General features: G+C 38.2%; 1 protein-coding gene and 2 non-coding genes across 4 annotated transcripts; 2 read left to right on the forward strand and 1 right to left on the reverse strand.

Annotated features, from left to right (window-relative positions):
- Window positions 1–21,747: 21,747 nt before the first annotated feature.
- LOC116894870 lies at window positions 21,748–21,852 on the forward strand. Its single transcript, XR_004387083.1, has one exon. It is a non-coding gene; the product is annotated as a U6 spliceosomal RNA (small nuclear RNA).
- A 15,804-nt stretch (window positions 21,853–37,656) lies between these two features.
- Window positions 37,657–90,781, forward strand: LOC116891144 (cytochrome P450 2C7). Of its 2 annotated transcripts, none has more exons than XM_032891893.1 (10): window positions 37,657–37,827; window positions 44,671–44,833; window positions 44,999–45,148; window positions 53,703–53,863; window positions 55,678–55,854; window positions 71,824–71,965; window positions 86,191–86,347; window positions 89,372–89,399; window positions 89,455–89,596; window positions 90,600–90,781. In XM_032891893.1, exons 1-10 carry the CDS (start codon window positions 37,660–37,662, stop codon window positions 90,779–90,781), a joined length of 1,470 nt encoding a protein of 489 aa, XP_032747784.1. In that variant the 5' UTR covers window positions 37,657–37,659. The 2 variants fall into 2 exon arrangements, with proteins under 2 accessions (XP_032747784.1, XP_032747783.1); XM_032891892.1 differs by lacking the exon at window positions 89,372–89,399 and adding an exon at window positions 86,389–86,412 and having other exon boundaries at window positions 37,660–37,827; window positions 86,191–86,321.
- A 27,974-nt stretch (window positions 90,782–118,755) lies between these two features.
- Window positions 118,756–118,858, reverse strand: LOC116894856. The gene has a single exon (XR_004387070.1). It is a non-coding gene; the product is annotated as a U6 spliceosomal RNA (small nuclear RNA).
- Between the last annotated feature and the right edge of the window lie 25,321 nt (window positions 118,859–144,179).

Here is a 144,179-nt window from a genome sequence, read left to right on the forward strand (position 1 = left end):
GGCCCAAATGCTTGAATTACCCTTGATGTACAGAATACATCAATCTCAAGAAGGATGATCAAAATGCAAATGCTTCACTCCTTCTTTAAAAGGGGACAAGAATACCTTGGGAGGGAATAGGGAGGCAAAGCTTAGAACAGAGGCAGAAGGAACACCCATTGAGAGCCTGCCCGACATGTGGCCCATACATATACAGTAACCAGTATAGATAAGATGGATGAAGCAAAGGAGTGCAGGCCGACAGGAACCGGACGTATATCTCTCTTGAGGGACACAGCGAGAATACAGCAAATACATGGGCAAATGCCATCAGCATACTACTGAACTGAGAACGGGACCCTGTTGAAGGAATCTTATAAAGGACTGAAAGAGCTTGAAGGGTCCAGTGACCCCATATGAACAACAATGCCAACCACCCAGAGCTTCCAGGGACTAAGCCACTACCCAAAGACTGTACATGGACTGACCCTGGACTCCAACTGCATACGTAGCCATGAATATCCTAGTAAGATCACCAGTTGAAGGGAAAACCCTTGGTCCTGCCAAGACTGAAGCCCCAGTGAACGTGATTGTTGGGGGGAGGGCAGTAATTGGGGGAGGATGGGGAGGGGAACACTCATAGAGAAGGGGAGGAACAGGGGTTAGGGCGGCGTTGGCCCGGTAATCGGAAAGGGGAATGACAATCGAAATGTAAATAAGAAATATTCAAGTTAATAAAGATTAAAAAAAAGAAAAATTAACTGAGATGTGTCCTGAAAGAAGTCTTGTGTAGAGGCTAGCACTGGACAAGCTTGTCAGCCTGTGGGAGACAGTCACGGCCTGGGTCTGTTACCATAATCGGTGACATCAAAATCAGACTCCCATTGCCATATCCTACTTTGTCTATTCTTTTAGGTTTGAGAGTTGGTTTGATCCTTGTGGGTAAAGCCATGGCCATAGGTTTCTTGAACTTTTTCTGCCAAATGGATGACCAAGAGAGTTTTGGACACAGGGGTCTAGGGCCTTCAGTGTTTCTCTGAGCACAAAACAGGATAACAGGAAGGCTCTGTCCAGCAGCTGCGGGGAAGTGTTCCTCTAGTCTCATGCTGGGGAGCTAGAAGGGAGAGGAAGCTGAGGCATGGAAATCTAGAAGGACATATACAAGGGAGGCTTTCCTGGTTCGCAAGTAAATCAAGGGCATGGGGATTATTCCATTTCAGCCTCACAAGGTTGACCCAAGGCTCTTTTAAGGCCCAATGTCTGCCCAGGTCTTTGGCCCCTTTATTTCAGGATCTTCCTCAACTCTGATTTTGTTGAGGCTGCTGCCCCAGGTTGGCCTCAAAGAAGCCCTTGTTTGGAGTAGGTGTGTCACTGTGGGCATGGGCTTTAAGACTCTCATGCTAGCTGCCTGGAAGTAAGTATTCTGCTAGCAGCCTTCAGATGAAGATGTAGAACTCAGTTCCTCCTGCACCATGTCTGCCTGGATGCTGCCATGTTCCTGCCTTGATGATAATGAAATGAACCTCTGTACCTGTAAGCCAGTTCCAATTAAATGTTGTCTTTTAAAGACTTGCCTTGGTCATGGTGTCTGTTCACAGCAGTAAAACCTGAACTGAGACTATGATTAAATAGGGTGAAGTAAAATGATTTAGACCAGACTCTAGAAATATTGGTCCAGCAAAAATTATAATTAAAAATCTATCTGAGCCAAGAAAAAAAGAAAGAGTAATTGTGGCTTCATAGAAGGAATTCGGTAGGGCTCCATCTGTTTCAATTTTGTGTAATAATTTAGGTAGTATTGGTATGAGGTCTTCTATGAAGGTCTGATAGAATTCTGCAGTCAACCAGCCTGGATCTGGGCTCTTTTTGTTTGGGAGACCTTTAATGACTGCTTCTATTTTGTTAGGAGTTATGGGGTTGTTTAAATGGTTTATCTGTTCCTGATTTATCTTCGGTAACTGGTATCTGTCTAGGAAATTGTCCATTTCCTGCAGATTTTCAAGTTTTGTTGAATATAGGCTTTTGTAGTAAGATCTGATGATTTTTTTGAATTTCCTCTGAATCTGTAGTTATGTCTCCCTTTTCATTTCTGATTTTGTTAATTTGTACACACTCTCTGTGTCCTCTCATTAGTCTGGCTAAGGGTTTATCTATCTTGTTGATTTTCTCAAAAAACCAACTTTTGGTTCTGTTGATTCTTTCTATGGTCCTTTTTGTTTCTACTTGGTTGATTTCAGCTCTGAGTTTGATTATTTCCTGCCTTCTGCTCCTCCTGGGTGTATTTGCTTCTTTTTGTTCTAGAGCTTTTAGGTGTGCTGGTTTACTACAGAGTTCTATAAGACCTTCATAGAAGACCTCATACCAATACTATCCAAACTATTTCACTAAATTGAAACGGATGGAGTACTACCGAATTCCTTCTATGAAGCCACAATTACTCTTATACATAAACCACACAAAGACCCAACAAAGAAAGAGCACTTCAGACCCATTTCCCTTATGAATATCGACGCAAAAATACTCAATAAAATTCTGGCAAACCGAATCCAAGAGCAAATCAAAAAAATCATCCACCATGATCAAGTAGGCTTCATTCCAGGCATGCAGGGATGGTTTAATATACGGAAAACCATCAACGTGAACCATTATATAAACAAACTGAAAGAACAAAACCACATGATCATTTCATTAGAAGCTGAGAAAGCATTTGACAAAATTCAACACTTCTTCATGATAAAAGTCCTGGAAAGAATAGGAATTCAAGGCCTATACATAAACATAGTAAAAGCTTTATACAGCAAACCAGTTGATAACATTAAACTAAATGGAGATAAACTTGAAGCAATCCCACTAAAATCAGGGACTAAACGAGGCTGCCCACTTTTTCCCCTACTTATTCAATATATTTCTTGAAGTTCTAGCCAGAGCAATCAGACAACAAAAGGAGATCAAGGGGATACAGTTTGGAAAACAAGAAGTCAACATATCACTATTTGCAGATGATATTATAGTATATTTAAGTGATCCCAAAAGTTCCACCAGAGAACTACTAAAGCTGATAAACAACTTCAGCAAAGTGGCTCGGTATAAAATTAACTCAAATAAATCAGTAGTCTTCCTCTACACAAAAGAGAAACAAGCTGAGAAAGAAATTAGGGAAATGACACCCTTTATAATAGATCCAAACATTATAAAGTACCTCGGTGTGATTTTAACCAAGCAAGTAAAAGATCTGTACAATAAGAACTTCAAGACTCTGAAAAAGAAATTGAAGAAGACCTCAGAAGATGGAAAGATCTCCTATGCTCATGGATTGGCAGGATTAATATAGTAAAAATGGCCATTTTACCAAAAGCGATCTACAGATTCAGTGCAATCCCCATCAAAATACCAATCCAATTCTTCAAAGAGTTAGACAGAACAATTTGCAAATTCATCTGGAATAACAAAAAACCCAGGATAGCTAAAACTATTCTCAACAATAAAAGGACTTCAGGGGGAATCACTATCCCTGAACTCAAGCAGTATTACAGAGCAATAGTGATAAAAACTGCATAGTATTGGTACAGAGACAGACAGATAGACCAATGCAACAGAATTGAAGACCCAGAAATGAACCCACACACCTGTGGGCACTTGATTTTTGACAAAGGAGCCAAAACCATCCAATGGAAAAAAGATAGCATTTTCAGCAAATGGTGCTGGTTCAACTGGAGGTCAACATGTACAAGAATGCAGATCGATCCATGCTTATCACCCTGTACAAAGCTTAAGTCCAATTGGATCAAGGACCTCCACATCAAACCAGATACACTCAAACTAATAGAAGAAAAACTAGGGCAGTATCTCGAACACATGGGCACTGGAAAAAATTTCCTGAGCAAAACACCAATAGCTTATGCTCTAAGATCAAGAATCGACAAATGGGATCTCATAAAACTGAAAAGCTTCTGTAAGGCAAAGGACACTGTGATTAGGACAAAACGGCAACCAACAGATTGGGAAAAGATCTTTACCAATCCTACAACAGATACAGGGCTTATATGCAAAATATACAAAGAACTCAAGAAGTTAGCCCGCAGGGAGACAAATTAAAACCCCTATTAAAAAATGGGGTTCAGAACTAAACAAAGAATTCACAGCTGAGGAATGCTGAATGGCTGAGAAACACCTAAAGAAATGTTCAACATCTTTAGTCATAAGGGAAATGCAAATCAAAACAACCCTGAGATTTCACCTCACACCAGTGAGAATGGCTAAGATCAAAAACTCAGGTGACAACAATTGCTGGCAAAAATGTGGAGAAAGAGGAACACTCCTCCATTGTTGGTGGGATTGCAGACTGGTACAACCATTCTTGAAATCAGTCTGGAGTTTCCTCAGAAAATTGGACATTGAACTACCTGAGGATGCAGCTATACCTCTCTTGGGCATATACCCAGAAGATGCCCCAACATATAAAAAAGACACGTGCTCCACTATATTCATAGCAGCCTTATTTATAATAGCCAAAAGCTGGAAAGAACCCTGATGCCCTTCAACAGAGGTATGGATATAGAAAATGTGGTACATCTACACAATGGAATATTACTCAGCTATCAAAAACAATGCCTTTATGAAATTCATAGGCAAATGGTTGGAACTGGAAAATATCATCCTGAGTGAGGTAACCCAATCACAGAAAAACACACATGTTATGCACTCATTGATAAGTGGCTATTAGCCCAAATGCTTGAATTACCCTAGATGCCTAGAACACATGAAACTCAAGATGGATGATCAAAATGTGAATGCTTCACTCCTTCTTTAAAAGGGGAACAACAATACCCTTGGCAGGGAATAGAGAGGCAAAGATTAAAACAGACACAGAAGGAACACCCATTCAGAGCCTGCCCCACATGTGGCCCATACATAGACAGCCACCCAATTAGAAAAGATGGATGAAGCAAAGAAGGGCAGGCCCACAGGAGCCGGATGTAGATCTCTCCTGAGAGACACAGCCAGAATACATCAAATACAGAGGCGAATGCCTGCAGCGAACCACTGAACTGGGAATAGGACCCCCATTGAAGGTATCAGAGAAAGAACTGGAAGAGCTTGAAGGGGTTCGAGACCCCTTATGGACAAGCAACCAGAGCTTCCAGGCATTAAGCCACTACATAAAGACAATACATGGACTGACCCTGGACTCTGACCTCATAGGTAGCAATGAATATCCTAGTAAGATCACCAGTGGAAGGGAAGCCTTGGTCCTGCTAAGACTGAACCCCCAGTGAACTGACTGTTTGGGGGGCAATGGGGGAGGCTGGGGAGGGGAACAGCCCATAAAGAAGGGAAGGGGGAGGGGTTAGGGGGATGTTGGTCGGTAAACCGGGAAAGGAATAACACTTGAAATATAAATAAGAAATAATCAAGTTAATAAAAAAAAGATAAATAATAATTTAGGTATAGATGTCTGAGATCACTAAGACAGGATAAATAACAGAGTATGTCTCCAAGTTTGAGAAATACATATAAACTGACCATTATGAATGTAATCTTACCTGAGAACTCTCATAAGTATTATTGTTGCTTGTAGTTTATTCTTGTAAGTGGAAAAAGCCTTTGATTGAAACAAAAGGGAGAACTGTAGAGAAAACCTCTTGTATGGTATAGAAGATTCACTTGTCAATAAAATCACTGTTGATTATTAGCTTAGGCAAGAAACAGGGAGGTGGGACTTCTGGCACATGAGAGGATTATGGCAGAGAGACAGACCAGGTAACCAAGCACATGGCAGAACTCAGAGAAGAATAACAGGGTGATTAATTTATCAGCTAGTCAGAGAACTATCCAAAGAATTTGTCCAAGACATTGTTAATATATGTAAATATAGTTGTTCTTCTGGGAGCTTGGGGCTGGGAAAAACATAAGTTAAGAGAAAATATGGAGTTGGGGATTTAGCTCAGTGGTAGAGGCCCTGGGTTTGGTCCCCAGCTCCGGAAAAAAAGAAAAAAGAAAAAATGAGAAAATACAATACAAATACTCCAATTGTTTTCTATTTTCAGGAAAACCTGGCTCATATCGAACTGTTTCTAATCTTGATCCTATTTTACAAGATTTTAAGCTGAAACCTTTCATTCTTCAGAAGGGATTGGATATAAAACCAGTGTCAGACAATTCAGTTCTTTCCCATCCTCACATTGGAGGGGAGATATACCCATAATAGAAGGCACCCTTTTCCTTTGGGACTCTGGGTTGTTGCCAAAAGACTCCACTGGGGTTTGTGTGGTAGCACAAACAATAAGATATAGGAGGGCAGTGCAGTGTATCTGGAATGAGATCTGAGAAGAAATAGCTTGACCTATCTGTTGTAGTGCCAAGATGGCCTGGGGGGTGAGGGTTCAGGGGGACAATGGATGAGAATCCCCTGAAAGAAGTTCATTGAGAGGGACTAGAGCCTCAGGGGGAATCTTTAGATGGGGGTGGATAAATTGGAGGTTTCCAAGTAATTGTTGAAAATCTTGTAAAGTTTTAAGGGATGAAGCTGGAGCTCAACGTTGGGGGTATGGATCTGTTCTAGTTTTAGTTCATACCCCAGGTAGGAAAAGGGGTCTTGTGTTTGAATCTCTTCAGGGGTGATTTTAAGCCCCTGGGAGCTGAGTGTCTCTCAAAGATGTTGAAAACATGAAAGGGCTTTCTGCTGGCCAGGAACTGCCAGTATCACATGATCCGTATAATAGAGGATATATATCTGTGGCCAAGCTCTCCTTATGGGCTGGATTACATGGGCTACATATTTTTGAGCCAACATAGCACTGCTGGCCATGCCCTGAGAAAGGACCCACCAATGAAAGCAGTCCATGGGCCACTGGAAATTAACTTGGGGAATTCTAAATGCAAAATGGTGACAATCTTCTGGGTGAAGAAATATGGTAATGAAGCAATCTTTTAAATTAATAACAATTTTAAAGGGCTTGACAGGAATGGTGGTGGGAGATGGAAGACCAGATTATAGTGCTCCTATGGGTATCATAATTTTATTTACCGCGTGGAGATCTTGTAAGAGTCTCCATTTGCCAGACATTTTCTTAATAACAAAGATTGGGGTGTTCCAGGGGGAGGAGGATGGCTCAATGTGGCTAGATGCTAATTGTTTCTGCACTAACTGTCTTGCAGCAGCCAATTTTTTCCTGAGTTAGCAGCAACTGATCAACCCAGACTGGGGTAGTATCTTTCCTAGAGATCTTTTCTGTGTGAGCCTGGGGAGCAGGCATGACTGCGGTCTCTAGGGAAAATGTGAAGACAAGAATCTTAAGCCTCTTCAATCTAGCCTTTGTGTCATTGCCAATGGTTCTTTGATACCCTGTGCCTGTTTTCCCAATCCTTGTCCAGGTAGGAGTCCCTGGGCTAGTGTCTGTTTTGTGACTTCCTCATTAGGGTTACACATGAAAACATTCATCTGGAAAAGAATGTCTCTCCCCAAGAGATTTATTGGCAAGTGAGGTATTACATAGGAGATCACAGTTCCTGAGTTTCCTTTTGGATGTGTCCACCTAATGGTCTGAGTGGTAATCTTAGGATTTTTAGAGTGTCCAATTCCTTGTGGGTGGATGGCTGAGTCAGGTAACATCCAGGCAGCTGGCCAGAACCTGTCAGAAATACCTGGCATCAGCCATTGAGTATAAGAGTCCTTGGAAGGTTTTTTCATTCAGAACTAAGGTAAGCATAGGCTGAGAGGAGGATATCTTTTGGGCCCAAAAATTCTCTGATATCCATCTCTCTCCTGGGGATCTGGCATCTTTATGATGTGGATTTTTGACTGGCATCTTGGGGAGTAACAACAACTGTGCAATGGCTTGTTGTGTGGGTATGAGTATCGGGCCACCTGTGATGCTGGCCAGGACCTGTATTTCTCCCTAGTGGTCAGGGTCTATAACCCCAGGTGTGATCTGGAGTCCCTTCAGGGAGAGGGAAGATCTTCCCAGAACCAAGCCAAGAGTATTTGGGGGTAGGGGGCCTGGAAACCTTCTTCAGGTGTTAATATTGTACTGGAGGAGGCACAGAGGTCCAATCCTGAGCTGTTCTTTGTGGTTTGCCAGAGATGGGCAATTGATTTGGTGAGTGGTGACTGGTTTGTTGAGGGACAAACCCTATTGCCCCGGGACCTGTCCTGAAAGTGGGGGCCAGAAGCTGTTCCTGTGGAGAGTTTCCCAACTGCCATGGGAGCAGGGGACATCTTTGGCTGTCGGTTTTGGATCTACAGTCACTAGCCCAATTTTGGCCTCTAAGGCATGGGGGCACAACGTAGTTGGTGGAGCCCATATTGGGGGAAGATTCTTCTGTCCCTCAATTGGAGGTTTTTTATTTTAGCAAGGGTGAGGGCATACTCTCATGAAATGACTGACCTGTTTGTAGTTGAAGCAGGTTTTTTTTTTTTGAGAATTATTTAACCCTGCCCTTTGAAGAGCAGCACCAATTGCTAGGCCAATTGCATGGCTTGTTCCCACCTGTGGGCAAGCTAATAAGTAGCATTTATTTGTCATCTCTGCTTCAATTCCTGCCTTCATATTCTTGTCCTGACTCCCCTGAATAATGGAGTGCTACCAGAAAGTCTAAACACAGGTAAACTTTTTCCTTCTCAAGGTTGTGATAGTCATGGTGTTTATTTTAGCAGTAGAAATAAAATTCCTAGAAAACATTAGTGTAATGACAGGAATTTCAGGAAAATTAGGTTTGAGAAAGACATGTTTGATATTCAGTTTACTAAGCCAGTTAGTACTGTGTTCATAATAGATTTAGAAAAAGATTTTTTTTTTACCTAGTAAGTACATTTAGAATATTACATGACTTTAGTGGTTCGTTGTGCACATGGTAGGTGAGATCGTTAATAGGGAAGGTCCTAACAGATCTGAATGAAATAAACCTGCATGCAAATTGTATTTCTAAACTGCAAAACCTATCAAAAGGGCACAACGAGGGCGAAGAAAGGGAAACAAAATAAAGGAGGAAATATCAAGACCTAATGTGGAGCAGTGACTGAAGGAAAGGCCATCCAGAAACTATCACACCTAGGGATCCATCCCACATACAGTCACCAAACCCAGACACTATTGCAGATGCCAAGAGGTGCATACTGTCAGGAGATTGATGTAGCTGTCTCCCGAGAGCCTCTACCAGAACCTGACAAATACAGAGGTAGATGCCCATAGCCAACCATTGGACTGAAAATAGGGTCCCCAATGAAAGAGTTAGAGAAAGGACTGAAGTAGCTGACGGGGTTTGCACCTCCATAGGAAGAGCAAAAATATCAACTGACCAGACTACCCAGAACTCCCGGAAAACAAACCATCAAACAAATAGTACACATGAAATAACCCATGGCTCTATCCACATAAATAGCAGAGGATGGCCATGTTGGGCATTAATGGAAGGGGATGTCCTTGGTCCTAGGAAGGCTAGATGCCCTAGTGTAGGGGAATGCCAGAGCAAGTAGGCAGGAAGGAGTGGGTAGTTGGGTTAGCACCCTAATAAAAGCAGGGGCTGGAATCGGGGGTTTCCAGGGGGCAGGAAAGGGGATAACATTTGAAATGGAAGTAAAGAAAATATTCAAATTAAAAATGGTATTCTCATAGTTTTAAATCATGGCATTAGCTAAATGGCATTATTTTACTAATAGAATCCAATTAATTCTTTCTATCTCATTCCCTTCTTAATTTGTTTATTTTAAAGAAGAATAAATATTAATGATCAGTGAGGTATCTCTGTAGAACCAGATACTAAAAACTGAGTATAGTATTAGGTTTTCCAAAACGATTTTCTTTCCTGAGTTTTTAAATTTTTTTTATTAGGTATATTTCTTTACATACATTTAAAAGGTTATTCCCCTTCCTGGTTTCCTGTCCATAAACCCCCATTCCCTCCCCTCTCCTTTCCCTCCCTCATACAAGTATTCCCCTTATACATCCCCATTATTGTCCCTCCATATTCCCCTGCACTGTGGGTCCAACCTCGGTGGGACCAAGGCCTTCCCCTTCTCCTAGTGGCCCAACAAGTCTATTCTTTGCTATATATGTAGTCGGAGCCCTGGGTCAGTCCATGTATAGTCTTTCAGTGGTGGTTTAGTCCCTGGAAGTTCTGGTAGGTTGGCATTGTTGTTTTTATGGTATTGCAAGCTCCTTCAACTCTTTCAATACTTCCTGAAATCCCCCCCTAGGGGTCCTATTCTCCGTTTGCTAGTTCAATGCTAGCATTGACTTCTGTGTTGGATATGCTCTGGATGAGTCTCTCAGGAGAGAGCTATATCCGGTCCTTTTCAGCATTCATTTTCTAGGTTCATCAATCTTATCTAGTTTTGGTGGATATAAATATATGGACCAAATGTGAGTCAGGCTCTGAATAGCCATTCTTTGAATCGCAGTTCTAAAGTTTGCTTCCATAACCCCTCCTATGGATATCTTCCCTCTTTTAAGAAGGAGTGGGAGCATCCTCATTTTGGTTATCCTTCTTGAGCTTCCTGTGTTCTAATGACTGCATCTTGAGTAATTTGAGCTTTTTGACTAATATCCACTTATCAATGAGTGCATACCAAGTGTGTTTCTCTGTGACTGAGTAACCATACTTAGGATATTTTCTAGTTCATTCCATTTGCCTATGAATTTCATGAAGTAATTGTTTTTGATAGATGATTAGTACTCCATTCAGTAGATGTACCGCATTTTTTGAATCCAGTCCTCCATTCAAGGGCATCTGGGTTCTTCCCAGATTCTTGCTATTATAAATAAGGCTGTTATGAACATAGTGGAGCATGTGTCTTTGTTATATATGTCTTGGGTATATGCCCAAGAGAGGTATAGCTGGGTCCTCAGGTAGTGCAATGTTCAATTTTCTGAGGAGCCTCCAGAGTAATTTCCAGAGTGGTTTTACCAGTTTGCAATCACACCAACAGTGGAAGAGTGTTCTTTCTCCACATCCTTGCCAACATCTGCTGTCACCTGTTTTATCTTAGCCATTCTGACTAGTATGAGGTGGAATCTCAGGGTTGTTTTGATTTGCATTTCCCTGATGAGTAAGGATGTTGAACATTTCTTTAGGTGCTTTTTGACCATAATCATAAGCAGAGAATGCTTTGTTTAGCTATGTACCCCATTTTAATAAGGTTATTTGGCTCACTGGAGTCTAACTTCTTGAGTTCTTTGTATATTTTGGATATTAGCCCTCTATCAGATGTAGGATTGTTAAAGATCTTTTCCCAATCTGTTGGTTGCTGTTTTATCCTAATGACATTTTTTTTTTGCTTTACAAAAGCTTTGCAGTTTTATGAGGTCCCATTTCATGATTCTTGATCTTAGAGCATAAGCCATTCATGTTTTGTTCAGGAAATTTTCCCCAGTGCCCATGTGTTTGAGACCCTTCCCCAGTTTTTCTTCTATTAGTTTGAGTGTATCTAGTTTGATGTGGAGGTCCTTGATACACTTGGACTTAAGCTTTGTACATAGTGATAAGAATAGATCAATTTGCATTCTTCTAAAGCACCATTTGTTCAAAATGCTATCTTTCTTCCATTGGATTGTTTTAGCTCCTGTGTTAAAGATCAAGTGACTCTAGGTGTGTGGGTTCATTTCTGGGTCTTCAATTCTGTTCCACTGATCTATCTGCCTGTCTCTGTACCAATACCATATAGATTTTTTGACTGTTGCTCTGAAATACTGCTTGAAGTCAGGTATGGTTATTCCCCCAGAATTTCTTTTATTGTTGAGTATAATTTTGCTGTCCTGTATTTTTTGTTATTCCAAATGAAATTGCAAATTGGTCTTTCTATCTCTACAAAGAATTGCGTCGGAATTTTAGTGGGGATTGCATTGAATCTGTAGATTGCTTTTGGCAAAATGGCCATTTTGACTTTTAATCTTGCCAATCCATGAGCACAGAAGGTCTTCTGATCTTCTGAGATCTTCCTCAATTTCTTTCTTCAGGGACTTTAAGTTCTTGTCATACACATCTTTCACTTGCTTGGTTAAAGTCATACCAAGATATTTTGTTATTTGGACGATTGTCAAGGATGTCATTTCCTCATTTCTTACTCAGCCTGTTTATCCTTTTAGTAGAGGAAGGCTACTGATTTGTTTGAGTAATTTTATACCCTGCCACTTTGCTGAGGTTGTTTATCAGGTTAAGTAGTTCTATGGTGGAACTTTTGGGGTTGCTTAAGTACACTATCATATCATCTGCAAATAGTGATATTTTATTTCTTCCCTTCCAATTTGTATCCCTTTGACCTTCTTTTGCTGTCTGATTGCTCTGGCTAGGACTTCAATTACTATATTGAATAAGTAAGGAGAGAGTGCACAACCTTGTCTAGTCCCTGATTTTAGAGGGAATTGCTTCAAGTTTCTGTCCATTTAGTTTGATTTTATCTACTCGTTTGCAGTATATTGCTTTTAGTATGTGTAGATATGGTCCTTGAATTCCTGGTCTTTCCAGGGCTTCTATCATGAAGCTGTGTTGAATTTTGTCAAATGCTTTCTCATCATCTAATGAAATGATCATGTGGTTCTTATTTTTGAGTTTGTGTATATAGTGGATTACATTGATGGACTTTCATATATTAAACCATCCCTGCATTCCTGGGATGAAGCCTACTTGATCATGATGGATGATTGTTTTGATGTGTTCTTGCATTCAGTTTGCAAGAATTTTATTGAATATTTTTGTGAAATATTCATAAGGAAAATTGGTCTGAAGTTCTCTTTCTTTGTTGGGTCTTTATGATTTTGGTATAAGAGTAATTGTGGCCTTATAGAAGGAATTTGGTAGTGCTTCCTCTCTTTTTATTTTGTGTAGTAGTTTGGACAGTATTGGTGTGAGGTCTTCTATGAAGGTCTGATAGAATTCTGTATTGAACTCATCTGGACCTAGGCTCTTTTTGGTTGGGAGATATTTAATAAGAGCTTCTATTTCTTTAGTATTTATGGGGTTGTTTAGATGGTTTATTTTTTCCTGATTTAATTTTGGTACCTGGTATCTGTCTAGAAAACTGTCCATTTCCTCCAGATTTTTCAGTTTTGTTGAATATAGACTTTTGTAGTCAGATCCGATTCTTTATTTTTTTTAAAATTTCCTTAGATTCCGTTGTTATATCTCACTTTTAATCTCTGATTTTGTTAATTTGGATACACTCTCTGCGACCTCTGGTTACTCTGGCTCAGGGTTTATCTATTTTGTTGATTTTCTCAAAGAACTAGCTCCAGGTTTTGTTTATTCTCTGTATAGTCCTTTTCGTTTCTAGTTGGTTGATTTCACTTCTGAGTTTGATTATTCTACTCCTTTTGGGTTTATTTATTTATTTTTTGTTCTAGAGCTTTTAGGTGTGCTGTCAAGCTTCTGACATATGTTCTCTCCTGTTTCTTTTTCAGGTACTCAGAGCTATGAGTTTTCCTCTTAGTAATGCTTTCATTGTGTCCCATAAGATTGGGAATATTATATCTTCATTTTATTAAATTCTAAGAAGTCTTTAATTTCTTTCTTTTTTCTTCTTTGCCCAAGTTTTCATTGAGTAGAGCATTATTCAACTGCCATGTATATGTGGGGTTTCTGTCATTGTTGTTGTTATTGAAGACCAGACTTAGGGTGTGTTGATCTGATAGGATGCATGGTATTATTTCTATCTTCCTTTATCTGTTTAGGCGTGTTTTGTGACCTCAACAAAGTTTTGTGATTATATGTACAGTTTTGGAGGAGGTTCCATGAGGTGCTGAGAAGAAGTTATATCCTTTTGTTTTAGGATGGAATGTTCTATAAATATCTATTAAATCCATGTGGTTCATAATGTCTGTTACTTTCTCTACGTCGCTGTTTAAGTTCTGTTTCCATGCTCTATCCAGTGATGAGAGTGGGGTGTTTCTATCTCCTACTATTATTGTGTGACTTGCAATGTGTGCTTTGAGCTTTAGTATGGTTTCTTTTATGAATGTAGGTGCCCTTGCATTTGGAGTATAGATATTTAGGATTGAGAGTTCATCTTGCTGGATTTTTTCCTATGATGATTAGGAAGTGTCCTTCCTTATTTTTTAAATCACTTTAGGTTGAAAGTCAATTTAATTTGTTATTAGAATGGCAACTCCAGCTTGTTTCTTCAGGACATAAGCTTGGAAAGTTGTTTTCCAGCCATTTACTCTGAGGTAGTGTCTGTCTTGGTCTCTGAGGTGTGTTTCCTGCATTCAGCAAAATGCTGGGTCCTCTTTAAGTATCCAGTCTGTTAATCTATGTCTTTTTAGTGTGGAATTGAGTCTGTTGATATTGAGAGATATTAAGGAAGAGTGATTGTCACTTCTTATTATATTCGTTGTTAGATGTGGCGTTATGTTTGTCTCTTTTGGTTTCATTGCAAGGAAATTCTATTCTTGCTTTCTGTACAGTGTAGTTTGTCTCCTTTGTTTGGAGTTTTCCATCTATTATCCTTTGTAGGGCTGGATTTGTAGAAAGATATTGCATAATTTTGGTTTTGTCATGGAATATCTTGTTTCCTCCATCTATGCTAATGGAAAGATTTGCTGTATACAGTAACTTGGGCTGCATTTGTGTTCTCTTAGGGTCTATATGACATCTGTCCAGGATCTTCTGGCTTTCATAGATCCTGGCGAGAAGTCTGGTGTAATTCTTATAGGTCTGCCTTTATATGTCACTTGACGTTTTTCCCTTACTGCTTTTAATATTCTTTCTTTGTTTTGTGTATTTGTTGTTTTAACTATTATGTGACAGGAGAACTTTCCCTTCTAGTCCAATATATTTAGTGTTCTGTAGGGTTCTTGTACATTTATGGGCATCTCTTTCTTCAGGTTAGGGAAGTTTTCTTCTATAATTTTGTTGAATATATTTACCGGCCCTTTAAGTAGGGAGTCTTCACTTTCTTCTGTACCTTATCCTCAGGTTTGATCTTCTCATTGTGTCCTAGATTTACTGTATGTTTTGGGCTAGGATCTTTTTGCGTTTTACATTGTTTTTGACAACATGTCTATGTTTTCTATGGTATCTTCTGCCCCTGAGATTCTCCCTTCTATCTCTTGTATTCTGTTGATGATGCTCGTATCTATGGCTCCTTGTCTCTTCCTTTGGTTTTCTATATCCAGGGTTGTCTCCCTTTGTGCTTTCTTTATTGTTTCTATTTCCATTTTCAATTTGTTCACCTGTTTGGTTGCATTTTCCTGTAATTCTTTTAGGGATTTTTGTGTTTCCTGTAAGGGCTTCTACTCATTTACTTGTGTTTTCCTGCATTTCTCTAAGGAATTATTTATGTCTTTCTTAAAGTCCTCCATCATTATAAAAAATGTGATTTTAAATCTAAATCTTGCTTTTTTGCTGTGCTTGGATAACTAGTATTTTCTTTGGTGGGAGTACTGGGCTCTGATGATGCCAAGTAGTCTTGGTTTCTGTTGCTTAGGTTCCTGTGTTTGCCTCTAGCCATTGGGTTGTCTCTGGTGTTTGCTTGTCTTGCTGTTTCTGGGAGCGACTTGAACCTGCTGTAGGCCGCTGTGTCAGCACTCCTGTAGAACTGTTTTCCTGCTTTCTTTCAGCCTTTCCTGAGTACAGGTGCTCTGATTTCAGGTGTGTTAGTGCTCCTGAAGACCGTCCTCTAGGCATGGGCAGGGATCAAAGGCTTCTGCCTGTAATTGCTCATGTAGGTCCTTGCACCCTTCGGTCATAGTTGGCACTATGGGATTCCCTCTTGGATCTGTACTGTGGGCAGAAGGTAGTCTCCTCTGACTTCTCAGTAGTATCCACATTCCTGAGGTTCCAGCTCTCTCCCCTACTGGATTTTGGTGCAGGCAGCTGTTTGGCCAGATCAGTTCAGTCCTGGGCACAGACCAGAACTGTGGGTACTGGTGGCTGTCTACTCCTATATCCCTGTGTCCAGAGTTACTGTGCAGTTTCCCATTGGAAAAGGCATGTGGGCCGATGTGTCCAGGGCTGTCCTGTGGCCTTGGGATGTCTGCACCCCTGGGTGGTCTGCTCTATTCCCCCTTCTTTTCCAATTAAAAGCCAATGTTGCATGTGTACTTTAAAGAACTTATTAGTTATTTTTACCTTTGTACATATAGCTCTTAATATATCCTAATAAATCAATGTAGTACTGTATTTTTAATGAGTCTGTCAAACATATCCCCTTGTATTGCTAATAAATAATTAAAAGCTGAAAAAAGGATGGTTCAGAGCAGATGAAAGGAGTACACTGGTTTTCCTTGAATGCAATGTCTCAGCACATGTGTTGAAACTGGTATATCTCAAGGGAAATTTGACAGAAAGTTGAGTGCTGTGGTATTGAGTATCTGGAAGCCTTTAAAAACTTTTCACCAGTACATTCAAGGCAAATATAATATAATAGCACAGATATACAAATATGAAGCTCCACCTAGGTCTGGGAAGTTATACACCTAGAGTAGACATTGTACATTTCTCTTCTCTATATATTCTGGTGTGAAGAGTGTTTTCCAAGTCACAAGCCTCTTAAACAGAAATCTATGTCCTGTGAGGTAGACAGATGAATCATGGAGAAATATTGTGCATTGTGGAGGACTCACTAAGGTAAAGGCCTAATGTACACTGCTTTGCCAAACAGTACTTTTTGACTAAATATTGGATAAAAATTATGAGAGATTTTTATTATGTGTTGGGGCTGTTAGTATTTCTTTTAAACAATCTCCTGACCAAGACCAATTGTATTTTCTTAGAAAGGATAGTAGTCGCTCTTCAGAAACACGGTATCTTTAACATAATGCTAAGCTTTGGGGTGCCTTGTAAATGTGAAATAACTTAGAACAGTAAAAATAGCAGTTTGAGGGTTTACACCTTGAACCTGCATGGGTTGAAGCAGAACTCTCAGGAACCATAAGGCTTTTAGGTCAGCAACAAGTGTTTCTTTCTTTTATCTCCTCAAGAATTATTGACTAAGGAAATCTACACATTTCTCCAGATCACAAGGTTCTTACTGCTATTGTTGGCTACATACTATATGGCAAGACCCTGTCCCAAAAAGCAACTCACATTTTGGATACAGGACATGGAGAAATTTGACTGAAAGTGAGCTGGAAGTTTTCTCATTTCCAAGTAGTTTTTATACTACTTGAAAGTAACATACCAGCTCTCATGGAAGGACTGTCACCAATAGTCCTACTTAGTTGAGGACCCTCATATGAGGGAAGATGTGTCAGTTGATATAATAATAAAGTTTCCAGGTAGAGTGTGAGAGCCAATATATAGGAAGGAATTTGCATTTGACTGTATAAGTCAGGGTTTTTCCCTTTGGCTAGGAAGGTTGGTGATAGGCTATATCGAATGAATACCATTTCAAAACGTCTGGCTCAGTACATTGCCTTGATTTTTTTAAATGTTGGTTGTAACATTGTACTGAGACTTGTGTAACTGGAGTTAGATGGATGTGTACAAATGTGGGCCTGTTACGGCTCAAGAACGCTTGACCTCTCAGTGATGTGAACTAAGGAGAGGACAGAAATTTGGATCAGGAACTGAGGTTCTAATGACCTTATACCTGCCAGTATTGGGGGATATGAAGACTGCAGAGGGCAGACTAGGGCCTCTGATTATATAGAGCCTTTACCTTGGGGATTCCTTAAACTAGAACATCAGTGAAATTTAATTATTTTAATATCAGGCATGATTACTATGAAGAGTTAATACCCCTCATCATAGTTTTAATCAGTTCTTACTTTATATGTTTGACACTATTATCTCAGCACACAAGAACACTGTACCTTGTGTTTAGGTTTGCAACAAGACAGGCCTTTACCATGGAGTATTTTTATATCAGCACTAGAATGTGATCTAATCCAATAACACAGGTGGTATATTTTCAACATGAACTGGATTATAGTGATAGAGTGGAGGGGCAGCTTGGGAACTAAGGCTGTATAGCAATACAAGAAAAAAACAGCAGGGGCTGACTTTTTTATTAACTGGCTGAAAATATGGTGTCTTCTTATGCAGCTGATGTCATGTGTCCCAGGTGGGCAGAACAAGATAGAGACAGTCCAAAGCCCAACGTCACAGGGCCTGGGCAGTCAGAACACCCCCAAGATTATCATGCCCAGTCCCATGAGGCTGAGTTGGGCAAAGCAAGTCTTAGAGGATCCCCAATCTGGTGCTATGTGGCATGGGTGTGGCAGAGAACTGCTGAGACAATCTTAGACACCCAGAAGCCCTGGGTATCACTAAGTTGAGCAAGTAATTGGTGGAGAGATAGAAGAGAAAGAGAAATAGAAGGATGTGTGCACAAGGAAGAGAGTTGGAATTGGACAATTGAGAGTAATGAGGAGCACCCTGATATGAATAGACAGCAACGCTGCCTAAGACCATTGTGAAGTCCTGGTCTATGCTGCCACCAAAGGCCATGTCCGGGTCCATGGCCCCAAGACACTAGGAGTCTGTTTTTGGCAAAGGATGTCCCTGGTCTGTTCTGCCATTTGGATCCATGTTGATGTCTGAGAACTGTGCAGAGATGGCCTCTTTCTTTGCCTGTGCCTTGTGCAAGAGCTGGCTCTACTGCTCTCCAGCTGCAACACTCTAAGAGCAGGTTCTGTACCTCATCCAGAAAGTACAGTAGAGCTGGTTCTGGTTGATTGTGTGTCAGCCCTGAATGTATGAGAGTAGGAAAGCTGCCCCTGCCATTTTCATACCATGAGGAAATGGAGTGTGTACTGGAGAGATACCTTCTCCATCTGCCATGGTTGGGGGTGATGGATGTATGATCACGGAAGAGCTAGCTCACCCCACCTTAGGTGCAGCACCGGGAGAGAGGCCTTTCATATTACCCTGGGCAGCACAGGAGAGCTGGCCCTGATGGCAATGACATGGATGAGCCAGCTTGTACATTAAGAGAGTGTGAGAGTTGGCCATGTCCCTTGTTGACTATACCATTGGGTGAGCTAGCTGGGACAATGCTGAAGATCTTGCCCTGGTGATGTGGTGTAGGAGATCTGGTGTGATGACCAATGTAGCTACCACCTAGTCCCAAATACTGGGCTTTGAATTGGCCCACCCAAATATCTACATTATCTATGAACTTTTGAAGTGAATGAAAAGCAGCCCCTGCAGATCGAAAGATATAGGCTCTCTATGAAAAATGACAAGAACAGGATATCTGAGAAGAGTTTCTGTGCATATCCACTATTGATGGTGTAGCAGAAGCCACAGGCTTTCAGCTAGACCAGTGCCCCACTGCAGTGAACATTAGCAAGTAAGGATGTGTGGAAAAAAAGGATGCACTGTGGGGCAATTGTGGGAAACTAGTTTCCATAGTAAGATTTTTTTTAATTTTAGTTTTTAATTTTTTATGTATTCACTTTACATTCAACTCACTTTCCCATTCCTTGTCACTCCTTCCCACAGGTCTTCTCCAATACCCTCTCTTCTGAGTGGGTAGGAGTTCCCTGGGTATGTACTCAACTGCCTTTTCAAGTCTCTGAGAGGATAGGTGCTTTCTTTCCCACTGAGGCCTGTCAAGGCAAGGCCAGCTATAAGTCTATATCCCAACTGCTGGCAACAGCTTTTGGGATAGGTTCCTTTCTAGTTGTTCGGGAACCACATGAAGACCAAGCTCTGCATCTGCTACACATGATGGAGGAGGCCTAGGTCCAGCCTGCATATATTCTTTAGTTGGTGGGGCCATCTCTGAGAACCCCAAGGGTCCAGATTAGTTGGTTCTGTTTGTCTTCCTTTGGAGTTCTAATCTGTTTAGGAGCTGCAATTCTGCCTCTTCTTCTTACATAAGAGTTCCCAAGCTCCATCCACTGTTTGGCTGTGGGTGTCTGTATCTGTCTGGGTCAGTTGGTGGATAGATCCTATCAGAGGACAGCCATGTTAGACTCCTGTCTGCAAGCATAACAGCATATCAGTAATAGTATCAGGATTTGGTGACCATCCATGCAATGGGGCTAAAATTTGACTGTTATTGATTGGCTGTTTCCTCGGTATATGCTCCTTTCACAATCTGTACATTTTTTGTAGATAGGATTTTTTTTTTTTTTTTTTTTGGTTCTTTTTTTTGGAGCTGGGGACCGAACCCAGGGCCTTGCGCTTCCTAGGTAAGCGCTCTACCGCTGAGCTAAATCCCCAGCCCGATAGGATAAGTTTTTAATCAAACATTTAGTGAGTTTATTGGTTCCCCTATCTCTCAACCTAGGTTACTGTCTGGCAACAGGAGGCAGACTCTTAAAGCTCAATATCCCCAAACCTGTGAGTCTCAGCTAAGGACACCTCCATTGATCCTTGGGTGCCTTCCCTATCTCAGGTCTTGCACAGACACAGAAACTATGATGGGACCAGTTATAATTTTAGTGGGCCCTCAGATATTAGCACAATTGACTTCATGGTGGATGTACCATTCAGACCATAAAACTCAGCACATAGTCAATACTACTTGCCAAAAGAGAACAAACAAACAAAGGAACAATAACAAATCCCACAAAAGCAAAAACAAAAAACAAGAAAACACAAAAAACCCAAAACCCCTATAAGTCCTTAGTAATTAAAGTATAGTTCCGATAAAGTCTCTACATGGATTAACCTTGCTTCTTTGGCTTCTGTTAGTTTTGGCTAACCATTGTTAACTGAAGTATGCCAACATAAAAATGTCTTTTTGTGTGTGTTCTTAAAGCACATTATGATAAAGGCACAGGGCTACACTGGTATCCTGAACACTTGTAGTACCAGCTCTCTAATAAACTCTCTATTGGCTTAACCATATGTCTAAGCAATCTTTGTTGGTGGGTACCCATCAAAAATAATCTTCTTTGTTACAACTTGTTATCCACTTCCCATATTCTCCTTTTCTCTAAAGACAATTACTGTTCATGGACCTTCCTTATATTGAGTGAGCAATAGTGTGGGCAGGCCTATGGAAACCAAGGCTGTATGTTGGACCCCATCCTAAACCCATAGCTCAGACAAGTTCTGAGACCAGCTCAGAAAAGAGGAAGGACCAAGGTCATACTGTTAATATACTGATACTTCTGAGGGTGCTGTGTAGCTCAAGATTTTATCAGCCACCCACAATGATTCTGGTGCGAAATAAAACAGGTTAGGAAATATGTCTCTAACTATTCCGTAGACTCTGTCCACTTCAACTAGTACTATAGGCATTGAGGCCCTTAGAATCTCACCAATGTAAGATTTGACTAACTTTAAATATTAGTCTAGCTTCTGTCTAATAAATGGAACTTGTTTCTTTTAGATTTTAGGTCAACATGAGCCAGGTAACAAATTCTGTTTACCTTGCAAAGACAGCAGGGCAAGATGACTTTGGATCACCGGATGTCTAAAGATAATTAAGGTCATACCCTTTCAATCTCTATGTCAGAAAATGATGAGCTAATCATTAACTGGTTTCAAAACATCATTAAGATCAAACTTTTCTAACCACTGTGTTAAATATGATGATGTAATTAGTAACTAAATTCATGTTTGTTTTGAATAGGACCGAATAAGGTTGATTTTGAATCAGAGTACACTGTCAGTAAAAGTTGGTGGATGCAATAGAACTGAATGTCTATATGGAGAAAAAAAGGGCAAGATAAGGATTCACACCCTGGCTCAGCTACCTATATTCTCTGTCTGCCTAGGCAAAGGACAAAATCTACAAGGCTCAGCTTAATGCCCAGTAGAAATAGTTTTGGCTTAGACAAAGAAAGTAGAGAAAATCAGAAGAAATACTGAATTGAGAATTTTAAGAAAATCCACTGAATTTATGTAATATCATTTAGGAAATACTGTATAACAGTCTTTTCTTGGCTGTACATATACAAAAATTGGAATGATATAGAGAAGATTAGCATGACCCCTGTGCGGGATGACATGCAAATTCGTGAGGAATTCCATATTTTTAACAAGTAGAAGCCCATAAAGAAGAAACACAAAAATCCCAAAAGAATTACAGGAAAACACAACCAAACAGGTGAAGGAATTGAACAAAACTGTCCAGGATTTAAAAATGGAATTAAAAAGAATAAAGAAAGCACAAAGGGAGACAACCCTGGAGATAGAAAACCTAAGGAAGAGACAAGGAGTCATAGATACGAGCATCTCCAATAGAATACAAGAGATAGAAGAGAGAATCTCAGGGGCAGAAGATACCATAGGAAACATTTGCACAACTATCAAAGAGAATGTAAAACACAAAAAACTCCTAGCCCAAAACATCCAGTCAATTCAGGATGTAATGAGAAGATCATTAGGATAATAGATATAGAAGAGAGTGAAGATTCCCAACTTAAAGGGCCTGTAAATATATTCAACAAAATTATAGAAGAAAACTTCCCTCATCTAAAGAAAGCGATGCCCAGAAACATACAGGAAGCCTACAGAACTCAGAATAAATTGGATCAGAAGAGAAATTACTCCCATCACATAATAGTTAAAACACCAAGTGCACAAAACAAAGAAAGAATATTAAAAGCGGCAAGGGAAAAATGTCGAGTGACGTATAAAGGCAGACCTATCAGAATTACATGAGACTTCTCACCAGAGACTATGAAATCCAAAAGATCCTGGGCAGATGTCATACAGACCCTAAGAGAACAAAAATGCCAGCCCAGGCTATTATATCCAGCAACATTCTCAATTAACATAGAAGGAGAAACCAAGATATTCCATGACAAAACCAAATTTACACAATATCTTCCTATAAAGGATATAAGATGGAAAACTCCAACGCAAGGAGAGAAACTACGCCATGCAGAAAGCAAGAATATAATCTCCTTGAAATGAAACTAAAAGAGAGACACACAAACATATTTCTACCTCTAACAACGAAAACAACAGGGAGCGACAATCACTATTTCTTAATATATGTCAACATCAATGGAATCAATTCCTCAATAAAACGTCATAGACTAACAGACTGCGTACATAGAGAGGACCCAGAATTTTGCTGCATACAGGAAATAAACCTCAGAGACCAAGGCAGACTCTACCTCTGAGTAAATGGCTGGAAAAAAATTTTCCAATCGTATGGCCTGAAGAAACAAGCTGGAGTTGCCATTCTAATATTGAATAAAATTGACTTTCAACTAAAAGTCATCTAAAAGATAAGGAAGGACACTTCATATTAATAAAAGTAAAAATTCACAAAGATGAATTCTCAATCATAAATATCTATGCTCCAAATGCAAGGGCACCTACATTCGTAAAAGAAACCTTACTAACGCTCAAATCACACATTGCACATCCTACAATAATAGGTTCAACGCTCCACTCTCATCAATGGACAGATCATGGAAACAGAAATTAAAAAGGGACATAGAGGAACTAACAGAAGTTATGAACCAAATGAATTTAACAGATATTTATAGAACGTTCCATCCTAAAACAAAAGGATATACCTTCTTCTCAGCACCTTATGGTACCTTTTCCAAAATTGACCATATAATTGGTCACAAACAGGCCTCAACAGATACAGGAAGATACAAAAACATCCATGAAGCCTATCAGATCATCACAGAACGAAGTTGGTCTTCAATAACAACAATAATGACAGAAAGCCCAACAGACACATGGAAGTTGAACAATGCTCTATTCAATGAAAACTTAGTCAAGTAAGAAATAAGGAAATTAAAGACTTCTTACAATTTAATGAAAATGAAGACACAACATACCAAATTTATGGGACATAATTAAAGCTGTGCTAAGAGGAAAACTCATACCTCTGAGTGCCTGAAAAGAAAAGGGAGAGAGCGTATGTCAGCAGCTTGATAGCACACCTAAAAGCTCTAGAACAAAAAAGTGAACCCAAGAGAAGTAGAAGGCAGGAAATAATCAAGCTCAGGGCCGAAATCAAACAAGTAGAAATGAAAATGGTTATACAAAGAATCAACAAAACCAGGAGTAGCTTCTTTGAGAAAATCAAAAAGATAGATAAATCCTTAACCAGACTAACCAGAGGTCACAAAGAGTGCATCTAAATTATCAAAATCAGAAATGAAAAGGGGGACACAACAACAGAATCTGAGGAAATTAAAGAAATCATCAGATCCTACTACAGAATCCTATATTCAAAAAAAAGTCTGGAGGAAATTCACAATTTTCTAGACACATACCAGGTACCAAAGTTAAATCAGTAACAAGTAAACCATCTAAACAACCCATAATTCCTAAATAGAAGCAGTTATTAAAAGTTTCCCAACCAAAAAGAGCCCAGGACCAGATGTGTTTAGTGCAGAATTCTATCAGACCTTCTTTGAAGACCTCCTACCAATACTATCCAAACTATTCCACAAAATAGAAACAGAAAGAGCAGTACCATATTTATTCTACGATGTCACAATTACTCTTATACCTAAACCACACAAAGACCCAACAAAGAAAGAGAACTTCAGACCAATTTTCCTTATGAATATTGATGCATAAATATTCAATAAAAATCTTGCAAACCGGATCCAAGAGCACATCAAAAGGATCAACCATCATGATCAAGTAGGCTTCATCCCAGGATGCAGGGATCATTTAATATATGAAAATCCATTAATATAATCCACTAAATAAACAAACCCAAAGATAAGAACCACATGATCATTTCATCAGAGGCTGAGAAAGTATTTGACAAAATTCAATACCCCTTCATGATAAAAGTCCTGGAAAGATTAGGAATTCAAGGCCCATATCTAAACATATTTAAAGCCATATACAGCAAACCAGTAGCTAACATCAAACTAAATGTAGAGAAACTTGAAGCAATCCCACTAGAATCAGGGACTAGACAAGGCTGCCCATCCTCTCCCTACTCATGTAATACAGTACTCAAGTCCTAACCAGAGCAATCAGACAACAAAAGGAGGTCAAAGGGATACAAATTGGAAGGGAAAAATCAAAATATCACTATATGTAGATGATATGATAGTAAACTTATGTGACCCCAAAATTTCATCCAGAGAACTACTTAACTTAATAAACAACTTAAGCAAATATTCAGGGTATAAAATTAACTCAAACAAACCCCTGGCCTTCCTCTACTCAAAGGATAAACAGGTTGGGAAAGAAATTAGAGTAATGACACTCTTCACAATAATCCCAAATATTATACAATATCTTGGTGTGACTTTAACCAAGCAAGTGAAAGACCTGTATGACAAGAACTTCAAGTCTCTGAAGAAAGAAACTGAAGAAATCAGAAGATGGATGGGTCTCCCATGATGATGGATTGGCAAGATTAGTGTAGTATAAATGGCCATTTTGCCGAAAGCAATCTACATATTTAATGCAAATCCCTTCAAATTACTTCTCAAATCTTCATAGAATTAGAAAGAGCAATTTGCAAATTCATTTGGAATAAAAAGAAAAACTGAGAATAGCAAAACTATATTCAAAAATAAAAGAACTTCTTTGGGAATTATCATACCTGACCTCAAGCTACATTACAGAACAATAGTCATAAAAACTGTATGGTATTGGTAGAGAGACAGGCAGATAGATCAGTGCAGTAGAATTGAAGACCCACAGATGAACCCAGACACCTGTGGTCACTTGATCTTTGACAAAACAGCTAAAACCATCCAATGGAAAAAAAGATAGCATTTTTCAACAAATGGTGCTGGTTCAACTTGAAGTCAGCATGTAGAAGAATGCAAACAGATCCATTCTTATCACCATGTACAAAGCATAAGTTCGAATGGATCAAGAACTTCCACATCAAACCAGATACACTCAAATTAATTGAAAAATTAAGTGTGTATGAGTATTGAACACATGGGCACTAGGGAAAATTTATTGAACGAAACATCAATGGCTTATGCTCTAAGATCAAGAATCAACAATGGGACGTCATAAAACTGCAAAACTTTTGTAATGCAAAAGACACTGTCATTAGGACAAAATAGCAACCAACAGATTGGGAAAAGATCTTTACCAATCCTTCATCTGATAGAGAACCTATGTCCAAAATATACAAAGAACTCAAGAAGTTAGATTCCAGAAAGCGAAATAACCCTATTAAAATGGTGTATAGAGGTAAATGAAACATTCTCAGCTGAGGAATATTGAATGGCTGAAAAGCACCTAAAGAAATGTTCAACATCCTTAGTCCTCAGGGAAATGCAAATCTAAACAACCCTGAGATTCTACCTCATACCAGTTAGTACAGCTAAGATGAAAACCTCAGGTGACAGCAGATGCTGGAGAGGATGTGTAGAAAGAGGAACACACCTTCACTGTTGATAGGATTGCAAACTGGTAAAGCCTCTCCAAAATTAGTCTGGAGGTTCCTCAGAAAATTGGACATTGCACTACCTGAAGAGCCATCTGTACCTCTCCTGGGCGTATAACCAAAAGATGCTAAAACATACAACAAAGACACATTCTCCACTATGTTCATAGCAGCCTTATTTATAATAGACAGAAGCTGGTAAGAACCCAGATGCCTTTCACAAAGGATTGAATTAAAAAATGTGGTACATCTACACAATGGAGTACTACTCAGCTATCAAAAACAATGACTTTCTGAAATTCATAGGTAAATGGAATGAACTCGAAAACATAATCCTGAGCAAGGTAACACAATCACAGAAAAACACACACGGTATTCAGTCATTAATAAGTGGATATTAGCCCAAGAGCTTGAATTACCCAAGATACAATCTAAAGGCCACAGGAAAATCAAGAAGAAGCATGATAGAAATTCAGATTCTCCCATCCCTTAATCAAAGGGGTAACAAAAACATCCATAGGAGGGGATACAGAGGCAAAGTTTAGAAGAGAGCCTGAATGAACAGCTATTCAGAGCCTACAACACATGTGGCATATATATATATATGTGTGTGTGTGTGTGTGTGTGTGTGTATACATATATATATATATATATGTGTGTGTGTATGTATGTATATATGTATGTATATATGTATATATGTGTGTATATATATGTATATATATATGTGTATACACACACACACACACACACACACACACACACACACACACACACCATTGAACACACACACACATACATAAGAGCAACAATGCCAACCAAGCAGAGCTTCCAGCAACTAAATCACTACCCAAAGTCTATACATGGACTGACCCAGGGCTCCAACTGCATATGTAGCAGAGAATAGCCTTGTTTGGGCACCAGTGGAAAGGGAAGACCTTGGCCCTGACAAGGTTTGACCCCTAGTGCAGGGGAATATTGGTGGGGGGCTGGTAGGGGAGTAGATGGAGCAGAACACACGTATGGTGGAGGGGGAGAGGATGGGTGCTTATGGACAGAAAATTTGGAAAAGGAACAACATTTGAAATGTAAATAAAGGAATATATTTAATAGAAATAAAATAAAATAATAAAAAATAAAGATTTTTTTTATTGTATATGAGTACCCTTTAGCTATTTTCAGACACACCAGAAGTAGGCATCAGATCGCATTATAGATAGTTTTGAGCCACCATGTCGTTGCTGGGAATTAACTCAGGACATCTGAAGGAGCAATTAGTGCTCTTAACCAATGAGTCATCTCCCTAGCCCCATAATATAGTCTTAAAAGGCAATTTTCTGTTGTAAGGGAGCTTAGCAATATCTGTTGTCAATTTAGAATATCAGGCCATCTCTACAAACCAAGCCTTTGCTTGTGCTTTGTCATTATAATTAGAATAACACATATCATTTTATTCTTATTTGATTCTTTATAGTATCTGTTTCTTCCCATCCCATTTTGAACAGTCTGGTCATTGTATACTATGAATTCTAACATCCCTAAGCAACAATGTTTTATTAAAGCCAAGAGTGATATGAAGGGGACAATCCCAATACTTTTCTTACATAGTCATATAGCTGCTAGCTATAGTGTTTTTGTGGAACTCCTAACAGGGGGAGTAGCTCTTTTGCCTGATCTTGAAACTCTTCCCCCTTATTGTGTTGTCTTTTTTAGCCTCAACATGAAGGCTCTTGTCTTGCCTTACTACTATCTCTTGATTTGTCCAATTTGACTGTCATCTCTTGGAGACCTGCAATTTTCTGAAGAGAAAAAGAGGGGGAGTAAATTTGGGAAAGAAGAGAGATGGGAGGAGCTAGAAGGAGTGGTGGAGGGAGGAGTGGCCTGGATGTATGGTATTAGACAAGAATAAATTTTCAATAAAAAATTGTAATAAAACGTCAGTGAGTAACTATGGCCATAAGAAAGTCTCATTGTATTAAACTTCTTTTTTCTATGAACTGTGTGATACTGACAGTACTTCTGTTTGTCTTTTCACCATTAGGACAAATTGATTTTATATGAATTGTGTCATATAGATGTCATGGACAAGATAATGCATCTTCTTTTATTCAAGATATCTGAGTAGCACTAGACACACCTTATTTACTTAGTTGTATTTGTCATAGTGTATTAAATTACACTTATTGAGAATGCTTGTGTAAATGTTTATGGTTACAAATATATATTTTAAATATATAGTTAAACCTGGGCATGGTCACTTCTAACCATGGGAAGGTAAAGAAGATTGGTAGATAGTCTGAGCTATAACATGAGACTTTTGTAAACATGAAGAACATATTTTTATTGATCACATTTTTGTAATTTTGTGTTTATCACTAGGATAATGTCCACATGAAAGACAGATTAAAGAGCATCAGCTAGCAGTTAGTCAATTATGAGGACATGTTGATTCTGAGCCACAGGATAAAAGTTCTGTGTTGTCTGATCAGAGCTGGTTCAGTAAGTAGGAACTCAATGGATCACACTACTGGTACTTATACGCTCTCTCTCATTCTCCTCTCACTCTGGAGACAGAGTTCTGGGAGAGGGAAGATTCCTCCTGGCCCCACCCCTCTTCCAATTATTGACAATTTACTCCAGCTAGATATAAAGATTGTCACTCAATATTTAGCCAATGTAAGTATGTATAAGTATACCTTATGCTCCTTTAGTACCTTGCAAAGAAAGATAAATTGGACTGTTCTCTTACATTTTTCTTTTTATTTTGAGATTATATTTACATTAGTATTATTTGATATTATAATATATTACACCTTCTCCTAACATGGTGGAAGATGTGACTTGTTCTTTACCAGAGACCTTTAGCAAATTTGTTGGAAATGATAGTAAGACAAAAATGGGAAGAAGTATACAAGCTTTTGCAATTTTGCAAGCTGTCCCATATACTTCTTGTTCTATTTAAAAATCCATGGCCTATTCTTTTTATTAAGTGTTATTACAGGTGTATATGTACCATATATATGTATATATACATATATATATATATAATTCCTAAATATAACCTCTGTAGTCTATATAATGTTATTTTGTTCATATTTTCAGAACTGGTCAAACCAATAATGTAATCACTGATTATCCTGTAAAGTTCCATTTCTTGTCCCCATCAGAAATCGAGGAAAAAGTGATTTCTACTGTAAATTAGAGAACTTTTGGGTCTTTGCATATTGTAATAACATTTGCAAACTTGCAGAAGTTGTGTATACGTCTTTTGATCTTCATTTTATTGCTGTTTAACATAGTTTTTTCTTAAGTGTCTGGTAAAGGGCACAATACCTCCAAGGGAGGCTGCACTTTAGAGATGCAGTTTTATTGGATGTAGCCTTTGAATAACTGATGCTCTCTGAATAACATGCTTTATTAAAAGAAAATATCTATAGATGTTGCATAATACAGGAAATAAGAGAACTAAACATATTGATCCTATCTAAATTGATTTTTATTCTGTGTCCAGGAACATGACTGCCCCAGTGTAAGAAACTGTTCTCTTGGCAGATACACATACTATTTGCAGCTTGTAGTAATGACAGAATGAACCTGGTGTTCTCACTACAGATTTCTTTTTCTCTTACTGGATATTTTATGTCTTTACATTTCAAATGTTATTTCCCGTCTGGGTTTCCCCTCTGCAAACCCCCTATCTAATCACCCTTCCAGTACTTCTATGAGGGTGCTCCCCCATCCCACCAACCCAATCCCACACCAGCGTCCTGACATTACACTGGGACATGGAGCCTCCACAGGACAAAGGGCCTCTCCTCCCATTGGTGCCAGATTAGGCCATCCTCTGCTACATATGTAGCTGAAGCCATGGGTCACTCCATGTGTACTCTTTGATTGGTGGTTTAGTCCGTAGAAGCTGTGGGAGGTCGGCCTTGTTAATACTGTTGTTCTTCCTCGGGGGTTTCAAATACATTTAGCTCATTCAATCCTTTTCCAAACTGTTCGACTGGGGTTGCTGTGCTCAGTGCAATGGTAGTCTACAGTCAGCCTCATCTGTATTTGTCAGGCTCTCATGAGAGAGATATATCAGGCTCCTGTCAGCAAGCACTTCTTGGCATCAGCAATAGTGTCTGGGTTTGGTGTCTGTATAAAAGGATGGATCCCAGGTAGGGCAGTCTCTGGATGGTCTTTCCTCAGTCTCATTATGGATTTCCACTCTTTTTCTAGGGGCTAAGCTCCACAAGAAAAGTTGTACAGGTGTTTCTGAAACCATCATCTGAGCATTGATACTTATTTTAGTATTGAGTCAAAATGGAATTAGATTGCCCAGGCCTCAAGTGTTAAAAGAGTACCAATGTTGAGGGTTTTTTAAATTGGATATTTTTTTATTTACATTCCAAATATTATTCACTTCCCCAGTTTCCCATCTATAATCCCCTATCCAAAACCCGCCCGCCCATTCTTCCATAAGGGTGTCCCAAACCATTCTTGCCTCCCTGACCTGACATTCCACAACATTGGGGGCAGGGTCCAGCCTTGGCAGGACCAAGGGCTTCTCCTCTCATTGGTGCTCAACCAGGCCATCCTCTGATACATATGCAGCTGAAGCCATGGGTCTGTTGGTGTGTAGATTTTGGGTTGTAGTTGAATCCCTGGGAGCTGTTGTTGGTTGGTATTATTGTTCTTATAGTGTTGCAAGCCCTGTCAGCTTCTTTAATCCTTTCTCTAACTATTCCAGTAGGAACTATGTTCTCAGCTCAATGTTAGCTGCTGGCATTTGGTTCTATATTTGTCATGCTCTGGCAGAGCCTCTCAGGAGACAGTTATATCTGTCTTATAAGACAGCATGCAATTCTTTTTTTTTCTTGTTCCATCTTTACTAACTTGGGTATTTCTTATTTACATTTCAATTGTTATTCCTTTTCCTGGTTTCCAGGCCAACATCCCCCTAACCCCTCTATATGGGTGTTCCCCTCCCCATCCTCCCCCATTACCACCCTCCCCCAAACAATCACATTCACTGAGCATTCAGTCTTGGCAGGACCAGGAGCTTCCCCTTCCACTGGTGCTCTTACTAGGTTGTTCATTGCTACCTATGCAGTTGGAGCCCAGGGTCAGTCCTGTATAATCTTTGGGTAGTGGCTTAGTCTCTGGAAACTGGTTTGTTGGCATTGTTGTTCATATGGGGTTGTCAGCCCCTTCAAGCTCTTTCAGTCCTTTCTCTGATTCCTTCAATGGGGGTACCGTTCGCAGTTCAGTGGTTTCTTGCTGGCATTGGCCAATGTATTTGACTCATTCTGGCTGTGTCTCTCAGGAGAGGTCTATATCCAGTTCCTGACAGCCTGAACTTCTTTGCTTCATCCATCTTATCTAGTTTGGTGGCTGTATGTGTACGGGCCACATGTGCAGCAGGCTCTGAATGGGTGTTTCTTCAGCCTCTGTTCTAAACTTTGCTGCCCAATTCCCTCCCAAGGGTATTCTTGTTCCCCTTTTAAAGAAGGAGTGAAGCATTAGCAATTTGGTCATCCTTCTTGAGTTTCATGTGTTCTGTGCATCTAAGGTAATTCAAGCATTTGGACTAATATCCACTTATCAATGAGTGCATACAATGTGTGTTTTTCTGTGATTATGTTACCTCACTCAGGATGATATTTTCAAGTTCTATCCATTTGCCTATGAATTTCATAAAGTCCTTGTTTTTGATAGCTGAGTAGTATTCCATTGTGTAGCTCTACCACATTTTCTGTGTCCATTTCTCTGTTGAAGGGCATCTGGGTTCTTTCCAGCTTCTGGCTATTATAAATAAGGCTGCTAAGAACATAGTGGAGCATGTGTCTTTTTTATATGTTGGGGCATCTTTTGGGTATATGCCCAAGAAAAGTATAGCTGGGTCCTCAGGTAGTTCAATGTCCAATTTTCTGAGGAACCTCCAGACTGATTTTCAGAATAGTTGTACCAGTCTGCAATCCCACCAACAATGGAGAAGTGTTCCTCTTTCTCCACATCCTCACCAGCATCTGTTGTCGCCGGAGTTTTTGATCTTAGCCATTATGACTGGTGTGAGGTGGAATCTCAGGGTTGTTTTGATTTGCATTTCCCTTATGACTAAAGATGTTGAACATTTCTTTAGGTGTTTCTCAGCCATTCAGCATTCCTCAGCTGTGAATTCTTTGTTTAGCTCTGAACACAATTTTTTAATAGGGTTATTTGTCTCCCTGCGATCTAACTTCTTGTGTTGTTTGTATATTTTGGATATAAGCCCTCTATCAGTTGTAGGATTGGTAAACATCTTTTTCCAACCTGTTGGTTGCCATTTTGTCCTAACCGCAGTGTCCTTTGCTTTACAGAAGCTTTGCAGTTTTATGAGATCCCATTTGCCTATTCTTGATCTTAGAGCATAAGCCATTGGTGTTTTGTTCAGGAAATTTTCTCCAGTGCCCATGTGTTCAAGATGCTTCCCCACTTTTTTCTATTAGTTTGAGTGTATCTGGTTTGATGTGGAGGTCCTTGATCCACTTGGACTTAAGCTTTGTACAGGTGATAAACATGGATCGATCTGCATTCTTCTACATGCTGGCCTCCAGTTGAACCAGCACTATTTGCTGAAAGTGCTATCTTTTTTCCATTGGATGGTTTTGGCTCCTTTGTCAAAAATCAAGTGATCATAGGTGTGTGGGTTCATTTCTGGGTCTTCAATTCTATTCCACTTGTCTATCTGTCTGTCTTTGTACCAATACCATGCAGTTTTTTTCACTATTGCTCTGTAATACTGCTTGAGTTCAAGGATACTGATTCCCCCACAAATCCTTTTATTGTTGAAGACAGTTTTAGCTATCCTGGGTTTTTTATTATTCCAGATGAATTTGCAAATTGTTCTGTCTAACTCTCTGAAGAATTGGATTGGTATTGGAGTGTTATTGGATTGGATTTGATGGGGATTGCATTGAATCTGTAGATTGCTTTATAAGACTTTCTTTGGCTGTGGTGTCTGTTCACAACAGTGAAACTTTAACTAAGACATTGTTGTTAATATCATTCTTATTAATTATCATTTTTATCATCATCATCATCATCATCATCATCATCATCATCATCATCATCATCATCATTATTCATTCACATCTGTAATGTTGCACTTCATCCACTCTTGCAGAGTTCTTTCCCCATCATCTCTCCCCTGTGGTTCTGAGCATGTACCTTCCAGGTATTTCCCCCTTCCTGACATATCAAATTTCTACAGGATTAGGAACATCCTCTTGAACTAAGGCAAGACAAGGCAATTCTCTGCTACATTTGTAGAAGGAGGGGCTTAAACCTTTCAGGACATGCTTTTAGGTTGGTGGCATAGACTTTGGGAGCCCCCAGGGGTCCAAGTTAGGTGACAGTGTTGGTCTTCCTATGGGGTCACTGTACCCTTCAGTTCCTTTAATCCTTCCCCTACTCTTTAGTAAGAAGTTCTCTGACCTCAGTCCAATGCTTGACTGTGAGTAACTGAATCTGTTTCAGTCAGTTCCTGGAAGAGCCTTTCAAAGGACAAACATGCTCAGCTCCTGTCTACAAGCACAATATAACACTGGTAACAGTGTCAACATTTGGTGTCCCACCCATGGGATAGTCTTTTATTCATGAGCAATTAAGTCCTAAAATGAATCTGGAAAACTCTTGCCTCAGTTATTTGTTGAACATGATCAAGAGACCTGTTGACTATTTTGAAGTGACACTTAACTGTAATCCAAATACCACCTGCCTGGGTCATCACAAGGTACATTGTGACATCATTTACCCAATATTTTGCTTTCCAAATTCCAGTTCTCAAAAGTGCATGGCCCTGTGCTCACTCTGTACTTTTGGATGAAGTCCAATGTGGTGTTGCATGTAGATGAAGCAGTGAACGAAGACTTGATTGATCATGGGGAGTAATTTGCTGTAAGAGGAAGCATCCCACTAGCTGAAAAATTAATAAAGGCCTTGCATGTTCATATGTTGGCTGGGTTCAGTGAGAAACAAGATAGAAAGCAAAAGCCAGACTTGATCCTATGGCTTATCCTTCGCCTCTCTATGATTATGTCTTCGCAGATGCCCTTTCTCTTTCTGGGATCACATTGTTGTTTCTGTTCTTATTTGTTTAGGAAAGTTTTTAGCCATGGAAGCAAGGGAAAGAGGCAAGACCTTCACACTCACGACCCTTTATAATTTAAGAATGGGGAAAGAATTGAGGACTATGTTCAAGAGTAAGCACAGTCCTCAGACACAAAACCTGCCTTCAGAGAGTTGGTATGCCAGGAACACTCTCCCTCCTAAACCAACAGCCCGGAGGTGGGACCTTACTTTCTCTCAACTGACTCCCATAAAGAGACCCACCATGAGTGGAAGGATTCAGAAGCCATCAGGTAGCCTGGAACAGGACACTTCTAGTCTCCATCTATGCCCAGACCTGGGGCTGTTCCACATCTCTCTGAACCAAAAGCTGCCAGCAGAGAGCAGGTCTCCCAGGAGCACTCTTATTTCAAAGATCACAGGCTCATGGGCTCATAGGCTCACAGGGTCACAGGCTTACAGTCCCACAGACCCAAATTAGAGACATGCTCCACTCAGAGACTGTAAGACCAGCTAACATCGGAAACAAGTGGATTGTGAGAGGCAAGAGCAAGAACCTAAGCACAAGAAACCAAGACTACTTGGCATAATCAGAACCCAGGTCTCCCAACACAGTAAATACTGGATATCCCAACATACCTGAAAAGTAAGATTTGGCTTTAAAATCACATCTCATGATGCTGTTAGAGGATTTAAAGAAGGACATAAATAACTATCTTAAAGAATTACAGGAAAACCCAACCAAAAGGGTGAAGGAATTAAACAAAGCCATCTAGGATCTAAAAATAGGAATAGAAACAATAAAGAATTTACAAAGCAGGATAACACTGGATATAGAAAACATAGGAAAGAGATCATGAGTCATAGCTGCATGCATCACCAATAGGATACAAGAGATTGAAGAGAGAATCTCAGGGACAAAAGATACCATAGAAAACATTGACATAATAGTCAAAGAAAATTCAAAAGCAAAAATCTCCTAACCCAAAACTTTCAGGAAATCCAGGCCACGGGGACCTGCATGAAGACCAAGATGCACATATGTTGCATATGTACAGGTGTACAGGTATGTTCAGCCCATACTTGCTCTTGGTTGGTGGTTCAATCTCTGGGAATCTCCAGGGGTCCAAGTTAGTTGATTCTGTTGGAGTGCCTATCTTCTTGTGGTCTCTCAATCCTTCCCCAACTCTTTCACTAGACTTTCCATGCTTTATTTAATGTTTGGCTTTGTGTATCTGTATCTGTTTCCATTGGCGTCTGGGTAGAGCCTCTCAGATGACTGTTATGCTAGGCTCTGGTCTGCAAGCATAATCCATTATGTCTAGTATCCTTAATAGTGTCCAGGATTGGATTTTGCTCATGGGATGGGTCTCAATTTGGTTGGCTATTCCTCCATCTTTGCTCCTTCTTTGTCTCTGCACATCTTGTAGGCAGACTACACTTTAGGTAGAAAGTTTTGTGGGTGAATTGGTGTCTTTATTTATCCAATTTGAGTCCTGCCTGGCTCCAGGCCATGGTCACTTCAGATGCCACATCCTGCACTGCTAGAAGTCTCAGGTAGAGTCACTCCCATAGATTCCCTGGGCCTCCCCTTTGAGATATTTATTAAACAAAGAGTGTAGTCTATAACATGGAAGGACATCTTAGAAGAGAAAGATTATTAGGATTCCTAATGTGGAAGAAACAACCTGGTAAAGAAAGTGTTTATAATTTCCAAGTCATTACATAATGACTTGATATTAATAAAATGGTATTATGAATTCTATTCAATTTTGTAATCAATATGCACTAATATTTTTTTCAAAATGACATAGAAATGCTTCAAAATATGTGTTGATGAGTGAAGATACATGCCAATAAATGAAATGATATGAAGAAAAGTGTCAAGAAAAAGTTTACACAAAATCTTTAATCTTAGATAGAGTTACAATGATTGCTGATATGCCATGCATCACTAACAGCTCCTTCCTCAAAAATCAAGCAAAATGTAGTCTACTTGAGCTCAGAGCCTCATCTCTCTCTAAGTATTCTGTAATTCTTATATTTCATAAAGGAAAAGTTGATCCAAAGGAACAAAATGACTTATAAGTTAGTGAAATTGTACCAGAATAAATATCTCTCCAGGCATAAAAAGATATCTGATTGTATGCATACATACAATCTATTTTTTGGGGGGATTTTAGAGTGATATAATATGATAACAACAAACTTCTTCTTTCTCTGCTGTAAATGATGAGAATAACCCTGACATTGGGCCACTGAAGTTCTGAACATTACAAAATAAACAAACCTTTTTGACTCTAAGGTTAAACAATATAATTATTAACTAGAGTCATGTTTACTTTTTGTGATAGTGGTTATCATCAATATATTTACATAATGAATAGTCAGGTAATTATGGATATAATAGTTCAGAATTGAGCTGTTGTTTATGTAGAAATGTCCTCCTTAGCCTCAGGCATTTGAACACTAGGTACCCAGTTGGTACTGCTGTTTGGGGAGACTTAGCTGGTATCAGTTATTGTTATTTTCTCTGTACAGAATCATGCTTAACCAGTTTCATATGTGCATTAGTGGAAAATGGAGAATCATGAAACTTTTCTTCAAGAATCTATAATAAAGTCAGGGTAATAAGCATGCTTGTTAGATATTCACAGTGGATTTTAAATTCTTCCAACTATGATCTGTGAGATACTGACAGTTCTTTTTGTTTCACCACCCTTAGAAAAAGAATAATGGTCTTTTATAATTGAGTAAAGATGTGGTACTGACATGTATGTTTTCTGTTCTTTGTTTTGTATTGGACAAGAGTAAAATATGGAGCTATAAAGCATATGTTATTGAACAAAATCTGTTGGAATGTTTAGTATAGAAAATAAACATTTTAAGTATGCATGATCTTTGTGGTATGTAAATATATTTCTGGTTATTGGGGCAATGTAGCAGAAGAGCTGTCAGTTAGAGACCTAACTATATAGTATGATTTTGTTAAAAATAAAATTTTGTTAAAAATAAACATATTTCATTGAGTATATAAATATCATAAGTAATATATGACTTAAGTCATATATGGAGGAGTTTTCTTGAATCTTAAAATTAATATATTAATTCTGAAGAATTACCACACATCAGAAAATATTTGTTTACTTTTATTATCAGTAATTGGGCACCAATCCTTGTATTAGCCAGAAATTCAAATGGGCACCGTATAGAGGTCAAAGGTAAATGATATCTTATTTTTATCTCTATCAAAGGGACAAAGATCACTTGATAGAGAGCAAGTGGGATTAAAGATTCCCTAATGGACTAATCAATGATGCTCAAAGAGGTGCATGTTGTTTCAGCATGTTATAAAATCTCTGTGCTGCCTGATCACAACTGCATCAGTACAGAGGGTCTCCATGGATCTGTTCACTTTCCTGGTACTTACTCTCTCCTCTCTCATTCTCCTCTCACTCTGGAGACAGAGCTCTAGGAGAAGGAAGCTCCCTCCTGGCCCCACTCCTCTCCCAATTATTGGTAATTTCCTCCAGATAGATGTGAAGAACATCAACCAATCCTTAAGCGAGGTAAGTATTGTCTGTAATCCTGTAATAACTTGATAAGGAAGATAAATTAGTACTTCTTTTAAATGAAAATATAGTACTGAAGACAGTAATGTTATAAATAATCATAAAGTCATACCTCTCACCAAGTATTGTGTAACTTATGCCTTTTACAGCTGGCACTTGTCAGGAATTGAATAATGAGCAAGGTTTCATGTTGAAGAAAGTTAGGTCATGGCATTAATTTATTAATTATTTTAGTAGCTCACATCCTGCCTGAAGCTTCTTCTCAGCTCTTCCTAATATTTGGTTGTGAGTTTCCATCTATTTCCAACTGCTGATTGGTGAAGCCTATCAGATGACAGTTATGCTAGTCTCATGTCTGTAAGTATAGCAGAATATCATTAACAGGGTCATGGATCGGCTTTTTCTTAAGGAATGTCTCTCAAGTTGGGCCAGGCATTGTTTGGTAATTTCTTCAAATTTTGCTCCAGCTTTATCCATGCACATCTTGTAGACATGAAAAATTGTGACTTGAAGGTTTTGTGGCTGGGATGGTGTCCCTGCCTGTCCACTAAAGTTTTGCCTGGTCTTAGCAGGTGGCCATTTTAGCATCTATATCCCCTACTGAAACAGTTATGGCTACAGTCACCCTCATAGATTACTGGAGTTTCTATTTTACTAGGTTCCTAGCTTGTTTAAGAAGGATTTTCTTTTCTTTTCTTTTCTTTTCTTTTTTCTTTTCTTTTTTTCTTTCCTTTCCCTTTCTTTCTTTCTTTCTTTCCTTCTTTTTTCCTTTCTTTCTTTCTTTCTTTCTTTCTTTCTTTCTTTCTTTCTTTCTTTCTTTCTTTCTTTCTGTCTTTCTTTCTTCTCCTTCCTTCCTTTCTGTCTGTCTTTCAATACACACCCCAGGGGATCAATGAGTTTGAGGCCCTTTCCATGTTCTCTCAGATACATTATCTAAACAGACCCATGAGCCCAAGGCAAGAGAAGCAGTCATTAGAAGTCTGCCAACCAAAGATTAAAACAGAGGCAGAAGGAACACCCATTCAGAGCCCGCCCCACATGTGGCCCATACATATACAGCCACCCAATTAGACAAGATGGATGAAGCAAAGAAGTGCAGGCTGACAGGAGCCGGATGTAGATCGCTCCTGAGAGCAACAGCCAGAATACAGCAAATACATAGGCGAATGCCAGCAGCAAACCACTGAACTGAGAACGGTACCCCCATTGAAGGATTCAGAGAAAGGTCTGGAAGAGCTTGAAGGGGCTCACAACCCCATATGAACAACAATGCCAACCAACCAGAGCTTCCAGGGACTAAGCCACTACCCAAAGACTATACATGGACTGACCCTGGGCTTCAACCTCATAGGTAGAAATGAATAGCCTAGTAAGAGCACCAGTGGAAGGGGAAGCCCTTGGTCCTGCCAGACTGAACCCACAGTGAACGTGATTGTTGGGGGTAGGGCGGTACTGGGGGAAGAATGTGGAAGGGAACACCCATAGAGAAAGGGCCGGGGAGGAGTTAGGGGGATGGTGGCCCAGAACCGGGAAATGGAATAACAATCGAAATGTAAATAAAAAATACCCAAATTAGTAAAGATGGAAAATAAAAGAATACTTAAAAAATATAAATGTTATTCCATTTCCCGGTTTACTGTCCATCAGCCCCCTAACCCCTCCTCCCTTTCTATAAGAGTGTTCCCCTTCCCATCCATCTCCCCCTAACCTCTGTAAACAATCCCCTAAACTGGGAGTCCAACCTTGGCAGGACCAAGGGCTTGCCCTTCCATTGGTGCCCCAACAAGGCTATTCACAGCTACATGTGTATTTGGAGCCCAAGGTCAGTCAGTCCATGTATTGACTTTGGGTAGTGGTTTAATTCCTGGAAGTGCTGGTTGGCTGTCATTGTTATTCTTTTGGGGTCGCAAGCCCCTTCAGCTCTTTCAATTCTTTCTCTAATTCCTCCAACAGGGGTCCCATTCTCAGTTCAGTGGTTTGCTGCTAGCATTTGCCTCTGTATTTGACATGTTCCGTTATGTCTCTTGGGAGAGATCTATATCTGGTTCCTGTCATCATTCACTTCTTTGCTTCATGCATCTTATCTGTTTTGCTGGATGGAGATATATATATATGGGCCACATGTGGTACCGGCTCTGAGTGGCCATTCCTTCAGTCTCTGCTCTAAACTTTGCCTCCATATCCCCTCCTTTGGATATTTTTTATTTTCCTTTTTAAGAAGGAATGAAGCATCCACATTTTGTTCATCTTTCCTGAGTTTCATGTGATTCATGTGTTGCATCTTGGGTAATTCGAGCATTTGGGCTAATATACACTTATCAATGAGTGAATACCATGTGTGTTTTTTTGTGATTGGGTTACTTCACTCAAAATGATATTTTCTAGTTCCTTTCATTTGCCTATGAATTTCATGAAGTCATTGTTTCCATAGCTCAGTAGTACTCTATTGTGAAGATGTAATACATTTTCTGTATCCATTCCTTGATTGAAGGGCATCTGGGTTCTCTCCAGCTTCTGGCTATTATAAATAAGGCTGCTATGAACATAGTGGAGCAAGTGCCTTTGTTGTATGACAGAGCATCTTTTCTTTTGAATATATGCCCAGGAGAGGTATAGTCCTCAGGTAGTGCAATGTCCAATTTTCTGAGGATCCTCCAGACTGATTTCCAGAGATGTTGTACCAGTTAGAAATCCCACCAACAATGGAGAAGTGTTCCTCTTTCTCCACATCCTCATCAGCATCTGCTGGTGCCTGAGTTTTTGATTTTAGCCATTCTGACTGATTTGAGGTGGAATCTCAGGATTGTTTTGATTTGCATTTCCCTGATGACTAAGGATGTTTAACATTTCTTTAGGAGCTTAGCAGCCGTTTCATATTCCTTAATTGTGAATTCTTTGTTTAGTGCAGTACCCCATTTCTTAATAGTGTTATTTGGCTCTCTGGATTCTAACTTCTTGAGTTCTTTGTATATTTTGGATATTAGCCCTCCATCGGATGTACAAGTGTTAGGGATATTTTCCAAATCTATTGGTTACGGTTTGTCCTAATGACAGTGTTCTTTGCCTTACGGAAGCTTTGCAGTTTTTTGAGGTTCCATTTGTCAATTCTTGATATTAGATTATAAGCCATTGGTGCTCTGTTCAGGAAAGTTTCCCCAGTGCCCATGTGTTCAAGACTCTTCCCTACTTTTTCTATTGCTTTGAGTGTATCTGGTTAGATGGGGAGAGAGTACTCTCCTCTTGTTTCTCAGAGTATCTAGCTCCCCCCACTGCAAGTGATTTGGGTATAGGGAACGGTTTGACTGGTTCAGTTCAGATCTGGGCACAGATCTGGATCTTGGGGCTCCAGCAGCTGACCGCTCCTATATTTCTATGCTCAGAGTCACTGTGCAGTTTCCTCTTGTGCCTGTGATGTAGGCAAATGTGGGCAGAAGTTGCAGTCTGTACTGCCATGCAGTCTCAGGATTGCCTGCACTTCTGAGTGTTCAGTTCTCTCTCCCATGGGTTTGGGAGCAGGGAGCTGTGGGCTGGGATCAGATATGTTCTGGCCACAGTCAGAAACCAGAAGTGCCCGGTCCCAGAGTACTTCTACCTTTGTGTGTCCTGAGTCCACCAGGCAGGTCACTTGGAGCAAAACAGTTGGCCTTACCTCTGCTCTCAGGCATGTAGTCGCTCCCGAAAGCTGGCTTTCAGCTCTTGGTGAGGGCAGGAACTGGAAGGGTCCTGCCTCTACTGCTCCTATTTCCCTGTTCCCAGGGCACAGATGGCACTAGGTATTTTCCTCTTTAGTCCAGAAGGTGGGTAGAGAGTAGTCTCCTCTCGTTTCTCAGGAGTGTCCACACTTCTGAGGGTCTAACTCTCCACCCCCACAGGATTTGGGTGCTGGGAGCTGTTTGACCTGTTCAGTTCAGATCTGGGCACAGATCTCCATCTTGCTCCTGCAGATGACTGCTCCTATATTCCTGTGTCCAGAGGCACTATGTAGTTTCCTTTTGGGCCAGGGATGAGGACAAAGGTAGGCAGAAGTGGCAGTCTGTTCTGCCCTGCAGTCTCAGGATTGCCCGCACCTCTTGTTGTTCAGCTCTCTCTCCCATGGGATTTGGGAGCATGGAACTGTGGGCCAGGATCAGAAAAGTTACAGCCACAGTAAGAAACTGCATTTTGATTGATATTAATAACCAATCATTATAAATTGCTGTTATTCTCATGATAATGTGATAATGGAGTGTGTGTGTGTGTGTGTGTGTGTGTGTGTGTGTGTGTACACATTCTTTTGATTTTGTTTGTGAGGAATTATTTTTTTCTTGCGTTTTCATGGGTATAGTCAATAACCTTGAGTTACAGTTTTCCTTCCAGTATCTTCTATAGGGTTAGATTGTTGAAAGATATTGTTTTAAATTTGGTTTTGTCACGGAATATCCTACTTTCTCCATCTATGGTGAATTTGAATTTTGCAGTGTATAGTAGTTTAGGTTGGTATTGGTGGTTTCACAGATTCTACAAGACATTTGTCTGGGATCATTTCATTTTTAGAGTCTCTATTAAGAATTCAGTATAATTCTGTTGGTCTCCCTTTGCATGTTACTTGGTATTTCTTCCTTGGATCTTTAAATATTCTTTGTTTGTTCTTTAGGTTTTATGTTTTCATTAATATACGGTGGAAATATTTTCTTTTCTGGCTCAATCTAGTTGGAATTTTGTAAGCTTTGCATACGTTTATAGGCAGTTTTTTCTTTAGCTTGGGGGAAATTTTCTTCTATGATTTGATTGAAAATACTTTCTGGGCATGTAGCTGGCAATCTTCTTCTACTCCTATCATTCTTTGTTTGGTCTTTCAAATCCCAGATTTTCTTTTTTTGTGTCAGAAACTTTTCTATTCTTTACAGTTGCTTGTGATTATTTTATCTTTTAATTTGTAAGCTTCTGTTCATATGTTTATAGGCAGTTTTTTCTTTAGCTTGGGGGAAATTTTCTTCTATGATTTGATTGAAAATACTTTCTGGGCATGTAGCTGGCAATCTTCTACTCCTATCATTCTTTGGTTTGGTCTTTCATACTGTCCCAGATTTTATTAATGTTTTGTGTCAGAAACTTTTTATATTTATCATATTCTTTACAGATGAAATGATTTATTCTATTATACCTTTTTATGCTTGTGATTATTTCTTTGATCTTTTAATTTGTAGCTTCTGTTCTCTTACCTAATTGTTTCATCTCCAGGATTTTTATATTTGTGTATTTTTTGTTTGTTTTTTTGTTGGTGTTTGGTATTTATTTGTTTGCTTACTTATTTACTTATTTATTGCTTTATTTCCATTTTGAGATCTTAAACTGTTTTATTCATTTCCTCTTAAAGTCCTCTATCACATTTACTGGATTTAAGGTCATTTTTTTCCTGTTTTAACTATGTTAGCATATATAAAGATTTTGAACTTTCTTTTTTTCCAGGTGTTTCTTGTCATATTTCCTCAAATCTGTTCCATTGGTCTTTGTTTGAATACCTAGGCTCTGGTGGTTTTTTGATATAAGGCCTCTATCTGTTGTAGGATTGGTAACATTTTTTGGTTGTCCAACCATGAGCAGTGTTTTTGTTTTTTGTTTTATGAGATCCCATTTGTTTGATTCTTTTTGATCTTAAGCTTGTTCAGGAAATTTTTTCCACCAAAGTGACTGTCCTAGTTACTGACTGTCCCATCATGTTATCTGCATTCTGCAAATAGTTGATGCCCTCCAGGAATGCAGGTTTCCCTGAGGTCTGTTATCTGTTTGTCTCTGTACCATCAGTTTTTTGAGCTGCACAATGGAACACAAGAGACCATGTGCAGCTTAGGACCCTTTTGTATGATTTAGAGGGTATTGGTTTGCAGGGAACTTGGAGGTGAGCATTTTTACCTGGTTTCCCCCACTGCATGAAGTCTCAGAGAATGGAGATACAGGGGCAAAATGGAACACAGGGGATAATGTTCAGTTTGCTTTTGCTTGGTGGCCCCTGGAGGCAAGCAGTCTGGGACTGGTTCTTACCAAATTATCCTTGGTACATGTAGGTCTCCAGAAAAGTAGGAAGATCTCAGGGGACAGGGCATAGCACATTGGTGATGGTCATATGAGACATGGAAGGCACACTTTGTGAGGGAGGGGTCCAAATGCTTATCCCTGGTGCTTTTAGGCCTCCAGGAATGCAACTGAGCTATAAGTTGTAAATGGAGCTCCAGCTCAAAACATTTTTAAATAAAAAATAAAAATCCACTCAAACTAGAAAATTTATGAATATTTGTTTTCTTTTTAAAAAACAGCTTTTCCCATTAGTTTTGTTTGGGGGTCAATAGTGAGTAACATTTTATTCAATAAGTCAGGTATACTTTTAGACATATACTTTATTGAGGTTATCTACTTGACACTGGACTCTAGAGGACTAATACCTAATTTATCTAAATACCAATGGACATGGAGTAACACAAGAAACGCAAAAATATCATTCTGCATATTTAGTGATATTCATATCCATTTTTGGTTCATGCAAGCCTAAATCTGGTGTTAAGAATACTGCCATATAAGGGACCAGTTTTTCAGGAAATACTGTATACCTGTGGTGTTCACACCTGCTTCTGCGGTGTTCATTCTCAGTGTTTGTGGTAGCAGTAAGCCAAATCTGGACTGATCAATAGAATCATTTGTGTTATCTTAAAAATTTACACTTCAAACATTAATTGGGCCTAATTTTGCTGATTTATGTCTGCATCATTAAAATACAAAGACAATGTTAGTGTGAATGAGGTTTACACTGTGTAGATTAAGATAACATATGTTTGCTAGTATTTGCATTTTCTTTCCTATTTCCAGTTTTCAAAAACCTATGGCCCTGTGTTCACTCTGTATTTGGGCTCACAGCCCACTGTCATATTGCATGGATATGAAGCAATAAAGGAAGCTCTGATTGATCACGGGGAGAACTTTTCTGGTAGAGGAAGCTATCCAATGATTGAAAATGTTTATAAAGGTTTTGGTAAGTAAGTGTACATATTCATGTGTGTGTTGTACCATGTTTATATTAAGATATAAGTTTGAAAGAAAGGGGTGGACTTCCTTCTTAAGCACAGTAGGACCCCTCTATGGCTTCCATTTTCATCTGTTCCTAGCATCTATTTCTAGTATCTTCTCATTTCTTTAGGCATTGTTTTTAGCAATGGAAACAGATGGAAAGAGATAAGACGATTCACAATCATGACCCTTCGGAATTTGGGAATGGGAAAAAGGAACATTGAGGACCGTGTTCAAGAGGAAGCACAGCGCCTAGTGGAAGAACTGAGGAAAACAAAGGGTAAATACAAATTTATACATTTACATCTTAGTTAGGGTATGCACGGCTAAGTTATGTTGATAATGTTCTATCTAAAACGATTTCATTGTTTTTAATGAGAAATAACAATATATGCTTCATGTAATTTTATGCTGAGTTGTGGAACTGTGTAGTCTTATTAGAATAGATGTGGTTTCCCCATTTTGTATCATTTCATCAAAGAATAAATGCTACGGATAAAGATGGCAGAAGATATTTGCTTACATTTTCTTGAACTACAGATATATTACACTGTATTAACTACAGATACATTCCAACATCAAACTAAATGGAGGGAAACTTGAAGAAATCCCACTAAAATTAGGGACTATCCAAGGTTGCCCACTCACTCTACATTTTCAATATAGTAGTTGAAGTCCTAGCAAGAACAATTAGACAATTAAAAGAGGTTAAAGGGATACAAATTGGAAAAGAAGATGTCAAAGTATCATTATGTGCAGATGATATGATAATACAAATTAAGTGACCCCAAAACTTCCTTGAGAGGAATGCAAAACTGATAAACAATTTCAGCAAAGGAGCTACATATAAAATTAACTTAAACAAATCAGTAATCTTCCTCTACTCAAAGGATAAACAGGCTGAGAAAGAAATTAGGGAAAAGACACCCTTTACAATATTCACAAATAATATAAAATACCTTGGTGTGACTCTAATCAAGGAAGTGAAACATCTGTATAACAAGAACTTCAAGTCTTTAAAGAAAAAAGTTGAAGATCTCAGAAAATGAAAACATATCTCATGTCCATGGATTGGCAGGGTTAATATAATGAAAATGGCCATTTTTCTGAAAGCAATCTACAGATTCCATTCAATCTCCAGCAAAATTCCAAGTCAATTCTTCATCCACCAAATCCAGTCACTACTGCTGATACCAAGAAATGCTTGCTGACAGGAGTCTGATAGAGAAGTCTCCTGAGAGGCTCTGCTATATCCTTACTAATACAGATGATGATGCTTGCAGCTAACCACTGGACTGAGCACAGGGACTCCAATGGAGGAGTTAGAGTAAACACTGAAGGAGTTGAAGTGGTTTGCAACCTGATAGGAAGAACAACAATATCAACTAACACTAACTAGACCTCTCAGAGCTTCAGGGACTAAACCACCAACCAAAGTGTTGGGAGACATTTAATGACTGCTTTGATTTCTCAGGGGTTACAGAACTATTTGGATTGTTTATCTGACCCTGATTAAACTTTGGTACCTGGTATCTGTCTATAGAATTGTCCATTTCATCCAGATTTTCCAGTTTTGTTGAGTATAGTCTTTGGTAGTAGGACCTGGTAAGTTTTTGAATTTCCTCAGTTTCTGTTATGTCTCCCTTTCCATTTCTGATTTTGTTAATTTGTATACACTGTCTGTTCCCTCTGGTTAGCCTGGCTAAGTATTTATCTATCTTGTTGATTTTCTCAAAGAACCAACTCGTGGCTTTGGTGATTCTTTGTATAATTCTTTTTGTTTCAACATGGTTGATTTCAGCACTGAGTTTGATATTTTCTACATTCAACTTCTCCTGGGTGTATTTGCTTCTTTTTTTCTAGAGTTTTCAGGTATGCTATCAGGCTTGTTGGATACATTATATATGATTTTACAACCAAACAGCTCTGCCAAGGGCCATGCAGGAGAAATGACAAATGACTTTAGAACTTATGTAATTCAGTCCATGGTTTACCATAGCACTATGGGAGGGCGTTTTTGTGTCACAGCCCTGAGACCTATGTGTCCCGTGGACATTATGCTGTTATGGAGTTCTGCTCTGTTTGTTGCACTCTTAGTTTAAGAGTTATATGAAAACTTGAAGCAGGCTTCCATTCCCTCACTGGGAAGTCTTGGTGGCATTCACAATATTAGTGCCTGATTTATTTTTGGCATTACTACTGGAACACCACCTTAGAGAAGAACTTAGAGATTTAGATTGTGAACAATGACTACCACCCTTAGAAAACTTTGGGAAAAATAAGTCAGTTAAGCTTGGTTGAGATAATTTTTACTACTGTCTCCGATGTAAAAATTCTTAGGGAACAGTGTGAAGTTCAGAAAGGTACACTTTTAGTTAAGCCAGGGACCTTTTATGGTCAGGGAACAAGAACAGTGTCATTATTCTCTGATGTCATTACATCTCATTGAGGATGGACTGGTGATAACTGATTTCATATATCATTTATTGCATTCAGCTTTCCGATATGATTTGTTAACTATTGTTGATGAGTAGATGTCCATTTTGAGGATTTAAGACAGATATGACTGTGAGTAAGAGAGCTGAACACCCAAAGTGCAGACCATCCTGAGACCTCAAAGCAGACTGCCACTTCTACCCACTTTTGCCAATATTGCTTGTTCAAGAGGAAACTTCATAGTGCCTCTGGACACAGGAATATAGGAACAGTCAGCTGCAGATACCTGCCATTCTGGTCTTTGCCCAGAATTGAACTGAACTGGACAAACAGTTTCCTGCACCCAATCCCTCAGGGGAGAGAGTTGGACCTACAGAGTGCAGACACTTCTGAGAAATAAGAGGAGACTACTCTCTGCCCACATTCCCCACCCAAGAGGGAATCACGTAGTGCCAGCTGTGCCTGCTGGATGCAGGGAACTAGGAGCAGTCAGGGACAGGACCCTTCTGATTCTTGCCTTCGTCGAGAGCTGAAAGACAGTAACCAGGAGCACCTACACACCTGAGAGCAGAGGTAAGACCTATTTTACTGCTCCAAGTGACCTGCCTGGTAGACTCGGGACACACAGAGGCAGAATTCCAAATCCAAACAACCCTGAGATTCCACCTCACACCAGTCAGTCTAAGATGAAAAACTCAGGTGATAGCAGATGCTGGCAAGAATGTGGAGAAAGAGGAATACTCCTCCATTTTTGGTGGGACTGCAATCTGGTTCAACCACTCTTGAAATTAGTCTGGAGGTTTCTCAGAAAATTGGACATGGCACTTCCCGAGGAGCCAGCTATAACTCTGCTGGGCATGTACCCAAAAGATGCTCCAACATACAACAAAGACACATGCTCCACTATGTTTATAACAGCCTTATTTCTAACAGAAGCTGGAAAGAACCCAGATGCCCTTCAAAGGAATGTATTAAGAAATTGTGGTACATCTACACAATGAAATATTACTCAGTAATCAAAATCAATGACTTCATGAAGTTCATAGGCAGATGGAATGAACTAGAAAATATCATCCTGAGTGAGGTAACCCAATCACAGAAAAACACGTATGGTATGCACTCAGTGATAAGTGGATACTAGCCAAAAATCTCGAATTACCCACAATGCAATCCACAGACCACAGGAAACTCAAGAAGAAGGATGACCAAAATGCAGATGCTATCACTCCTTCTTAAAAGGGGTAGCAAAAATGTCCATAGGGGGGAATATGAAGGCAAAGTTCACAGCAGTGACTGAAAAATGGCCATTCAGTGCCTGCCCCATATGTGACCCATATGTATACAGCCACCAAAGCTAGATAAGATTGATGAAGTTATGAAGTGCATGTTGAAAGTGACTGCATATACATCTCTCCTGAGATACACAACCAGAGTATTTCAATTACAGAGGTGAAGGCTAGCAACAAACCACTGAACTGAGAATGGTGCCCCCTTTGGGGGAATTAGAGGAAGGGTTGAAAGAGCTGAAGGGGCTTTCAAACCCATAAGTACAGCAATGCCAACCAACCAGCACTTCCAGGGATTAAACCACCATCCATATACTGATCCAGGGCTCTAACTGAATAAGTAGCAAAGAATAGCTTTGTTGTGGCACCAGTGGAAGGGGAAGCCCTTGGTCCTGCCAAGGGTGGACTCCCAGTTCAGCGGAATGTTGGGGGGCCTTTGGTGGAGAGAGAATGGGAGGGTGATTATGGACAGGAAACCGGGAAAGGGAATAACATTTGAAATGTAAATGAAGAAATATGTCTAATAAAAAAGATAGATATGACTGATTTTTATATAAAAGTTTAGATTTGTGATTATGATTTTACAGGATTACTTTTAAAGATAAATAGTATTGTAATACTTCTTTCTTTATAACAGCAAATTGCTGCCTTCCAGTAAGAGAAACAAACCGTGAGAAACTCTCTTGCTTGCTTACATTTTGTTAAACTATAGATGTTGCTTGTTTATGAATGCATATGATTTTTTAAGATTAATTTGATCTTTACCTGCGCTATGTAATATTATATTTCCTAAAGTTAGGAGAAAACATACTGTTTCTTCATAATCATTCACCAGAAGAAAAACTAACATGTAATCACATTATAATTATATACTGCTTGAAAGATTTTGCTGGGATATATAAGCTGTAGAAGAAAGAATAAACTAAGATAGGGTGTGGCTAGAACATTGTTTCTCTCATACATCAACTATGTGTATGTGAATGGTTTGGCTGGGACATTGCCTCTCACATCCATCAGCTGTAAGTGTGTGTATAGAGTTTGTGCAAATGGGACTTGGAACATTGTTCCTTCCATCCACCAGTTGTGTGTATGTATGTATGTATGTATGTGTATGTATGTATGTATGTATGTATGTAATACTTGGACTTTGCTTGCTTGAGCTTTTTTCTAACCATTCAATAGGTGAATATTTATGTGTCTGTCTGATCATCTGTATGCATGTGTGTATGTTTGTATGTATATATGCAAGCATATTTGTGTATATGAAGTTGGACTCTGCTTTTTGATTTGTCCATTCTCTCTGTGAGTGTGTGTGTGTGTGTGTGTGTGTGTGTGTGTGTGTGTATGAACTTTCTCTTTCATCCTCTTCCTCTCTGACCCCAAGGAGTTAAAAGAGTTCATAGGGTTTTTTTTTTGTTTGGCTGTTTTTTTGGGGGGTGGGGGGGGACTGGCAATATAGAGTGCCAGACCCAGTGAATTAAGCTCCCTTCCTTCAGCAAATATGTCTGCTGAGCAACTTCTCTAATCTGCCTTTAGCAGCAGCCCCTGTAGGTATCTGGATCAACCCTTGTCAGTGACTTTAAGCACTGACCCCCAATGGTTCAGTTTACCCACCATGTGGATGACAAAGCCAGTCACTGGCAATTAACAACTTATGAAACCAATAAGTGGGCTTATCATTACAGAGGTTAATTTTCCTCACCCCATCAGTCATATATAGCTCTCTGTCTAAGGGTAGCCTCTGAGCTTTTTATCTTCCCACATTAACACTCTTAATGATTCAGTCATTTTCTAATTATTTTTGCAGCCATTTCCAGGACAAAAGTTTTCACAATAGATTTCATGATATTCTTGTTCTTACAATTTTTCTGCCTCCTCTTCTGCATGTTCCCTGATCTACAAATGCAGAAGTTGAGACTTAGATGTGTTGGTTGAAGTTGATATCCCTACAATCTGTTGATATCTGCATTGTATCCAATTGTGCCTTTCTGTGATGGTCCCACATGTGCTGTAAGAAGAGATATCTTTAATAAGGTGCGGCAGCTATACTTTTAGAGGAATTTGACACTTCCTCTTCCAGAAGCTAATAATTGCAAATAATTCCTTCACTATGTACAGCACATCATGCCCAGCTACCGTTTTAGGATATTTTCTGACTTTGGCTTGCACAGGTCTTGCTCATCCTATTATATTTGCTGTGACTTCATATGTGCAGCTGTCCTGCTGTACCCAGAAGACATTTTTTCCTTGTGGTTATCCACCACCTTTCTGTTCCCTATTTCTCAATGGTCCCTGAATCTTTCAATGAAGTAGGATAATACATAAGTTATATTTAGGACTGAACATTTTGAAGTCTCTTATTCTTTGCTCTGTGTTCTCTTGTTGTCTCTGTGTTGGTCATCATCTACTATAAACAGAAGCTTCTCTGACAGTGGTTAAGAAATGTCATGTATGTGTAGCATTCTTCTGGAGTACAATTGACATATTATAGATGGCCATACTTTTAAAGAAAGTCAAATAATTCTGTCTTAAGAACTAAGAAGTGCCAGTAATTCTTGACTATTGGTGAAATTTTGTAGCCATCTCCCCTCTCCATCCTTTATGATCTAGTCATATTCATTCCAGAGATTCAGGGACATTTTAATTGATAAAAATCAAGAAATATAATCAATTTAATTATTTCTTCTTTTATATACTCAGAATTCTGACGTATGTTCTAATAAAATACATATGACATCCCAGATCTTTAAAAATGCACAGAGAAGCTGTGGAAATATTTTCAAACTAAATCATTTTTTAAATTAAATCTCAACTATTTCAACTAACTCTTCTGCCTGCCATTTCTACACAAGTTAACTCTTTGTGAGTGTTTGTCTGAAAAAAGATTTTTCGTTTTCTACTACAGTGGATGGTACTACTCAACAAGTTTCTGAAGGAAAAATTTGATTAGCCATTTGATTTCTAATGATTTTTAAGTTAGTCTTCCAAATAAAGAGAAAGGAAAGAACGAAAGATCAAATTTAACCTGTGAGTAGCATGTATACACTCATGAAAATTCCCAAATGTTTATCTTCCACTCCTTTTTGGTAAATTAAAACATTACTTGACAATGTAGAATATAATTATGTTTTAAAAGTCCAGTATACTAACAGCAATTGTAAGGATTTTATTTTATTTAAATGTTCATTAATTTATTCAGAAAAGTGGTAATTTAATGATCCCTATGTGAAGTCTACAGACTTAAATTAAGGATCACCTGGAAAATAAAGACTACTGATCATTTGATCAAAAAAATTCTCTATAGAAAGGATATCAGAAGAAACTTCCCTGAGAGATGGCTTATCACCTAGGAGAGTATGTTTCTCCAGAGGAGCAGCAATGGGTTCCCAGCAACTATATAAGGTAGCTCCATGACATATGACATGCTCTCCAGATCTCCCTAAGTATAAACACACACACACACACACACAAACACACACACACACACACACACACCACAACACACACACAGACACACACACACAACACAACACAACGCTTCTGTGATGTATTCACAGAACTAAAAAAAGAATTTTCTTATGAATTTTGAACCTGTAAGATTATTGACATCAATGTGATGCATAATTTTAAGCATTATATTTACATAGAAATTTGATGATGATGATTTTTGAAAATGTTTACAAAAGTATAAATCTCGTTTTTCCCCAGACATTTTGTGTAGAGTGTGATTGAACATGCTTGTTATTTAGTTCTCTTGTAAAAAAGATCAATACTAATAGTATATATAGTGCTGGTTTCATAAAGACCCTTATTGTAGTGTACCATGTGCTTTGAACATGCTCACACACCATCACCTTTCTGGAAATTCTATTTCAATTTTTCCTATTCCTTCCCTCTCCAGAATTGTTATACTTAAATATTTGTGTTTATTTTTAGTTTCTTTATATAAATGCTTACCTACAAATATATGAGTGCACCACTAGCATGCCTGGTGATCACAGAAGTAAGGAAAGTGTGTCTGGTGATCCCCCTAACTATGCAGTTTTGAAACCAATTCTCCATTCTTTCCAATGTCTTTCTGAGGGTTCTTGGGTATCTATATGCGATCCTTTCGGTTTATCTCTCAGAATCATGTCTACAATTGAGATAAAGACCTAATACTGACACTTCTCTTTTCCATAACTTGGGTACCATTAGCTAAAAATGTCTACCTATGGACTGTCTTATCTTCTAGCACCTTGTGTTGTTGAGTTCCTTTGTGAAATTTCTTAATCTTTGCCCTAAGCACCTTGAAACTTTGGCTTATGGTACAAAATTGTGAATGCAAGACGTGGCACTCAGCAAAATATATTGCTTTCAGGTGACAAAATGAATATAGAAGTCTCTATCAATTCTTTCATGTTTTTTCCCCTCCTAGAATATGTACGGTAAAATTTTTCATTTTATTTAGTCATATTAACAAATCCACAGAGAACTGGCTGTTCTTAGAGTTGCACCTTCTTCTTGTATAGCAAGGAGCAGTTCTCATCATGGTTTTTCCTCTCATATGGAAACCACCTGTAGTGTGGTCCTCTCCTCTTTTTTGGATCAATAGTTGCTTTATTGATTTATTGATTGTGGATACAGAACTTCCAGGTATACATTTTTCTATTTCCTTCTGAGTATCAAATAGCCTATAGGCAGTGCAGTAAGATAAAATTCTGCTCTGAATCTCTGAATACATGAAAATTTTATTATAACGTTTTTGTTTCCTTTCAGTACAGAAGAGAGTTAAAACTGTTGAATTGGTATAATAGATGTTCCTTAAGAGTTTTAAACCTGTAAGAGCATATACCTCAATATGATGCAAAATTGTAAGCACTATATCAGCACAGAAATTTGATGATATTGGAAAATATTTACAAACCTATAAATTTTGCTTCTCCCCAGAAAAATCACCTCAGGTTTAAGATCAAAGAGATATTTGAATTTTATTCTAATAAATGCTTAGCTATTAGGAAAATTGTAGGCAAGATATGATTTAAAACTCCTAAAGAATATTTACCTGTTAACAGAAACGTGTCTTATTTGTCTATTTTAATGGTATTTTTCTAATTTTTTCTAAATCTTCAGGCTCACCCTGTGACCCCTCCTTCATCCTGAACTGTGCTCCATGCAATGTCATCTGCTCCATTACTTTCCAGAATCATTTTGATTATAAAGATAAGGAAATTCTTACGTTCATGGAAAAAATGAATGAGAATCTCAAGATTATGAGCTCCCCATGGATGCAGGTGATGTCAATATTTTTTTACCTTGTGAGAACACAAATGATACTTTACTGGCACAGATCTAATTCAATATTGCCCAAAAAGTGATGTGATAAGACACCTTGGTTCTGACCAATGTATCATGTAAAGAATATTCATTGATCTTCCCATGAATGTACACAGAACTGTTGGTATAAAGCACAACATTTAATACACTTAAAGTGTGCCCAATAAATCGCAGGACATTATTCAATGCAACATTCTTGTTGTCTTTAAACTACTAAGCAATGCTCATCATATTTCTGGGCAGAAATACCTTAGTTTAGAATGAATATTCTCGTAAGGAGAAAGAATATCTGTGGCAATGAAATCTGCCTTGAAAGCATGAGTATTTTCAATGCTTTGATTTTTGAGCCACAATCCTAGTGATGAGGTGACAGGTAGAAATAGAATATGAATAGTTCAATGCTGTGTAGACCACAAATGTCCTTACATGGTTGTCCTAGCTCAAATTAGCATCTCCTGAATTCTGCATAATGACTTCGTGTTCATAAAAAATTCTTGTAAGTGGTATGATGTACATTTGCATTCAAGGCTCTTAGGAACCCCAACCACTTCTGAATATTCACTCTTTGCTGAGACTGGTTTTAGGAAGTTAAATATACCTTTTGTTCTGTAAATCAAGTCACTTAACACTTCCCTTCTGCTATCATCTGAATACTATAAATGGCAATAATTAACATATCATATTTCAAACTCAATAATGTGGAAACTTATGATCTTTGACCAATTGGTCAGGAATTTTTCACCCAATTCTTTCTACACTCACAGGGGATTACATTATTCCATGCCTGAAATGAAATACATTTCTTTATGTTAGACACCATTTTTATTCATGTCTGCATTCATAAACCCATGCTGGACATTGTATATATTTTAGATATGTGCATTTCTTCAAATCTATCCATTGAAAAGGATTCTTTGGCAGATGTATAATGAATATCATTTTTATCTGTGTAGTAAATTAGCACAGAGGGTGCTTTTCTTTATCTTAGCTAGTTCCCCAACAATGACACAGATAGGTCAAGACAGTTTCCAAGTTAAAACATAATATCTAGCATTAAAATTATATTCTAATTCTCTAATCAAATCTGTCTGTCTACCAGCAAAATCCCAAACCATTTGAATTTTTGGATTGGTCTATCTGGAATTCAAATGTATATTGCTTTTTATGTCTGTCTAGATCCCTTCCTCATGCTGAATCCTCTCTTCCTTTCTCTTCCTTATCCCCTGGCTGGTAAAAGTCCTGCCCTATACTTTCTATTGCCTAGTTATTTCCAGCTTTTATGGACAAGTCAGAGAATAAATGGTGAACCTTGTTTACACAAACCTCATACAAGAGTTTCTTAACATAAGCAGTATAATGCTGTCTCAGATTGAAACAAGAGAGTAGGATAGGGAAATCACCATTTGAGTGATAGAAGGATACATTTTACACAGTACACAATATATTATGCCTATAGTCAGGGACTGAATAGATGCATCAGTGCTTAAGGTTGTGTGTTACCTTCCAGAGGATCTGAGTCCAATCTTTAGTACCCATGCCAGGTGGTTCAAAACCACTAGTTTCAGAGTCTCTAATACATCTGGCCTTCAAAGGCACCCATCCACATATCATACACTTGCATGTGTATGTATAGACACACACAGATACACAAGCACAAACAATGACATACAGGCACACAAATACATACACATATTCACACACATACACGCACACATAAATAAAATTAAAGCAACCCATATTAACAAAATAAATTATTGGTCTGATTTTATAGATCTGCAATTGTTTTCCTTCACTCGTTGACTATGTTCCTGGAACTCATCACAAAATAGCAAAAAATATGAATTATATGAAAAGCTATTTGTTGAAGAAAATAGAAGAACACCAGGAATCATTGGATGTTACAAACCCTCGTGATTTTGTTGATTATTATCTGATTAAACAAAAACAGGTAAAATGTTAATGTAAGATTATTTTATTGTTCAAACATTTTCTGGTTTGTTGAACATTGAAACTTTTGTCAGAGATGTTTGACGTCAGTATACTTTGCAAAAGATTTCTGTATGTGTTATATGTTAGAATGTAGCATACAGATACTTGTGACATTAAGGGAATTTGTTAAGCAGAGCACATTAACTCCACTGTAGTTGAGGAGAAAACAAGCCAAAGGGCAGATAAGATTGGAAAAATGTAAAAAAAAGTGTGGATGCTGCAGTCCTACTCAGTAGGGGAAGAGAATAATCTCTGGGAAGTAGAGGGAGACAGGTATCTGGGAGGGAGAGAGGAGGGTGAGGGGAAAGTGAGGGCAGTTCAGGTATGGGAGGAGATTGGGAAGAAGTACAAAGAATCAAAATTTGAAGGTAAATGTGTAGAAATGGGGGAGGGGGAACTGGGGAGTAGCCACTTGAAAGTCCCACATGCCAGGGACACAAGAGGTTTCCAGGACCCTACAGGTAGGACATTAGCCAAAATACCCAACAAAGGGGAGATAGAACCTATAGAGACCATATCCAGTGGATAAGTATGGCCCCAGGTTGAGGGATGGGACCACCCACCCACCTCAAAAATATTAATCCAGAATTCCTCCTGTCAAAATGAATTGAAGGGACAAAGGGTGGAGCAGAAACTGAAGGGAAGGCCATCCAGAGACTGCCCTACCTTGGGATCCATCCCATTTGCTGACACCAAACCCAGACACTATTGCTGATGCCAAGAAATGCTTCCTGAGAGAAGCCTGTTTTAGCTGTCCCCTGAGAGGCTCTACAAGAACCAGACAAATACAGATGCAGATGTATACAGCCAAATATTAGACTACACATAGGGACCCAAATGGAGAAGTTAGGGCAAGGACTATAGGAGCTGAAGGGGTTTGTAACCTTATAAGAACAACAAGAATATCAACCAAACAACCCCACTAAGAGTTCCCAAGGACTAAAACACCAACCAAAGAGTATACAGGGGGTACCTATGACTCCAGATATGTAGCAGAGGATTGATTGATTTATCTGGCATCACTGGGAGGGTAACCTCTTGGCCCTCTAGAGGCCTGATGACTCATGGTGATGGAATGCTAGGGTGCTGAGGCAGGAGTAGGTGGGCAGGTGGGGGAGCACCCTTATGGAAGAAGGGAGGTGGGAGGACGTGATATGGGGCTTATGGAGGGGAAACAGAGAAGGGGGATAACATTTGCAATGTAGATAGGTAGAATAACAATAAAAATGAAAAAATTCTAATCAAGTAAAAAGCAACCAACTATCATGGAAGTATGCATATTGGCACCATAAATGCACATATTGTGTGGCTAGATTTCCTGCATGTCTAGCAGATTAAACTTTATCTAGCTATATTGTTTATTTTATAATGATAGGTATAGAAGCCAATTTCTGAACGACTGAATGGTATATGAAAAGGCATGTTGTGGGAAAAGAGTTAGTGTATCAAAGAGCAAGACTTTGAGTATAACCTCAAGTTAATATTCACCAGAAGTGATTGAAGAGTGGTATCTGTTGCTTATCCTGGCAGCATGGACTGTGTTCGCACCATACAGTTTGCGCAAAAGACGTTTCTCAACTGAATTTTCTTCAGACTCTGTAAAAATGTGTTGACAATAGATTTTTGGGGTTGTTTGTGCAACACTGCAAGTGCCAGTTTCTGCTGTTTGGAGAGCATCTTATCACTATGTAACCACTTATGAAAACCTCTGATGTCCTGTGATGTCTTGTAGATTTTATTTTATTTTTTATTTTGTTATTTTGCGTTTAGGTTCTTCTAAGTGTCTCTTGGCAGTAACTTCTGTGGCACAGTTCAGATTCCCCTGGGACAACTCTCAGCAACAGTCTTCTCTTCTACTCTCTGATCCTACTCTTTTGTCTCTTGGACTACTCTCCTGTTTAGTCCGCAATCTTCTATTTTTTATTTTTATTTTACTGGGTTTTTAATTTACATTTCAAATGTTATTCCTTTTCCTGGTTTCAGAGATATAAGCCCCCAATAGTATTCCCCTGCCCTTCTATGAGGGTGTTCCCGTCCCCATCCACTCCCTCCCTTCATGCAAGCCCCCACCACCCCATGATATTTCCCTACACCGGGGGTCAAGGGCTTGGCAGGATCAAGGGCTTCTCCTTCCACTGGTGCCCAACAAGGACATTCTCTGCTAAATATGCAGCTGGAGCCATGGGTCAATCCGGGTATGTTCTTTGGGTAGTGGTTTAGTCCCTGGAAATTCTAGTTGGTTAGCAGTGTTGTTCTTCTGGGGTTGCAAGTCCCTTCACCTCTTTCAATCCTTTCTCTAATTCCTCCAACGGGGGACCGATTCTCAGTTCAAAGGTTTACTGCTAGAATTTGCCTCTGTATTTGCCATGCACTTACTGTATCTCTCTGGAGACATCTATATCCAGTTCCTGTCAGCATGCACTTCTTAGCTTCATCAATCTTTTCTAGATTTGGTGGCTGTATATATATGGGCCACCAAACTTTGATTCCATATCCTCTCCTATGAATACTTTTGTTCCTCCTTTTAAGAAGGAGTGAAATATCCCTACTTTGGTAACCGTTCTTCTTGAGCTTCATATGGCCTGTGGATTGTATCTTGGATAATTTGAGCTTTTGGGCTAATATCCACTTACATAATGTGTATTTTTTTGGTTGGGTTACCTCACTCAGGATGATATTTTCAAGTTTAATCCATTTGCCTGTGAATTACTTGAAGCCATTGTTTTTGATAGCTGAATAGTACTCCATTGTGTAGATGTACCACGTTTTCTGTATCTATTCTTCTGTTTAATGGCATGTGGGTTCTTTCCAGCTTCTGGCTATTATAAATAAGGCTGCTATGAACATAATGGAACATGTGTTTGTTGTATAGTAGAGCATCTTTTGGGTATATTCTCAAGAGAGGTATAGCTGGCTCCTCAGGTAGTGCAATGTTCAATTTTCTGAGGAACTTCCAGACTGATTTCCCGAGTGGTTGTACCAGTTTGCAATACCACCAGTAGTGGAGGAGTGTTCCTCTTTCTCCACATCCTTCTCAGTGTCTGTTGTTGCTTGAGATTTTTATGTTAGCCATTCTGACTGGTGTGAGGTGGAATCTTAGGGTTGTTTTTTCTGCATTTCCTTGATGACAAAGGATGTTGAGTATTGCTTTAGGTACTTCTCAGCCATTAGATATTCCTCATCTGAGAATTCTTTGTTGAGCTATGTACCCCTTTTTTAAAATAGGGTGATTAGGCTCTCTGGAGTCTAATTTTTTGTGTTCTTTGTAGACTTTGGATATTTGCCCTATATAAAATGTAGGACTGGGAAAGATCTTTTTCCAATCTATTGGTTGCTGTTTTGTCATAACAGTATCCTTTGCCTTACAGAAGCATTGCAGTTTTATGAGGTTACATTTGTCAATTCTTGATTGACAATAAGAATTAGAGAATAAGCCATTGGTGTTTTGTTCAGGAAAATTTCCTCAGTGCCCATGTGATTGAGACTCTTCCCCTTTTTTCTTCTATTAGTTTGAATGTATCTGGTTTGATGTGGAGGTCCTTGATCCACGTGTACGTAACCTTTGTACAGAGCAATAAGAATGGATTGATTTGCATTCTTCTACATGCTGACTGTCAGTTGAACCAGCAACACTTGCTGAAAATGCTATCCCTTTTCCACTAGATAGTTTTAGCGCCTTTGTCAAAGATCAGGTGGCCATTGGTGTGTGAGGTCATTTCTGGGTCTTCAATTCTACTCCATTAATTTACCTGTCTCTCTCTGTAACAACATCATACATTTTTTAAAATCACTATTGCTTTGTAATAAAATTTGAAGTCAGGGATGTAGAATTCCCCCAGGAATTCTTTAATTGTTGAGTATAGTTTTCACTCTCCTGTTTTTTTGTTATTCCAAATGAATTTGCAATTTGTTCTTTCTAATTATATGAAGAATTGGTTTGGAATTTTGATGAGAATTGCATTGAATCTGTAGATTGCTTTTGTCAAAAGGGCCATTTTTACTATATTAATTCTGCAAATCCATGAGCATGGTAGGTCCTTCCATCTTCTGAGATCTTCTTCTATTTCTTTCTTCAGAGACTTGAAGGTCTTCTCATACAGTTCTTTCATTTCCTCGGTTGGAGTTCCTCTGAGGTATTATGTTATTTGGGACTATTGTGAAGGGTGTCAGTTCCCTAATTTCTTTCTCAGCCTGTTTATTCTTTGAGTAGAAGAAGGGTCCTGATTTGTTTGATTTAATGTTATACCTACCCACTTTTTTTTTCAGGATTAGTAGTTCTCTGGTGGAACTTTTGAGGTAGCTTAAGTATACTACCATATCATCTGCAAATAGTGATATTTTGACTTCTTTCTTTCCTATTTTTTATCCCTTTGACCTCATTTCGTTGATGTGCCTTGAATTCCTGAACTTCCCAGGTCTTTTATCATGAAGGGGTGTTGAATTTTGTCAAATGCTTTCTCAGCATCTAATGAAATGATCATGTGTTTTTTATCTTTGAGTTTGTTTATGTGGTGGATTACGTTGATGCATTTCCATATATTGAACTATCCCTGCATACCTTAGACGAAGCCTACTAGATTGTGATGAATGATAGTTTTGATGTTTTCTTGGATTTGGTTTGCAAGAATTTTATTGAGTATTTTTGTGTCAATATTCATAAGGAAAATTGGTCTGAAGTTCTCTTTCTTTGTTGGGTCTTCGTGTGATTTAGGCATAAATATAACTGTGCCTTCATAGAAAGAATTTGATAGTGTTCCGTCTGTTTCTATTTTCTGTAATAGTTTTGACAGTATTGGTATTAGGTCTTCTATGAGGTCTAATAGAAGTGTGCACTGAACCCATCTGGTCCTGGTCTCTTTTTGGTTGGGAGACTTTTGATAATTGCTTTTATTTCTTTAGGAGTTATGGGGGGTTTATCTGTTCCTAATTTAACTTTGGTCCCTGGTATCTGTCTAGAAAATTGTCCATTTCAGTCAAATTTTCCAGTTTTGTTGAATATAAGCTTTTGTAGTAGGATCTGATGGTTTTTTGGATTTCCTCCAATTCTGTTGTTTTTGTCTCCCTTTACATTTCTGATTTTGTTAATTTGGATATGCTATCTTTGCCTTCTGGTTAGTCTGGCTAAGGGTTTATCTATCTTGTTGATTTTCTCAAAGAATCAGCTCCTGGTTTTCTTGATTCTTTGTATAGTCCTTGTTTTCTGTTTGTTTGATTGCAGCCCTGAGTTTAAGTATTTCCTGTCTTCCTGGGTGTATTTGCTTCTTTTTGTTGTAGAGTTTTTGGTGTGCTTTCATTGTGTCTCAAAAGTTTGGGTATGTTGTGCCTTCATTTTTATTAAATTCTAAGAAGTCTTTAATTTCTTTCTTTATCTCTTCCTTGACCATGTTATCATTGAGTAGAGAGTTGTTCAACTGCCATGTACATGTGGGCTTTCTCTTGTTTTGTTGTTATTGAAGACCAGCCTTAGTCCATGGTGATCTCATAGGATGCATGGGATTATTTCTACCTTCTTGTATTTGTTAAAGACTGTTTTGTGGCCAATTATATGGTCAGTTTTGGAGAAGGTACCATGATATGCTGAGAAAATGGTATATCCATTTTTTTTAGGATGAAATGTTCTGTAAATATCTGTTAATTCCATTTGGTTAATAACTTCTGTTAGTTTCTCTATGTCACTGTTTAATTTTGTTTCCATGATTCCTCCATTGATGAGAGTGGTATGTTGAAATCTTCTAGTATTATTGTGTGAAGCATGATGTGTGATTTGAGAGTAAGCTTTCTTTTATGGATGTAGGTAATCTTGAATTTGGAGCATAAATATATAGGATTGAGAGTTTATCTTGGTGGATTTTTCCATTGAGGAATCTGAAGTGTCCTTCCTTAATTTTTTTGATATCTCTATTTCTTCATACAATTTTTATTGGAATTTTACCTCTTACTCTGAGGTACTGTCTGTCTTTGACTCTGAGATGTATTTCTTTTATGTAGCAAAATGCTGTGTCTTGTCTGTTAGTCTATATCTTTTTGTTGGGGAATTGAGTCCACTGATGTTACAAGATATTAAGGAATAGTGGTTGTTGCTTCCTGTTATTTTGTTGTTAGGGGAAAAATTATGTTTGTGTGTCTCTCTTATTTCAGTTTCATTGCAAGATTAATTTCTTATTTTTTCTAGGGTGTAGTTTTCCTCCTTGTATTGGGGTTTTGTGTCTATTATCTTTTGTAGGGCTGGATTTATAGAAAGATATTGTGTAAATCTATTTTTGTCATGTAATACTTTGTTTTTCCACCTACATTAATTGAGAGTATTGCTGGATATATTAGCCTAGCCTGGCATCTGTGTTTTCTTATGGTCTGTATGACTTCTGCCTAGGATTTTCTTGCTTTCATAGCCTCTGGCGAGAAGTCTGGTGTAATTCTTATAGGTTTGCCTCTATATGTTACTTGACCTTTTTCCCCTACTCCTTTTAATATTATTTCTTTGCTTTGTGCATTTTGTGTTTTAACTATTATGTGATGGGAGAAATTTCTCTTTTGTTTCAATCTATTTGGAGTTCTGTAGGCTTCTGGTATGTTTATTGGCATCTCATTCTTTAGGTTAGGGATGTTTTCTTCTATAATTTTGATGAAGATATTTACTGTCCCTTTAATTTGGGAGTCTTCACTCTCTTCTATACCTATTATTCTTAGGTTTGATGCTTTCATTGTGTCCTGGATTTCCTGGATGTTTTGGGATAGGAGCATTTTGCATTTTACATTATCTTTGATTTTCTTGCCAATGTTTTCTATAGTATTTTCTGCCCCTGAGATTCTCTCCTTTCTCTCTTGTATTCTATTGGTGATGCTTGCATCTATGACTCCTGATCTCTTCCCTAGGTTTTCTATCTCCAGTGATGTCTCCCTTTGTGCTTTTTTATTGTTCCTATTTCCATTTTTTAATCCTGGATGGTTTTGTTCAATTCCTTCACCCTTTTGGTTGTGCTTTCCTGTAATTCTTTAAGGTATTTTTGTGTTTCCTCTTTAATTCCTTCTACTTATTATTCGTCTTGCCCTGCATTTCTTTAGGGAGTTCTTTATGTCCTTCTTAAAGTCCTTTATTATCATCATAAAATTTAGTTTTAAATCTAAGTCTTGCTTTTCTGGTATGGTTGTATATCTACAATTAGCTTTGTTTGGAGTACTGTGCTCTGAAGATGCCTGGTAGTCTTAGATTCTGTTGCTTAAGTTCCTTTGCTTGCCTCTCGCCATCATTTTGTCCCTGGTGTTAGCTTGACTTGCTGTCTCTGACAGTGGCTTGACCTCCCTGTTGGCCTGTGTGTCAGCACTCCTGTAGACCTGTTTTCTTTCATCCTGATCTGGGAACATAGAGCTCTGCTCTCCATTGTATAAGTGCTCCTCATGACTGGCTTTCTACTCTCCATGCAGGCAGAATCCAAAAAGGTCCTGCCTCTGACTGCTCCCAGGTTCCTGTGCCCAGTGGGCACAGATGGCACTAGGCAATTTCCTCTTGGGTCAGAAATGTGGGCAGAAAGTACTTGTTTCCTCTGATTTCTCAGGAGTGTCCACACTTCTGAGGACCCTGCTCTCTCACCTAGGGAATTTGGGTGCAGTGAACTGTTAAGTTCAGTTCCTGGCACAGGCAGAAACCTCCATTCCTGCTGCTGACTGCACCTATATTCTTGTATCTAGAAGTACCATGCAGTTTCCTCTGGGTCCAGGTATGTGAACAGAAGTGTGCAGAAGTGGAGATCTGTTCTGAGGTCTCAGGATTATCTGTGCTTCTGGGGGTTCAGCTGTGGCATCTGTTCAGTTCAGTTCTGGAAACAGTCAGGAACTAGAAGTGCACTGTCCCAGAGTACCTCTGTCTTTGTGTGTCCTGAGTTTACCAGGCAGGTTGCTTGGACCAAAAAGTTGGTCTTACCTCTACTGTTGGGTGTTTAGGCGATCTTGGGAACAGGCAGAAACCTGAAGGGTCCTGCCCCGACTGCATCTAGGTCCCTTTGCCCGGAGGTCACTGATGGCACTAGGTGATTTCCTCTTGGGTAAGGAATGTGGGCAGAAAGTGGTTGTCTCCTCTGAGTTCTCAGGAGTGTCTACACTCTGAGGGCCCACTTTCTCCCCCACAGGATTTGGGTTCAGGGATCTGTGGGACCTGTTCAGTTTTCTAGTGTCCAATATTAGTAGTCAACTTTCAGACTCTGTTATGTTTTTATAACCTCTCCCATTCCCAGAATTCCAAGAGGCAACTGACACTAAAGGTCATAGTATGAAGCAGTTCTAGAGAATAATAATTCGAAAAAAGTTAGTTGACTAGCCATCTGTCATCCATTAAAGGGATAACTTTGCAAAATAAAGCACCTTCTATTTCCTGTCATTTGTTTTAGCTACTGATTATGCAGTTTTGAAGCTGCTTTTCCATTTTTCCCAATGTCCTTTCCAGGGTTCTTAGGTGTTTGATGTGATCTTTCTGTTGACCTTTCAGTATCCTATCCACAACTGAGATAAAAACCTAGCAGTGATGCTTTTCTTTTCTGTAACATGGATTCTGCTTCGTGAACCTTTTATATGTAGAGACTGTCTGATATTCTAGAATCTTCTATTCTGGAGTTCCTTGCTGCAGTGTTTTAGTCTGTGCCCACAGCTTTGTGAACCTTTGGGTTGTCTCAACTTGGTCATGCAAGATGTAGTATTCAGAAGAGTCTGTTTTAAAGTCCAACTCATAGTCCTATTGTTGCTCAGCATTGTGGATGGCTCTGTATTGCAGGAGATCAAAACCCTGCTCATAGGTCTGTCAGAAATACGTCGTAAATGTTTCTCATTCAGGCTTTTCCTACTTGCAGAAGAAGGCAGTGACTTGTTAGGCTCTGTTCTTTCCTCTTTTGGGATCAGTGGTCAAGGTTTCCAGAATATCTCCCATGCTTAACTCTGAGCTTTATTAGTCTTTTAGTATTCATAGTTTCTTTTTGGAAAAATATAAACAAGTCCACGTCCTTAACACAAAACATTCTCTGATGTTAACACATTCTTATAGTCCACAGGATGATTGAATTCCAGTTTTTTCTATAACCCCATGTATTTCAGCTGCTGTTCTTTTTTGTATGGTGTATAAACTTTAATTTTCTAGTTCTGCGAGATGAAACATGTCCATCTGCCAGTTTTCATTTGTTTTGGTACTCTTAAAGTTGATTCCAGCAGGTAGTGGAGTTGGGTTATACAAAGGACCAGTAGAACATTTTATTGTAATTACCTCAGTTTGTTTCCAGGTGATAGAAAAGTTTTTCTTTAAACATTTACTGTTAACCTGACATTAAATGTGATATTTTGGGGCTACCAATATATTTCCTACTAACAATTGATCAGCGTTTTCATTTCTTTTGTCAAAGTATTTTGCAAGCTTGTATATATGAGATAGAAGATGGTTAATACATGATGTATAGTTTCCATTTATGATTGCTTATTGTATTTGCTTAAATAACAAGGATAATTCTGAATTATCTATTAAAATTCATCTGTTCTATATTTAAAATAACTCTACATATTTAGAATCAGTAATTATATTCAGAGTTTCAGGAAAATCTAATAATTCAATGATAATTACATAACACTCTGATTTTTGAAGTGAATTATATGGGCCTTCTATCAGTTTCTGACTTATAACTAGGCATTCCCAAATTTTTACATCAGAATAGATTATAGGTGTTTAAAGAATTGATGTTCCTTTTCCAAAACACAGAATTCAATTAGTGCTTTTTATAAGCTAAAGATGCTTGCTTTTAAGATATTGTTGTTAATTTCTCCCAAATAGTTTCTATAAGCTCTTTGACAATTTTTAGTGATTACCCAAAACGTAGAATATTTTTACTTTGTGTACCAAGAAAATCTTTTCTAAAATACTTTCTTATATAATTGAAAACTCAGTCCCTGTTGTGTTCTGTTTGGATAAACTGCAAAGTATATGGTTGTTTTGGATGTTATTTTTCTGTAATTTCCCAAGGAGTATGTTCCATTTCACCCTTAATTTTAGGGACTGTATTTGGTATTGAGAGAATATTAATATGAGTTCCCCAGTGCTGTACTGAAAGTCATCGCTATAAGTCCAGGGCTTTGTCAGTCATATAAGGTTTTAACTTTCCTATTTAACCTTCTAGTCCCACACGTGTAAGGTATCACAAGTTTGTTTTATGTGAGATGACTTTCCAATACCTAGATATTTTTTTGAAGTGGCCATTATGAAACCAAAGGTTTGTGTGAAATAATAGTTACATTGGCTTCTGTATGCAATACATCTTCTATTTCAATATCATTCACTTGTGACTTTATTATTGGACTCTGGTGATTAATAACTGTTTGCAAGAATTCATGTTTTCCTGTAATTCCAAACTCTTCTGATCTTTCAACTGGAACAGCTTTATCCTTAACATAGAAAAATAATAACAGCTGAGCAATGTCATCATCTATGTTAATTGCATATTTTCTTTATTTTTTTTAAACTCCAGAATTTATCCCCCTCCCAGTCCATCCTCAGATTGTTTCACATACCAAATGTCCTCCCCTCCACTCCACAAGGATGTCTTCATTCCCCCACCCCAACATCCTGCTCCTCCCTGGGGCCTCCAATCCTTGAGCGTTAGGTGCATCTTTCCTGACTGAATATGGTCCTGGCAGTCCTCCACTTTACATGTGTTGGGGGCCTCATATCAACTGGTGTATGCTGCCTGGTTGGTGGGCTAGTGTCTGAGAGATCTTAGGGTGTCTAGGATAGTACACTTTCGAACCAATATCATTTGTATTCTTTTTTTTTTTTCTGTTCATCCTTGGGCACTTTCTATGATTTTAGTGGTGTAATAACTTTTCCACATTCTGAATTCCAATTATTGAATTTTAGGTTCTCTACCAACACCTTGATTCTGATTAGATATGTTTATGTTTACCACTGGGATCAATCTTTGTAAAAAGAAAAAAAAAACAGTGAATTTTTATCCTAAGCCTTATATAATTTTTGTAAACAAGTTAGAAATGTTTTTTATCTGGATTCTCAAATTTGTTCCAAGTTCTTAAAACTGCTAAATAACATAGTTCTGTGATTGCATCTTCAAATTATACCTGTTCTTGTATATTAGCATAATAACCTTCAGTTATATACTGATCCCTCACTACATTATTAATTTCCTTAGTCCTATTGAGTTGCGCCACATTTTTGGCTTCTTCTCTTAACCATGACAACCACTGCAATTCAGGGCCAGCATCTGGTACAGCTGTTACCAATCCCATCAGTCTTGGGGTATAATTCTATTTTGAGTAGCCCAATTATTTAGAGTTTGTTTCACATGGGATGAGTGCACATCATAAGAAATCATTGCCTCTTTTGATCTATCTATCTATCTATCTATCTATCTATCTATCTATCTATCTATCAATCTATCTCTATCTATTTATTTTAATAATCCATATTTTATTCCTCACCCAGTCTACCCCATAGAATTCCACATCCCATATCTCCTATCCACCCACCCTACACTCCCCCTTGCTATGTTTCCACAAGGATGTCCCTACTTCACCCACCCCACCAGACCTTTAAACATCCTGGGGCCTCCAGTCTCTTGAGGGTTTGCTGCAAAAACTCAGGATTTCCTCATTCTTTTATTTTCTTCTTCTTTTTTTCGGAGCTGGGGACTGAACCCAGGGCCTTGCATTTGCTAAGGATTTCCTCATTCTTAATAGTTGAGTAGTACTTCATTGTGTAAATGAACCACATTTTCTGTATTCATTGTTCTGTCGTGAGACATCTGGATTGTTGCCAGTTTCTGGCTATCACAAATAAGGCCACTAAAACAGAGTGGAACATGTGTCCCTATGTCATAGTGGTGCATATTTGGGGTATATTCCAAAGTGGGGTATTTCTGAGTCTTTAGGTCTATTTCCAATTTTTTGAGGAAACACTAAATTGATTTCCAGAGTTGTACCAGTTTGCAATTCCACTAGCAATTCCACATCCTTGCCAACATGTGTTGTCACCTGAGGTTTTGATCTTAGCCATTCTGACTGGTGTGAGGTGGAATCTCAGGGTTGTTTTGATTTGCATTTCTCTGACCATTAAGGACTTTGAACATTTCTTTAGGTGCTTCTCAGTCATTCGAGATTCCTCTATTGTATATTATCCATTGATGACAGTTGGGTGTTGAAATCACTTACTATTATCATGTGAGGTGCTATGTGTGCTTTGAGCTTAGGTAAGGCTTCTTTTATGAATGTAGGTGCCCTTCCATTTGGAACATAGATATTTAGGATTGAGAGTTCATCTTGGTGGATTTTTTCTTTGATGAATATGAAGTTTCCTCCTTATCTTCTTGAATGACTTTTGGTTGAAAGTCAATTTTATTTGATATTAGAATGAAACTCCTGCTTGTTTCTTTGGGCCATTTGATTGGAAAGGTGTTTTCCAGCCATTTACTCTGAGGTAGTGTCTGTCTTTGTCTCTGAGATGTGTTTCTTGCATGCAGCAAAATCCTGGGTCCTACTTACCTATCCAGTCTGTTAGTCTATGTCTTTTTATTAAGGAATTGAGTCCGTTGATGTTGAGAGATATTAAGGACTAGGGATTGTCACTTCCTGTTATTTTCATTGTTAGAGGTGGAATTGTGTTTGTTTATCTCTCTTTTGGTTTCATTGCAAGTAAATTATATTCTTGCTTTCTGTACAGTGTAATTTCTCTCCTTGTGTTGGAGTTTTCCATGCATTATCCTTTGTAGACCTGGATTTGTAGAAAGATATTGCATAAATTTGGTTTTGTCATGGAATATCTTAATTTCTGCATTTATGTTAATTGAGAGTTTTGCTGGATACAGTAACATGGGCTGGCATTTGTGTTCTCTTAGGGTCTGTATTATATCTGTCCAGAATCTTCTGGATTTCATAGTCTCTGGTGAGAAGTCTGGTATAATTTTTGTAGTTCCGCCTTTATATGTCACTTGACAATTTTTACTGCTTTTAATATTCTCTCTTTGTTTTGTGCATTTGGTGTTTTAACTATTATGTGATTGGAAGAAATTCTCTTCTGGTCTAATCTATTTGGAGTTGTGTAGGCTTCTTGTATATTTATGGGCATATCTTTCTTTAGGTTAGGAAAATTTTCCTCTATTATTTTGTTGAATATATTTACTGGCCCTTTGAGTTGGGAGTCTTCACTTTCTTCCATACCTACTATCCTTAGGTTTGCTCTTTGCATTGTGTCCTGGATTTCCTGTATGTTTTGGGCTAGGACCTTTTTGTGTTTTACATTATCTTTGGCAGTTGTGTCGATATTTTCTATGGTACTTTCTGCCCCTGAAATTCTCTCTTCTATCTCTTGTATTCTGTTGGTGATGCTTGTATCTATGGCTCCTTGTATCTTCCTTAGGTATCCTATATTCAGAGTTGCCTCCCTTTGTGCTTTCTTTATTGTTTCTATTTCCATTTTCAATTTGTTTACCTGTTTATTTGTGTTTTCCTGTAACTCTTCCAGGGATTTTTGTGATTCCTTTCTAAGGGCTTCTACTTGTTTACTTGTGTTCCTGTTTCTTTAAGAGAGTTGTTTATGTCTTTCTTAAAGTCCTCCATCATTTTAAAAAATGTGATTTTAAATCTAAATCTTATTTTTCTGGTGTGTTTGAATATTCAGTATTTTCTTTGTTTGGATAACTGAACTCTGATGATGCCAAGTAGTATTGGTTTCTGTTGCTTGTGTTGCTGTGCTTGCCTCTAGCCATTGGGTTGTCTCTGGTGTTTGCTTGTTTTGCTGTTTCTGAGAATGACTTGACCCTGCTGTAGGCCGCTGTGTCATCACTCCTCTTGAAATGTTTTCCTGTTTTCTTTTACCCTTTCCTAAGAACAGGTGTTCTGATTTCAGCTGTGGCAGTACTCCTGGAGACTGTCTTCCAGCTCTAGGCGTTGGCAGGAATCAAAGGGTCCAGTCCCTGCTTGCTCATAGGTCCTTGCACCCAGAGGGCACAGTTGGCACTATGCAATTACCTTTGGGTCTGGAGAGGGTATTCTCCTTTGACTTCTCAGGAGCATCCATACTTCTGAGGGTCCAGCTCCCTCCCCAATGGGATTTGGGTTCAGGGGGCTGTTTGGCCGTTTCACTTTGGTCCTGGGCACAGACCAGAACCACGGGTACTGGCGGCTGTGTGTTCCTATATCCCTTTGTCCAGAGGCATGTGCAGTTTCCCCTTGTACCAGGGATGTTGGCAGAGATGTGCAGAGGTGGCAGTCTGTCCTGCAATCTCAGGATGTCTGCACTCTTGGGTGGTCAGCTCTCTTTTATTAAGAACTTCAATTCTCTCCAGAAAGAAATCAAAGATCTCAGAAAATGGAGAGATCTCCCATGCTCATGGGTTGTCAGAATTATTATACTAAAAATGGCCATCATACCAAAGGCAATCTACAGATTCAGTGCAATACCAATCAAAATCCCAACACAATTCTTCAAATGCATGGAAAAATCAATTGTCAAATTCACATGGAAAGGCAAAAAAACCAGAATATTGAAAACACTTTTTCACAATAAAAGAATGGTGGGGAAATCACCATCCCTGACCTGAAGCTCTACTACAGAAAAATCGTGATAAAACTGCATGGAATTAGTTCACAGACAGACAGGTTGATCAATGGAATAGAATTGAAGACCCAGAAATAAAACCACTCATTTATACACGCTTGATCCTTGACAAAGAAGGCAAAAATATACAATGCAAAGAACAGAGCATCTTCAATAAATGGTGCTGGTCTAACTGGATGTTTCCCTGTATGCAGGAAAGTCAAAATAGACCCATATTTGTCACATCATTGTCTCTTTAAAATGCCTTAGGTCTGTCTTTTCTACAGCAAGCCATCCGATTTTATCAGAACCATGTAGATGAATAGTAGGCACAGGCTTTATAACTGCTAGGAATACTGTTGGTGATTCTGTGGCCCAGAACTGTTGTGGGGCTATTCTGATCATGCTCCTGTTTTTTTCATTTCTTTGACTTAAATACCTTTTATTTTATTCTATTTTTTTTTAACATGAGTATTTCTTATTTACATTTCAGAATGTTATTCCCTTTCCTGGTTTCCCAACCCCTTCCCCTCCCCTTCCTTATGGGTGTTCCTCTCCCCCCTCCCCATTGCCACCCTCTCCCCAACAATCACGTTCACTGGGGGTTCAGTCTTAGCGGGACCAAGGGCTTCCCCTTCCGCTGGTGATCTTACTAGGATATTCATTGCTACCTATGAGGTCAGAGTCCAGGGTCAGTCCATGTATAGTCTTTAGGTAGTGGCTTAGTCCCTGGAAGCTCTAGTTGCTTGGTATTGTTTAGTCCAAATGCATCAGTTCGACAAGTCAAAGCTTTGTTTATGTTTCTCTGTTTCTCTAATTACAACTGGCAAGGTTTTGAACGTGTAATGAGAAATAAACAGATATTTGCTAGTGTTTTGCTTCAATTCTGTTGCATTACATTGAAAGCTGATATTTATACTGTTCCCCTCAGAAGAAACCTCTTTAATAAAGTTGGAAAAAGAAAATTACACACACACACACACACACACACACACACACACACACATATTTCATAATCAAAAGGATATGTTTATTTCTCCTCTACTCTATATTCTAGGGTCTTTGTTACCATCACCATAAAACTTTAAAAACTATATAAGGTTTAGTATAAAGTAACCTTGTAAATGAATAAATATATCATGTGAAAAATTATACCCAAAATCTATTCAACTCGGTGAATTTCTATACAGTTGGAATAGCCATTGAACTATGTACTTTCTCTTGAATTTTAAAACTTCAATATCAACTATTCAACTGTACAAATTATACAAACATGCAAATGTACAACTATAGATTCACTGTAATAAGATGTGTTGGTAAGTAATTTACTAGATTTCCGCATCAAATTATTTATAGGCAAACCACATCAAACAATCAGAATATTCACTGGAAAATCTGGCATGCAGTATCATGGATCTCCTTGGTGCAGGGACAGAGACAATGAGCTCAACATTGAGATATGCTCTCCTGCTTCTGATGAAGTACCCACATGTCACAGGTAAGGGCACAGGTGGTGAACCAAAGTGGTCCCGTAAGATACTGGAAAGATGATACCAGGATTCAGCATGTTGTTTTAGTTAGAGCAGTCTCCGTTCTTCACTTTTTGGGCTACTGACTGTGATGAATAGCATGACTGAGATGAATGGATTCTCGCTGTAGGAAAAGCAATCAACTGCTGGTCAGTGTCTGGGTTCCCTGGGTAGAATATATTGCCTGACGGATACATATCCTTTCTTTTTTATTTTATTTTATTATTTTTACACTTTGGATTTTATTCCCCTCCCAGTACACCCTCCAACTATTCCACATCACAAACTTCATCCCCATACCCCTCATCCCTAATCTCTAGGAGAATGTCTGCCCCTGACACCCCACCCCATCAGACCTCTAAACTCTCTGGGGCCTCCAGTCTCTTTAGGGTTAAGTACATCTTCCCTGACTGAAGCCAGAGTATTCTTCTGTACGTATGTTGAGGGGCTCATATCAGCTGCTGTATGCTGCCTAGTTGGTGATCCAGTGTCTGAGAGATCTTGAGGTTCTAGGTTAAATTGAGACTCCTGTTCCTCCTACAGGATTTCCCTCCCCCTCAGATACCTCTAGATTTCCCTAATTCAAGAAAAGGGGTCAGCAGTGTCTATTTCTCAGTTGGGTGCAAATATCTACATTTTACTCATTCAGCTGCTTGGCCTTTCGGAGGGCAGCCACAATGGTCCAATTTTTTGTCAGAGTTCTATACCTTAGTAATGGTGTCAGGTCTTGGGGCCTCCACTTGAGATGGGTCCCACTTTGGGACTGTCATTGGCCCTTCTTTTCCTCAGGTTTTTCTCCATTTCCATCCTTACAGTTCTTTCAGACAGGAAGACTAATGGTTCGGGTTTTTGACTGTGAGATAGCAACCTCATCCCTCACTTGATGCCCTGCCTTTCTGCTGGAGGTGGGCTCTACAAGTTCCCTCTCCCCAGTGTAGGGCATTTCATCTAGTGGTCCCAATTTGAGTCCTGAGAGTTTCTCACCTCCCAGGTCTCTGATACATTCTGTAGGGTACACCCAACCTCCAACATCCCGAGGTTGCCTGTTTCCATTCTTTCTGCTGGCCCTCAGGGCTTCAATTCCCCACCCAATACCAGATCATGTTACCTTCTCCAGCCATCCCATTCCTTTTCTCTCCCAGTACCCTCCTTCCCTTCCCCCTTGTGGTTGCTTTCTTCAACCTATCTAGTAGTACAGAGGTGTTGTTACTTGGGACTTTTAGTTTGTTGACCTTTATGACTTCTGGGGACTGTATCATGGGTAGTTGGTACTTTTTTGGCTAATATCCACTTATTAGTAAGTACATAACATTCATGTCCTTTTGTAACTAGAAGATACATATTCTTTCATTCTTAAACTTCTTTAAATTTTCTTTAAAATCTCTGTAAGTCAGCTAAAATCTTATGGTCTCATGTCCTTATTTTTATGAATTTAATTTTAGCATAGAAAAAAGAAAACTTACTTCACTGAAGCATAACCTGAAAGTCAAGAACTTATTATGATTGAGATAATGTACCCACTGACAAGAAATCAAAATATTTAGATTATCTAGTGATGTGTTTCTATTCATGCAGAATATTTAGATAATCACACCACACTGTTAGTCCACTTCCTTAACCTTCTGTTGAACAATGGTGTTTTTCATCTCTACCAATGATGTTTTGTTTTAGAGTGTATTTTAAATCAGATCCAGTGCTTCAGCATAAATGAAACACACCTTCACTCCTTTGCCTAACATTTCCTACTCCAAAAAGTACAAATATGATCAAAATTAATATTTTTAATGTATGAGAAGATGACAATAAGGCTTCTCAAATTTACTAAAACAAAATATGATGTTTAAGAAAAAAAGAAAAAGATTATATTGAAATTTAAATGTTATAAGGATACACATGCATTAATCAAAACATGTTAAGGATGTATATCTACAGACCAGAAAAGACTAGTACTGTTCAACAGTCATAAAAGTTTAAGTAGAAAACAGGGTAATACAGAGCATGCTCATCTTGCTGAAAATGCCTTCCTACTCCCACTCATCAGAGGACTTACCTTCCAGATTCACTGAATTCTTAAATAAGGGTATAGGGTTGTCTAAGAGGTCTTTTTCCTGAGACATCAGTTGTTAACAGGGAATGAGCAATGAATAGGTATGAAAGGGGAGACGGGCAACATTTGATTCCTGAATTCTCCTTCTATCTGTGCCTCTTCCCTGATTTGTTCCATGAATGTAAGCTTTAGGCTCAATCCTCTAGACACAGTGTGTTAATACTGCTCCATATTTTACTATGCTAGTAGAAAAGACTTTCCAAGTATTCATCAGAATGGATTAAAAACATCCACCAAAGACACAGGTTCATAGTTTCATGAGTCTTCTCTTTATGTGGACTCATGAATAGAAGTGTGAAACCCTTCAGGGAGATCCCTGAGTCAAATGTAAACTATTCTCTTAGAGACTACATCAGAATTTTCAAGAGAAATGGATTTCTGGTAAGTTTATAAATTAAAATCCAAATGAGACCTCTGTTTGCTTCCCCCATTTTTCAGGTCTTCCTGAATCTGTGAGATTGTTTTTTATTATATGATCTAAAGCAATGTCACAGGAAGTCATGGATTCCAGGAGTCTGAATAACTCATCAAAGAGAATGAGGGTATCAATGAGGTTCCTGGGTCCCAGGTTTGCTAAGTCCCAAATTCAGTATTTATATTATTGGTGCTGCAGGTGTGAATGAAAAAGGAGATGAAAGGAAACATTCTGTAGCCTAAAGCTCCCATTACTCGAGTATAATTCCCAGCATCTTAAAAAATCTATCTCAATATTAAGTATAATTCTTTATCAAGGAATGCAAATTTACAAATAAAAATGTATCCAATTATCAAAATGTGCTAATGAAAGGTAATCATAATTTATTTTCATGACAATGAAAAATCTTTATTATCATGAATAACATTTTGTGATTAAAATTAATCTAACAATGAATATTGGTTTAACAAAGAATTATAATTTAATCTGCTGTTTTTTCTGTTAATTGAAAATTATTTTTTCTCACCTACTATATCATAATTATGGTTTCTCCTCCTTCTTCTCAATCCTATTTTTCCTCACCTTCCACAACCTGCAGATCTACTTCCTTTCTGCCTCTAATTAGAATACAATCAGGCAGCTAAGAGCCAGGACAGTTCCACAGCCCTCACACACAAACTTGCCCTCAGACAACTGGTCCATCAGTAGCACTATCCCTTCTAAATCCTTAGCCCACAGGTGAGACTCTACTATCTTCCTCATTGTCTATCCAAGGAGAGATCCAACAGAATGCACAGTGCTGAGGAGCCACAGTGCAGTCTAGGAATGGACCCTTCTAGTCTTCATCTGTGCCAGAGCTGGGTTTTTCCCACAGCATTATGGACAATAAAACTGTACACAGAGAGCTGGTCTGCAAGGAGCACTCTCCCTACTAAACCCACAGCCCACAGGAGATATCACACTTTCTCCCCACTGACTATCTAAGGAAACATACTCTGGGAGCACATGGGCACAGGAGACGTAGCACAGCCTAGGACAGGACCCTTTCAGTCTCCATCTAAGCCCAGAGCAGGGGTTGCCCCATAGCTCTCTGACCCAAAACATGCCCACAGAGAGCTGGTCTTCCAGGAACTCTCTCACTCCAAAGATCACAGGCTCAAAGGCTCACAGGTCCACAGGACAGAGAAGCTCCAGTCAGGAACCGCAAGACCAACTAACATAAGAGATAACCAGATAGCGAGAGGCAAGCACAGGAATCTTAGCAACAGAAATTTCTAAAGCTCAAAACATATATTACACTGCACACGATAATAGTAGGAGACTTCAACATACCACTTTCATCAATGGACAGATCACGGAAACAGAAAATAAATGTAGACACAGTGAAAATAACAGAAACTTGGAACCAAATGGATCTATAGAACATTTTATCCTAAAACAAAAGAATATACCTTCTTCTCAATACCTCATGATACCTTCTCTGAAATTGACTATATATTTGGTCACAAAACAGGCCTTAATAGATACAAGGATATTGACATAATCCCATGCATTCTATCAGATCACCATGGACTGAGGCTGGTCTTTAATAACAACAAAAACATGAGAAAGCCCACATACACGTGGAAGCTGAATATTGCTCTTCTCAATGACAACATGGTCAAGGAAGAAATAAAGAAATTAAAGTCTTTTTAGAATGTAATGAAAATGAAGACACAACATACCCAAACTTATGGGACACAGTGAAAGCTGTGCTAAGAGGAAAACTCATAGCTCTGAGTGCCTGCAGAAAGAAACAGGAGAGAGCATACATCAGCAGCTGGACAACATACCTAAAAGCTCTAGAATAAAAAGAAGCAAATACATCCAAGAAGAGTAGAAGGCAAGAAATAATCAAAACCATACAAAGAAAGAGAACTTCAGACCAATTTCCCTCATATATAGATACAAAAATACTCAATAAAATTTTCACAAACTGAATCCAAGAATACTTCAAACTGATCATTCACCATGATCATGTAGGATTCATCCCAGGGATGCAATGATGATTTAGTAGATGGAAATCCATCAACATAATCCACTAGAAAAGAAACTTAAAGGAAAGCTGACATGATATCCACAGATGCTGAGAAAGCTTTTGAAAATATTCAATACACAAAAAAGCACACTTGGTATGCACTCAGTGATAAGTGGATATTAGCCAAAAGGCCCAAATTACCCATGATGCAATCTACAGACCACAGAAAGTTCAAGAAAAAGGATGACCAAAGTGCAGATGCTCCCACTCCTTCTTAAAAGGGGAAAAATATTCATAGGAGAGGATATGGAATTAAAGTTTAGAGCAGTGACTCAAGGAATGGCCAATCAGAGTCTGACACACATGTGGCCCTTATATATACAGCCACCAAACTAGATAAGATTGATGAAGCTAAAAAATGCATGCAGAAAGGGACTGGATATAGTTCTCTCCTGAGAGACATATCCAGATCACGTCCAATACAGAGGTCAATGCTAGCAGCAGACCACCGAACTGAGAATAGGACCCTCTTGGGGGGGAATTAGAGGAAGTATTAAAACAGTTGAAGGAGTTTGCAACCCCATAAAAACAACAATGCTAACCAGCCAGAAGGTTACATGAACTAAACCACTACCAAAAGACTATACATGGACTGACCCAGGGCTCCAACTGTATATGTAGCAGAGAATAGCCTTGTTGGGGAACAGGTGGAAGGGAAAGCCCTTGTGCAGGGGAATACCCGTATGGGGGAGGGGTAGGGGAGGGAATGGGGGCTTATGGACAGTAAACCCAGAAGGGGACTAACATTTGAAATGTAAGTAAAGAAATATATAATAAAAAATTCAAAAAAAGAAAATTAAGTAAAGAAATATATAATAAAAAATTTTAAAAAAAGAAAATAGTAGCTTATTTGAATTTCCAGGTTTGGATTATATAGTGATACTTTTATTTTTTTATTTTCTTTCCATTTTTGATGTATTTATTCTTTGACCATCTCACACATATATATAATGAATTCCCATTGTTCTCTCCTCCATTATCCTTTGTCACATCACCACTCACCCCACTGAAAACCCTTCTACCCAGAATGCTCCCCAAAAACCCACTACTTTAATGTCTTCTTTGTCTATTCAACCCACACATTTCTTTCTCTTTATTAAAACATTTTTTGATATTTCTTTATGTACATTTCAAATGTTATTCCCTTTCCTGGTTTCCAGTTCATAAGCCACCTATCCCCTCCCCTCCCCTTCTTCTATCAGTGTGCTCCCTTCCATATCCAGCTCCCCCTTTTCCTCCCTCTAGACATTCACTTACACTGGGGGTCCAACTTTGGCAAGACCAAGGGATTCTCTTTCCACTGGTGTCCAAAAAGGCCAAGCTGTGCTACATATGTAGCTGGAGCTATAAATCAGTCCATGTAGTCTTTGGGAGTGGTTTAGTCCCTGGAAACTCGGGTTGGTTTGCATTGATGTTCTTTTTTTTTATTATTATTTTTAACTTGAGTATTTCTTATTTACATTTCGAATATTATTCCCCAACATCCCCCAACCCCTCCCCCTCCCCTTCTTTATGGGTGTTCCCCTCCCCATCTTCCCCCATTGCCGCCTCCCCCAACAATCTAGTTCACTGGGGGTTCAGTCTTAGCAGGACCCAGGGCTTCCCCTTCCACTGGTGCTCTTACTAGGATATTCATTGCTACCTATGAGGTCAGAGTCCAGGGTCAGTCCATGTATAGTCTTTAGGTAGTGGCTTAGTCCCTGGAAGCTCTGGTTGCTTGGCATTGTTGTTCATATGGGGTCTCAAGCCCCTTCAAGCTCTTCCAGTTCTTTCTCTGATTCCTTCAATGGGGGTCCTGTTCTCAGTTCAGTGGTTTGCTGCTGGCATTCGCCTCTGTATTTGCTGTATTCTGGCTGTGTCTCTCAGGAGAGATCTACATCCGGCTCCTGTCTGCCTGCACTTCTTTGCTTCATCCATCTTGTCTAATTGGGTGGCTGTATATGTATGGGCCACATGTGGGGCAGGCTCTGAATGGGTGTTCCTTCTGTGTCTGTTTTAATCTTTGCCTCTCTATTCCCTGCCAAGGGTATTCTTGTTCCCCTTTTAAAGAAGGAGTGAAACATTCACATTTTGATCATCTGTCTTGAGTTTCATTTGTTCTAGGCATCTAGGGTAATTCAAGCATTTGGGCTAATAGCCACTTATCAATGAGTGCATACCATGTGTGTTTTTCTGTGATTGGGTTACCTCATTCAGGATGATATTTTCCAGTTCCAATCATTTGCCTACGAATTTCATAAAGTCATTGTTTTTGATAGCTGAGTAATATTCCATTGTGTAGATGTACCACATTTTCTGTATCCATTCCCCTGTTGAAGGGCTTCTGGGTTCTTTCCAGCTTCTGGCTATTATAAATAAGTCTGCTATGAACATAGCACATGTCTTTTTTTGTTATATGTTGGGGCATCTTTTGGGTATATGCCCAAGAGAGGTATAGCTGGATCCTCAGGCAGTTCAATGTCCAATTTTCTGAGGAACCTCCAGACTGATTTCCAGAATGGTTGTACCAGTCTGCAATCCCACCAACAATGGAGGAGTGTTCCTTTTCTCCCATCCTCGCCAACATCTGCTGTCACCTGAGTTTTTGATCTTAGTCATTCTCACTGGTGTGAGGTGAAACCTCAGGGTTGTTTTGATTTGCACTTCCCTTATGACTAAAGATGTTGAACATTTCTTTAGGTGTTTCTCAGCCATTCGGCATTCCTCAGCTGTGAATTCTTTGTTTAGCTCTGAACTCCAATTTTTTTAATAGGGTTATTTGTCTCCCTGCGGTCTAACTTCTTGAGTTCTTTGTATATTTTGGATATAAGGCCTCTATCTGTTGTAGGATTGGTAAAGATCTTTTCCCAATCTGTTGGTTGCCATTTTGTCCTAACCACAGTGTCCTTTGCCTTACAGAAGCTTTGCAGTTTTATGAGATCCCATTTGTCGATTCTTGATCTTAGAGCATAAGCCATTGGTGTTTTGTTCAGGAAATTTTTTTCCAGTGCCCATGTGTTCCAGATGCTTCCCTAGTTTTTCTTCTATTAGTTTGAGTGTATCTGGTTTGATGTGGAGGTCCTTGATCCACTTGGACTTAAGCTTTGTACAGGGTGATAAGCATGGATCGATCTGCATTCTTCTACATGTTGACCTCCAGTTGAACCAGCACCATTTGCTGAAAATGCTATCTTTTTTCCATTGGATGGTTTTGGCTCCTTTGTCAAAAATCAATTGCCCATAGGTGTGTGGGTTCATTTCTGGGTCTTCAATTCTGTTCCATTGGTCTATCTGTCTGTCTCTGTACCAATACCATGCAGTTTTTATCACTATTGCTCTGTAATACTGCTTGAGTTCAGGGATAGTGATTCCCCCTGAAGTCCTTTTTATTGTTGAGGATATTTTTAGCTATCCTGGGTTTTTTGTTATTCCAGATGAATTTGAAAATTGTTCTGTCTAACTCTTTGAAGAAATGGATTGGTATTTTGATGGGGATTGCATTGAATCTGTAGATTGCTTTTGGTAAAATGGCCATTTTTACTATATTAATCCTGCCAATCCATGAGCATGGGACATCTTTCCATCTTCTGAGGTCTTCTTCAATTTTTTTCTTCAGAGTCTTGAAGTTCTTATTGTATAGATCTTTTACTTGCTTGGTTAAAGTCACACCTAGGTGCTTTATATTATTTGGGTATATTATGAATGGTGTCGTTTCCCTAATTTCTATCTCGGCTTATTTCTCCTTTGTGTAGAAGAAGGCTAGATTTATTTGAGTTATTTATTTGAGTTAATTGTATACCCAGCCACTTTGCTGAAGTTGTTTATCAGCTGTAGTAGTTCTCTGGTGGAACTTTTGGGATCACTTAAATATACTATCATATCATCTGCAAATAGTGATATTTTGACTTCTTCTTTTCCGATCTGTATCCCCTTGATCTCCTTTTGTTGTCTGATTGCTCTGGCTAGAACTTCAAGAACTATATTGAATAAGTAGGGAGAGAGTGGGCAGCCTTGTCTCGTCCCTGATTTTAGTGGGATTGCTTCAAGTTTCTCTCCATTTAGTTTAACGTTAGCAACTGGTTTGCTGTATATGGCTTTTACTATGTTTAGGTATGGGCCTTGAATTCCTATTCTTTCCAGGACTTTTATCATGAAGGGGTGTTGAATTTTGTCAAATGCTTTTTCAGCATCTAATGAAATGATCATGTGGTTTTGTTCTTTCAGTTTGTTTATATAATGGATCACGTTGATGGTTTTCCGTATATTAAACCATCCCTGCATGCCTGGGATGAAGCCTACTTGATCATGGTGGATGATTGTTTTGATGTGCTCTTGCATTCGGTTTGGCAGAATTTTATTGAGTATTTTTGGGTCAATATTCATAAGGGAGATTGGTCTGAAGTTCTCTTTCTTTGTTGTGTCTTTGTGTGGTTTAGGTATAAGAGTAATTGTGGCTTCATAGAAGGAATTCGGTAGTGCTCCATCTGTTTCCATTTTGTGGAATAGTTTGGATAGTATTGGTATGAGGTCTTCTATGAAGGTCTGATAGAATTCTGCACTAAACCCGTCTGGACCTGGGCTCTTTTTGGTGGGGAGACCTTTAATGACTTCTTCTATTTCGTTAGGAGTTATGGGGTTGTTTAAGTGGTTTATCTGTTCCTGATTTAACTTCGGTACCTGGTATCTGTCTAGCAAATTGTCCATTTCCTGCAGATTTTCAAGTTTTGTTGGATATAAGCTTTTATAGTAAGATCTGATGATTTTTTGAATTTCCTCTGAATCTGTAGTTATGTCTCCCTTTTCATTTTTGATTTTGTTAATTTGGACACACTCTCTGTGTCCTCTCGTTAGTCTGGCTAAGGTTTATCTATCTTGTTGATTTTCTCAAAGAACCAACTTTTGGTTCTGTTGATTCTTTCTATGGTCCTTTTTGTTTCTACTTGGTTGATTTCGGCTCTGTGTTTGATTATTTCCTGCCTTCTATTCCTCCTGGGTGTATTTGCTTCCTTTTGGTCTAGAGCTTTTAGGTGTGCTGTCAAGCTGATGATATATGCTCTTTTCTGTTTCTTTCTGCATGCACTCAGAGGTATGAGTTTTCCTCTTAGCACAGTTTTCATTGTGTCCCATAAGTTTGGGTATGTTGTACCTTCATTTTCATTAAATTCTTATGGTGCTGCAAGCCCCGTCAGTTTTTTCAATCCTTTCTCTAATTCCTCCAACGGGGGTCCTGTTTTCAGTTCGGTAGTTTGCTGCTAGCATTTGACATGCCCTGGATGTGTCTCTCAGGAGAAATCCATATCTGGTTCCTGTCAACATGCACTTCTTAGCTTCATCAATCTCATCTAGTTTTGGTGGCTGTATACATATGGGCCACATGTTGGGCAGGCTCTGAATGTCCATTCCTTCAGTCTCTGCTCTAAACTTTGATTCTGTATCCCCTACTATGAATATTTTTGTTCCCCTTTTTAGAAGGAGTGAACTATCTTCATTTTGGTCATCCCTCTTCCTGAGCTTCATGTGGTCCCTGGACTGCATCTTTTGTAATTTGAGTTTTTTGGCGAATATCCACTTATTAATAAGTGCATACCATTTGTTTTTTCTGTGATTGAGTAACCTCACTCATGATTTTATTTTCTAGTTCATTCTATTTGTCTATGAATTTCATGAAGTCATTTTTTTACAGCTGAGTAGTAGGCAATTGTGTAGATGTACCGGTGGGTCCTCAGGTAATGCAATATCCAATTTTCTGAGGGCCTTCCAGTCTGATATCCAAAGTGTTCGTCCCAGTTTGTAATCCACCAACAATGGAGGAGTGTTCCTCTTTCTCCACATCCTCGCCAGCATCTGCTGTCACCCGAGTTTTTATCATAGCCATTCTGACTGGTATGAGGTGGAATCTTAGGTTGTTTTGATTTGCATTTCCCTGATGATCAAGGATGTTGTGCATTTCTTTAGATACTTCTCAGGCATTCGCTATTCCTCAAGAGAGAATGTTTTGTTTAGCTCTGTGACCCATTTTTACTGGGGTTATTTGGCTGTCAGGATTCTAACTTCTTGAATTCTTTGTATATTTTAGATATTAGCCCTCTACCGAATATAGGATTGATAAAGGTCATTTCCCAATTTGTTGTTTGCTGTTTTGTCCTTATGACAGTGTGTTTTTCCTTACAGAAGATTTGCAGTATTATGAGGTCGCATTGTCAATTCTTCACCGTAGAGCATGGTAGTTTTTTTTTTCCAGAAAATTTTCCCCAGTGCCCATGTATTCAAAACTCTTCCTCACTTTTTCTTCTATAAATTTCAGTGTATCTTGTTTGACATGGAGGTCCTTGATCCACTTGAACTTAAGTTTTGTAAGGGCCATAAGAATGGATCGATTTGCTTTCTTCTACATGCTGACCTTCAGTTCAGCCAGCACCATTTGCTGAAAAAAATCTTTTCTTCAATTCTATTCCACAGATCTACCTGCCTGTTTCTATACTAATACCATACAGGTTTTATCACTATTGCTCTGTAATACTGCTTGCAGTCAGAGGTGGTGATTCCCCCAGAAGTTCTTTTATTGTTGAGCATAGTTTTCACTATCCTGGGTTTTTGTTATTCCAAATGAATTTGCAAATTGCTATTTCTATCTCTGTGAAGAATTGGGTTTGAATTTTGATGTGGATTGCATTGACTCTTTTGGTAAAATGGCTATTTTTACTATATTAATTCTGCCAATCCATGAGCGTGGGAGATCTTTCCATCTTCTGAGATATTCAATTTCTTTCTTCACAGACTTGAAGTTCTTGTCATACAAATCTTTCACTTACTTGCTTAAAGCCACACCGAGGTATTTTATATTATTTGTGACTCTTGTGAACGTTGTCATTTCCTTAATTTCTTTCTCAGCCTGTTTATCCTTTGAGTAGAAGAAGGCTACTGATTTTTTTGAGTTAAATTTATACCCAACCACTTTGCTGAAGTTGTTTTTCAGGCTTAGTAGTTCTCTGTTGGAACTTTTGAGTTCTCTTAAGTTTACTATCATATCACCTGCAAATAGTTATATTTTTACTTCTTCCTTTCCAATATGTATCCCTTTGACCTCCTTTCATTGTCTGATTGCTCTGGCTAAGACTTTGAATATTGAATAAGTAGGGAGAGAGTGTGCAGTCTTGTCTAGTTCCTGGTTTTAATGGGATTGCTTCATGTTTCTCTCCATTTTGTCTGATGTTATCTACTGGTTTGCTTTATATTGGTTTTACTATATTTAGGTATGGGCCTTGAATATCTGATCTTTACAGAACTTTTATCATGAAGGGGTGTTGAATTTTGTCAAATGCTTTCTTAGCATCTAATGAAAAGATCATGTGGTTTTTATCTTTGAGTTTCCTTATAGAGTGTATTAAGTTGGTGCATTTCTGTACATCGTTTCATCCCTGCATCCCTAGGATGAGGCCTACTTGATCCTGATGGATAATCATTTTGATGTGTTCTTGATTTGGTTTGAAGAATTTTCTTGAGTATTCTTGTCTCAACATTCATAAGAGAAATTGGTCTGTAGTTCTTTTTCTTTGTTGGGTGTTTTTGTGGTTTAGGTATAAACATAATTGTGGCTTCATAGAAGGAATTTGGTAGTGCTCTGTTTTTCTATTTTAGGGAGTAGTTTGGATAGTATTGGTATGAATGGAGGAATGTTCCTATTTCTCTACCAGCCTCCGTCCTGAGTTTTTTTTAATGGATAATTTTTATTTGCATTTCAAATGTTATGCTCTTCCCCAGTTTCCTGGCCAGAAACCCCCTATTCCATCCTTTACCCCTTCTTCTATGAAGATGTTCTCCCACCCATCAACCAACCACTTCCCATCTCCCCATTCTGATATTCCCCTACACTGGAGGGTCGAGCCTTGGCAGGACCAAGGGCTTTTCCTCCCATTGGTGCCCAACAAGGCCATCCTCTGCTAATTATGCAGCTGGAGTCATGCATCTGTCCATGTGTACTCTTTGGATGGTTGTTTAATCCCTGGGAGCTCTGGTTGGTTGGCATTGTTGTTCTTATGGGGCTGCAAAGCTCTTCAGCTCCTTCAATCCTTTCTCCAACTCCTCCAACTGGGACCCCTTTCTCAGTTCAATAGTTGTCTGTAAGCATCCTCCTCTGCATTTGTTAAGTTATGGCAGAGCCTCTCAGAAGACATATATCAGGTTACCGCCAGCATGCACTTCTTGAAATCAGCAATATTGTCTGGGTTTTGTGGCTGTATTTATATGGGCTGGATTCCTGTTGGGCACTTTCTAAATGGTCTTTCCTTTCAGTCTTTGCTCCAAACTTTGTCTCCATATTTACTCCTGTGAATATTTTTGTTCCCCCTTTTAGGAATGACTGAAGCATCTGCATTTTTTTAATGTTTTGGGTTAGGAGCTTTTTGCCCTTTGTATTTTCCTTGACTGTGTGTTGATATCTTCTATGGTATCTTCTATACCTGAGATTATCTCCTCTATCTCTTGTATCCTGCTGGTGATGCTTGCATCTGTAACTCCCACCCTTTCCTATGTTTTCCATCTCCAGGGCTGTCTCCCTTTATGTTGCCTTTAATGTTTCTATTTACATTTTTAGATCCTGGATGGTTTTGTTCAATTCCTTCACTTGTTTGATTGGCTTTTCCTCTATTTCTTTAAGGGTTTTTTTGTGCTCTCTCTTCATCGGTTTCTACTTGTTTACCTGTATTTCTTTTAATGGAGTTATTTATGTCCTTCAAGGCCTCTATCATCTCTATGTGATGAGAATTTAGATCTGAATCTTGCTTAATAGATGTATTGTGGTATCCAGGGCTTTCTGTAATGGGAGAAATGGGTTTTCATGCTGTGAGCAATATTGGTTTCTGTTGCTTATGTTCTTATGCTTGCCTCTTGCCATCTATTTATCTCTGGTGTTAACTGGCCTGTCTCTGGCCTGTTCTTCCAGTGAGCCTCTGAGCTTGTGATTCTGTGAAACTGAATGAGTCAGAATCCCTGGGGGTTTGAGCTTACTGGGGTGTGGTCCACGTGGATGGGGATCCAGAGCAGAGGCTATACTCCAGGTACAGGTTTAAACCTCAAGGAATGCAGGTCTCTCACTGGGCAGGGTATCTGCAATGCAGGGTCCATGGATCTCGTTCCACCAAGTATTGGGCTGGGGTTTGGGAGTCTCATCTGTGATTGTGGATGTGTCAGAACACCTGGTGATTGAAGTTGCAGGTTGTGTGTGGGTTGAGTTTGTTTGGATCCAGAGCAGAGCCTCTGATACTAGCACAGGGGCAAAAGGGAAATAGCACAGGTCTGGAATGAATTTTGGGTTTAAAACCTAACACTAATAACTTTAACCGAGGACTAAAATATGTTGACTAATTATACTGCTTTATTTGATATTTTAATTACTTATACTTTCTTTGTTCTCATGACTCCAAAATAATGAGTATATTCTGTTTGATATTTTAATTACTTATACTTTCTTTGTTCTCATGACTCCAAAATAATGAGTATATGCTGTTTTGTCTAAATATTTCTTTTGGCATACTTATATTGAACTCTGTATGTCCTGAAATTATGACAAACCTGTCACTTTCCCCACATTTTCCTGCTTTTTACTATGACCAACCAGTTAAAGTCCAGGAAGAGATTGACCGTGTGATTGGCAGACATCGCAGCCCCTGCATGCAGGATAGGAGCCACATGCCCTACACAGATGCCATGATTCATGAGGTACAGAATGTTTCATATTTTGTCAAATTTGTTCCGACCAACCTTTTATGCCCCATGTTTAAAACAAAATGAAATGACCTGTGATCATTAAATTCAGGAACTTTACCTCATCCCATTCAAGGTATTGGGATGTTAATTTTCTCTCGTTTCTTTTTGAGCCTCTGAGTTCTGATGCTTCTAGGTTCATAGTGTGGTACCAGTCCTCTGTGCCTGCCTTCATGATCCACAGGGCAGCTCTACTGCAGCCACAGATATATTTTGTATTGACATCGCCACATTCGCTTAGCCTTCCACATACTGTTTTGGAAAGATTAGGTATTTCTCTGTGAATGTTTCACTATTTTGTCAATTTTCCAAAAGTCTTTTCTGAAATTTTTATGACTGTGAGAAATAAATCTCCAAGTTTAAAAACAAAATGAAATGCTGAATTCTTCACTTGATCTTAGCCAAAAGTCCGAGAAATGCTGAATTCTTTAATTTATCAATGCCATTCATTTATGTATTGGGGATGTTAATTTTCTCTATGCCATGTTTCTTTTTCATAGAGCAGCCCATACATATCTACTTAGAGTTTTCATGAATGGTAAATATCCTTCTGTTATCATTTCTCTAAGTGCCTCTGACATTCTTTCTATCTGCTTAATTATTTATTCACTCTGTTGATTTTAAATTTATCCCAATGTAAATGTTTACTTATATTTATATGCATGTAAATGTATGTGGAATTTAAAGTGTTATGTGAGCTAATTCATTGTATGTACTTTTTGTATCCTGTGTTATTAGTTTCTCTTCGTTGTGACAAATTGATGTGCAGACCTGGTTCCCTTAGGCATGACTTGTATCATTTCTCATTAGGCTGAAGAATCATAATTTTAACATCTCCATATCAAATTTGATGTTTTAGAAATACACAGTCGTGTTGATCAGATGAACATTTTTTAAGTCTGTTCTGTTTAAAGGTATAAAGGACACTTTATTTTGGAACAAATTATGTATGAGTATGACCAAGAATACTTATCTATACTTTGGGATGACATGTTTCTATCCAAAGTCTCTATGTTATTTCCAAAATTTTTCTCAGCAACATTTTAATGATTCTATGCCCTGTTTACTTTTCTTTTAAACAATTGACTGTATATGTTAGAAACATGGATGTACATTGGATATTTTCTGCTTCACATTGCCTATGGCTTCTATCATAAGAAATCTCTGTTCTTATTTTTGCTTCCTCAAACTTGTTAGAATTTTGATACTAAAACTGAGATGGCTGCTTAAACCTAAGTTGAAAAATGTTCCCTGATGTGGTTCTGTTTTTATATATTTAATTTTTGTAGTTACTTAATGTTACTTTCAAGACACTGAAAAAATTCTGATTGAGGATATGGTATTACAGATGAAAAATGCCAAAGTTTTATATTGATAACTCCACTGAGAAAGAGTTCAATGCTATCTCTTGGGCAATTTCATATTTTTAGGGAGTTGAGCCAAAATAATACAGGTAGAGTTCCCACTACTCACATCATGTGGTGCTGATGGAACTAACTTTGCCAGGTGGCAATGGGCCCTGCTGTGTAATGCCAGGCTTGGTATAAGTGTTAGGATACCAGTTTGCTCTCTTTAGCCAAATGATATTTTTGAGATATTGTTTTCACTTATTAAAGTTGAGATATATTGCTAATTTTCAAAACTTGTTTATGTTGTATGACCTTAGACCCATCTAAATGGTAAATAGAATGAAAAACAAGATAGGAATGACTTATGTCATGATAGATTTCTTGAATTTAATGCCTAGCTTGAGGCTAGTGTTGCATCAGTTAAACTTACCACCCTTTATACTGCTGTTGGCTCATGATATGATTTGTCTCTGTACTCCAGTGGAGTAGAATATTCCATTATTTTCTTTTTCAAATTTACCTGGTTTAGAAATAAGCATCACTTCACAGCTGAAAAATGAGGTAAGTGATTTCTTTGATAAAACTTAAGCCACTGCTCTTAATAGAACTAATAGAATAAAGAAGAACCATTCATCTTTGCCATAATAAGCATAGTAGATTTCAGGCTTTCTTGACCATTAGGATTATGCTTCTTCTTCAGAAGTTCTGTCATGAGTAGCAGAGAAGCAATCACAGGCAGTGTGTAAACAAATGACTATGAATATAATATGTTCCATCCTTACTGAGACTTGGACTTAATTTTCACCCAACTTAAAAATGTATTCTTTCGGGATTTTAAATATTAAACATATTTATTTAAGCTGAATTTAAATACATGTGACAGGCTTGTCAGACCTGTGAAAAGAACATTCTTAGAACATTTGCAATGATATGAGGTTACTTTGTGCTTTAGTTAAAGAGAACTTTTCAGTACAAGTTCCCAAAATTTCTGTGAATCTTCAGAAGTTTTATGATTTAGCTTCCATCAGGTTATGGCTATTAAGACTTATACTGTGTCTTATTTTGTTTTATTTTATTTTCTTCTTCTCCAACTCCTTCTATTTCTTCCCTTACTTTTCCCACATATCCCTCATCCTGCTTTACAAACACACACACACATACACACAGACACACACAACACACACACATACACATATATATGTATATCTGAGAATTTGCATCTGCACATTAATATAGATCTAAATTATATATATATGATAGCACACCTCTACTCTGGCACATATCCCCGCATTTACATTTATATCATATAAATATATAGACAGATGGATGAATAAATAGAGTACATGAAGGGGAAATGTAGTATTTGTCTTTCTATACACTTCCTAATGTGCTTAATAAATTTAGAACTCTCAACGTATTATTCCTTTTGGAGTCTGATTCATGTGATGTGTATGGAGTCAGATGTGATGAGCTAGAACAGTGAGTGTTACGAGAAGCAAGAGTCCAATCTACAGGAAAGGGAGAAGAAACTCAGAAATTTTCATTCAAAACTCATGTGAAATGTCACTGGAAGGCACTTTGGCCACATCAGTATGTCTGGCCTCAGATAACTTTCCACCCCCTCCTCCAATACTTTGTGCATTAAAATGTCACTGCCATTCTTTGTATTCAACTCCTTCTATAGAGCAAAGGTGTGAATTATGTTATTTTCCTCGTAACTTTAGCCCTATGGTTTCTTTGTAACTTGATGCCTCTATGTATTGTTCTAGGGAACAAAGGTGTTAACATCACTGACATCAGTGCTGCACGACAGCAAGGAGTTCCCCAACCCAGAGATGTTTGACCCTGGCCACTTTCTAGATGAGAATGGAAACTTTAAGAAAAGTGACTACTTTTTGCCTTTCTCAGCAGGTAATAGAAACTCATTTTTATGGTTTCAGTGACATGAAGATCTGTGGAGACTTACACAGTGGCTCCCAATTCCTGAGTGACTTGCAATTTATGCACAATTGGAAGCATACTTATCCATGTCTCAGTGTCCATCCTAGAAGGCAAACTTCATTTACAATTTACTATCTCACCACAGAATTGAGTGAATCATAATTTAAATTCATATTTCTTGTGTCAGTCACTAACCTCCATGCTCAGTTAGCCAATATCAAGTATCAAAAATATAGAAAACCACAAGGGAGCCTCAAGTACACTCAGTATTCACATGAATGACTACTACTTTTTAAACGTCTGCTGGAGAGGATAATGAGAAAGTCTCCCAGATCTCTGGGTTTTTGAGAAGATAGCAAATTTCTTGCTCAAACCTTAAATTTTACAATTGCAAAACATATCACCATCTTAATAATTGACTTCTTAGTTGTTTCAGAATATGGGTAATGGAGAATTATAAGAAGAAACTGCATATCAATGAGGAAGCATTAGATCAGAACCTTCCTATGTGGGTCAAATAACAGAAACTTCAAGATTATTATGAGATGATGGAGACTTTGTATTTATGCCATGATTTCCCACAGTGATCACTGGGAACCTTGTTTTCCTCCATTCAAGCTGAGAGTTATGGATTTTGAGTCTAAACTTATTTTGTTGGGTCTGTCTTTTGATATGCAGTTTCTTTCCTTGGGTTTGATTTTTGATAGTAAACATAGAATACTTCTTCTTAAATATCCCAGACAGTTTGATTATAAATGTGAACTGTTACACTTTGCTAAAAATCTCTAGATTATGTTAGTTGAAAAACAAATTTGTTCTATCTTTGACTGTGTATCTAGTCCTTTCCCCTAATCACCCAGCTAACTACCAATACAATGACTCACCATTCATTCATAATCTTATGAGTCAGTTACAAGAATCGTGTATTGCACATTTAGGGACATTTAGTAATCTACTTCGACTTTTTTTCTAGGAAAACGAGCTTGTGTTGGAGAGGGCCTGGCCCGCATGGAGTTGTTTCTATTCTTGACAACCATTTTACAGAACTTTAAACTGAAATCTCTGGTTCACCCAAAGGACATTGATACGAGGCCAGTTCTGAAAGGTTTTCCCTCTCTGCCACCCACTTACCAGCTCTGCTTCATTCCTTCCTGAAGAGATCAGGCATTTTGGCTCCTACTGTGTTGCCTTCTGCAATCCCCTTCAGGTCTTTATCCACTCCCTTCCCTCTATCATCCATCCTGACTCTTGTCTTAAGATCCAGAAAGCACATGCAGTTTCTGGAGTTATAGCACAAATCCACTTGTATTATCTCTTTCATATAACAATTTATGATCCCTTGTGCCATTGTGTATCCATTCCTGAGTTAAAATAAAGCTTCACTATAAAATAATAATTATCATAATTCCTAGTTATTTTTTATTTTGCATATTTTCAATAATATTTATACTTGATTTGTGTACCTGTTCTAAGACTTGTTTAAAATTTATGTAATAAATTGGCAACTTAACACATCCTTCAGGTCTACATCAAAAGAAGCATAGAGAATGCAAGAGAAACTGTTAGGGAATATATATTGTTTTCTAAACTGCTTTCACCTGTATACAATCTCTAGCACACACACACACACACACACACACACACACACACAAGCACACGCACACACACACAAATGCACACACACACATGCACACACACACATGCACACACACACACACACACGTGTATATATTGACACAGAGACAGTCAGATATATCAGTGGATTAGAATTGAAGACCCAGAAATGAACCCACATACCTATGGTCACATGATCTTTGACAAAGGAGCTAAAACCATCCAATGGAAAAAAGATAGCTTTTTCAACAAATGGTGCTGTTTCAACTGGAGGTCAGCATGTAGAAGAATGCAAATAGATCTATTCTTAACAACCCTGTACAAATCTTAAGTCAAAGTAGATCAAGGACCTCCACATCAAACCAGATACTCTCAAACTAATAGAAGAAAAAGTGGGGAGGAGTCTCGATCATGTGGGTACTGCGGAAAATTTCCTCAACAAAACACAAATGGCTTAAGATTCAAAGATCCAGAATTGACAAATGGGACCTCATAAAAGTGCAAAGCTTCTGTATGTCTAAGGGCACTGTCATTAAGACAAAACAACAACCAACAGATTGGAAAATATCTTTGCCAATACTACATTTGATATAGGGCTAAAATCCAAAATATCCAAAGAATTCCAAAAGGTAGACTCCAGAAAGCCAAATAACACTATCAGAAACTGGGGTATAGATCTAAACGAAGAATCTTCAGCTGATGAATATCGAATGAAAAGTACCTAAAGAAATGCTCAACATGCTTAGCCATCTGGGAAATGCAAATCAAAACAACCCTGACATTTCACCTCATATGAGTCAGAATGGCTAAGATAAAAACCTCAGGTGACAGCAGAAAGGGGAAAACTCCTCCATTTTTGGTGGGATTGTAAACTGGTACAACTCTGGAAATCACTCTGTATGTTCCTCAGAAATTGAGACACTCCACTACCTGAGGACCCAGCTACACCTCTCCTGGGCATATACCCAAAAGATACTCCAGCATACAATAAAGACACATGCTCCACTCTGTTCATAGCAGTCTTATTTCTAATAGCCAAAAGCTGGAAAGAATCCAGATGCCCTTCAACAGAGGAGTGGATACAGAAAATATGGTAAAGTACGTCTACACAATAAAGACTCAGAATGCTCATATAATTTACAAAATCCAAACACATTCACCTTCAAAGGTATATAAGCAGGAAAAGTTGCTAGAGGTTATTTCTAATTGACTCAGCTTTTTGAAGTTGTTCCAAATGTCTATGAGTAAGACCTTAGCTATGGGCTTTTAAGACGTTCTAATAAATTCATTGATTCACTAAGAAAAAACAAGAAGAATTAGATGGAACTTCTCAACAGAGACACTAAAATCCAGAAAAACCTGGTTAAAGGTCATGCAAACTCTAAAAGAACACAAATACCAGCCAGGTTACTATACCCAGCATAACTCGCAAACAACATAGGTTAACAAACAAAAATATTCCTGGACAAAACCAAATTCAAACAGTACCTATCTGCAAATCAAGCCATACAGAGTACTCTAGAAGGAAAAATCCAACATAAAGAGGGTACTCACAACAAAGTCAAAATGAGAGAAACACATGCACATAATGCCATCTACAAAAAATAAATAAAAAAAATGACAGAAACTAACAACCATCTGCCTTATCATCTCTCGATGTTAATGGACTCATCTCACCTATAAAGAGACATAGGCTGGCAGACTGGATATGTAAACAGAGTCCAGATTTTTTCTGCATACACAAAGCACCTAAATAACAAAGACAAACATTACCTCAGAGTAAAAGGCTGGAAAAATATCTTCCAAGAAACTGGTCCCAAGAAACAAGCAGTACTTGCCATTCTAGTATTCAATAGAATAGACTTTCAACCAAAAGCTATCAAGAGGAATAAGAAAGGACACCTCATATTCATGAAAGAAAAAATTTACCACAAGGAAGTCCCAATTCAGAACACTATTCCCCAAATACAAGGCCAACAACATTCATAAAAGAAACTTCACTAAAGCTCAAAACGCACATTGATCCTCACACAACAATAGTAGAAGAGTTCAACAGTCACTCTCACTAAAGGTCATGTCATTGAAACAGAAACTAAGCAGAGACACAGTGAAATTAATAGAGGTTTTGAACCAAATAGATTTAGCAGATATCTACAGAACATTTCACTCTAAAACTCTTCTAACGACTGCCTGTATTTATGTGTTATATACTTGTTTATGTGCTATATAATTGTTTATCTGATCTTGTTTTTACTTCAGTATATTATATATATATCAGTAAATGATATATTTTTTATAAATTATATATATGTATATACATATAATTAATAAAGAAAAGTATCCATTTATTTATAGTTTTTTATTTTATGGAGAACATGTCTTTAAAGTATGAGTTGATGATTCATTGAATTTCCTTGCTGTCTGATGTTATGTCTCCCATTCCATTTCTGATTTTGTTAATTTGAACATTCATTTTCTCCTTTTTAGGTAGTTTGGATCAGGGTTTTTCTATGTTGATGATTTTCTCAAAGAACCTACTTTGTTTTATTACTTCTTTGTATTGCTATCTTGTTTTCATTTTATTAATTTCAGCCTTTATTCTCCTATTGCTATTATTTTTTTTTAGTCAACTAGAGTTGGTCTTTTCATAGTACTGCAGATTTCTTGGATGTTTTGTTTGAGAAAGCTTTTTTACATATAACCTTTTCTTTTACTGATGTATACATTTCTTCTATTATTTTGCAATTGGCTGAGGTTGGTATCTGTAACTTCTGTTTACATACCTAGATATTCCATTTTCAGAATTTTCTTTTTGTGTTTTATTCATTGCTTCTTTTTCCATTTTTCATCAACTGTCTGTTCATTTGTTTGTTTTTATTTTTCTTCTTGTTTGAGGAATTTATTTATTCCCTCCAATTTTTTGTTTGTCTTTTCCTCAATTTCTTTAAGGAATCTACTCACTTCATTAGGGTCTTCTGTCTTGTTCATAATGTTGATACTGAGGTCTTTTCCTTGTGCTTTTAACTGTGTTAGAGTATTCCAAGCTTCCTGCAGTAGCCTAGCTGTGTTGTAATAGTGAAATAATGCTTTGGTTATTGATTTTGTTCTTATCTTGACATCTAAGCACCTGGGTTTGGTGAGATTATACATCTAGGTGCTGATTTTCAGATTTTTCTTTGCTACATGTCTGTTTTGTTTCTTGCTTTATGTTTCTACTCTGGTCTTCTGGCCTGTATGATCAGGTTAAGTAAGAGGTCTCCACTGAGTTTGGAGGCTAGATAACTGGTGGCAAACAGAATCTTTTGTCAAACTGGGGGTCACTGTCAATTTAGGAACTGGTCTTCTAGTAGGCTGTAATGAAATGTTTAATGGAAGATAATAAAACTTGTGGCTATGGTTGGTGGTCATGATCTATGTGTAGCAACTAAAGAAACACAGTTCTGAAAACACATGAGATTTGAGGTAGTGGTTCTAGGCTCTCTTCAATTAATAATCAAAGTGAATTCATATTCATTTTAAATTTCTAATGGGTCCTCGTGCTCTTCAGAACTTTTACAAGATTGGATTTTGTGGTAATATATTAATTTAAATAACATATTTAAAATTTAAAAAACAAAAAGTTATTTTTGACATATGGAATTATTTGAAAATTAAATGCTAGTTTCAAAATTTTTGGAATATTGCTGTTCTCATTTATGTGCACATTGCCTACCACTGTTTTTCTACTATAGTTGCATATTTCAAAAGCAGCAGCAAATGTTTGTGAAGTAAAAAGTGTAAAGTGTTTTTCACAAAGCCATTTGTAAGCAAATTATTACTCTTGTCTTTACCTATTCTCTGAAGTGATATTAGTTGCCCCATCTGTTAAAGAAGTTATTATTTTCATGGTTAGCAAGAGTGTAAAGTCAGTTATAAAAATCATGATATTTCTTTACCAAGTAATTCCAGGAATGAAAAGAATATGATTCAGTTCATAAGACCCAAAGTGTACAAGCATATTATGCATTACAGGTTAGATGGAGGGTTATGAATATATCAAATGTGATAATTGATATAAAGCTTGACTTTAACTCATGCTGAGGGGATCTGTGTCATAAGACATCTCTCATTCTTCAGTCTCTTTAGCATTTATTTATCTATAATGATTTAACTTAAATGTTGCCACATTATACATAAACCCAATATTTAAAAACAAATAATATGTCAGAAAGTTCATTTGGCTACAACTTAATAAAAAAAAACCACTTTCCAAATCATCTAAATTCTTTTAATTTGACAGAGAAATGTTACAGTTATATTGATCAAAAATGACATGAACATGCCTATGTATTAGACGTACCTATTCTCTCGTCTTTACCTCATAATATTTATGCCAATCCCGTCAATTGTCTGGATGAATTATGAATTGATAGTATAATCGACATTTTGAGTTTCTGAAGATCTTTCCATTATTTGGGTTCACATATATTCCAAGTGTTCTGATATATTTCTATAAACATCTTATTTTCATGAATTTACAAATTAGCAGCAGTTCAAATTACTGATTAATGAAATTCATCATTTGGGTCAATAATAAGTTAAATGATAATGAAGTACAAACATATGAAAATAAATTTACAGATAAAATGTTCACCAGAGGTCACCTTTAATTTTGCATATAGTTTTAGAAGAAACATCTGTAACTAGCAAAATATATGAGATTAGGTAAGATAAGATCACATAATGATTAAATCATTTTGAAACAGTAGCTTTAAAAATAATAAGAAAAGAATATTCATTATTCAAGAAAACTCAAACTATTTACGAGTTATAGCATTAAAAGGAAATTATTGTGACTTATTATGACTGAAATACACCAAACATAAGTCAAAGTATGATATAGCCTTTTTCATAACTTGAAGAATTATGCATATAAACTACTTTGAATTATTCGTAGTTTTTTTTCAGTATTAAAAACTCCCAAACATCTTTTTTGTGTTCAACACAAATTGGAAAATATACCTGAAATTATAAACAACTAATTTTCATACAAAAATCTTTGGAAAACAAAGACAAAACAAATGTGGATATGCCCATGTCCTTGCTTTCTTGGAACTGCTTTCCCAATTGTGAACCTGCATAAGTAATAGGAAGCACAGTGTTATGGAGAGTACTTGAATCACACTGAAACTGGGAAGATCAAGAGCACAGAAGTGTAGCAGAGAGAAAGAAGCTTACTTTGGGTATGAAGTAGTTTCTGAATTTAGTGTCACAGGTCAATTCATACACTATATTGTTTGGGACAATGTCACTCTATCTCTGAACCTCATGCACCATGGCATTTGTGTAGGGCATGTGGCTCCTCTCCTGGGGTTTCTCCCAATCACATGGTCAATCTCTTCTTGGACTCTAACTGGATCTTAGCAATGAAAAATATTGTAAAATGAGAAATACAGCCTGTGTTTCCCATTAATGCATAACTACCTAGGCCATGAAGAAAGTGACCCAATAGCATTTTGAACTTACATTTCACACTGAGGAGTAAACTTAGATACATAGAATTATTTTAATACAGATTTATACTATTATTCTATCACATAAATAATATGATTCATTATTATATGCCAATTGTTTTTATTCATGGTTTCAAATAATATGATATGTAATTAAATATTGGTAATAATAAAACAAAATACAATTAATTTGACATTTATAGACAATATTAAAACATATCAGAAATAAGTTATAAAGTGCTGAATGAAGTACTGATTTTAAAATTATATATGTGAAGATCTTGTTTGTGTCATTTTATGTTCTTTTTTTAACTATTTGTGTGAAGGTTCATCACCAACAACTATGGAGAAATATATTTGTATTTTAAACAATAACTGTTTTTATGTACTCAGTCATATACAATATTTTATTAAAATATTGGTATCAAATGAGAATGTATCCATTATATCTATAGTTTATTTATAAATACACATCTACAAGTAGATAATGAACATATATACCATATACATGTAAATGTACACACATGCATCATTCTTAGATTACCATATTTGGTAATATAGACAAATTGGGGAAAGAGTTAGTTGTAGATATATAAATATGATTACCAATCTCCAGTATAAGAGTTAGTTTACATTATTGATATGTTTTTTGATTAATGTATGCTGTTCACTTTAGTTTCTAATTTTCCCATTCATGATTTAGAATTACTTCCAAGTATTCAAGTGGAAGGTTCAGCAGCTAGAAAAAATCTGCTTTTAATGAAGACATCCGAATATACATTACTTCTGTGTTGGTCCTCATTCTCGGTTCATTTCTGCAGCATCCACCAGGTGAATGCTACATCTGGGGCTTTCTAATTCTAGTGCCCAGCATATTCTCTGAAAGTGTTAATTTCTCTCATGGTCTCTACAGGTATCTGGAGTTAATTGCTTCCTGGAAAGTTACTTTAGACAATTGGAGGGAAATCCTCCTATCTACAGAGTTTCATAAAGATGAAACTGGTGTAGCGTCATTGAACCTGACCATCTTTGACTTTCATTGCATTGTTAACCTTCTGGTCTTTATTTTGTTATTTCTGGTGGGTGTTTGGAAATATTGTTAATGCAAAACACAGAGATGTTCATAGTGCATTAAAGTCTAGTGGTAGATCCAGCCGTTGCTATTCATGAAAGTGTGGAGAAAAGAGCTCTATTCAAGATTGCCAGCTCTCCATTTTCAGCCTCTCCATTATTCTTTCCCTATCCACCATTCAATGTTCTCTTATACATAGATTTCTGATAAATTTTAAAAGTAATTTTATGTCTTATGTTTTGGAAATTCTCACCTGGAGTATGAAATAATTAAGGGAAGAGTGGGCAGAGCAGCCTCTGGTTCCCAATTTGGTTTTCTATTTAAAATTGTGAGATATAAAGAGAAACCCTTAGGAACACAGGAGAGGCACAGTAATCTTTTCTTATTCTATTAGAATTCTTCAAGCATGCGTTCTGCCATCATCTTCCAGAATCTTCCCCGCCTCACTCTTAATTACTATTGTATTATAGTTATATTATGAAGGATTCCGTTGTTTACTGTTGTCTTCATATGCTAGCTTAAATGCACTAATTCTGTCTCAGAACTATGCTATATATTATCATTTCAGTGGTTATTGACACAGGATGAAAGGTGTGTTCATTAATATGGAACATCTGGTTCTTTTTTTAATTTTGCAATTAGATTTATATGTTAAATTCTCAATCCACAATTCATCCATACAATAAATTCACTGCCAATTAATAAAGATTTAAACTGCCCACCTAGACAAGATAAAACCCAGTTCACCTGGATCTGGATCTTCCTGCTCTGTTGTCTTCCTCTTGATTTCTCTTGCTTCTCCACCTCCTCCATCCTTCCTAGACTTTTCCCTGCCTGGTTCTTTTTAAAAATAAAATTTTACAATAATGTTATTTGTAAAATGACACTTTTTCTATATTTGGAAAAATATTGTTCATCAGAATTGTATGGAACATGATAAAAATCTTTATTCAATATATTTAACATCATAACCTTGACATCAAGGTCCATACATTTACAATGAAGTAAACAATTCATGTGCTTCCCAGAATAAAAAATTCCCAGGAAGACACATTAAATACTGGACTTTAGTTTATTTATTTGAGTAGCTGAATTTTCTTTTGTCTATATAAGAATTAGATTTATTCCAATGAAGAAAGTAAGTACAAGAATTCATCTGTTCTCAAGGCTGAATTAGAGGAAGAAAATATCATGCAACTTTGGTTCAAGGTGTTTACCACAGATCCTTGCCAGAGAACACAGATAAAGGACTAGCTTTGATGGCTTTTTCAACAGCTAAGATGTCTTCGTTTCACTCAGTCATCATTCTCATTAAAGCCAATTGGACAGAAAGTTAAATATTGATATTGTGAATAAAAACCTGCAGGACACAAGTGGCATCCTCACAGTATCTTTCAGGAATGCTGAGCTTCTTCCCTTATGTCCTTACCTGTGATGTGTGGGTGCTTCATCAAAAACAGGGGAGAAAATATCATCGTTGTTCTTATTGACTGTATCCCAGCAAAAAACAGATCAATCATCCTTGATCCCAGGTGTTCAAGTGATTAGTTCAATGGCTGGTGACAATTTTCCTAAGAATGGTTTGATACAATTATGTAATTAATATTGTCCTTGTACAATCAACTACAACTGAATGTACAATATTGAACAAGTCTGTATTGTTCATAACACAGAATCTAGAAAGTTCATGAGTGGCAAAACCTATTATAGCATTTGAAAAACTGTGGTATAGATGGTGTAAACTTCATTATTCACACTCACTTTTTCTGTTTGCCAAAACTGCATTACAATGATTACATGCTGGGGTGTGTGTGTGTGTGTGTGTGTGTGTGTGTGTGTGTGTGTGTGTGTGTATCTGTGTGGTATGTGAATGTACAATGCATTAGTGTAAGGAAATTATGAAAAGAAGATAGTTTTGTTTATTGTCTATTACTATAAAACCACATGTAAGGAAAGATTTAAGTTTTATCTTGTCTTAGCATAGGATGCATTTATTCAAAGAAAGCCTACACACTAAATGTAGTAAGAATATTGAAAGGCACTTGACTCTAATGCTTTACATCTTCATTATATTAATACTGGGTAACAATGAGTTTCTTTGTACCTGAGTTCCATATATATATATATATATATATATATATATATATATATTCCATATTTCATTCCCATCCTGATCTACTCTCCAACTGTTCCACATCCCATACCTCCTCAAACCCAACTCCACGAGGATATCCTATCCCACCCAACCCCAGAGACCTCATCCTGAAGCCTCCAGTCTCTTGAGGGTTAGGAGTATCTTCTCTGACTGAATCCAGACTTGGCAGGTATCTGCTGTGTATGTGTTGGGGTCCTCATATAAGATGGTGTATGCTCCCTGGTTAGTGATTCAATATCTGAGAGATCTCAGGTGTCTAGGTTAATTGAGAATTCTGGCCCTTCTACAGGGTGACTCTCCTCCTCAGCTTCCAGCTCAGCAGCTTCTGTGCATTGTTTGGGTGTAAATATCTGCATCTGACTCTTTCAGATGCTTGTTGAGTCTTTCAGTGGGCAGTCATGAGAAGTCCCTTTATGTGAGTGCTCCATAGCCTCAGTCAGTGTCAGGCCTTGGAACCTCCCCTTGAGCTGAATCCCAATTTGGCACTGTAAATGGACCTTATTTTCCTCACAGTCTTCTCTATTTCCATTCCTACAGTTAACTGAATCCCTGAGGGCCAGCAGAAAGAATGAAAACAGGCAACCTTGGGAGGTAGGAGGTACAGAGGACCCTCCAGAATATACCAGAGACCTGGGAGGTGGGAGAAGAGACTCTCAGGACTCAAATGGGGACCCTAGAAATGCCCTATATCAGGAGGAGGAAACTTGTAGACCCCACATCCAGCAGAAAGACAAATCACAAAGTGAGGCCTGGGATTTCTATCCCAATAGTCATAAAGTTCCTTATATTTTTAAGGCATCCATAGCTAGAATTCTGCTTATTTAGGAAGCACAATTTGATTTAGTACAGAAAGGAAAGCTGGAGCCATTATACCAGTTGCTTCAAGTCTATATAAATATTTTGCTTTAATTTTTTTCTCAAAGAATTTATGAACTAAAAACTAGCAGTTTGTACAGTACATACTGCACAATTTTTAAATTTTATAAAGAAAGTAATGAATCACTCTTAGCAAGATTAATTAGGTTCACAGTCAGTACAAACAGGCCCCACTCCATGTAAAAGTGAACTAGCAATATGATCTGTGTAATATGGAAGGGTTGATAATGTATGTGTAAATAAAATATGCTAAGTTGTGAAGACAGAACTTGCACAATTGTGACCTTCATGAGATGAAGCAGAGAAAAAGAGGAATGCAGGTGATTAATCTGAAAAGATGGTGTGCTACAGAATTCTCTGTGACAGATTACATGAAGCTCAAGAAGAAGGAAGACGAAAGTGAAAATGTTTCAGTCCTACTTAGAAGGGGAATTAAAATATTCACAGGAGAAATATGGAGACAAAATGTGGAGCAGAGACTGAAGAAAAGTTTACCCAGAGACAACCCCACCTGGGGGTCCATCCCATATGCAGCCCCCAAACCTACTCAATATTGCTTATGCCAAGATGTGGTTGCTAACAGGAGCCATATATAAGTGTCTCCTGAGAGGCTCTGCCAGAGCCCTACTGATATAGATAAGGATGATTGCATCAAGCCATTGGATAGCAAAAAGGGATCCTAACTGAGGAGTTAGAGAAAAGACTGAAGGGGCTGAAAATATTTGAAACTCCATAGGAAGAATATCAATATCAACTAACAAGATACCACCAGAGATTCCAAAAGCTAAAGCACCAACCAAGGAGTACACATGGAGGGACCCATCACTCCAGACACATGTGTAGCAGAGGATGGCATTGTCCAGCATCAAAAGGAGGAAAAACCTTTGGTCCTGTGAAAGCTTGTTTCTTCAATCTAAAGGAAAGCCAGTGTGTTGAAGTAGGAGTGGGTGGGTGGGAATGGGAATAGAAGCAAGGGGAGGGCCAGGGGATATGGGAGAGGAGGAAAAAGGGGAAAACTAGTTAAAATATAAATACATAAAATAGCCAGGAAAATATTTAAAAAACAGGAAATCTTGTTGAAATGGATACATTTCTACACTGATATATGATACCAAAGTTAAATCAAGACCAAATAAACTATCTAAACTGTCCCATAACCCCTAAAGAAACACAAGCATTTATTAAAAGCCTCCTAAACAAAAAAGACCCAGGACCAGATAGTTTTAATGCAGATTATAGCAGAACTTGAAAAAAGTCTTAATACCAATATTCTACCAGTATTCTTCAAACTCTTCTACAAAATAAAAACAGAAGGAATACTAAGCAACTTGTTCTATGAAGCCACAATTAAACTGAAACCTAAACCAGACAAAGAAACATTCAAAGACACAGAAGTTCAGACCAATTTCCCTCATGAATATTGATTCAGAAATACTTAATAAAATTCTTGTAAACTCAATCCACTGACACATCAAAGTCATTACCCACCATGATCAAATAGGCTTCATCCCAGGAATTCAGGGATGTTTCAATATAGGGAAATCCACTATATAAACAGACAGAAAGAAAACATAACACATGACCATCACATTAGATGTGGAGAAAATATTTGAAAAATATGAGTCCCATTCATGTTTAAAAGTCTTGGAATGACCAGAATTCAAGGAAGGTCCACACATAAACATAGTAAAAGCAATATACAGCAAATAAGTAGCAAACAGCAAACTAAATGGAGAGAAAATTGAAGCAATCCCACTAAAATCAGGGATGAGAGAAAGCTGCTCACTCTCTCCCTATCTATCTAATATAGTATTTGAATTTCTAGACAGAGCAATTAGGTAATAAATGGAGGTCAAATCGATGCAAACTGGAAAGGAAGAAGTAAAGATATCACTATTTACATATAATATGACAGTATACTTAAGTGATTCCAAATATTCCACCAGAGAACCACTTCAGCTGACAGACAACTTCAGCAAAGTGGCTGGAAATAAAATTGACTGAAATAAATCAGTAGCCTTCCTCCATAAAAATGATAAATGAGATGAGAAAGAAATTAGGGAAGCACCATCCTTCAAAATAGTCAAAAATAATACAAAATATATTTGAGTAACTCTAATTAAAGAACACAAGATTTGTATCATAAAAATTTCAAGCCATTAAATAAAGAAATTGAAGAAGGTCTCAGAAAATGGAGGGATTTCCCATGCTCATGGATTGGCAAAATTAACATAGTAAAAATGGCCATCACACAAAATGCAATCTTCAGAATTAACATGATCAGCATTCCACTCCTAGGCATATACCCAAAAGATGCTCCAACATATAACAAGGACCATGCTCCACTATGTTCCTATGAACCTTGTTAAAAATAGACAGAAGCTGTAAAGAACCCAGGTGTCCTTCAACAAAGGACTGGATACAGAAAATGGGGTAGATTTGCATAATAGAGTATGACTCAGCTTTTAAAAACAATGACCACATGAAATTCTTAGGCAAATGGATGGAACTAGAAAATATCCTGAGGGAGGTAACATAGTCACAAAAGAACACACATGGTATGCACTCACAGATAAGTGGATATTAGCCCAGATACTTGGAATACCTAAAAAAAAATTCACAGATCATATGAAGCTCAAGAAGAAGAAATACCAAAATGTGGATGTTTCATTCCTTCTTGGAAGGGAGAACAAAATACTCACAGGAGGAAATGCAGGGAAAAAGAGTGGAGTGGGACTGAAGAAAAGATTATCCAGAGATGGCCCCACCTAGAGATCCATGACATATGCAGACCCCAAACCCAGTCACTATTGCTGAGGCCAAGACAAGCTTGCCAACAGGAGTCAGATATGGATGTCTCTTGAAAGGCTTTGTCATAGCCTTACTGATACAGATGAGGATGGTTACAGTTAACCATTGGATGAGCAAGGTGACCCCAATGGAGGAGAGAGAGAAAAGACTGAAGGAGCTGAACAGGTTTGCAATGACATAGGAAGAACATCAATATCAACCCACCAGATACCACTAGAGTTTCCAGGACTAAACCACCATAAATTAGTACACATGGAGAGACCCATGACTCCAGCCTCATGTGTAGCAGACTGTAGCATTGTCCAGCATCAAAAACGAGGAAAATCCCTAGGACCTGTGAAGGTTAGTTTCCCAAATATAGGGGAATGCCAGGTCATTGAGATAGCAGTACTTGGGTGGGAGTAGGAGCATCCTTATAAAAGAAGGGGAAGATTGGAGGGGTGGAAAGGGAATAAAATTTCAAATGTAAATACATAAAAGAACCAAGAAAAATAAAATTTGAAAAAGTCCAACAAAATTCTTCAAAGAAATAAAAAGACCAATTCTGAAATTTATCTGGAAAATCAAAGAACCGAGAATAGTGACAATCTCCTTAGTAAAAGAACTTCTTGGGAAATCACCATCCATGATCTCAAGCTATACTAGAAAGCCACAGTGATATAAAGTATATGGTATTGTGTCCTCTTCGTCTCTGTCCCACAGAAAGGATCGATACCATGACGTTCTTCTCAAAGCAGTTTATTCAGGAACCTTTCTTTCTTTCTTCTTTTTTTAAATTTTAATTATTTTTTTATTTTTTTTATTAACTTGAATATTTCTTATTTACATTTCGAGTGTTATTCCCTTTCCCGGTTTCGGGGCAAACATCCCCCTAATCCCTCCCCCTCCCCTTCTTTATGGGTGTTCCCCTCCCCATTCTTCCCCCATTGCTGCCCTCCCCCCAACAATGTAGTTCACTGGGGGTTCAGTCTTAGCAGGACCTAGGGCTTCCCCTTCCACTGGTGCTCTTACTAGGATATTCATTGCTTCCTATGAGGTCAGAGTCCAGGGTCAGTCCATGTATAATCTTTAGGTAGTGGCTTAGTCACTGGAAGCTCTGGTTGCTTCACATTGTTGTTCATAAGGGGTCTCGAGCCCCTTCGAGCTCTTCCAGTTCTTTCTCTGATTCCTTCAATGGGGGTCCTATTCTCAGTTCAGTGGTTTGCTGCTGGCATTCGCCTCTGTATTTGCTGTATTCTGGCTGTGTCTCTCAGGAGAGATCTATATCCACTTCCTGTCAGCCTGCCCTTCTTTGCTTCATCCATCTTGTCTAATTGGATGGTTGTATATGTATGGGCCACATGTGGGGCAGGCTCTGAATGGGTGTTCCCTCTGTGTCTGTTTTAATCTTTGCCTCTCTATTCCCTGCCAAGTGTATTCTTGTTCCCCTTTTAAAGAAGGAGTGAAGCATTCACATTTTGATCATCCGTCTTGAGTTTCATTTGTTCTAGGCATCTAGGGTAATTCAAGCATTTGGGCTAATAGCCACTTATCAATTAATGCATACCATGTATGTTTTTCTGTGATTGGGTTACCTCACTCAGGATGATATTTTCCAGTTCCAACCATTTGCCGACGAATTTCATAAAGTCATTGTTTTTGATAGCTGAGTAATATTCCATTGTGTAGATGTACCATATTTTCTGTATCCATTCCTCTGTTGAAGGGCATCTGGGTTCTTTCCAGCTTCTGGCTATTATAAATAAGGCTGCTATGAACATAGTGGAGCACGTGTCTTTTTTATATGTTGGGGCATCTTTGGGTATATGCCCAAGAGAGGTATAGCTGGATCCTCAGGCAGTTGAATATCCAATTTTCTGAGGAACCTCCAGACTGATTTCCAGAATAGTTGTACCAGTCTGTAATCCCACCAACAATGGAGGAGTGTTCCTCTTTCCCCGCATCCTCGACAGCATTTGCTGTCACCTGAGTTTTTGATCTTAGCCATTCTCACTTGTGTGAGGTGAAATCTCAGGGTTGTTTTGATTTGCATTTCCCTTATGACTAAAGATGTTGAAGATTTCTTTAGGTGTTTCTCAGCCATTCGGCATTCCTCAGCTGTGAATTCTTTGTTTAGCTCTGAACCACATTTTTTAATAGGGTTATTTGTCTCCCTGCAGGCTAACTTCTTGAGTTCTTTGTATATTTTGGATATAAGCCCTCTATCTGTTGTAGGATTGGTAAAGATCTTTTCCCAATCTGTTGGTTGCCATTTTGTCCTAACCACAGTGTCCTTTGCCTTACAGAAGCTTTGCAGTTTTATGAGATCCCATTTGTCGATTCTTGATCTTAGAACATAAGCCATTGGTGTTTTGTTCAGGAAATTTTTTCCAGTGCCCATGTGTTCGAGATGCTGCCCTAGTTTTTCTTCTATTAGTTTGAGTGTAGCTGGTTTGATGTGGAGGTCCTTGATCCACTTGGACTTAAACATTGTACAGGGTGATAAGCATGGATTGATCTGCATTCGTCTACATGTTGACCTCCAGTTGAACCAGCATCATTTGCTGAAAATGCTATCTTTTTTCCATTGGATGGATTTGGCTCCTTTGTCAAAAATCAAGTGACCATAGGTGTGTGGATTCATTTCTGGGTCTTCAATTATGGAATATTTCTTTCTGTATGAAAGCAGCAATATCTTACCCCCAAGCACACTCCCTACTAAAAACCCTGTAACCATGCCCCATCAGTCCAGTCTACATAGTCTCAGTTCATAGGCCCACACCAAATGGCCTGATCTTGTGTCCTGGTGTGCCTACACAGGTGTCACCATAGGTGTGGCTTACTTTTGGGTGTATGAGGAAGTCAGGTGCTAGTCATAAGACTTGGCAGCAGTCCCGGGAACCATCTTGGGATTGCTGCCACACCCACTCCTCACAGTATTGTTACAGAGACAGACAGTTTGATCAATGGAATGTAATTGAAGACAGAGAAATAAAACCACACACTTACACACATTTAATTTTTGAAAAAGAATCAGAATATATACAACGGAAAAAAGAAAGCATCTTCAATAATTGTGCTGGTCTAACTGGGAGTCTGTACACACAAAAGTAAAAATAGATATATATTAGTCACCTTGCACAAAGCTTAAGTCCTAATGGATAAAGGACCTCAGCGTAAAACAAATACACTGAATATAACGGAAGAAAAAGCATGAAAGAGCCTTGGATTCATTGGCACTGTGGGAAATTTCCTAAACAGAACTCCACTGGCTCAAGCTCTAATATCAAGAATTTAAAAATGGGACCTCTTTAACTATAGACCAATTTAACTTATGATTATTAATGCAAAAATACTCAATAAAATTCTTGCAAACCAAAACGAAGAACACATCAAAATGATCATCCATCATGATCAAGTAGGCTTCATCCCAGGGATGCAGGGAGGTTTAATATACAAAAATCTATCAATGTAATCGACTATATAAACAAACTCAAAGATAAGAACCACATAGTCATTTCATTATATGCTTAGAAAACATTTGACAAAATTCAACACCCATTCATGATAAAATTCCTGGAAAGATCAGGAATTCAAGGCCCATATATAAACACAGTAAAAGCAATATACAGTAAATCAGTAGCTAACACCAAACTAAATGGAGAGAAACTTGAAGCAATCCCACTAAAATCAGGGACTAGACAAGGCTGCCCACTCTCTCCCTACTTATTCAATATAGTACTTGAAATCCTAGCCAGAGCAATAACACAGCAAAAGGAGGTCAAAGGGATACAAATTGGAAGGGAAGAAATCAAGATATCACTATTTTCAGATGATATGATAGTGTCTTGAGAGACCCCAAAAGTTCCGCCAGAGAACTCCTTAACATGATAAACTACTTCAGCAAAGTGTAGGGGTATAAAAGTAACTCAAACAAATCAGTAGCCTGCCCCTAATCAAAGGATAAACAGGCTGAGAAAGAAATGAAGGAAATGACACCCTTCACAATACTCCCCAATATTATAAAATATCTTGGTGTACCTTTAACCAAGAAAGTGAAAGATCTGTATGACAAGAACTTCAGGACTCTGAAGAGAGAAATTGAGGAATTTCTCAGAAGATGGAAAGACCTTCCATGCTCATGGATTGACAGGATTAATATAGTAATGATGGCCACTTTGCCAAAAGCAATCTACAGATTCAATGCAAACATTATCGAAATTCCTATTCAATTCATTATAGAGATAGAAAGAGCAATTTGCAAATCCATTTCGAATAACTAAAAACCCAGGAGAGTGAATACTATACTCAACAGTAAAAGAACTTCTAGGGGAGTAACCATCCCTGACTTCAAGCAGTATTACAGAGCAATAGTCACAAAAACTGTATGGTATTGGTACAGAGACAGGCAGATAGATTAGTAGAACAGAATTGAAGACACAGAAATGAACCCACACACCGATAATCACTTGATCTTTGACAAAGGAGCTAAAATCATCCAATGGAAGAAAGATAGCATTTTCTTTTTCTTTTTTTATTAACTTGAGTATTTCTTATTTACATTTCAAGTGTTATTCCCTTTCCCCCTCCCCTTCTTTATGGGTGTTCCCCTCCCCATCCTCCCCCCCTTGCCGCCCTCCCCCCCAACAATCTATTTCACTGGGGGTTCAGTCTTAGCAGGACCCAGGGCTTCCCCTTCCACTGGTGCTCTTACTAGGATATTCATTGCTACCTATGAGGTCAGAGTCAAGTCCATGTATAGACTTTAGGTAGTGGCTTATTCCCTGGAAGCTCTGGTTGGTTGGCATTGTTATTCATATGGGGTCTCGAGCCCCTTCAAGCTCTTTCAGTCCTTTCTCTTATTTCTTCAACGGGGGTCCTATTCCCAATTCAGTGGTTTGCTGCTGGCATACGCCTCTGTGTTTGCTGAATTCTGGCTGTGTCTCTCGGGAGAGATCTACATCCGGCTCCTGTTGGCCTGCACTTCTTTGCTTCATCCATCTTGTCTAATTGGATGGCTGTATATGCATGGGCCACACGTGGGGCAGGCTCTGCATGGGTGTTCCTTCTGTGTCTGTTTTAATCTTTTCCTCTCTATTCCCTGCCAAGGGTATTCTTGTTCCCCTTTTAAAGAAGGAGTGAAGCATTCACATTTTGATCATCTGTCTTGAGTTTCATTTGTTCTAGGCATCTAGGGTAATTCAAGCATTTGGGCTAATAGCCACTTATCAATGAGTGCATACCATCTGTGTTTTTCTGTGATTGGGTTACCTCACTCAGGATGATATTTTCCAGTTCCAACCATTTGCCAACGAATTTCATAAAGTCATTCTTTTTGATAGCTGAGTACTATTCCATTCTGTAGATGTACCACAATTTCTGTATCCATTCCTCTGTTGAAGGGCATCTGGGTTCTTTCCAGCTTCTGGCTATTATAAATAAGGCTGCTATGAACATAGTGGAGCACGTGTCTTTTTTATATGTTGGGGCATCTTTTGGGTATATGCCCAAGAGAGGTATAACTGGATCCTCAGGCAGTTCAACAAATATTGCTGGTTCAACTGGAGATCATCATGTAGAAGAATGCAAATCGATCCATTCTTATCACCAGGAACAAAGTGGGGAAGAGTCTGGAACACATGGGCACTGGGGAAAATTTCCTGAACAAAACACCAATGGCTAAAGCTCTAAGATGAAGAATCAACAAATCAGCCTCATAAAACTGCAAAGCTTTTATAAGGAAAAACAACAATAACAACAACAACAAAAAATAAATAAATAAAAACTCTCATTAGGACAAAATGGCAACCAACAGATTTGAAAATATCTTTACCAATACTACATCTGATAGATTAGATGACTAGTATCCAAAATATACACAGAACTCAAGAAGATAGACTCCAGAATCCAAATAATCCTATTAAATATGGGGTACAGAGCTAAACAAAACATTCTCAGCTGAGGATTATCAAATGGCCAAAAAGCACCAAAATAAATGTTCTACATCCTTAGTCTTCAGGGAAATGCAAACTAAAACAACCCTGAGATTCTACCTCACACCTGTCAGAATGGCTAAGATAAAAAACTGAGGGGTCAACAGATGATAGCGAGTATGTGGAGAAAGAGGATCACTCCTCCATTGTTGGTGGGATTGCAAATTGGTACAACCACTCTCAAAATAAGTCTGGAGGTTCCTCAGAAAATTGGACATTCCACTACCTGAGGATCCAGCTAAACATTCTCTTGGGCATATACCTAAAAGATTCTCCAACACACAACAAATACACATGTTCCACTATGTACATAGCAGCCATTTTTATAATACCCAGAAGCTGGAAGAACGCAGATGCTCTTCAACAGAGGAATGGATTTAAAAAATGTTTTACATCTACACAATGGAGTATAATCAGCTTTCAAAAAAATGAATACATGAAATTCATAGGCAGATGGAATGAACTAGAAAATATCATCCTGAGTGAGGTTACTCAATCACATAAAAACACACTTGGTATGCACTTATGGATAAGTGGATATTTGCCAAAAACTCAAATTACCCAAGATAAAATCCACAGGAAGCTCAAGAAGAATGACCAAAATGCAGATGCTCCCACTCCTTCTTAAAAGAGGAAAAATATGCATAGGAGGGTATATGGAAGCAAAGTTTAGAGCAGCGACTCAAGGAATGGCCATTCGGGGCCTGACCCACATGTGGCCCATATATATACAGCCACCAAAACTAGAAAAGATTGATGAAGCTAGAAAATGCATGCTGAAAGAGACTGGATATAGATCTCTCCTGAGAGACACATCCAGAGCATCTCCAATACAGAGGTCAATGCTAGCAGCAAACCACTGAACTGAGAATAGGACCCCCTTGGGGGGAATTAGTGGAAGTATTGAAAGACATGAAGGAGCTTGCAACCCCATTAAAACAACAATGCCAACCAACTTGAGCTTCCAGGGACTAATCCACTACCGAAAGACTATACATGGACTGATGCAGGACTCCAACTGCATATGTAGCAGAGAATAGCCTTTTCGGGGCACAAGAGGAAGGGGAAGGAAGCCCTTGGATCTGCCAAGTTTGGACCCCTAGTATAGAGGAACATGGGGGCAATAAGGGCTTGTATAGGGAAATAATTTATGGTGGAAGGAGGTGAGGAATGTGGGCTTATGGACAGGAAACTGGGAAAAGGAATAATGTTTGAAATTTAAGTAAAGAAATATATCTAATAAAAAGTAAAAAAAAGTAAAAAATGGACCCCATGAAACTGGAAATTTTCTTTAAGCAAAAGGATATGGTCAATATTACAAATAATCAACTTACATATTGTGAAAAAAATTTCATTATCTCCACATCCAATAGATGGCTTAAATCCAAAATGTATAAAGAACTCAAGAAATTTAACACCAAAAACGCAAACAACCCAATCCAAAAAATGCGTATAGAACTAAATAGAGAATTCTCAACAGAGGAACTGTAAACGTTGAGAAGAACTGAAAAAATGTTCAAGTCACTAGTGATCAGTGATATAGAAATCAAAAATGACACCTTACACCAAGCAGAACAGTTATGGTCACAATTTCAAGTGACAGCACATGCTGGTAAGGATATGCTTGAAGAGGGCCTCTTTCTCCATTGGACGGGAACTGCAAATTATTACAACCATTCTGAAATCAATCTGAGATTCCACATAAAAATCGGATATAGATTTACCTGAAGAACTTGCTATACCACCATTGGGTAATGCCTAAAGATGCCCTACCATATCACAAAGGCACTTGTTCCACTATGTTTTTATCAGATTTATTTTTGATAAGGAGAAGGTTGAAACAATCCAGAGGTCCCACAAAGGGAGAATGGATACAGAAAACATGGTTCAGGTACGCAATATAATATTACTCATCTATTAAGAATGAGGGCATCCTGAGTTTTTTGGGCAAATGGATGGAAATAGAAAATGTCATCCTGAGTGAGGTAACTCAGACCCAAAAGCACATTCATTCTATATCCTCATTAACAAGTGATTATTAGCCAAAAATTTACAGACTACCCAGGATAATCATCGGAACTCAAGAAGGTTAACAAGCTGAAGGGCCCAAGTGAGGATACCTCAGTTCCACTGGTGAGAGAAAAGACAGCAATTGGGGGTTGGGGGCAGAAGGAGGGAGGAACCTGGTTTGGAGAGGGCACAGAATGTGTTAAAGGTGAACATGATGAAGTATTGGTGTGGGAAGCAAGACTGAAGGCCTCAGAGCCAGAAGAAAGAGTGAAAACAGGCAACATCAGGGGGTAAGATGTGGCATATCCTTTATGATGTTCCAGAGACCAGGTAGATGAGAGATTCTCAAGATTCAAAGAGAGGGACCTTAGATGAAATGTTCTACAGTGCAGAGAGGGAGAATTCAGAGTCTACCTCCAGTAGAGCGACAGGATAACATGTGAAGGGATAATGTTGCCATCCCACAGCCAAAATTCTGACCCAGATTTGTTACTGTCTGAAAGAACTGCAGGAACAAAAATGGATAAGAGCCTGAGGGAAGGGAAGCAGAATGACTGGCTCAAATTGGGATCTAGCTCAAGGGAAGGCTCCAAGGCCTGACATTATTACTGATGACATGCTGTGCTTACAAAAAGGAGTCTACCATGGCTGCCCTCTGAGAGGCCAAAGAGCTGAAAAAGTCAGATACAGATACTTAAACCCAATCAATGTACAGAAGCCAGGGGCCCCTGTGGTTGTATTAGGGAAAAGCTGGAAGAAGCTGTGGAGAAGGGTGACCCCATAGAAAAATCACCAGTCTTATCTAACCTGAACTGAGATCTCTCAAGACAATGAGCCACCAATCAGGTAGCATACACGGGGTAATCTGGGGCCCCTGACACATATAAAGTGGCCTCAGTGAGGGAAGATACACATAATCCTTGAGAGACTTGAGAACCCAGGGAATGGGGAAGTCTATTGTGTTGGGGTTTGTGGTTGGGGATATCTTGTTCGAGACAAGGGACAAGGTATGGATTGAAGATCAGTCAGCGGGCAGACGGGGAGGGGCATAAAGAATAGATGGTAAAAATGGAGTAACAACAACAACAACAACAACAACAGAAATGGGTAAAAATCAACATACATAAAAAAGGCCAATCTCTGTATGAATCCTCACTGGCCTCCTTACAGTAATTGACAACATATCTTTAAATTCATATGGAAGTTTAAGGATGTAGAATGATCAACAGTCTTGAAAATATGTAGCAAATTCCAGGGACATACAGTCTGGGCTTTTAAAACAGGGTTTGAATGTTTCATTAATGGGGAACTGGGACACTGCACCACTAGTAAAGGATATAACAAAGACAAAGGGAACAGAACTGACTCCTAACAACTAACCTCAATGTCTTTAAATGTTTTATAAATTATATTGTCAAATTGTGGAAAAACAGTTTTTCCTAAATTACATAATGCCAATAGTTAATCCTGACAGTTTATTTAATAAACACCTATCTTTAATCCAACTAAGGCAAATTCATCAAAATTATTCTCAGAACTTTCATTCACCTACTCATTCCAATGGTACAACACAATTATCTGTTTAAAAACCTCTATAGGCTTATTGGTACAAATATGTCCATATCTTTTTAAATACACATGCAATACAAGTGATGCACACACTGGGTAATGGTGGTGAAAATTTTCATGTTAATACAGAACTATTTATGACTTGTAAGAATGTTGAATTTTGCTTCATTTTATCTGCCATTTATCTTACGCTATTCTGCTTGATTATTTTAAATTTTCCTGCAGAATCACCATCCCTCATCTCAAGCTATATTACAGGTAATAGTGATAAAAACTGTATATTATTGGAACATAGACAGGAACGTTGAAAATGGAATGGAACTGAACCCAGAAATGAACCACCACAGGTAAGGTCACTTGAACGTTGACAAAGGAGGTAAAAACATACAGTGGGAAAAAGATAGCATCTTTAACACATCGTGCTTGTTCAACTGGAAGTCAGCATGTAGAAGAAAGCAAGTTGATCCATTCTTTTTCCCCTATCCAAATCTCAAGTTCAAGAGGATTAGGACCTCCTCATAAAACCCAATATACTCAAAGTAATAGAATAAAAATTGGGAAAGAGTCTCAAACACATATGCACTGTGGAAAATTTCCTAAACAGAACACTAATGGCTTATGCTATAAGATCAAGAATTGACAAATGGGACATCATAAAACTGCAAAGCATATGTAAGGCAAAGGACACTCTCATTAGGACAAAACAACGACCAACACACTTGGAAAAGATCTTTACCAATCCTACCTCAAATAAAGGACTAATATCCAATATATACAGAGAACTCATTAAGTTCAACTTCAGAGAATCAATTAATACTATTAAAAATGGAGTACAGAGATACAAAAAATTCTCATCTGAGAAATATAGAGTGGCTGAGAAGTACCTAAAGAAACGCTCTGAATCTGTAGGTTGCTTTTGGCAAAATGACCGTCGTTACTACATTAATCCTGCCAATCCATGAGCATGGAAGGCCTTTTAATCTTCTGAGATCTTCCTCAATTTCTTTATACAGAGACTTGAAGTTCTTGTCATACAGATCTTTCACTTGCTTAGTTAAAGTCACACCAAGATATTTTATATTATCTGGGGCTATTGTGAAGGATATCATTTCCTTAATTTCTTTCTCAGCCTGTTTATCCTTTGAGTAGAGGAAGGCTAATGATTTGTTTGAGTTACTTTTATACCTCGACACTTTAGTGAAGTTGTTTATCAGGTTAAGTAGTTCTCTGGTGTAAGGTTTGGGGTAACTCAAGTACACTATCAAATCATCTGCAAATAGTGATATTTTGACTTCTTCATTTCCAATCTGTATCCCTTTGATCTCCTTGTTGTCTGATGGCTCTGGCTAGAACTTTGAGAACTATATTGAATAAGTAGGGAGAGAGTGGGCAGCCTTGTCTAGTCCCTGATTTTAGTGGGATTGCTTCAAGTTTCTCTCCATTTAGTTTAATATTAGCTACTGGTTTGCTGTATATTGCTTCTACTATGTTTAAATATGGGCCTTGAATGACTGATCTTTCCAGGACTTTTATCATGAAGGGGTGTTGAATTTTGTCAAATGCTTTCTCAGCATCTATTAAAATGATCATGTGGTTCTTATCTTTAAGTTTATTTATATCGTGGATTACATTGATGGATTTTTGTATATTAAACAATCCCTGAATCCCTGGGATGAAGCCTACTTGATCATAATGGATGATTGTTTTGATGTGTTCTTGGATTTTGTTTGCAAGAATTTTATTTTTTGTGTCAATATTCATAAGGAAAATTGGTCTGAAGTTCCCTTTCTTTGTTGGGTCTGAGTGTGGTTTCTGCATAAGAGTAATTGTGGCTTCATAGAAGGAATTTGGTAGTGCTCTGTCTGTTTCTATTTTGTGGAATAGTTTGGACAGTATTGATATGAGGTTCTATGAAAGTCTGACAGAATTCTGCACTGGACCAATCTGGACATGGGCACTTTTTGGTTGGGAGACTTTTAATAACTGCTTCTATTTCTTTAGGAGTTATGGGGTTGTTTAGATGATTTATTTGTTCTTGATATAACTTAGGTACCTGGTATCTGTCTAGAAAATTGTCCATTTCCTCCAGATTTTCCAGTTTTCTTGAATATAGGCTTTTGTATTAGGATCTGATTTTTTTTAATTTCTTCAGATTCTGCTGTTATGTCTCCCTTTTCATTTCTGATTTTGTTAATTGGGGTACACTCTCTGTGCCACCTCGTTAGTCTGGCTAAGGATTTATCTATCTTGTAGATTTTCTGAAAGAGCCAGTTCCTGGTTTTGTTTATTCTTTGTATAGTCCTTTTCTTTTCAACTTGGTTGATTTCAACTCTGAATTTGATTTCCTTTCTTCTACTCCCCTTGGGTTTATTTAGTTCTTTTTGTTCTAGAGCTTTAAGGTGTGCTGTCAAGCTGGTGACATATGCTCTCTCCTGTTTCTTTTTACAGGAACTAAGGGCTATGAGTTTTCCTCTTAGTACTTCTTATATTGTGTCCCATAAGTTTGGGAATGTTGTGTCTTCATTTTCATTAAATTCTAAGAAGTCTTTAATTTCTTTCTTTTTTTCTTCCTTGACTAAGTTGTTATTCAGTAGAGCATTGTTCATTTTCCATGTATATGTGGGCTTTCTCTCATTATTGTTGTTCTTGAAGACCAGTCTTCATGCTTGGTGATCTGATAGGATGCATTGGATTATTTCTATCTTACTGTATCTGTGGAGGCCTGTTTTGTGACCGATTATATGGTCAATTTTAGAGAAGGTTCCATGAGGTGCTGAGAAGAAGGTGTATCCTTTTGTTTTAGGATGGAATGTTTTATAAATATCTGTTAAATCCATTTGTTTCACAAATTCTGTTAGTTTCTCTATGTCTCTGTTTTCATGATCTGTTCAGTGATAAGAGTGGGGTGTTGAAAACTCCTAGTATTATCATGTGATGTGCAATGTATGCTTTGAGCCTTAATAAAGTTTCTTTTATAATTGTAGGTGCCCTTGCATTTGGAGCATAGATATTTAGGATTGTGAATTCATCTTGGTGGATATTTCCTTTGATGAATATAAAGTGTCCTTCCTTATATTTTTAATGACTTTTGGTTGAAAGTTAATTTTATTTCATATTAGAATGGCAACTCCAGCTTGTTTCTTTGGACCACATGCTTGAAAAGTAGTTTTCCACCCATTTTCTCTAAGGTAGTGTCTGTCTTTGTTTCTGAGGTGTGTTTCCTGCATGCAGCAAAATGCTGGGTCCTCTTTACGTATCCATTCTGTTAGTCTATGTCTTTTTATTGGGGAATTTATTCCATTGATGTTGAGAGATAATAAGTTATAGTGATTGTCGCTTCTTGTTATTTTCATTGTTAGAGGAGGAATTATGTTTGTTTGTCTCTCTTTTTGTTTCATTGCAAGGAAATTATATTTTTGCTTTCTGTACAGTGTAGTTTCTCTCATTTTCCTGGAGTTTTCCATCCATTATCCTTTGCAGGTCGGTATTTGTAGAAAGATATCGCATAAATTTGTTTTTGTCATGGAATATCTTGGTTTCTCCATCTATGTTAATTGAAAGTTTTGCTGGGTACAATAACTTGGGCTGGCATTTGTGTTCTCTTAGGGTCTGTATGACATATGTACAGTATCTTTTGGCATTCATAGTCTCTGGTGAGAATCTGGTGTAATTGTTATAGCTCTACCTTTTTCTGTCACTTTAACTTTTTTCCTTACTGCTTTCAATATTCTTTTTTTGTTGTTTTGTGCATTTTTGTGTTTGGTGTGACAGGAGGAATTTCTCTTCTGGCTCAATCTATTTAGAGTTCTGTAGGCTTCTTGTATGTTTACGGGCATCTCTTTCTTTAAATTAGGGAAGTTTTCTTCTATAATTTTGTTGAATATATTTACTGGCCCTTTATGTTGGGAGTTTTCCCTCTCTTCTATACATATTATCCTTAGGTTTGATCTTCTCATTGTGTCCTGGATTTCCTCTATGTTTTGGGCTAGGATCTTTTTGCGTTTTACATTATCTTTGAGAGTTATGTCAATGTTTTCTATAGTATCTTCTGCTCCTGAGATTCTCTCTTCTATCTCTTGTATTCTGTTGGTGATGCTTGTATCTATGGATACTTGCCTCTTCATTTGGTTTTCTATATCCAGGGTTGTCTTGCTTTGTGCTTTCTTTATTGTTTCTATTTCCCTTTTTCAATTCCTTCACCTGTTTGGTTGTGTTTTCTGTAATTCTTTCAGGGATTTTTGTGTTTCTTCTCTAAGGGCTTCTACTTGTTTACTTGTATTTTTCTGTATTTCTCTAAGGAAGTTCTTTATTTCTTTCTTAAAGTCCTTCATCATTATCAAAAATGTGATTTTAAATCTAAATCTTGCTTTTCTTTTGTGTTTGGATATACAATATTTTCGTTGGTGAGAGAACTGGACTCCGATGATGCCAAGTAGTCTTGGTTTCTGTTGCTTGGGTTCCTGTGCTTGCCTCTAGCTATTGGGTTGTCTCTGGTGTTTGCTTGTCTTGCTGTTTCTGAGAGTTACTTGACCCTTCTGTAGGCCTTTGTGTCAGCACTCCTGTAGAACTGTTTTCCTGTTTTCTTTCATCATTTCCTGAGAATAGGTGCTCTGATTTCAGGTGTCTGAAATCAGCTGTCTTCCAGCTCTAGACATGGGCAGGAATCAAAGGGTCCTGCCCCTGATTGCTCATGTAGTTCCTTGCTCCCAGAGGGCACAGTTGGCACTATGTGATTCTCTCTTATGTCTGGACTATGGGCAGAGGATAGTCTTCTCTGACTTCTCAGGTGTATCCACACTTATGCGGGTCCAGCTCTCTCCCCCATGTGATTTGGGTGCAGGGCGATGTGTGGCAGTTCAGTTTGGTCCTGGAGGCAGACCAGAACTGCAGCTACCAGTGACCATCTGTTCCTATGTCTTCATGTCCAGAGACACTGTGCAGTTTCCCCTTGGACCAGGGATGTGGGCCGAGGTATCCCTTTGTTCTTTTAATATTCTTTCTTTGTTTGTGCATTTGGTATTTTAACTATTATGTGATGGGAGGAATTTCTCTTCTGGTCCAATCTATTGAGATTTCTATAGGCTTCTTGTATGTTTTTGTGCATCTCTTTCTTTAGGTTAAGGAAGTTTTCTTCTATAATTTTGTCGAATATAATTACTGGCCCTTTAAGTTGGGAATCTTCACTGTCTTCCATACCTATTATCCTCATGTTTGACCTTCTCATAACATCCTGAATTTCCTGGATGTTTTGGGGTAAGAGCATTTTGCATTTTACATTATCTCTGACAATTGTATAAATGTTTTCTATAGTATCTTCTGCCCCTGAGATTCTCTCTTCTATTTCTTGTATTCTGTTGGTGATGCTTATATCTATGACTCGTCTCTTCCTCAGGTTTTCTTTTTCCAGAGTTGTCTCACTATGTGCTTTCTTTATTCTTTCTATTTCCTTTTTTAAATTCTGTACAGTTTTGTTCAATTTGTTCACCTGTTTAGTTGTGTTTTCCTGCAATTCTTTTAGGAATTTTTTTTGTGTTTCCTCTTTATGGGCTTCTACTTGTTAAAATGTGGAATGTTTCACGAATTTGCATGTCATCCTTGCACAGGGGTCATGCCAATCTTCTCTGTATCATTCCAATTTTAGTATATGTGCTGCCAAAGCAAGCAAAAAACATCTTTTTTTTTAAAAAAAATACTGCTTTACAACATTTGGTAAATCATATTACATAAATTCTGTGGATTTTCTTAAAATTCTCAATTCAGTATTTCTTCTGATTTTCTCTACTTTCTTTGTCTAAGCCAAAGCTATTTCTACTGAGCATTAAAGCTGATACTTGTAGATTCTGTCCTTTGGTAGGCAGACAGAGAATATAGGTAGTTTGGCCAGGTTTTGAGTTCTTACCTTGCCCTTTTTTCCTCCAGATAGACATTTGGTTCTATTGCATCCAGCAGCCTTTACTGACAGTGTACTCTGATTCAATATCAGCCTTATTCAGCCCTATCCAAACAGACATGAATTTAGTTAATAATTAGATCATCATATTTGACATAGAAATCAGAAAAGTTTGAACTTAATGATGCTTTGAAACCAGTTAATGATTCAATCATCATTTTCTGACATGGAGATCGAAAGGGTATGGCCTTAATTTTTTTTTAGACATCTGGTAATCCAAAGTCATCTTGCCCTGTTGTCTTTGCAAGGTAAGCAGAATTTGTTACCTGGCTCATGTTGACCTAAAATCTAAAAGAAACAAGTTCCATTTATTAGACAAAAGCTAGACTAAAATTTAAAGTTGGTTAAATTTTAAATTGGTGAGATTCTAAGGGCCTCAATGCCCAGAGTACTAGCTGAGAAGGACAGAGTCTATGGAATAGTTAGAGACATTCATCCTAACCTGTTGCATTTCCTACCAGAATCATTGTGGGTGACTGTTAAAATCTTGAGCTACACAGCACCCTCAGATGTATCAGTATATTAGTAGTATGACCTTGGTCTTACTCTTTGCTGAGCTGGTCTCAGAACTTGTCTGACCTATGGATTTAGGATGTGGTCCTACTTACAGTATTCATTTCCATAGGTCCATATTATTGCTCCCTCAATATCAGGAAGGTCCATGAGAGTAATTGTCTTTATAGAAGAGAGGAGAATATGGGATGTGGGTAACAAGTTGTAACATAAAAGATTATTTTGAAGGGTACCCACCAAGGAAGATTGTTCGGACATATGTGTAAGCCAATAGTCTATTAGCCAGCTGGTATTACTAGTGTTCTTGATACCAGTATAGCCCTGTGTCTTTCTCATAATGTGTGTTAAGCACACACACAAAAAGACATTTTTATGTTGGCATACTTCAGTTAACAATGGTTAGCCAGAAACAGAACTGAAGAAGCAAAAATAAGCAAACTAAATACATGTAGAGATTTTCTCAGAACTATATTTTGATGACTAAGGTCTTTTAGGGGTTTTCGAGTTTTTTGTTTGTTTGGTTATTTTTTTGTTTTTGTTTTTGTTTTTGGGAGATTTGTTGTTGATTTGTTTGTTTTTTCTCATTTTGACAAGTAGTATTATCTATGTGCTGAGTTTTATGGTCTCAGCGGTACAGCCATCATGATGTCAATTGTGCTAATATCTGAGGGCCCATTACAATTATACCTGGTCCCATCACAGTTACTGTGTCTGTGCAAGACCTGAGATAGGGAAGGCACCCAAGGATCAATGGAGGTGTCCTTAGTTGTAACTCACAGGTTCAGGGATATTAAGCCTGGAGCATCTGCCTCCTGTTGCCGGGCAGAAACCTAGGTTGAGAGATAGGGGCACCAATAAACTCACAAAAATTTTGATTCAAAACTTATCCTGTCTACAAAAAATGTATGGATTGTGAATAGAGCAGAGACTGAGAAAACAGCCAATCAATAACAGCCAAACTTTAGCACTATTGCATGGATGGTCACCAAATCCTGATACTATTACTGATACTTTGTTATGCTTGCAGACAGGAGTCTAGCATTGCTGTCCTCTGATAGGATCTATCCACCAACTGACTCAGACAGAAACAGACACCCACAGCCAAACAGTGGATGGAGCTTGGGAACTCTTATGGAAGAAGAAGAGACAGGATTGTAGATCTTAATGAGATTAGAACTCCACAGTAAGACAAACAGAATCAACTAATCTGGAACCTTGGGGTTCTCAGAGATGGACCCACCAACCAAAGAATATATGCAGGCTGGACCTAGGCCTCCTCCCTCATATGTAGCAGATGTGCAGTTTGGTCTTCATGTGAGTCCTGAACAACAAGAAAGGAACTTATCCCAAAAACTGTTGCCAGCAGTTGGGATATGGACTTACAGCTGGGCTGCCTTCTCAGGCCTCAGTGGGAAAGGAAGCACCTATCCTCTCTGAGACTTGAAAAGGCAGGTTGAGGAGAAATCCAGGGATCTCCTACCCACTCAGAAAAGAGGGTATTGGAGAAGGTTTGTGGAAAGGAGTGACCAGGAGCAGGAAAGTGAGTTGGATGTAAAGTGAATATATAAAAAATTAAAAACTAAAATAAAAAATTCTATTATGGAAACTAGTTTCCCACAATGTGCTTCACAGTGCTCCCCTTTTTCCCACATATCCTTACTTACAAATGTTTACTGCAATGAGGCATTGGTCTAGTTGAAACCCTGTGGCTTCTGCTACACCATCAATAGGGGATATGCACAGGAACCCTTCTCAGTTATCCTGTTCTTGTCATTTTTCATAGAGATCCTATATCTTTCTATCTAAAGGGGTTGCTTTTTCATTCACTTCAGCAGTTCATACATAAGGTAGATATTTGGGTGGGCCAATTAAAAGCCCAGTATTTGGGACTAGGTGGTAGGTAAGTTGGTCATTCCATCAGATCTCCTGCACCACACCACCAGGGCAAGATCTTCAGCATCATCTCAGCTAGCTCACCCAATGCTGTAGTCAACAAGGGACATGGCCAGCACTCACACTTTCATAATGTAAAAGTTGGCTCATCCATGTCATTGCCATCAGGGCTATCTCTACTGTGCTGCCTAGGTAAGATGCAGGGCCTCTCTACTGGTGCTGCAGTTATGGTTGGGTGAACTAGCTCTTCCATGATCATACATCCATTTCCTTCAACTGTAGCAGGTGGAGAGGGCATTTCTCCAGTGCCCACTCCATTTCCTCATGTTAGGAAAATGGCAGGGCCAGCTTTCCCACTCTCACACATTGAGGGCTGACACAGCAATCAGAACTAGCTCTACTGTCCTTGTTGGATGAGGTACAAAACCTGCTCTTAGAGTGCTGCAGCTGGAGAGCTGTGGAGCCAGCTCTTCCACAAGGCACAGGCAAAGAATGAAGCCATCTCTGAACAGCCCTCAGACATCAACATGGACCCAAATGGCAGAAGAGACCAGGGACATCCTGTGCTTACAACAGACTCCTACTGTCTTGGAGCCATGAACCCAGACATGGCCTTTGGTGGCAGCATAGACCAGGACTTCACAATGGCCTTAGGCAGCATTGCTGTCTATTCATATCAGGATGCTCCTCACTACTCTCAAGTGTCCAGTTACAACTCTCTTCCTTGTGCACACATCCTTCTACTTCTCTTTTTCTTCTATCTCTCCACCAATTACTTGTTCAACTTAGTGATACCCAGGGTATCTGGGCATCTAAGAATGTCTCATCAGTTCTCTGCCACACCCATGCCACATATCTCCAGGCTGGGGATTCTCTAAGGTTTGCTTTGACAAACTCAGCCTCATGGGACTGGGCATGGTAATCTTGGGGGTGTTCTGACTGCCCAGGCCCAGTGACACTGGGCTTGGGATTGTCTCTGGCTTGTTCTGCCCACCTGGGCCACATCACATCAGATGCATAAGAAGAAGCCACATTTTCAACAAATTAATAAAAAAGTCAACCCTGCTCTTTTCTTTTCTTGTATTGCCATACAGCCTGAGTTTCCAAGATGCCCCTCTGCTCTATCATTGTAATCCAGTTCATGCTAAAAACACACCACCTGTGTTATTGGATTATATCACCCTCTAGTGGTGATGTAAAAATACTCCATGGCAAAGCCCTGTCTTGTGGCAAACCTAAACACAAGATACAGTGTGCTTGTGTGTTGAGATAATAGTGTCAAACATATAAAGTAAGAACTGATTAAAACTATGATGAAGTATATAAACTCTTCATAGTAATCATGCCTCATATGTAAAAAATTAAATTCCTTTGGTCTCCTAGCTTCAAGAATCCCCAAGGTAAAGGCTCTATATAACTGGAGGCCCTAGTCTGCCCTCTGCAGTTTTCATATCACCTAACCCTGGTAGGTAAAAGGTCCTTAGAACCTCAGTCCCTGGCCCAAATGTCTGTCCTCTGCTTAGCTCACAGAACTGACAGGTCAAGGGTTCTTGGGCTTTCACAGGCCCACATTTGTACACATCCAGCTAACTCCAGTTACCCAAGTTTCAGCACAAAATTAGAACCAACATTAAAAAAAAAATCAAGGCAGGGGTTGGGGATTTAGCTCAGCGTAGAGCGCTTGCCCTAGCGAGCACAAGGCCCTGGGTTCGTCCCCAGCTCTGAAAAAAAAAAAAAAAAAAAAAAAAAAAAATCAAGGCAATGTACTGAGCCAGAAATTTTGAAATGGTATTCATTCAACATAGTCTATCACCAATCCTCCTAGCCAAAGGGGAAGACCATGACTTATACAAAGAGGGTGCTCCCACACCTACCCACCGAATCCCTCCTCCTTACCTGCCCTGACATTCTCTTCCACTGGGGCATGGAACCTTACCAAGGCAAAGATACTCTCCTATTGACACTCAACAAGTCAGTTATTTGCTACATATGCGACTGAAACCATAGGTCCATCCCTGTGGATTCTTTGGATCATGGTTTAGTCCCTAGAACCTTTGAGGAGGGGTGTGTATACTATTGTTTTTCTTATGGGGTTGTAAAACCCTTCATATCCTTTAGCCATTACTCTAAAGCCTCCACTGGGGATCCCATTTTCAGTTCAATTTTTGGCTGTGAGCATCTACCTTTGTATTTGTCAGGCACAGGCAGAGACTCTAAGGAGACAGTTATATCAGCTTCCTGTCAGCATGCACTGCTTTTTTTATTTGTTCTGCTATCCCATCTCCCTCTTTGGGGCAGGCTTTGTATCCAAGGTCTATGGTCTGGGCACAGATGGAGACTGGAAAGCTAATTTTCTCTTTCTTCTTTTTTGATGGGATTTTTCTCTTAGTACTTCATCTATTCATGCTGAAGTATACCTCAGAATACCTTTCCTTAAAAATTTAAGTCAGATTTATTTATTTATTTATTTATTTATTTATTCACTTATATTTATTTATTCACATTTATTTATTTATTTAGTGTGTGTGTGTGTCTTTGTGTGTGTGTGTGTGTGTGTGTGTGTGTGTGTGTGTGTTTCTGGGGTGCTTATATGCAGCAGTTGACATATAGAAGTCAGAAGACAACTTGTGGAATTTGGTTCCCACCTTCTACCACATGGGGTCTGGGGTTTGTTCTCAGGCTTACCCTCTGAACCATCACATTGGACCTTTCTGTCCTTTTAAAGCTGAAATCATATTCAATTGTCTCTATGTAACACCATTAATTATCCATTCATCTGTCAGTAGAAGGATGACTTGAAAGAGTAGAGATATGCATGAAGTCATCATACATGGAGGAAACAGTGTTGGATGGAGGCTCTCTCAGATAAAGAACGTGGCAATGTAGTAAGCAAAGTCCTAGGTTCATGCTGACTGCTCTCAGGGATCCAGGATCATCAGATGACCTGGAGTTATAATGAACTGCTATTGTTAGGAACATGTCCTTGATTTGGTGAGCATGGTAGTGTCATGGAAGACTATTGATCAATGAAATGAGTAGAAAAACTGGGGCTGGGGATTTAGCTCAGTGGTAGAGCGCTTACCTTAGAAGCGCAAGGCCCTGGTTTCCGTCCCCAGCTCCGAAAAAAAAAGAACCAAAAAAAAAAAAAAAACTGTGGTGTGTTAATTAACTGGGTTTTATTCCTCTTCAGAAACAGACAAATGAAACATGGATGGAGGGTTTCCTGGAAAAAGAGATATTTGGGAATATTTCTATTTGTTTGGAGACCAATAGGAAACAAAGAGAATTCCAACTTCCAGGCTTGGCTTTTTAAGTGATAAAAAACTATTTACACCTTTCTGAGGATATGACAGAATGACTTCCAGAGTGGTTGTACCAGCTCACAATCTCACCAACAAGAAAGGAATCTTCATCTTTCTCCACATCATCATTATGATTATCTGGCATCTGAGTTTTGATCTTACCCATTCTCACTGGTGTGAAGTAGAATCTCAGGGTCACTTTGATTTGCATTTTCCTGAGGACTAAGATGCTTCACAACCTTACAAGTTTCTCTACCTATTCAATATAGGACTTGAGGTCCTAGCCGGAGCAATTAAACAACAAAAATAGGTCAAAGGTACACAAATTAGAAAGGAAAAAGTCAAAATATCCCCCTTTGCATATGATATAATAGTATACATAAGTGACCCAAAAATTCCACCAGAGAAGTCCTACAGCTGATAACACAGCTAAGTGGCTGGATTCAAAATTAACTAAAACAAAAAATAATCAGTAGCCTTCCTTTACTCAAAGGATAAACAGACTGAAAAAGAAATGAGAGAAATAAACCCCTTCATAATAGCTACAGATAATATAAAATACCTTGGTGTGACTCTAACCAAGCAAGTGAAAGATCTGTATGACAAGAACTTCAAGTCTCTCAAGAAAGAAATTGAAGATGATCTCAGAAGATGAAAAAATCTCCCATGCTCATAGATTTCCAGGATTAGCATACTAAAAATGGCCTTCTGGCCAAAAGCAGTCTAAAGATTCAATGCAATCCCCATCAAAATTCCAACTCAATTCTTCATAGAGTTAGAAAGAGCAATTTACAAATTGATGAAGAAAAAGAAAAAGCTGAGGGTAGTGAAAATTATCTTCAACAATAACAGAACTTCAGGGGAAATCACCATCCCTGACTTCAAGCTGTATTACAGAGCAATCATGACAAAAGCTCCATGGTGTTGGTATAGATTTAGGCAGGTAGATCAATGGAATAGAATTGAATGACCAGAAATAAACATACAAACCTATGGTTGCTTGATTTTTGACAAAGGAACTAAAACCTTTCTGTGGAAAAAAGCATTTTCAACAAATGGTTCTAGTTAAAATGGAAGACAGCATGTAGAAGATTGCAAACTGACATAATCTTATCTCTTTATATAAAGCTCAAATACAAGTGAATCAAGGACCTCCACATAACACCAGATACACTGAAACTAACAGAAGACAAAGTGGGGAAGACCCTTGAACACATAGGGTCAGAGGAAGATTTCCTGAACACAACACCAATGGCTTATGCTCTAACATAAAAAAAAAACGACAAATGGAACCTCATAAAATTGAAAAGCTTCTTATGTAAGGCAAAAGACACTGTCAATAGGACAAAATGTCAACCAAAAGACTGAGAAAAATCTTTACTAATCCTACATTGGAGAGAGGGCTAGTATCTAATATATACAAAAAACTCAAGAAGTTAGACTCCAGAGAATAAAAGAATCCCATTAAAAATGGGGTACAGAGCTAAACAAAGAATTATAACTGAGGAATAACAAATGGCTAAGAGCCACCTAAAGAAATGTACAACATCCTTAGTCATCAGGGAAATGAAAATCCAAACAACCCTGAGATTCCACTTCATACCATTCAGAATGGCTAATATCAAAAACTCAGACGGTACTCAGACCACTCTGGAAATCAGTCTGGTTATTCCTCAAAAAATTGGACACCATATTACCTGAGGATCCCACTATACCACTATTGGGCATACACCCAACTAATCTCTAATATACAACAAGGACACATGCTCTACTATGCTCATTGCAGCTTTATTTATAATAGCCAAAAGCTGGAAAGAAGCCAAATGTCCTCAACAGAGGAATGGATACAGAAAATACAATACATCAACACAGTGGATTAATACTCAGCTATTATAAACAATGATTTCATGAAATTCATAGGCAAATGGATGAAACTAGTAAATATCATCTTGAGTGAGGTAACCCAATCACAAAAGAATACACATAGTATTCACTCAGTGATAAGTAGAAAGCTTAGAATACCTCAGAAAAAATTCACAGATCATATAAAGTTCAAGAATAAAGAAGACCAAAATGTAGATGCTTCAGACAATCTTAGAAGGGAGAACAAAATGCTCACAGTAGGATAAATAGAGACAAAGTGTGGATTAGGCACTGAAGAAAAGTCATCTAGAGATCGCCCCATCTGGGGATCCGTTGCATATGCAGCCAGCAAACCCAGTCACTAATGCAGATGCCAACAAGTGCTTGCTGAAAATAGACTAATATGGATATCTCTTGAGAGAGTCTGCTAGAGCCTTACTGATACAGATGATTATGCTTTCAACTAAACTTCAGACTCATCAAGGGGACCCCAATTGAGGAGTTAGAGAAAGGATTGAAGGAGCTGAGGTGTTTACAATCCCATAGGAAGAATAACAATGTCAACCCACTAGACCCCCAAAGCTCCCATGGACTAAATCACCAACTAAAGGGTACAAAAGGATGGACCCATGGCTCCAGCTGCTTATATAGAAGAGGATGACATTGTCTGGAATCAGTAGGGTGAGAAGCCCTTGATCCGGTGTTCGCACATTTCACTACTGTAGAAAAATCCCAGGTTGTTGATGTGGGAGTGGGTAGGTAGAAATGGGAGCATATTCAGTGAAGCAGAAGGAGAGAGAGTGGAACACACAAACAGAGAAAGGAGGATAACATTTGAAATGTAAGTACATAGAATATTCAATAAAAATAAATAAAAAAGTAAGCAAAACATAATTTACTGAGGAATCGCGAATGGGGAAGAAACACCTTAAGAAATGTTCAAATTCTTGGGCACTGGAGCTGCAGGTCCCCAGCACTCCACACACCGCCCGGACCTGAAGGGACCAGATCAACAGTTCACTGTATCCAAATCCCGTGGGAGGGAGAGCTAAACCTTCAGAGAGGCAGACACACCTGGGAAGCCAGAAGAGACTACACTCTGCCCACATTTCTGACTCCAGAGGAAACCACCTAATGCCATCTGGGATACCTGTGCATGGGGGCTCCTGGAAAAGGCAGCACAGGCCCTCCTGGTTGCTGCCCTCACTGAGATCTCAAAAGCAACACCTCACAAGCAAAGTTGAGCCGCGGGACCACAGGTAAGAACAACTTTACTGCTCCAAGCAACCTGCCTGGTGAACTCAGGACATAGGCCCACAGGAACAGCTGAAGACAAGTAGACAGGAAAAGCTACACGCCCGAGAGCAGAACACTCTGTTCCCATAACTGGCTGAAAGGAAACAGGAAAACAGCACTCCTGACACACAGGCCTATAGGACAGTCTAGCCACTGTCAGAAATAGCAGAACAAAGTAACACCAGAGATGGCGAGAGGCAAGCACAGGAACTCAAGCAACAGAAACCAAGACTACGTGGCATCATCGGAGCATAATTCTCTCACCAAACCAAACACTGAATATCCAAACACACCAGAAAAGCAAGATCTAGATTTAAAATCATATTTGATCATGATGCTGGAGGACTTCAAGAAAGACATGAAGAACTCTCTTTGTGAAATGTAGGAAAACATAAATAAAAAGTAGAAGCCAATAGAGAGGAATCACAGAAATCCCTGAAAGAATTCCAGGAAAACACAACCAAACAGGTGAAGGAATTAAAAATGGAAACAGAAGCAATGAAGAAAGAACACAGGGAAACAACCCTGGATATAGAAAACCAAAGGAAGAGACAAGGAACCGTAGATACAAGCATCACCAACATAATACAAGAGATAGAAGAGAGAATCTCAGGAGCAGAAGATTCCATAGAAATCATCGACACAACTGTCAAAGATAATGTAAAACGGAAAAAGCTACTGGTCCAAAACATACAGGAAATCCAGGACTCAATGAGAAGATCAAACCTAAGGATAACAGGTATAGAAGAGAGTGAAGACTCCCGGCTCAAAGGACCAGTAAATATCTTCAAAAAATCATAGAAGAAAACTTCCCTAACCTAAGGAAAGAGATGCCCATAAACATAGAAGAAGCCTACAGAACTCCAAATAGATTGGACCAGAAAAGAAACTCCTCCTGTCACATAATATTCAAAACACCAAATGCACAAAATAAAGAAAGAATATTAAAAGCAGTAAGGGAAAAAGGTCAAGTAACATATAAAGGCAGACCTATCAGAATCACACCAGACTTCTTGCCAGAGACAATGAAAGCCAGAAGATCCTGGACAGATGTCATACAGGCCCTAAGAGAACTCAAATGCCAGCACAGGTTACTGTATCCTGCAAAACTCTCCATTAACATAGATGGAGAAACCAAGACATTCCATGACAAAACCAAATTTACACAATATCTTTCTACAAATCCAGTGCTACAAAGGATAATAAATGGTAAAGCCCAACTTAAGGAGGCAAGCTACACCCTAGAAAAAGGAAGAAACTAATCATCTTCGCAACAAAACAAAGAGAAGAAAAGCGCACATACATACCTCACATCCAGATAGAAATGTAACAGGAAGCAATAATCACTATTCCTTAATATCTCTCAACATCAATGGTTTCAACTCACCAACAAAAAGACATAGCTTAACAAACTGGATAGACAATGAGGAGCCTGCATTCTGCTGCCTACAGGAAACACACCTCAGAGACAAAGACAGACACTACCTCAGAGTGAAAGGCTGCAAAACAACTTTTCAAGCAAATGGTTGGAAGAAGTAAGCTGGTGTAGCCATTTTAATATCAAATAAAGTCGATTTTCAAGTAAACGTCATCAAAAAAGATAAGGAAGGACACTTCATATTCAGCAAAAGAAAAATCCACCAAGATGAACTCTCAATCCTAAATGTCTATGCTTCAAATACAAGTGAAACTACATACATAAAAGAAACCTTACTAAAGCTCAGAACACACATTGCACCTCAAACAATAATAGTAGGAGATTTCAACACCCCACTCTTATCAATGGATAGGTCATGGAAACAGAAATTAAACAGAGACATAGATAGACTAAGAGAAGTCATGAGCCAAATGGACTTAACAAATATTTATAGAACATTCTTTCCTACAGCAAAAGGATATACATTCTTCTCAGCACCTCATGATACTTTCTCCAAAATTGACCATATAATTGGCCATAAAACAGGCCTCACCAGATACAGAAAGATAGAAATAATCCCATGCGTCCTATCTGACCACCACAGGGTAAAGCTGGTCTTCAATAACAATAAGGGAAGAAAGCCCACATATACATGGAAGTTGAACAATGCTCTACTCAATGATAACCTGGTCTAGGAAGAAATAAAGACAAAAATTAAAGACTTAAAGAATATATATATCTTACTTGTATCCAACATGTTTTAAACAGATACACTACCAATATATCCCTCTAGTCCTCCCATAAGCCCAAGTACCATTTTCTCTCCCAGTGCTGCTACTGTGTATGGGTGTAGAACCATCCAGTGCAAATATGGTAACCTACCAGGGGTCACACACATGACTAAACTAGTTCTTCTTCTCCCAATAGCCATTAGTTGCCAATAGTTCCTCAGATCAGATTAGTAATTGTGAACATACTACTAGAATTTGCAAAAACAGGCCATTTTTACAAAAGTAAGAATGGTTTTGAAGATATGACTCAGCAGTTTAGATAAGTTGCTGCACCTGCAAAGGCCCTGGGCAGAATGCTCTATACCCATTTTCAGTAGCTCTTCCCTTTTCCTTAAGATCATATGATATTTTGGAAATAAATGTGACCCACTTTTGTCAACTTGCCTGATGTAGTGTCCTCTTAGCAGTTCATCCATCTACCACATATTCAATAACTCAACAGTTATTCTTAATCTCAAATGTTAGTTAAGAGAACTGTGTGTCTTGGGATCACACCTGTAAATAAGGCATAATTACCTCTTTGACCTTTTTTAACAGGGAAACAAATGGCTTTGTGTAGGAGAAGGGCTGGCACCTATAGAACTGTTTCTGTTCCTAACCAGAATTTTACAGAACTTCAATCTGAAACATCTGACTCACACAGAGGCCGTAGATACTACACCAGTGCTTAGTGGATTGGCCTCAGTGTCTCCTGCTTTCAAGCTCTTCTTCATTCCTGACTGAAAATTGAGTGACTGGCTCCATCTAAAACATCTTCTTTCATCACCTTGAGGCTTTGGTTCACTGCTTTCCACACTGGGCACACTGCATTTTATCCATTTATTTTGTGTCTTCATAAAAACATTAGGTTCAGTGAACACATATTTTCAAATTGGTAGTTTATTCAGAAATATTTTCTAAAAACAGGGTTACTATACTCTGTGACAATATGTATCTAATCCTGAATCAAACATGGCCTCATTATTAAATAGAAATTACTATTTTAGGATAATTTATATTCACTTCTCTTCTGCATTTTCTTAATAATAAATTGTTTTGGTATACCTATTTTCAGACTTTTCTTCCAATTCAAATAATAAATGAAAGCAAATGGAGTTCTAATACATCTTTTTGGTCCACTTAGTGCAACATATATAGGACGTAATAGAGTGCCAGAAAAGACAACACTTCTATACACCTGCCACATCCTGCTTCCAAAAAAGTACATTGGATTGTGCTTCCTAACCTTATAAGAAGTTTGGACAGTCCCATGGACACCATGTTTAACACAGCCCACTGTGAGATCTGAGACCAGCAAAATACTACAGTAAGGAAAAGCCTACACTACCATACAGCAGCATGCTATAGACACTGTGAGGACAAGTCACAAGAAAGAACACATACCTACATGTTGGTGACCTTGGCCTACTTTACTTTTACCAGGAGAGTAAACATTCTATCTGTGTTTTTCTCCTCCTGTTTCCAGCTTAGTACAAAGCATGGTATTGCTACTACATTCTTGCTGGGCTCTCTTCTCTTTCTGCAAAAATAATCGTCCCAGAAAGTTATCATTTTGTTATTATTTCTAGTTGCTATTTTCCTTTCCCACTCATTGAAAGCTACTAAATTAAAAAAAAAAAAAGACACCACTCATGAACTCTTTCTGTCTCTGTCTCAAGGAATCACTTTGCCTGCTCTCACTTAGTCATTATGCTATTATCTAATGCAGACATATGTCTGCACAGACATCAGTTCTCAGACATAAATACGCACAAGGTATTGGACTGATGTACAGATAGTTGCTGTGGATTTTAAAACTCTAAATAATTAAATTTTTAGAATTAACTAGGTATAAGTTTAACTATGCCAAAGGCCCTCCCAATATTAGAAATATTTACTTCAAACTAATATACAAAGAACTAAAATTAGATTTGACACATCCGTATTACCATAACCGATTGACCATCATACACTACAGAAACACCACTTGACAAATCACAATTAAAACAAGATACGTTGAGCTCATTATCAGAGCCAATAACAAAGGTAATATTCCCAATTACTAAAAGATTAGATGGAGTATCACAGAATTTTTCATTTACCTTAACACACTAGAACCTGTTCCATTTTTATTCTATGTTGTCTGACAAGGAGGCGCCAGCATGTATCATTTCCTTTTCATTGGCATTTAAATTTAAACTAAAATTTAAAGAAATGTGATCTATCTCTGGGGCTCTTTATTATGCCTTTCTGCTTATTGAGTATATCTTTAAAATTATAATTAATCTTTCTATATCTGTTTGTCCTGTAGGATTTGAGGTATTGCTGAAATGTGTTTTATGTTGTAATATCAAAAAACTGTTTCATTTTACAAGAAAAATATGATGGGGACATTTTAAGTCATAATTTGTCCAGGTCTTCCATCATACACATAACTTCTAATAAATGTGTAATTACATAATCAGACTTTTCAGAGCTTAAACCATTGGCATTGAAATCCTGATTATTTTTCTGATTATTGTGTATCTGATTATTTATTATGAACAAACTTTAATTTTCCAAGTGGTGTAAAATGAAAACCATTGATTTGCCAAATATCATTTCTTTTTGAGATTCATATCATTACCTTTTGAGATATTTAGTATAGTCTATGGATTTGGCTTATATAAAGAATAAGTAGGCCACTTTGTATTGCAGTAAATCTCAACCCCAATAAGTCCATGCCAAAAAAAAAACCAAAAAAAAAAACCAAAAAACCAACACATAACTCAGTTATGACATTTATAAACTCTACACCTAGATTTGGCAGACGTACCATTATTCTAATGTATTCATGTGCTATGAGAAAAGTTGTTACCTTCAGATTCTTTAGGACATGTAATTCTGCTTCACCTGCCTTCCACATCTCTTCCTCTCTCCTTCCTCCTCTACTTTCTAAAACCTCCAGCCCTACCTTTTTCTTCCACTGTCCAATTATGGACTCTAGCCATTATTTGACCTGTTAAAATGAAGATAAGGCTCATATAAAATCGCCTAAGTAAATGACCCTTTCCTCTTCAGGGACTGCCCCTCTTGAGGAAACAAAATTAACATCAGATTATAAACAGCACCAGGTCAACCCACAATATTCACCCCACTCCGTGCAATGAAAAGTCTCTTTTCTCTCAGATATACATTGATCTCAAACATTAAAATTATGCAAATGATAAAGTATAAGAGACACTTAACACCCAGTTTGTCATATATGTCAATTTAAATAAAGCACTCTAACATCTTCCCTAACTTAATAGCTTATAATTCTATACCAGAATTATGTTATGATTTTAGCTTGTATTACCATCTGAAGATCATCCTTCCAAATCTGTCATCTTTCTCAATGCTAAAGAACTTGAGTTGACTATGAGACTATAACTCATCTTCAAACGCTCCTGAATCTGACAGCAACATAAACATTAATGGAAACTATATAAAGCACAAAACACAGCTTCCAAAACTTAATCAAATTGTAGAGATGTTTGGCTGTCTTTACAGTCCCTCATGTCTCAAAACTTTGGAGCATAAGCCTTCTGGCCAGGAATCATCTAGTAGACATTTATAAAACAGAATTATGAAGGACTGCTTACCCTGCTTTTGCAGAGCTATCAGTCAACTATTCTGCACAGTGTGTCCTTTTCCAGGACAGCATTTTTTTTCTGTAAATTAATTAAGGCAATTCTTGTCCATTGGCTATATCTTTCCACAACTGGAAAAATTCCATTATTCTCAGGTTTTTTTGTTATTGTTGTTGTTGTTGATATTATTTAAACAAGAGTCTCCTGTAGTTTATGCTGGCATCAAACTTGCTGTGCAGCAAAAGATTGTCTTGACATCGGAATATTCTGCCTCCAACTCCCCAGTGCTGGTATTATGTGTACACCATGATACCCTGCCTCAAGAACATTTAGAATCAAGTTTTATGTACTGCGAATATGAACAAAAATGAGCCAGATGTGGTGGGGCACGCCTTGCGAGGCATAGGCAGACGGGTCTCCATGAAGAGAGACTCTATCTGAAAACAAAACAAAACAGAAAAAAAAACAGCAAAAAAAAATACCCCAAAATGACTTCTGCTTTTGTATTATGTACAATGTGCTAAGCAAGTGAAGGATCTGGACTTGGTTGTCTATTGCCACTCAATGACATCACCTTGTGTTGTCACACACAGCCAATGAAGTCACCATAAATGCTATTTTTTCTTTTTTTCCATTCTTTATTAAATTGGGTTTTTCTTTTGTTTTCTCCATCTTTATTAAATTGGATATTTCATATTTACATTTCAATTGTTATTCAATTTCCCAGTATCTAGGCCAACATCCACCTAAACCCTTCCCCTCCCCTTCTATATAGGTGTTCCTCTCCCCATCCTCCCCCAATTACCGCCCTCCCCCCAACAATCCTGTTCAATAGGGGTTCAGACTTGGTAGGACCAAGGCTTCACCTTCTACTCGTGCCCTTACTAGGCTATTCATTTCTACCTATGCAGTTGGAGCCCAGGATCAATCCAGGTATACTCTTTGGGTAGTGGCTTAGTCCCTGGAAGCTCTGGTTGGTTGGCATTGATGTCGATATGGGGTCTCAAGCACCTTCAAACTCTTTCAGTCCTTTCTCTGAATCCTTCAACAGTGGTCCCGTTCTCAGTTCCATGGTTTGCTGTTGGCTTTCGCCTATGTATTTGCAATATTCTGGCTGTATTTCTCAGGAGAGATCTACATCCGGTTCCTGTCAGCCTGCACTTCTTTGTTTCATCCATCTTATCTAGTTTGGTGGCTGTATATGTATGAGCCACATGTGGGGCAGGTTCTGAATGGGTGTTCCTTCAGCCTCTCTTGTAAACTTTGTCTCCCTATCCCCCCTCCCATGAAGTGTATTCATGTTCCCCATTTAAAGAAGGGGTTAGCATCTGTATTTTTGTTATCCTTCTTGAGTTTCATGTGTCCTGTGCATTTAGGGTATTTTGACCATTTGGGCTAATATCCACTTATCAATGAGGGCATACCATGTGTGTTTTTCTGTTATTGGGATACCACACTCAGGATGATATATTCCTGTTCGATACATTTGCCTATGAATTTCATTAAGTCATTGTTTTTGATAGCTGTGTAGTATTCCACTGTGTAGATATACCACATCTTCTGTATCCATTCCTCTGTTGAAGGGGATCTGAGTTTTCAGGCTCCTGGCTATTATAAATAAGGCTGCTGTGAACATAGTCGAGCATGTGTCTTTGTTATATCTTGAGGCATCTTTGGGGTATATGCCCAAGAGAGGTATAACTGGGTCCTCAGGTAGTACAATGTACAATTTTCTGAGGAACCTCTGAGGATTTCCAGAATGGTTGTACCAGTCTGCATTCCCACCAAAAATGGAGGAGTGTTCCTCTTTCTCCATATCCTCACCAGCATCTGCTATCGGCGGAGTTTTGATCTTAGCCATTCTGACTGGTGTGAGGTGGAATATCAAAGTTGTTTAGATTTGCATTTCCCTTATGACTGAAGATGTAGAACATTTCTTTAGGTGCTTCTCAGCCATTCATCGTTCTCAGCTGTGAATTCTTGTTTATCTCTGAACCTCATTTTTAGTAGGATTGTTTGTCTCCCTGCAGTCTAACTTCATGAGTTTTTTGTATATTTTGGATATGAGCCCTCTATCAGTTGTAGGATTGGTAAAGATCTTTTCCCAATCTGGAAAAGATTGGTAGCCGTTTTGTCCTAACAACAGTGTACATTGCATTACAGAAGCTTTGCAGTTTTATGAGATCCCATTTGTTGATTCTTGATCTCAGAGCATAAGTCATTGGTGTTTTCTTCAGGAAGTTTTCTCCAGTGTCCATGTGTTCAAGATTCTTCCCCTATTTTTCTTCTATTAGTTTGAGTGTATCTGGTTTGATGTGGAGGTCCTTGATCCACTTAGACTTAAGCTTTGTACAGGGAGATAGGAATGGATTGATCTGTATTCTTCTACATGCTGACCTCCAGTTGAACCAGCACCATTTGCTGAAAATGCTATCTTTTTTCCATTGGAAGGTTTTGGCTCCTTTACCAAAAATCAAGCGACCATAGGTGTGTCAGTTCATTTTTGGATTTCAACTCTATTCCGCTGGTCTATCTGCCTGTCTCTGTACAAATACCATACAGTTTTTATCACTATTGCTTTGTGATACTGCTTGAGATCAGGGATAGTGATTCGCCCGGAAGTCCTTTTATTTTTTGAGGATAGTTTTAGATATCCTGTTTTTTTGTCATTCCAGATGAATTTGCAAATTGTTCTGTCTAACTCTTTGAAGAATTGGATTGATATTTTGATGGGGATTGCATTGAATTTGTAGATCGCTTTGGTAAAATGACCATTTTTACTATATAATCCTGCCAATCCATGAGCATGGGAGATCTTTCCATCTTCTGTGATGTTCTTCAATTTCTTTCTTCTGAAACTTGAAGTTCTTATCATAGAGATCTTTCACTTGTTGGTTAAAGTCACACCGAGGCATTTTATATTATTTGGGACTATTATGTAGGGTGTCATTTCCCTAATTTCTTTCTTGTCTTGTTTCTCTTTTGTGTAGAGAAAGGCTACTGATTGATTTAGTTAATTTCATACCCAGCCACTTTGCTGAAGCTGTTTATCAGATTTAGTAGTTCTCTGGTGGAACTTTTGGGATCACTTAAATATACTATCCTATCATCTGCAAATACTGATATTTTGACTTCTTCCTTTCCAGTCTGTAATCTTTGATCTCCTTTTGTTGTCTGATTGCTCTGCCTAGAACTTCAAGAACTATATTGAATAATTAGGGAGAGAAGGGTAGCCTTGTCTAGTCCCTGATTTTAGTGGGATTGCTTCAAGTTTCTCTCCTTTTAGTATAATATTAGCCACTGGTTTACTGTATGCGGCTTTTACTATGTTTAGGTATGGGCCTTGAATGTCTGTTCTTTCCAGGACTTTTATCATGAAGGGGTGTTGAATTTTGTCAATAGCTTTCTCAGCATCTAGAGAAATGATCATGTGGATTTTATCTTTCAGTTTGCTTATATAGTGAATTAGGTTGATGGTTTTCCATGTATTAAACCATCCCTGCATCCATGGAATGAAGCCTACTTGATCATGGTGGATGATTGTTTTGATGTATTCTTGGATTTGGTTTACAAGAATTTTATTGAGTATTTTTGCGTTGATATTCATAAGGGATATTGGTCTGAAGTTCTCTTTCTTTGTTGGGTCTTTGTGTGGTTTAGGTATATGGGTAATTGTGGCTTCAAAGAAGCAATTCAGTAGTACGCCATCTGTTTCAATTTTGTGGAATAGTTTGGATAGTGTTGATATGAGTTCTTCTATGAAGGTGTGATAGAATTCTGAACTAAACCCATCTGGACCTGGGCTTTTTCTGGTTGGAAGACTTTTAATGATTGTTTTTATCTCTTTAGGAGTTATGGGGTTGTTTGTATTGTTTGTGTGTTCCTGATTTAACTTTGGTACCTGGTATCTGTCTAGGAATTGTCCCTTTCCTCCAGAATTTAAAAATTTCTTGAATATAGGCTTTTGTAGTAGGATCTGATGATTTCTTGAATATCCTCTGATTCTGTTGTTATGCTTCCCTTTTCATTTCTGAGTTTGTTAATTTGGACACACTCTCGTTGTCCTCTTGTTTGTCTGGCTGAGGGTTTATCTATCATGTTGATTTTCTCAAAGAACCAGCTTTTATTTCTGTTGATTCTTTGTATAGTCCTTTTGTTTCTACTTGGTTGATATCAGCTTTGAGTTTGAGTATTTCCTGCCTTCTAGTCCTCCTGGATGTGTTTGCTTCTTTTTGTTCTGGAGCTTTTAGTTGTGCTGTTAAGCTGCTTATATATGCTCTCTGCTGTTTCTTTCTGCAGGCACTCGGAGCTATGAAATTTCCTCTTAGCATGGCTTTCATTGTGTCCCCTAAGTTTGGATATATTGTACCTTCATTTTCATTAAATTCTAAGAAATCTCTAATTTCTTTTTTTATTTGTTCCGTAACCAGTTTATCATTGTTCAATTTCCATGTATATGTGGGCATGCTTTCCTTATTTTTATTGAAGACAAGCTTTAGTCCATTTTGGTCTGATAGAAACCATGGGATTATTTCTGTCTTGCTGTATCTGTTGAGGCCTGTTTTATGACTGATTATATGGTCATTTTTGGAGAAAGTACCCTGAGGTGGTGAGAAGAAGGTATATCCTTTTGTTTTAGGATAGAATGTTCTATAAATATCTGTTAAATCCATTTGGTTGATGACTTCTCTTAGTCTGTCTGTGTATCTCTTTAATTTCTGTTCCATGATCTGGCCATTGATGAGATTGCAGTATTGAAATCTTCTACTATTATTGTGTTGTGTGCTTTGAGCTTTAGTAACGTTTCTTTTATGTATTCAGATGCCCTTGTATTTGGAGCATAGATATTTAGGATAGAGAGTTCATCTTGGTGGATTTTTCCTTTGATGAACATGAAATGTCCTTCCTTATCTTTTTTGATGACTTTTGGTTGAAATTTGATTTTATTAGATATTAGAATGGCTACTCCAGCTTGCTTCTACAGAACATTTGCTTGGAAAGTTGTTTTCCAGCCTTTTACTCTGAGGTAGTGGCTGTCTTTGTCTCTGAGGTGTGTTTCTTGTAGGCAGCAAAATGTTGGGTCCTCATTGTGTATCCAGTTTGTGAATCTGTTTCTTTTTTTTGGGGGGGGGTTATTGAGTCCATTGTTATTGCTACATATTAAGGAATAGTGATTGTTGCTTCCTTTTATATTCATGTTTGGATGTGAGATCATGTTTGTGTGCTCGTATGCTTTCTGTTTTTATTAGTTTCTTGCTTTTTCTAGGGTGTAGCTTGCCTCCTTGTGTTGGGCTTCACCATTTATTATCCTTCGTAGGGCTGGATTTGTAGAAAGATATTGTGTAAATTTGGTTTTGTCATCGAATATCTTGGTTTTTCCATGTATGTTAATTGAGAGTTTTGCTGGATACGGTAACCTGGGCTGGCAATTGTGTTCCCTTAGGGTCTGTATGACATCTATCTATTCAGGATCTTCTGGCTTTCATAGTCTCTGGTAATTCCGATAGGTCTGCCTTTATATGTTACTTGATCTTTTTCCCTTAGTGTTTTTAATATTCTTTCTTTATTTTGTGCATTTGGTGTTTTGACCATCATGTGATGGGAAGAGTTTCTTTTCTGGTCTAATCTATTTGGAGTTCTGTAGGTTTCTTGTATGTTTATGGGCATCTCTTTCTTTATGTTAGGGGAGTTTTCTTCTATGATTTTATTGAAGATATTTACTGGTCTTTTGAGTTGGGAGTCTTCACTCTCTTCTATACCTATTGTCCTTAGGTTTGATCTCCCTGTGTTCTGGATTTCCTGTATGTTTTGGGCCAGTAGGTTTCTCCATTTTACATTATCTTTGACATTGTCTCAAGAGTGCTCACACTTCTGGGTTATGAGCTTCTTACAGGGTTTGGGAGCAGGGAGCTGTGTGCTGGGATCATCGAGGTTCCTCAGTTTCTTATTTAGACAAAGAAGGGTATGCTGTCAGGAACAGTCAAGTCCCTGGTTAAATGATCTTTAATAAAGAAGTGGTCTTAAATATCATACTCTGTGAACTTCTGATGATGTTGAAGCCTATTTATCTATGTAAAGTATATCTAAACTGCTGAGCCTTAAGTATTTTAGTTATTTCTATTTGAGTAAATTAAAAAAAACACTATTATAATTTAACCAGAATCTAATATAACCATGATTTTAATATATTGCTCTTAACTTGTGGTACTTAATCGTCCTAAACAGTTCATAATGGAAGTTACTAGAAATCCTATGTCTAAACCTTTTTTTCCTAGGTGAGTTGCATAGGCACAATCCCTATCAAAGAGTAGCAATATCCATTTCAAATTTATTATCAATATAAGATTTCACACCAAACAAAGCCTTAAATCTGCATCAATTTATAAATTCTATACTAATGTTAAATTAAAACTTCATTTTGCATCAATTGTAAAGATTTGTACCAATGTAAGATATTGCTATACAGTGTTTTAAGAGTAAATTTGATAACCTATTCCTATTTATTCATTTCTCTAATTTCTCTGACATTAGTATGTCTCCCCTTTTCTCTTTTTACCCCCTTAGCTTTACCTAAGAAGGAAGGATAGAGGACAGGAAAAGAGAGGTAGAAATCCCTGAAGCTAAGCTCTCTAGTTTCCTTCATGTCCAAATCTACAATATTTGTAAATCATCCTTTAAAATGACAAAATATCTGTAATTCATAAAATAACCAGAACTATCTACCTTATCCTTTGTGACTGAGACAACAATCTTTTGCTTGCTATAGCAGAAATGGAATGAAGCATTCCCTTCTGGGTGCCCAAAGGGAAATAGGAAAATTGATTGTTCCAAAGGAGAGTGAGTTGGCATCATTTGCCTTCCAGTCTCTATGTGCTGAGAAAGTTAATGGCTTAGTTGACATTCTGACTGTAACAATCTGAAATGCTGGAAGGGTAAGCTAGGTGTTCTAGAAATATCATGGAAGTAAGCCTTTAGAGGAAACAGCGTCGATGAAGTTGAGGTAGAGTGTAACAAAAATTTAGAATAGAAGGTCCCAGAATCCCACCATCCAGGATTGTGAATCTTTTCAGGCTTTCTTTCTTCTCTTTCATTCTGCAACATACAGACTGTACATGCAATGTATAGCTCTGTAAAGACATACGGAATGGGCAGGGTGTTCGAATTGGTTCATAAAAATCAATCAAGAAAGACAGCTGCCTTTTTTTAGAAGTTAGTTTAATCACATAATCAAACTGTGATATGAATTTCCTTTCTTATCATCTTAAAGTATCATATGTAATAACAAGTCTTGGTAATTTTGTACCCAAAAAGAGTTATTGCCTGTATATAGATATTTAAGTCTCCACCAGTTTCAGAGATGTCTCTGTGCACAGAGACATATACATCACCACATATATATCACTTACCATGTTATTCTTGTTAGACTTCTTCATCTTGTTCATAGTCAGGATGTTCTGGGGGGGTGTCTACCTTTGTCATATCTGATTTTTACCAATTTGGAAAGAACCCATGGCTTTTCTTTTCTGGGGGAAATATAGGTATAACACCTCACCCACCCTAACACATTTCCTGTTTTCCATTCTGATATAACGTCTTTAAAATGAACAGATTAGTTTTGTTCAGCAATTTTTCCACAATCTAATATCTTTCAGCTGCCATAGTTTTTGTTATTAGTATTTTAAAAATCCAAGGTTAATAGATTATGTAATACAAGCATTACATAATCTATTCCGTTGTTTTTGTTTTTGTTTTTGTTTTTTTTTGTGTGTGTGTATGCCACCCCTTGCCTGGTAAACATCTCCTTTAGAGTTCAATAAGATCTCTCCAAAATCATGTGTCCTGTAGGATTATGTGATATGTCTACAACATGTTTTATATTACCAAATATAAAAAGAAAATTTGCTTCATCCTATGAAAGACATATGTGAAACTGTTGTCCATTTTAATTTGTATGGGTATTCCTATAATGGCCATAACTCCCATCAAATGTGTAATATTAGAATTAGCTGTTTGTGAAGCTAAGGCAACAGCCCATTGAAATCCTGAATATGTGTCTATAGTATTATGTATATACTTCCTTTTACCAAATGCTGTAAAATTGAAGACATCTGCTTGCCAAATAGCATTCCTTTGGGTACCTTTAAAGTTACTTATTGTGGGTAATGGAGTTTGGTTATAAAATGACCAAGTAGGATTATGCCTCACAATTTTCCTTGACTTGTAGCCAAAAATAGTGAATTCTTTCTTTATACCTTTTTTAAAACTCATTTTGGTGGAATTCTGAAGCCTCAACTCTAGTTCACGTTTTTTGTTTTGTTTTTTTTTTATTGTACTTCTCATTTTCTATTAGATATTTTTATTTACATTTCAAATGTTATCTCCTTTCCTGGTTTCTCCTCCAGAAACCCACTGTCCCATCCTCCTTCCCCCTCCTTCTGCGATGGTGCTCCCCTTTCTACAACCCACTTCATCCTCCCTCCCAGTCCAGACATTCCCCTACACTGGAGCATTAAGCCTTGACAGGACCAAGGGTCCCTTCTCTCATTGATGCTTGACAAGACCATCCTCTGCTACATATGTGGCTGGAGCCAGGTGTACTCTTGGAATGGTGGTTTAGTTCATGGTAGCTCTGCTGGGTCTGGTTAGTTGATATTATACTTTTAAGGGGTTGCAAACCCCTTAAGCTCCTTCAGTTCTTTCTCTGATTCCTCCATTGGGGAAGCCATTCTCTTACTCTTTTTTATTAGATGTACTTTTATTTATAGTTCAAATGTTATCCCCTTCCCACTAATCAAACCCCACACCCTTTCTTGCCTCCCCACTCTTATATCCTACTACACTTGGGGATCCAGCCTTGTTGTCCACGAAGGCCACCATCTGCTACATATGAATCTGGAGCCAGGCATCTGTTCATTTGTACTGTTTGGAGGGAGGTTTGGTCCTTGGGAACTCTGTTTACTATTGTTGTTCTATGGGGTTGCAAGCTCCTTCAATCTTTTCGCTAACACCTCCAATGGGAACCCTATTCTTAGGTCAACCGTTGGCTCCTAGCATTCACCTCTGTATTTGTTATGCTTTGGAAGAGCTTCTCAGGAGACAAATATATCAGGTTCCTGTCAGTATGTACTTCTTTCCATCAGCAATATTGTCTGGGTTTGGTGGCTGTATGTATATGGGCTGAATCCTCAGGTGGGGCAGGCTATGAATAGCCATTACCTCAGTATCTGCTCCAGACTTTTTATCCATATCTCCTCCTATGAATATTTTTATTCCCCCTTTTAAGAAGGACTTAAGCATTTGCACTTTGGTTACCTTCTTCTAAAGCCTCATGTGGTCTGTGTGTTGTAATTTGTGTAAACCAAGTTTTTGGGCTAATATCCACTTATCAGTGAGTTCATATCATGTGTGTTCTTTTGTGATTGGGTTACCTCATTCAGGATTATATTTTATAGTTCCTTCCATTTGCCTGAAAATTTCATGAAGTCATTGTTTTTAATAGCTGAAAAATACGCCATTGTGTAAATGTACTACCTTTTCTGTACCCATTCCTCTGTTGAAGGAATCTGGTTTCTTTTCAGCTTCTGGTTATTATAAATAAAGCTGCTATGAACATAGTAGAGCATGTGTCCTTGTTATATGTTGGAGCATCGTTTGGGTATAGCTTGGTCTTCAGATAGTACTATGTCCAAGTTTTTGAGGAATGGTTGTACAAGCTTGCAATCTCACCAGCAATAGAGAAGTGTTCCTCTTTCTCCATATTCTCCCCAGCATCACCTGCATTTTTTATTTTAGCCATTCTGAGGAGTGTGATGTAGAACCTCAGGGTTGCTTTTATTTTCATTTTCCTGAAAACTAAGAATGTTGAACATTTTTAGGTACTTCTCAGCCATTCAATACTCCTCACCTGAGAATTTTTTGTTTACTTCTGTACCCTATTTTAATAGGGTTGTTTGATTTTTCTGGAGTCCAACTTCTTGAGTTGAAGAGAAGAATGCTACTGCATAACAGAGAGTATACCATACTACATTGCAGGGAAATATATGGACTCATGAAAAGATGGTTTAAATGGCATTCAAGTAACTTTATCCACTGGACAGAGACTGAGGGAAACCAGGCACCACAGCATTTCTGCTTTGTTGGATAAAGGAATGCACAAATATAACAGTTCTCTGGCAAAATTTTGTGGGAAATAAACCTATGCTTTGTCAACCTCATAGAACTGACCTTAAGATTTTGGACAGGTCAGAATATAGGAGAGTTGAGAGACTGAATTATGCTAGTGGCTCTCTGTCTCTGCCTATCCTCCCCTCCTCAGCTTTGTCAGCTAGACTCTGGTGGATGCACAGGTTATCAGCAAGGATATTATA

This window comes from Rattus rattus, chromosome 2 (genome assembly GCF_011064425.1).
Source record: "Rattus rattus isolate New Zealand chromosome 2, Rrattus_CSIRO_v1, whole genome shotgun sequence".
Taxonomy (NCBI): Eukaryota; Metazoa; Chordata; class Mammalia; order Rodentia; family Muridae; genus Rattus; species Rattus rattus.

Coding starts and splice junctions, on each gene's coding strand:
- LOC116891144 (XM_032891893.1), top strand. CDS start 37,660: ATGGATCTGTTCACTTTCCTGGTACTTACTCTCTCCTCTCTCATTCTC. Junction 44,834..44,998: donor AAATGTTTATAAAGGTTTTG/GTAAGTAAGTGT, acceptor TCATTTCTTTAG/GCATTGTTTTTAGCAATGGA. Junction 89,400..89,454: donor TGAATTATGTTATTTTCCTC/GTAACTTTAGCC, acceptor GTATTGTTCTAG/GGAACAAAGGTGTTAACATC.